Below are 127278 nucleotides of genomic sequence, written 5' to 3'. Positions count from 1 at the left end.
AATCAAGTAATACTCCCCTTCTCCACTTGTGTAGTTATGTTTAAAAAAGCGGCATACAGACCACAAAGCCATCTTTAGTTAGTTCATTTGTTAAGTCATAGTTACATATCTCTACAAAATCCATACAAAGTATTTAGAAACAAATTACTGTGATTATTATTGAATTTATAGAGATGGTTCTAAAATGTAATGTAATGTAATGTAATGTAGTTATGTTTAAAAAAGCGGCATACAGACCACAAAGCCATCTTTAGTTAGTTCATTTGTTAAGTCATAGTTACATATCTCTACAAAATCCATACAAAGTATTTAGAAACAAATTACTGTGATTATTATTGAATTTATAGAGATGGTTCTAAAATACTATTAGTTCTGGTGCAACAATTTTGGATCTGCAACAAGGATTTGAGGCAAAATTACAAATTCAGTCTAATATTTCTATAATACTACTATAGGAGACGTGATAGCCCAGTGGATTTGACCTTTGCCTATGATTTGGAGGTGGTAGGTTCGAATCAGGTCCGTGGCATTCACCTCCAACTTTTCAGTTATATGCATTTTAAGAAATTAAATATCACTTGTGTAATACAGTGAAGGAATAAACATCGCAAGGAAACCTTACATACCTGAGAATTTTCTTAATTCTTCATGTGTGTGAAGTCTTTCAATCCACATTGGGTGGACTAAGGCCTGACCTCTCTCATTCCGAGACGAGACTCATGCTCAATAGTGAGCCGAATATGTTGACATTGATGATGTGGAACTGTTAGCCATTGTTAAAGAGCCATCTTATATTAGTTAGACAAGTTTGTAATTATTCTAAACAATTGCACTTCAATATCTAGCTTGAAGCACCTTAACTTTTAACTACTGAACTTGACTGTTAAGTGTTAGTTAACAGAGTTATCAGTCAAGTTCTTAAACCTACACCCATCTGTCACAAGGCAGGGGCTCTGCTCTTCTTTGTCTGCCACACAGTGGACCCTACACCTGCACTGTGAATTCATAGAATGCTAAGATATTTGTGTGTCTTTTAATGAGATAAAGTGTTGAACATCCTATTTTCGATATATGGAGAAGGGGGGTTCCCCACAATATCCCCCACTTCCCAAGATTGTCTCCCGTCCTCCCCCCTAAAATACCCAACCCAATATAGAAGTTAATATAATACATGCAAAATAGTTAATTAGTTCTTTTATGTTAACCCATTTTATTTCAGGAAGTGTTATCTGGACAGGCAACTATAAACATTGGGACCATTGGTCATGTAGCTAATGGAGAGTCTACACTTGTAAAAACTATTTCAGGAGTGCAGACTCATAGATCTAAGAATGAGATGGATCGCTATATTACCATTAAATTGGGTGAGTTCGTAGATTTAAAATATATTTCATGGAAATAATTGAAATAGTTTGTGGGTATAAGCCTGTCTAACTGTTGATAACTATTACCAAATGTGACCTGAAATATGTAGTTGAAATATTGCCAGAAGCTTAAATTCGAATTTAAAATTCATTTGTTTTAGTTAGGCTTATTTTACAAGCACTTTTGAAAAGTCAAGTTTTTTTTTTTTTTTTTTAAATTCATTACTATTGTGCAATCAGCTGCAACAGCTTTAAGCAAATTGCTTGTGGGTACTACATGGCATGTGTAGCTGACCTTCCATTGAAGGCCATGCTAATTTATTTTATTTGTTAATTTTTTGTATTTCATTTGTACATTTGTACATTCTTATTATTTTGATTTTTTTTTTTTTTTTACAGGAGATCCCATATGTAGGCGCGCTTTAGCCTTCTAACGTCTATTGGATGACCGAGGGCAGTAGCAAGTTTATTTTCATGGGTGTTTATGCGATTTTTATAGCACATTGATCTGAGTTCAACCTCTTCTTTTACTGTTTTTATGTCAAGATACTCATGTAGTTCCGATATCTTAGTGAACCATGGAGCATTTGTGATGGTTTTTAAAACTTTATTCTGAAATCTTTGTAGTATTTCCAAGTTTGTGTTTTTGGCTGTGCCCCACAGTTCAATGCCGTAGGTCCACACTGGTTTTATTACTGTTTTATAAATGAGCAATTTATTACTGAGTGAGACATGCGAATGCCTTCCCATAAGCCAGTTAAGTTTTCTGAAGGTTTGATTTAGTTCATCGCGTTTTTTACTATATGCGTTCTCCATGTTTGTTTTTTGTCTAGGTGTATCCCAAGATATTTTGCGGTGTCACTGTGGGGGATAATATCAAGTCCCAGTTTAACAGGAGTACATTCGTCCATTCGCAAGGTAAATGTCACATGTGTTGACTTCGTGGAACTAGCTTTGATACGCCATTTAATCATCCATGAATTTATCTTGTTCAGGTGTACTTGTATATATTATATTGTAATATTTGAAGCCATATTTGCGTCTTTGTTATTACACAATACAGCTGTATCATCAGCAAATGTAGCGGTGAGTACGCTGTTTGAGATAGGAATATCTGCAGTGTATAATAAATAGAGTGTGGGACCCAAAACGGAACCCTGGGGAACACCTGCTTGAATGTCATGGAAGTTCGAATATGCGTCATTGATTTTCACTCGAAATATTCTCTGATTGACATATGACTTCAGTAACATGAAGAAGTTGTGTGGGAGGCAATGTTTGGCTTTAAAGAGCAATCCATTGTGCCAGACCTTATCAAAAGCCTGTTGAACATCCAAAAAAACAGCAGAGCAATATTGTTTACTTTCTAGGGCTTCTCTAATTTGTTTGACTATTCTGTGTACCTGTCCCACAGTGGAGTGTCGGCTTCGGAATCCAAATTGATGCTGGGGAATAATTTCTCTTTCATGAAGAATGGTTTTGAGTCTGGACAGAGTTATTTTTTCAAATACCTTGGACAATGTTGGTAGTAGGCTTATTGGTCTATAAGATGTGACTAGATGCGGTGGCTTCCCAGGTTTCGGTATCATAATAATTTCCGAAATTTTCCAAATAGACGGGTAGTGGGATGTTCTCAAGATGCCATTAAAAAGCTGAGTCACAAAGACAATCGCTTTTCTTTGAAGTTGTAGTAAGACCTCTGCCGTTATTAAACAGAATCCTGGAGCTTTGTGAAGTTTAAGTTCTTTTATTACTCTCCAGACCTCTCTGGGGGTGCAGCTTTTTATTGGTAAGCTTAGTTGAAGGTCGCTATCCAGAAAATCTGCGACTTCTCTATCAGTGTCTGGGTCGCCGTTATTTGAAGTAAAAACTTCACTTAGAAACTTGGCAAAGGCTTCCGCACGTTCATTATCTTTCCTGGCCCAAGTACCATTATCTAGTTTTAGTGGGTGTTTTATGGTTACAGGCGAAGCTTTGTTAGACTTTACGGCTCTATACAATGAATATTCATTGTTTTTCGAAGCAGACAGATTAATCAGTTTATGTTTCAATGTGTCATTTTCTACGTCTTTTAAATAGGATGTAAGTTCCGCTGCTGCCAGGTTTAGCGCCTTTTTGTCCAACGGATGACGACTAGTATGCCAAACTCTTCTGAGCCTCCTTTTCTCTAGTACCTTATTTTTGATATCCATGGGTAAGTTGTTACTACTTGGCGTGTATCTTATAGCCGGTGTAGAAATCCATGCTGCAGTTTGTATCATGTTTGTTATGGTTTCTGCTGCTTTATCGATGTCGTCATTCGTTTTGAGTGAAACTTTTAGCGATAGATTAGTATCAATATATTTTCTGAATGCTGACCAATCAGTTTGTTTGTTGTATAGACATTCTTTGGCGGGTCTTGAAATTATTGATGTACTAACCGTACTTAGTACTGGTGTATGGTCTGAGCAACTATCATAGCAACTATCTATACTTATATACAAGTTTGATAGCCCTTTATATATATAGAAGTCTAAGAGGTCCGGTAATTTGTTGGGATCTGTAGGCCAGTAAGTTGGTTCACCTGTACTTAAAATACTGAGGTTATTTTTGATTATACTTGAATTAAGTTCTCTGCCTCGAGGTAGAGTTAGTCGTGATCCCCATTGCACGTTTTTGGCATTCCAGTCACCACCACAGATGTATCTATTTCCAAGCGTTTTAAAATATTCTGTGAAGTGAGTTTCCTTTGGGTTTGGTTTTGGGGGGCAGTAAACAGCTGAGAGAGTAAGTGACCCATGATTATCGTACAAAACAATGGTTGTAGCTTGTAAGTGAGGTGTTTTGTAGTCTTCAAGCATATCATGTTTCAAAGCTTTCCTTACAATTACTGCTGTTCCAGCATGGGCAGTTCCATCAGGATGGGGTGTTGTGTATGTTATATAGTCTTTTATAGCAAAATTGTGGTTGGTAGTAAGATGAGATTCTGACACCAGTAGTACGTCTATTTTGTGGATTTTCAATAGTAGTTCGACGTCACTCTTATGTCCAATCAGACCATTAACATTCCATGTTGCCAATCTTAGAGTAGCCATTAGATTATCTTTTGTATTACTGTCAATAAGTTCATCATTATTGACATTTGGTCTATTAATTTATCTAGCTTTTCAGCTTGTTTTGTGAGTAGTATTTCTAGCTTAGATTCTGTTGTAGTTTCATCTATGTTCTGAATTTTAGCGACTTCTGCATATGTCCTAGTATTAAACTGGCTTGAGGAGTGTTGTCTAGCATATGCGTGTTCCTTCTCCTTTGATGCGAAGGGTCTATCTAATTTTTGTATATTTTCTTGTTTTCCAGTGCTTTGTTGTTGGTCTTTAGCCTCTGTTTGTTTTCTTGGTTTTATATAGTCTCTTCGTGAAGTATTTCTTGAAAAGTCAAGTTATGTCATAATTTAGATTAATCTAATGTTGGTAATAATAGTCGAAAATTAAAATTAAAGTTACGAGGATTCCAAAGCCCACAACAAACTCAGTCAAGGTTTATTTTTTTGTTAATTAATTCCTGTGAAACTATGCCCACAAACTCTAGAATTAAAAAGCCGCCCAAGTGCTTGTGGGGCCAAAAGTGTGAATGGGCGATACGGAACCATTTTAACCAGAAGTTTTGTAATCCGTTTGGTTCAGGACATTCCAAGTTCCAGCTTGAACCCAAGCGAATTGCACAAACTTACATTTTCCTTTATGTTATTATATTTTTATATTTTATTTATATTTTAGTTCCAACATTGCACTCTCTTCCTTAATAGTGCTCATCCAGTTGCCTTCAGACTACGAGTGCCGCCCAGATATGCCAGAAATCTGCATCATGAGTTGAAGGTTCATGTCTCACACAAACACTACATTATTCTAAGTTCCTGTACAATTTCCGTTAATAACTTTGAATATGATGTCTCTAAGCTCTTTAAAACGCCTAATATGTTATGCCCATGTGTACACTTTCTGCTTCAAGAAGTCAATGTGTTCGGTGACAAGTCTACTGTCACGAATGTGTATCAGACCCAGCAAAAGCCTGGTTCACAAATTGCATATCTCTAGGGTAATTAGTGCCTTCCTTGAAGTAGATTAGCTAGCTATTAATATATGATGTCAGCCGCTTGTTTAATTTTTTATTGAAATTTCAAGTAGATAAAATGAAACTGATTATACAGGGTGGTCGGGAGTATTTCCCATAACTTCAAGGTGTTAACAAGTCCACTTATACGAGCCAAACTGCATAGCAAATTTTTTTTTCATACAAAGTAATTCAAATAATTCCGACTATCCATGTAACACACGCCTTTAAGTAAAATGAAAAGAAATATTTTTTATTCAATGACATGTTAAGATGATGATGACAGTACTAGACTACTAGACTACTAGATAGTTGCAACTGGCACTCCACACTTCACTAGTTAGCTACTTCGTGATATTTATGAATGAATAAGTTTTGCTACGTCATTATTATATATGTGACACATTTTAGGATCTATTTACAAAAGAAATATTGTTTACTCCGAAAATATTCATTTTAGAACGAATGTTCCTTGGAAATATTTAATTGATTTTCTATAAAGTTATGGGAAGTACTTCCGAGCACCCTGTATATTAATTTAAATCACATGGTATGTTGCAGAGCCCCTAAAGGACTCAGTCCTAGGAGCATACAACCAAAGAGCAGACGAAAAAGCTGAAAGTATATTCTTAGAAGCAATTAAAGAGTCCAAAAAAAGCACTTTGCTTTCTTCTTCGCCTACCACTCTAGAGACGCCACCAAACGAAAAAAAAAGAAGACAAGAACCAGGAGAGTATGTTGTAGAGAAAATTGTAGATTTTAAATTCCAGCTTGGTAGAGAAATGTTTTGTATCAAATGGAAAGGCTTTCATGATAGTCAAAATACGTGGGAACCAATTGACAATCTTGATAACTGCCCTGATATAATAAATGAGTTTATAAGAAATGAGGAGCTCAAGCACTTTGAGAAAATAGAGGAACTCAAGAAAGAAATTTCATACGATAATTTGCTGACTGAAAAAAATCTTGTTAGTAGAATTGCTGAGGTTGCTGAAGTTGATCTACCAAATTTGAAAACAAGCCTATACATCAAGTTGTTATCAATGATACAGTTGACAGAAAGTGAACTTCATGCATCTGATCTACTTCAGAGTGCGAGGAATTTGCTTCAATTGTATGTCACAACTAGAAAAAGATGTCGTCAACTGATGGAACTCAAAAAATGGGAAGAAGATATAAACCTAGCTGATATATACAAAAAACTGAGTGTGGAAAATGAATTTGACCTTACTGGTCCACCGCAAAATTTTACTTACATAAACGAGTCCATAGCTGGTGCTGGTGTGACCATTCCAAAAGATCCACCTATTGGGTGCAAATGTAGAACTTGCAATTGTCGATCAAAATCTTGTTGTGGTATGCAAGCAGAACGATTTGGATACACTGGGCTAAACAGAATCCGCGTAACCTCAGGAATGCCAGTATATGAGTGTAACAAAGCATGTAAATGTTCATCCGCATGCAACAATCGTGTAGTTCAGAGAGGCAGAGAAGTAAAACTCACCATATATAGAACGCAAAATGATTGTGGATGGGGTGTCAGGGCAGAGCAGGATATCAAGCAGGGACAATTCATATGCCAGTATGTAGGTGAAGTTATTACAATGGAGGAATCGGAAAGACGTGGACAAGAATATGATGCAAGTGGATTGACATATTTGTTTGATCTCGATTTTAATTCGTGCGACAGTATATACACAATTGATGCTTTCAATTTTGGAAATGTAGCACACTTTATAAACCACTCGTGTGATCCCAATACAGGAGTGTGGGCAGTATGGGCTGATTGTCTAGATCCAAATTTACCAATGCTGGCTTTATTTGCCAAAAGGGATATTCAAGCAGGGGAACAAATATGTTTTGATTATTTACAAAAAAACACAAATAACGACGAAGTTCGCGAGAGCTCTTTGAGTTCACAGGGTACTTCTCGCCCCATATGTAAATGTGGAGCAGCTGCATGTCGGAAGTATTTGTTCTATTAGTAAAGTTAAGTAAATGTGAAGAAATTGCATACTTCTACTCGCCATGATTTAACTGCAGAAAATATTTATGAAAATAATCAAACCAAATAAATAAATCAAGAATAAAAAATGTTAAATGTGTATAAAGATATTATAGTTTATAATCAAACCAAAGACAGAAGTCCAACTTCATATAAAAAAGTAAGTAATCAATTTATACTTAATAGACATATCAGTGTTAGTAGTTATTTATAAATAACATTATTAAACAGAAGTTTTCTAAAGTTTTATCATCTTCCTGTAATTATTATTATCAGACTATATACGTACTAATATTTTCATTCAGTTTTACATTAATAATGTTTGGTTATTGTTCTCTCGTTTCACAACAGGCCAGACATTCATACAATATCGCTTATAACATTTGATGAATATGATGAAACTACTTTTGCACTTACCTAACATACTTTTAATTGTGAAGTTAGCAACAAATGACTGCGCAATGAATCAATAACGGTACAAACGGCGCGGGCGGGGAGTCGGCTAGACGCGACCGCTCATCTATTTCTATACTCATTCCGCAGCTAACTTCACAAACACAAAGATCCGTGGCGAGCACTCTAATGTTGATTTTGGGCGTTGATACATCTACTAACAATTATCTATAACTAGCGGACGCTCGCGACTTCCTCCGCGTGATATGCTACACCTATCCTACTCCTACCTTAAGTATCCTATGCCGTATCCTGGTTCTAAGCTTGCTCTCCACAAAATCTCACACGATTCTCTTTTATACAGGATGCTCGGGAGTATTTCCCATAACTCTGGGGTTATATTCTTTACCGATAATTAATTAAAAATGTTCAAGGAACATGTGTTCTAAAATTAATATTTCCGGGGTAAATAATATTTCTTTTGTAAATAGATCTTAAAATGTGTCCCTTATACGCATCCTTATAAACTTCTGGACACATCTATTGGCCTACTTTAGAGTTTAGGTTTCGATGGCCCTACCAAAATATGATTGCTAGATTAAACAAAAACTATTGATGCAGTTTTAAACCTGATACATTTTACCATTTTTTTCGATCATATTGTTTTAAATTTGAATTCAGAATACACACGACATGGAGCTAGGCCTAACAAGTCGGGTTTGCGCCTTGATAAAGGTAATTGATTTTTGAATAAAAAACATGTTTTATCAAATAAAGGTTTAATTTAATAACGCGCGTTGCCTCCTTGGGCATCTACCTCAGCTCTCATATGATTAGGCATAGAGTTTATCAACCGCTCTATGAAATTTTGAGGAATCATCTCCCATTCCTCTTCTATGGCAGTTTTCAACTCCTGCAACGTCTGGCAACTGGCTGACGAGCCCTAACACGTCTTTTTAGCTCTCCCACATGTGCTCAAAGGGGTTCATGTTTGGGCTTCTGGCTGGCCAGTCCATAACTGTGATGTTCAGTGTTCACATCCCGAAGATATTCCCTGACGATGCCGGCCGTATGGGATCTTACATTATCATGCATAAAAACCACATAGTCCGCGTATGGCATCACGTGAGGTTCTAAGCACTCACGAATGTACCTTTCAGCATTTAGTGTTGGCAGCCGTAGTCCCGTAACAACCTCAACTTGAGTTTTGCCGCTCGCGGATATACCGCCCCAAACAGTCCATGAGCCACCGCTATAAGCAACCATCTCTTCAAGGCAGCATTGTGCGAAACGCTCTCCGTTACGTCGGTAGACCTTCTTCCTTCCATCATTGCCATGTAACACAACTTTAGACTCATCAGAAAAGAGTACACTGGTCCAATCTTGCCGAGTCCAATTTAAATGAGTGCGCGCGAAATAAAGGCGCGCTGTTCGGTGGGCTGGCGTTAGTTTGGGCACTTTAGCTGGCTTGTGTGGTGCCATATCGCGTTCTATTAACCTTCTCCGCAGATCGTCTTAAATTAAGTTGAGAACTCACATTTCTTTAGCTGTGTCCGGCCTGAATAAGTGCCACAGCTTGGGCGGCCACTTCAGACGAAGTATCCATAGATTATTATTGATAGAACCTCACCGTATTGTTAAGAATAAGTAATGTTTCTTGCAAAACCAAAGAGATCAATCACACTTTCAAGAATTGAATCCAAGTAAACCAATAAAATCAAGTTTTCTTAGTATTCGATTGTTTGACATCAACAAACAGGCTCCTAATTGTCTTTTGTTTCTTTACATTCTATGTTCGAAATTCAAAATAAGACTATTGAATGAAATTATGAATGTGCCAGGTTCAAAACTGCATAAAAACTTTTTGTTCGACCTAATATAAAATTTTAGCTAGGACTAAACGAAACTGAAAATGCAAGGTAGGCCAATAGATGTATCCGGAAGATTAATTATGACGTACCCAAGTTTGACGTATTTTAATATGTAAGGAAAGATAAAGGCGTGTGTTACATGGATAGTCGGAATTATTTGAATTACTTTGTTTGAAAACATAAAAAGTTTATATTTTTCAGTTAAAAAAATATTAGCTAAGCAGTTTGGCTTCTATAAGTGGACTCGTCAACACTTTGAAGTTGGGAAATACTCCCGAGCACCCTGTATATTATATAAATGTTCATATTTTTTTATATTGGTAGATGTGCTTGCAGGTGAGTGTATTTACAACGATGCACTTGCTTTGTGTTGTCTAAATTTGTAAAATGTTTTTTTTTATCTATTTGTTATTCATATACAATGTACGAATACGAGCGTAAATACTACGCATGCTTGCTCGCGAAGTTTGTCGATAGCTCATTGAATATATTCCATATATTCATCATCATCATCATCATATCAGCCGATGGACGTCCACTACAGGACATAGGCATTTGTAGGGACTTCCAAGCATCACGATACTGAGCCACCTGCAACCAGCGAATCCCTGCGACTCGCTTGATGTCGTCAGTCCACCTGGTGCGGGGTCGATCATCATTGCGCTTTCTAGTGCGGGGTCGCCATTCCAGCACCTTGGGACCCCAACGTCCATCGGCTCTTCGAACTATGTGCCCTGCCCATTGCCACTTCCGCTTTGCGACTTGTTGAGCTATGTCGGTGACTCTCAATTTTACATGTACCTACCTATTTTTTAATTTTTTGAATAGGTTATGAAGTTGAAGAATGCGGAGACGTGCCAGTAAGGTAATGACGCATTTCCGTCAGGGAAAACCTTCAACAAGATGACTGATTTTAGCCCTCCGAAGACATTGACGTCGAACGATCTCAGTGTTAAGACTACATACTTATTTTATAAACGTTTTCTATATCATAAGATATAATATAATGTATAATTATTAAGCTAATCGCAAATACAACGCGCGCTGAACGCATACTGATAAAGTAACTGACGTAGAATAATAAGCTTTTTTGTAGTATGTACTTGTATATTTTATTTGTATGTTATAGTAAAGTGCTGTTAGGATTTAAAAATGGTAAAACCTCGGAATCCATAGCTAGTCAATGAATCTTTATATAAACTTGACTAGACTGGCCCTAGCCTTGACTAGATTCCTAGGTGTAAACCTAACGGCACTCCACTATTATTATTTGTGACAGTTCATCATCATCATCATTATCAGCCGATGGACGTCCACAGTTCATCAGCGAGTGTTAAGTAAACGCTTCGTGTCCTGTAAAGTGCTTACGACTCGTGCTGAATTATGCAATTAAAACGACAGTATTGAACCGTGTAGGTAACATTGTATTTAATAAGTTCTTCACTCATATCGCCATTATGGCATTAGAAATATATACCCTCATCTGTCATTCATTAGTGCTGTAATAGTACATTATGATATAAGTGCGGTAAGTTAAAAATTACAGCCGAGGCGATATTGCAGCTCGAGCCAAAGGCGAGAGCTATAGCACAGTATAACCAGTAGTAGGACTTCATACTAGAGGTCGAAACGCGAGCTATACCTACGCACCTCGAACGTGGGGTGATCGTAGGGTGAAGACAGTCGCGACTGTGCCGCGGTGACGAACGCACGGTGTATTGGATTTTTAATTATGACGACTAGGAAAAAAAGCCTCGCAACTGGTGGGCTATTATTTTTATAAAGTTTGATCAATATTTTGTATTCTAAAGGCATAATTTAAAAAAATATATATATAAATAAATGCTTAAATAATAAAATTGTGTAAATAGGTAAATGACGAAAACGGTAATATAATATAATTAAATAATTATTTATTAACTTCTTCATTTAGGTTGTTTTCTTTGATTATTATGTAATACATAGATTTAAATCTTATGACATGTATGTTTTGTATACCTATATTTTAATGTCATAAAAAAGTTAAGTAAAGAAGTTGTTTGAATTTAACAACATCATTGTGTTGCTCATACTTTAATGTATTTGAATAAAAAGAGATAAAAAGATCCGGCTGATATTAATATACCTATCCAGATTTTTTTAGTAAACTAGCGAACCCGGTCAATCTCAATTTTTTTTGTGGGTCCTTCCCTACAAGCCAAGTCTGGATCAATTTTTTATCGTTTATTCTATTGTGTGTGCTATTACATAACGGATTAAAGTGCTAACATAATCTACGGAACCCTACACTGCGCGTGGCCCGACACGCACTTGACCGGTTTTTATTATTTGGTCACCTTGGATCACTAGATGGCTTCAAAATAAATATATGAAGGTCCTTCAAGATCATTGATCAGTATCAGCCTTATTTAAATTTACCAATCAAAAAACAACACGCATTTTATTGATCACTTCCTATTTTACTACAATTTACAAAGTATTTTATTTGTTTATTTAAAAAAAGTATATTTACAATCACAAAACTAAATGGAAACACAAAGCTGGCAAATGTAATTAAAATGCTGCAGGCGGGCAGCCCTATCACATGTTTACGTACCGCGCGGCTGTAGGTATTTATTTCAAAAATACGGCCAAGTTATTATACTGCTTGTTATATCTACTGTGGCTATAGTAAGGAAGCAGAGGCTGTAATTAACAAAGCGCGCGTATGTCATACTGCGATTTTTAACACATTTGCGAGGAAACACACTTTCTGAAAACGAATTTGCATCTTTGCCTAGTTTTCCTTATGATGACATTTTGATACGCTTGGCATTTTTGCACAGATAATGAAGGGCGCACACTAGCGTTTGTTTTTTTTTTGACAAATGCACCAAAATTACAGTGACATATTGCCACAGATAACACAATTATGCAACTTGAATTCCATCTGAAACTGATGCATTGGCATGACTCGTAGATAGTGGGTTTCCTATATAAAACCTTATATATCTTAATAAACTATTATTTTTGTACGAACTCAACATTTTGGCATATTGAACCGTATGAAGTAAAGGTAGTTACTGTAAACTGATGAGGAGTAAACCTTAACTATCCTTCATGTTTGTCACCAGACCCCTAATGACAGGAAAGTTATAACCCATCTAGGTGGAAAGTTCTCATCAATACAAATTAATTAAACCCAAACACAAGATGTAAATCATTGAGGAGTTCCCTCGTCTGTGTTTTGACTCTTATCATCAGATCGATTCCACACTTCCATTAAATTGTCCTTTAACTAAATAACGAGGTCGCTAATGATAGTCGCAACCCATCTAGGTGGAAGGATTTCATCAATAAAAATTAATCAAGCCCAAACACAAAGCAGCTACTGTAATCCGATTATGGAGTTCCCTTAAACTGTCCTTTGTCTTTGTCTTTGTCACCAGACCGCTAATGATAGGAAAGTCACAACCCATCTAGGTAGAAAGTTCTCATCAATTTATTTATTTATTTATTGTACAAAAGTGTTACAGTTAATAATATGTATCTTAAGCTAAATCTTTACTAATATTAATAAAGATGAATGTTTACATGTACAAATTACATATACAAATTATATTTAACAGTAAAATAGCTAAATAGTAAGTACATTTTTTATTGCAATATAAAGATGTGTGAAGCCTTTGAATTATTTGTATGTATGTGTATTACTAATACTATGGTTATTTTTGTTTTACGCCACCTGCTGATGTCCTTAAGTTTTCCTAAACCGAAGGTTGCCTGGAAGAAATCGCTACTTAGCGATAAGGCCGCCTTTTGTATGCTGATCTCTTCTTAATTTGTTTTTTATTTCACTTGTTTTTGTCTTTGTGGTGTGCAAATAAAGTATATTTATCTTTATTTATCTTTAAGCCTAGGTACAAATTACAACAACTCCTGTACTAGTATAAAACTGTATTACAGTGAGTCATTATTCCTCGTGCCCAAGTTTTACAATGTACACATATTCATCTTGAAACATAAATTAATATTAAAACAAATAATCACATCGAACAATGTTCGCTGGTAGGAGTAAAAATGGGGAAGCTTTTAATTATTGAATGCATCTAAAATGTTATTTCTCACAATAAGTAATAAGTAAGTATTGTAGTAATGTAGAAGAATGTAAAGTACATAATTCTAGTTATGTATATTAATATAATTTGTTTCTGAATGTACTGTATTTAACTATACATAGGTACATTAATAATATATTAAATATTAATACAATAAATAAATTATGAGGGGTTTTGAGTAAGCGTGAAAAATGTCTTTGTTCTTGAAGGAACATTAGTGAAGTTACATTGTGTATGTTTGTGTGTGAATATTGGTAATATGGTATTAAATTGGTTGAATATACGTTTGCATTAATTGGCTATATTATGTTCTTAAGAAGATCCTCAACTTGGTTGTAATATAAGGTGTAAAGATATTTAATCAACTCTGCTTTTAATTTATTACTTGTAAAATTTCTTAACATTATATACTTGCTTATGGCATTATATAATTTAGGACCAAGAAAATCTATGAATTTTTGTGCAAATACAGTTTATTGTTTTGGAATGACATAAACTAAATCCTTTCCACACTGAGACATACAAGTACGATTTATTTGTTTTTTATGTTAGTATATACAAATTAATTAAACCCAAACACATGATAACTGTTGTAAATCATTGAGGAGTTCCCTCGTCTGTGTTTTGACTCTACCATCAATCAGATCGATTCCACACCTCCATTAAATTGTTGTGCTTTAAAAATTAACAAACAGGATCAGGATCAGGATTAAGAAAAAGAAGCATCTGTATTCTGTAATGTAGATGTTGCCATTTTGCAAGCATGCTTAACTTCTCCATTTCGAATGTATCTTATATTCTTTGTAAGGTTGTTTCTCAATCCTTTTAGATGTGTAGTGTCAAGGTAACAGATATATAGGCTGCTTATATTTACCCTTGACTATAAACAATTCAACATCAGCAATTTCATTGGTCTTATGGTGCCCAAAATCTTCCAAACCAATAATAATTATATCACAGGTTATAAGATATTATAATACAGGAGTTATTGCTACTTCATCAAATATAAGGTATTTTTTTTCATCTGGTAATTTTTGTATAGCTTTTTATGATGTTGTATTACAATATAATTGATGTCAGGCTTGATTGCAAGACTATTCTGGATTGTTCGTGTACATACAATACAATACAAAAAGTCAATGCATTGATTTGTAAGCTTTTTTGCTTTGTATAAATATTGTAATGCAATTTTTTTTGTGAATCTTCTTGTTTCAACAGCTCTAAAAAAAATATCGCTCTCCGAACAGCTCTTCTTCTTTTTTGTCGTTACACTCTTGACAGAGTGGTCGTGGTCGTCATTTGGGTGCAGTGGCAAGCCTGCCATTCCTCCCGTAGTGTGGCTCTCCTAGAATATTCGTGGAGCGATCCATGAAGAGCGGTTTGCAAGATGCTGCTTTATCAGTCGTTTTCCAGCAATTTTGACAAACTTGGGATGACGCTGGATAACTGAAATAGTAATAAAATATGAAAATCCAGCAAATAATTTAATCAGAGTTTTAAAATTGGTTTACTTAGTGGATTTAATAATGTTATGTTATTCCACAATTTATTCGTCGTCGTCATCAACCCATATTCGGCTCACTACTGAGCTCGAGTCTCCTCTCAGAATGATAGGGGTTAGGCCAATAGTCCACCACACTGGCCCAATGCGGATTGGCAGACTTCACACACCCAGAGAATTAAGATAATTCTCTAGTATGCACAATTTATTACTGTTTTAAAATTGGTTTAGGGTGTGAAAATGTAGCAAACTGACATACAAACTCACAGTTCACATTTAATATTAATCAGAAAAGTAGGACAAATATACTATGTGATGTATATGATGGTTTGTTCAAGCAATATTCTATACACTAAATATTGCTTGAACAAACCATCAACAATGCAAGAAAACCTGTGTGTTGTTCTACATCTGACTAGATGTTATGTCTTCTACGCCAGTAATTACACAGTAAATGTACTTTTTAATACAGCAATATTGGTTAGTCATAAAAATAAGTAAGTAATTCTTTCGTACAGTATCTGATCTGAGCGACACTTCAACACTTATATGGGAAACTACACTCTTACTTTATATTTACCTGCTGTGTACTTGTTTACGAGTATGTTTCGTATTTTCCTGACATTTTATTGACAATTAATGCCAACTATAATAATTTTAATAATGTTATTAACATTGATTAATGCAGCGAAAATGTCCTCTTGTGTTTACATCTGAGAAATGGGATAAAGTTGCACTTGGTCCGATTCAGGGTCAAAGTTATTCGAATTTAGAATTTAACTTCGTACTGGAGCTGTGAGGAGAAGAAGTTTTATTTATATTCTAGCTGTGGTTTGAAAAATTATAATTCGGTACCTATTATTTCAAATACAAAGTAAATTAATTCAATTACATTAGCTAATTAATAAAATGAGAATGACATTGACAATTATTGACATGAACTGTCAAAAAGTCAAATCGATGTTGCCATAAGAAACACGAAAAATCGAATAACTTCTTATCGATTTGTAATTGAATAATTTTATTACTAGAATAACACGTCATTCTTTTCACCATCTTTTACACAACGCAATGGTTTTTATTGGTTTTCAATAATAAATAAAGTGGTTCAAGATGAAGATTTATACAAGTAGTTTGTCATGATATTGCGTTTTCATCCGGACAAACTTGCGGACGCCTGCAATTTTGTGTCAATGTATTATGTAAACATAATATATTATCTACAATATGTATACTATTTATACATACATAGAAATATATAGAATTTGATCGGATGAAAGGAAAAAGTTACCGGAAGAAAGGGATTGAATATTAACTATTAAGACCACTTTGACCACTTATTTATGTCAGCTTAGTATAGCTGTAGCTGATGCCGCGCGGTTTCACCTGCGTGGTTCCCGTACCCTTAAGAATGTGGAGATAATATATAATGGTCTTCCCTTCTTAAAGGGCCTTCCCCGATAAATGGGCTATCTAACACTGACAGAATTTTTCAAATCGGACCAGTAGTTCCTGAGATTAGCGCGTTCAATCAAAGACAAACAAACAAACTCTTCAGCTTTATAATATTGGTATAGATAATATTTAAATGGTGCAGTTGGTAATGTTATGCTCGATTATTATTATTTATTATCCATTTAAAAATCGATTAAACTAAAAAAAGTTGAGTTTTTAGTGGTTGGTTATTGCGAAAAATATAATAGGTATTTTGATATCAAGAAACGTTTTATAATGTTGACTATGCAATGGTTTTTAAAAAGTGAAGCAGATATTATAATCGAAAACATTATAGTCTATTACAATCTGTATTGTTTTTCCAGGTGATTTAGTTGTATTCAACAAAATCACTTAGATAAAGATCGATTATTATTATTCGGTTAAATATCGATTAAAGCAAATAACTCACTTAGTTGGCAACACTATTCATGTTCGTGTCTTCAAAAAATCTCATAAAACAACTATAATATTGTCAATTATCGTTGTGAAACTTATTTTTTGGGGAAAGTTATAGCAAACCGCTATGGATAAAGTAATGTATTCATTATTAAACAAAAATTATCAAGTATTTTTTAGTTCTATGTAAAGTGGGGGGCGGGGACGAAAGGTCTGGGCCGGGAATGGACAATCCCCTTTTTAGGGGTATTTTCAGGGATTTTTTGACTCTTTAATATTTTTAAATTGATGATAATTTTAATATTTCTTTCTTGACCGAGCGACTTATAACAATATACAATACGTTATTCTACTACCACTCTGAGGCAACTGGCGGCAATTTTCATCGAATAAAAAAAAATGTTAAATTTATTCATATATTTAGTCACTGTACGATTTCAAAAATCTGAATTTTCAGATAAAGACGTAATATTTTGTCTGTATTAAATATAGACTTTTGAAACATATTACAGCAGGTTATTATTTCTAAATTATTATGAATTTATATTTTTAGGGGGAAAACTCGATAATTAAGGTGATTTTAGGGGTTTTTGACACAAACTTTAGGGATAAATATTTTGGAGAGTTGGTAACACTGGCGTCCGCCATTGCATTGTATTGATTAGGCTGCTTCCTTTCTTTTCTTTTCATGAACGTGAAGTGAAGAAGCCGGTCAAAATCTTCTTGTTTTTGTCGTAAAGTTAAATAATGATAAATTATAATTTATATCTAATCTACAAGATCTATCCTTTGTTATTGAAGTTATTATTTTTGCAATAGTTCGGCGCTTGTTATTGTTAGTTGAAAATCTCGAGACATGGCGGGGGCCAGCATGCTGGTTGGTGATTGAGGTAAATTTTCACCATTGATTCACTATGTACGTAAACTAGGTATTTTTTTATTGCAGGTACTACATCCAAGATTCAGTTCCCACTTCCCGGACTCCAGGTAAGAATAAGAAAATAACTTATATTGGGGACATTTAAATTTCAATATGGCTGACTATGATGGCGTCATGTAATTTTTGTTATTAAAAAATGTTACGTTTGTATAATTCTCTATAGATTATCGTAGATTGTAAAGAACATAGTGTTTCTGCATGTTTTAATAGATTCTGAAAACTTATTGGCAATACGCTCGCAGTCGATGCGTTAATATTTTTTTAGTCAATGATATTTTTGTCATGTTATGTCCTCGGTCCACCTAGTAGGGGATCCACCAATACTGCGCGTTCCGGTGCAGAGTCCAGAACCTTGGGACACCTTGCCACTTAAGCTTATGACTCACTGAGTTATGCCAGTGACTTTGGTTTGTCTGCGGATCTCCTCATTTTTATTCAATCACGCAGAGAAACTGTTTACTTGAAAAATGGTAAAAAAATTTCAACTTTGGTTCTTAACTTTCACTAACTCACAATTAAGTGATTATATGAGCCCCGATGCACAATAGTTTGTCTAGTTAGTACTACTAATAAGTAATGTATAGTTTGTTGAAACTATTATCAGAATATGAAATGATAATGACCAGAACCAACAGCATATTCCCAATGGTATAACACCACCAACTTTACAAATCCAAGTTGATAATTACTAAAAGTTTATCAAAAGAAAGAAAAGCTTAGTATCTCTTATCTAGGTGTTCCAGGACCTTGTGATCAGATACTAGACCTAGTCTAAACAGTCGATCAATGAGGCAAGAGTGGTTGATTTAGTGTTATCACGTGACTTTAATCCAAAAAAAAAGAATTATTTCATTTTAGATTTTATCGTATTAATTTATTATGAAACATGGCTAAAACTCACATGATAAAACGTCGGAGTATACCAGACTATTTTCAAACACATACAGGGCCCTTAATCATGCCAACTAATTAATTAATTATGTTATATACAGATCAGAACAGAACAGCCATCAAAGGCAGCAATGTCCAAGCACCAAGTTTGTGCGGCTGAAGATGAAGAGGCTTAAAGGCTGACTGAGCCAGCAGCTTTCACCAGCCAGGACTTCAAGAAACGAATTGACAGTCCCGAGTAACTGATGGAATCATCTATTGAGTGAGTATGATAATGACCTTTTTTATTCAATAGCACATCAGCCCTTGACTGCAATCTTACCTGAAGGTAGGTGACTATGTATGTCTCATAAATTGTAGTATGTCTGGCTACCATATCATCCATGTAGCTATAAGTCACCAAGTCGCAAAGTTGCCATTTTGAGTTATCAACATCATAAAATCACCATTTTTTCTCTAAATATCATCATTTTTGTAATGTAATTCATATTTCATAAAATATATCAGTCAGTTCAATATAACCTAAATACCAGTGACTTTTTACTTGAAAAAGTATGAACAATCTCTAACTTTGGTGGGTAACTTTAACTAACTCACAATTAAGTGATTATACAAGCCCCAATGCGAAATAGTTCGTCTAGTATGGAAAGTAGTGCAAAGAGTAAAATGTATCAAGTAAAATTGGTAAGATTATAAATTTTATTTTAACATAACTGAAAGTATTTCATTATTTTACATGATATAGGAAAAATTAAAAATATTCTAAAAAACTCAACACTAAATTCTATTGCTAGTATAAAACAAACTAGTATAGTATCTTTAAATGAAGGATATGTACATAAAGATATTTAATAGCAAAAATAAGTTATTTAAATTTTCAAAAACTTGAAATGGTCATATCTCAAAACAGTGATTCTCGAGTTAAAGACGCTCTACAGGGATTGGGTAAGGCTCTTATTCCAATGTGTTACTTTAATAAATTATAATAATAATTAAATAGCCTTTTATTTTGAACAGCTTTTGGTTACATGAGTGTTGTGTTTGATTTAATTGATTATATTATGACCCGCTGTTCAAAGTGTCTTCTGACATAGGCCTCCTCCAGCTGCTTCCATTGCACCCTGTCAGCCGCAACTCTGGTCCAGCGTGGTTAGGGTTAGGCGGATGTCGTCCTCCCACCTTCTTATTGGACGTCCACGTTGTCTGGTACTGTCTCTTGGGTACCAGAGTGTCACCTGCTTGCTCCATTTATCGGTTGTGCAGCGCAACATGTGTCCCGTCCAACACCATTTCAAGCGGTCGATTCTAATGAGAACATCAGCGAGTTTTGTCCTATGTTTTATCTCACTTGAGGTGATCCTGTCCGTTAGTCTTATACCCAAAATACTTCGTTCCATTGCCCTCTGACACTTAGCTAACTTTTCTCTATGTTTTTGTGTCAGGGACCAAGTTTCGCTTCCGTATGTTATACAAGGGAGTATAGACGTATTGAAGGTTTTCCTCTTAATGGACATATTTATCCTTTAGTGACCAGTATTTTCTCCACCCACTAGCAATTCTCTTGTTTACTTCTTTTGACATTTGGTCTATAGGAGCAATTATCTGACCCAAATACACATACTCTTGTACATACTCGAGCTTATTTCCATCCAGAACTATATCAGTGTTACTTTAATTTAACATTATTTTTATATATTTTTTTAATAAAAAGAAAAATTATAATCTTGTAATAAAATTACTAATATTTTTGTTTCATTACACCGGTCAACACGATTTTTGGGTCTAGTGGTTAGTAATTATACAATTTTGATATCTCTTATGATAAAAAATTAAGGAAAAAATATTGTTTTTGATAAAAGTTTTGGCTTTTGTAGAATTTAAAGCTATTTTTCGAGTTTTCAAGTAAAGGCTGGGTTTTATACATATACCTCTGTTTTGATTTTATTTTTATTTACAATTACCTTAGTTGTAATAAACATTGAAGACTATACAATTTTATAATAAATTATTTGCAAATATATATATAAAAACGAAAAATCAAGTTTAAAAACGAATATTTTTATCCATTTTATTATACATATTTGTACAACCACACGCCCAGCGGTATCAAAGGTTTAATTACCGTTTACATGGAAAAAAAAATATAACCCAATATTATACAAATAACGTGGCTTTCCATTGGTAAAGGAGTATTCAAAATTGGTTCAGTCTAACCAAAGGAAAACCCTCACAAGCTTTTGTTTTTTATAATATTAGCATAGATGGAGTGTTATTCCATCGCTTCGTCTCTGTATTTCCCCTTATAATATAGTTCAAATTCAATCAGACTTTAGTAAAAATCTTCACCCTGCGTAAAATTTATTGATCAAGGTTGATCTAGGTGAGAATGCAGCATAAAAAGAGTATGGGATATTTTGCTGGCCATAATGTTAAAACTTTTAGCATAGATTATGCCCAATTTTACACAATTGTCATAGTTACCCACCAAACCTTCTGTTTTAAAACTCTCCCAGGCTAGTTTCTAATGATCATTGAGAAATTCTGTGAGAATCATCACAGCTCACCTATGTTTTGTTTGTGATCCGATAAAAGTACCAGCTTGTACTTGAGCTTCTTAAATTTCGGAAATTAACTCTCGAAATATTTAAAAGATTCAAAATCTGGATTCAGATTATCAGAAATTGCTTTATGAGATCCAATTTAATATAAATAATTATTAATACTGGCCATTTCTATTCTGTAAACTTTAACTTTTCCAAACTAAACTCTCTGTAGCTATTATTTTCACTATATCGTAACTCTCCATATGCATTAAGAATGTCCTATGGCAAGCGTTGATGCCATTATCCTAATACACAAGGATTGTACTAACAGCTTTAATTATTTAATAGTCAAGTAAACACTTACTGTGCAACACATTATGCAATTTGCTATTTGGTTGAACAAAAATAATTATTAAAATCCTTAAAACTTTTTAATCAAACTAAATCTGACAAAAGCAAACTTTAAAAGCTCAAACTGCTAAATTTATGTGTTTTTTGATGTCTATAATCAGTATCAATGTGTTAGAACAGAAATTAAAAAAAAAAAACATTTTTTCTTGACTGATGTTATAATTAACTTGTGCTCAACGGTAATCCAAACTTTGATAATGATGGTAATGATACCCAGGCCTGTTTGTTCTACAATGCTTTTAGTTTTCAACCAAATTAATTTTATTTACAGGTCAAATATGCTGCAGAACTATTCAGCTGTAATGTATACAGCTGTCTATCAAAGAAGATGAAGTCATATGAACAATTAAGCATAAATCATAATTATTGTTTTTAATTTGTTAACATTGATAATAGATAATTCATTGCTGAAATAATGGTGTTGGCTTTAAGAGCACTGGTTTAAGTAACGCTCCATCATTAGAATCAGGTTGAGTTTTTAAATAAAGCAGTGGAAAAGACCACAATCAATGAAATTTGATGCTACAGAAATAATAGTGCAATTTCGTCAATGTAACTTTTGTCATAATATAAAAATTGTAAACCTTAAATCGGATTTAAGAAACATGAACAACAAGTATGAATTTCTTGAGTTCAGTGGTGCTAACATGCGACAAGTGAAAAAATAGACAAAATATCGTCCAACGGATAAATTATCTCGTTGGTCGCAAGTTAGCGCCACTGAAAGTTGAGAAAGAAAGAAATTAAAGGGATTGAAATTGATTGGAAAATATGCTTTACTAACGAAGTAAAGTAGTATGCAGTATGAAAAACAAGTATTAACTTTGTGTTTTGTTGACACAAAGTTAATACTTTTTTTTCATACTGCATGTTTCAATTTTTTTTTTACTTTTCTTATAATTTAATAAATGAAATGTTGAGTGACAAACTGATTGTTTATTTGATTGAAATACAATATTTTGGTATATTTGTAGTTCATATTGTCATGAAAAGGAGCATAATATTTTAATAGTTCTTAAATACCTCATTGGATATTAATAAAGTAAGTCTGTCGTTTAAGAGTTACCCTGGTGTAAACATTCATGGTTTATTTGATAGAAAACAATGTAAAGTATTTCGTACTCAAAATGACCCACTTGTAGTTGTTTAGTGTGCTGGCGTGATGGTTTAGTATAGTTCAGTCTCTTGCAAAAGAAAAACAAAATAAAGCATAATATTTTACCAGTGAAAAATATTTTGGTTCCAAAATAAGTCTTATAGAGGCTGTGATAGTTTATACTAGAGTAATGGTTTATTTGAATGAAGTTCTGGTGTAGTTCAGTGTCTTGCAAAATAAAATGAAATGAAGCATTATATTTTACTAATGTAAAATATTTTGTTTCTGAGATGGGTCACTCTTGTCTTATGAGGCTTGATCGTTTATACTACAGTAATGGTTTATTTGAATGAAGTTCTGGTGTAGTTCAGTGTCTTGCAAAATAAAATGAAATGAAGCATTATATTTTACTAATGTAAAATATTTTGTTTCTGAGATGGGTCACTCTTGTCTTATGAGGCTTGATCGTTTATACTACAGTAATGGTTTATTTGAATGAAGTTCTGGTGTAGTTCAGTGTCTTGCAAAATAAAATGAAATGAAGCATTATATTTTACTAATGTAAAATATTTTGTTTCTGAGATGGGTCACTCTTGTCTTATGAGGCTTGATCGTTTATACTACAGTAATGGTTTATTTGAATGAAGTTCTGGTGTAGTTCAGTGTCTTGCAAAATAAAATGAAATGAAGCATTATATTTTACTAATGTAAAATATTTTGTTTCTGAGATGGGTCACTCTTGTCTTATGAGGCTTGATCGTTTATACTACAGTAATGGTTTATTTGAATGAAGTTCTGGTGTAGTTCAGTGTCTTGCAAAATAAAATGAAATGAAGCATTATATTTTACTAATGTAAAATATTTTGTTTCTGAGATGGGTCACTCTTGTCTTATGAGGCTTGATCGTTTATACTACAGTAATGGTTTATTTGAATGAAGTTCTGGTGTAGTTCAGTGTCTTGCAAAATAAAATGAAATTAACCATTATATTTTACTAATGTAAAATATTTTGTTTCTGAGATGGGTCACTCTTGTCTTATGAGGCTTGATCGTTTATACTACAGTAATGGTTTATTTGAATGAAGTTCTGGTGTAGTTCAGTGTCTTGCAAAATAAAATGAAATGAAGCATTATATTTTACTAATGTAAAATATTTTGTTTCTGAGATGGGTCACTCTTGTCTTATGAGGCTTGATCGTTTATACTACAGTAATGGTTTATTTGAATAAAGTTCTGGTGTAGTTCAGTGTCTTGCAAAATAAAATGAAATGAAGCATTATATTTTACTAATGTAAAATATTTTGTTTCTGAGATGAGTCACTCTTGTCTTATAAGGCTTGATCGTTTATACTACAGTAATGGTTTACTTGAATGAAATTCTGGTGTAGTTCAGTGTCTTGCAAAATAAAATGAAATGAAGCATTATATTTTACCAAGGTAAAATATTTTGTTTCTGAAATGGGTCAAACCATTAAGTTTATACTTAATGGTTTGGCAAGTGGATTGATGACATGTCCATTTGGTGAACGAACCCTCATTGCAGTTCCGTTAGGACTAGTCTAGTATAAACTATTACAGCCACTATATTAGAGTGATGGTTTATTTGAATGAAATTCTGGTGTAGTTCAGTGTCTTGCAAAATAAAAACAAAATGAAGCATTATATTTTACCAATGTAAAATATTTTGTTTCTGAGATGGGTCACTCTTGTCTTATGAGGCTTGATCGTTTATACTACAGTAATGGTTTATTTGAATGAAGTTCTGGTGTAGTTCAGTGTCTTGCAAAATAAAATGAAATGAAGCATTATATTTTACCAAGGTAAAATATTTTGTTTCTGAAATGGGTCAAACCATTAAGTTTATACGTTAAGACTATATGGGGTAATATTATGATTTACAAAAATTTGCTAGTTATATGATTGATATAGATTCGTTGAATCTGGCAATAATTTAATCTCTCACGAGGAAAAAACAAAACTTGCGAAGTTCAACATTCCCACTTTGTAGATCCTTTAGAACTATTTTAATATAGAATTATTTTAATATGTAATCTGGTAGCATTTTTGTTTTCATCGGCCAAGATTCAGGATTAGCTGACTGGTACGAAATCGAAAGTTTGTTTGTGTCGGCTGATTTGGAATTTGATACTTCACTTTATTTAAAGCTTTCGTCATTTCCGTGTTTTGAAATTCGAAGATTTGTCTCTGTCATTTTTACATCTCCGGCAAAAAAGATAACAAAAAATGGCGATTAGGATTATCATCATTCTTATTAAAATTTTTGAAAAGACATTCTTGAAATGGTGTCATGTTTTAGTTTTTATTTTTAGTTCGGGATACAGTTGGTTGCGATGTCTGTTCTGATGTCGACGGCAGGTTCTGTTATACCGATGTTTGCATATTGACGCTGACTGCGATGAATGCGGTTGATATAGCTCATTCGTGACCTGCCACGGCTCTTGTGCTTTCGACCTTTCCTTGCAGCAGTTGTCTCGTTGTGTAAATTGCTGTTTATTCCCCAGTTCTTGGAGGATTGAGATGTTGGTTTGAAACTGTATCCAGGATATGGCAGGCAAATGCAAATTCAAAATTAATATATTTCAATTAAGCTCTACAAGCACTTTTGACACGTTGAGTTATGACATTATTTAATGGTGGTAGGTACAGTTGAAAACTTTAAATTAAAGTTACTAGGAATTCTTCTACACCACATTTCTAGAGCGTTTTGTCTTCTTTTTTCACTTTCTCCCAGAGCCCAAGTCTCATCACTATAAAGAAATCTCGTTCAAAAAATGCAAACTGGGGCAACTGAATTGTTTATGTAGACATTCTTGTCTTTCCAAGTTTTATGAAACTTAAAGTCGTAAACTTAAGATTAAGGCTACGAGTGCTAGGATTCCAAATTGGCTGAATCTGAGAAGAAACCCACATCGAAATCTGCCAGGTTAATCACAAACAATCTCATTAAAAATGTTAAAACTTGGAACGGAATACAGTTTTTTACAAATGTTACTCAATGTACTGTGTGTTACGTCAATACTTCCTTCTATTAGGTGTTACATATATTATTGTAATTTGAATGGCAATTTATTATATTAAATCCTGTGTGCGAAGACCTTCGAGCCTCGATTGTTCTCGATTGTATCCTTGATACGCTCGGTGTTGAAGCGTCGCAAGTCGCATGTCTGCGATTTAGAGATCTGTCTTTTAATCTAATGGTATTTTAACGCGTCTGTTGAGGACTGCAATCTCATTTCTTGTCTTTCTTTTAGAGCTTGAGTGTATGGTCTGAGAACTTGTTAGTTCTTTTTGTACAGTGGGTTTTGAAAAACTTAAACCCGACCGTTTGGACATTTTCCACAAGCCTGTTGTTTAGATCATCCACATCAACGCAATCAGCTATGCAATCGATGCGGTTCTGTAACTCCAGTTGAAAGCTCTCGGTGATTTGGATTTGGGCACGAGAAGGTCGGAGCTTAGAGTTCACCAGTTTGTACCGTTTCAGCTGTAAGTTGATATTCAAAGTTCCTCTTACCATTCGATGATCACTACCGGTTTTGACTCTGTTGATCACAGATACATTTTTGAATATATGCCGTTTGGTATACAAGATGAAATCTATCTCGTTTTTTGTGGAACCATCAGGACTCTTCCAGGTCCATTTCCTCTGTGGCGGCTTCCTGAAGAAGGAGTTCATCATAAAGAGACCCTCCTTCTCCATGAAGTCAGCCAATATTTGGCCCCTCTGGTTCCGATGCCCATAACCAAATTGCGCCACTCTCAGCTCTGAACCGCTCCTCACACCCAGTTTTGCATTGAAATCCCACATCACAATATTGTAGTAGGAGTGCGTGACATGTATGGCTTTTGATATATCTTCATACAATATCTCTACCTCCTCGTCGGTTTGTTTCGAGGTCGGCGCGTAAACCTGTATAATCTTCATCGAATACCGATTGGTAATTCGGAGAGCGAGGTACGCTACCCTACTCGACACACTCTCGACTCGTACAACATTGTTCACGAGGGATTTGCGGACGATAAACGTTAGTTCGGTCCGTAAAGTGCGTGCGTTAAATGTTGCCAGGTCTAGTCGTCAGGGCTGGCAGCGGAATCTCCCCCGGAGATTCTTGACACCCCTGGCCCCACCGTTACCACAACCGCTGCCAGAGCCGGGAATAGCGGGGCCACCGGGGACTAGGGGTTGTTTGTGTTTGGCTTTGTCCATATAGGTTAATGCCCAAAGAATGACCACGCTGGGCATGCGGGTTGGTCATTCGCAGAGCTGGATTTTTCCGCACCGCTGGATTTTCATAAATGGTACAAGCCGGTGTCGTTGCTGCCCGACACCGGCCTGTGCCATTTATAAAAATCCAGCCATTTATTTACTTTTATACTGTGGTCCTTCGGAATGTTCGTCTCCCATGGCATAGTAAGCTCTACAAGTACTATTCGGTTTGGATAAAAGGAAAATGTCTGGTCTAGATCTCGAAATAGCGACATCCACTGGGATTTTATAATGTTTCTCATACGTATCCATTAATAATGTCCAATCAGGTGCAGAACCTATGATTGAGTAAGGTTTACTAGATGATTTTGTTATTGAACCTGTTTTGACGAAGTTAATTTGTCTTTTATTTATAGTCGATGCTTTTTGAGATCTAGCTAGCTACTTATAGCTTCACGTATAATTTGAAGTACCCTATCACGTGAGTAAAGACCCCTATCCAGGAGCACCATGCATCCAACCAACAAGTGCCTTGCTGTCCCTATTGCCTCACCACAAGTATAGCAAGATTTTTCAGTGACTTTCCCCCATCGTACTAAGTTGCTCTGATCTGAGAGAGACATTTGAAAGGCATTAACATAGTATTTTAATAAGGCAGGAGACCAGTCATATAGCAATGTGCGCCACTTTAGTGCAACCGGGATGCAGTACTCAACTAAGGATAACCACTCATTTTGAATTTCTAAATTCATTGCGTGCTTTTTGTAGCTGTCATTTTCATCTTGTTGTAAAAAGGATTATACTATGTCTCGGTCTCCTTTTTTCTTAAGATAATTAAATTCTTAAATTTTTGCTTAAAGAACGAATTCATCATGAAGAGGTTGTTCGTCTGGCCTACCAACCCACATTTGGCCTCTGATATTTCTACTTCCATATCCATGTTGTCCTATAACTGACTAGGAACCGTTCTGAGTGCTCAATTTCGCGTTGAAATCACCCATAATAATGTTGAAATGGGATTTGGGTGTTGTTCAAGGCTCTGCTGATATCCTCGTACATTATTTCGACGTCAGTATCTAAGTGCTTAGATGTTGGTACATGTACTTGGATAACCTTAAGAGTCTCTTGGTTATTTTTATTACGAGATACGTGACCCGTGAAGAGGACTGATATTTCTAGATGTTATCAACGAGAGCTCTATTGACAAGGAATCCGACGCCGCTCTGTGGTGGCCTGTCATCTTGCCTATGGTAGATAAGGTGTCTTGATTCTAGTGTCTTGGTGTCCTCCCCTTCTCTACAGACTTCACATAACCCCAGAATATTCCATTTTATGTTCTCCAGTTTAGCCTCCAACTCTGTCATGCTTTCGTCGAGTCTTAAGGTCTGTCCGTTATACGTTGCCAAGGTCGGTTGTTTTTGGTAGCCTGTCGTCACCCAGAGATTCTTACCATCCCCTGTTTCACTATACCTTTGACTGTTACCATAGTCAGAAGTAGAGCCGCCGGGAACTGGGGACTTCTTTTCGGTTTGCCACTAATTAGGTTATATGTCCTAATCACCACACTGGCTGGGCATGTGGGTTGGCAATCGCAGAGCCAGACTGGGTGTCGCTGCTGCCTGACACCGGTCTGTGCCTATTATTTTGGAATGGTAAACTGATAATTGTTTCCGCCATTGTTCGGATGCCAGAGCCTCGTTTGTTAATCAGCAGAAGATACCACGGGCAGATGAGGTTGTCTGTTAGAGTGCTAAGGTGGAGGTGCACTCCCTTATCCTCCTGCGGAGATCCCTAGTTGATTGGCTTTTATATGATTTGGCGTTATTGGATTGATACATTGAAGTGCTAAAATGCCTTTACGGCGCTGCGTTTATGTCGTTCAAAAGTACAAGGCGCGTCTACAAGACTGATCCGATTACATCGAGCCGAAACTGTTTCCGGATGCTTTGGAAGATGTCTTTAAAACGCTAGAATTATGGCATCAACATAAATGGCGAGCAAACTTCACACCTTCGCTTTGCCGATGATAAGGTTCATCATCACAAGTTCGCTGCAGGAACTTCAAAACCTGCTGGATAGCCTTCATGTTACCTCCCAACGTGTTAGTCTCCGGATGAATCTGGGTAAGACCAAGGTCATGTTAAATGATTTAATCGTTCTGGGACCTATTACTGTTGATGGATACCATCAAAGCTGTTTCTGAATATGCTTACCATAAAACTTTAAAATGAGGTATTAGGTAAGCATATTCAGAAACGTATTACAAAATTTTGTTGAATGCGGGTTATAGGTTTCATCGTATGTATTCATTTTATTAGAAGTGTTATGTTCCTGTGTGGTGTGGTGTATCCTGTGTTAATTGATGACGGGATGTATTGATCGCTGCTGTGTGAATCAGAAAAATGTGATGAAAATCGAGACCAGTTTGTTTATGTCGGTTCATTTGCAATTTGATACTTCACTTTATTTACACTTCACCAAGACTCGTCCTAAAAATGCAAACTGTGAGCGGGTAATTGAATTTTTTATGGAGTCATCGTTGTCTTTCCTCGTTTTATGACAATTAAAGTCGTAAACTTAATATTAAAGCTACGATTCCAAATTAGCTGAGTCTGAGAAGAATCCCATAACAAACTTTATCAGGTCAATCAAATCTCATCAAAAATGTTAAAACTTGGAACGAAATACATTTTTTTATAAAATTCACTTAATTATTAAATGGCAATTTATTATAATTTTACTGATACTTTCTAGCGGAAGCTCTTTTACGTCTGCATTTTTTTAATTTTTAAAGTTTCTGACAACAATACCCTTGACCCAAACCCAAACCAACTCAATGGGATTGAGCTCACAGTAGTATGGTGGTATGCGAAGTATAGTTACACAATTTTGTGCGGCTAGATTGTCTATGATATAAGTATTATATTTAAATTTTTCTTTATTAACAATTTGTAACAAATTCACTTTTGAGCATAGTCTCGTCAAATGTCAATTTTTTTGACAATAGCCAGGCCTGAACATCGGCTTTTCTCTATGAGGTTGTTGGAATTTTTTCCATTTTTCTTTAGTGATAAGGAGCAATTATCTATGACAATTACCGAATCTTTTTTAATTTAGGTAAAATAATTTGGAACCATTTCTCAAACACACCGTTCATATCACTATGATAGTCTTATTACTTTTTTTACTTTCTAATAAGAGCAATCACCGACCAATGTGGCAAATAATTATTAATCGTCTGCCTTTATCAGGAGCCATCGGTAGACGCCATATTTTTGACGCCATAAAACAATTTCTGTCGTCAAAAACGTCAATCATGTTTCTGAATGTTATCTAAGGTCCAGTATTTATTGGTCTTTTTATATTTAAATTTTGTTTATATTATTATCTTGAAGCTCTGTATGGCATTTGCGGGAGTAGCTATGCTGTAAGCCGGAGACAAAATTTGAGCAATTTGATAAGCTGTTATCACTCGACCAGGATGGTAACGCATCCATTTTTCACACTCTTGTGCATAAAAAATCTCGAGACTGTTATGGATGCAGCGATGGAGCTGCTGAGTTTTGTGTCTGCTGTGAGGTGAGATTGTCAAGGCGTGAATGTGGTTTTCCCGGATGAAATGGACCGCTCCTAAGGTGCAGCGGGACGTGTGGTTATCTAGTATTACTAATACTGGACTGTCTTTGCTAGGCTTTGCGTGGTCTTTCAAATGAGATAACCAGTCAACAAACAAAGAGCTGTTCATGTAACTTGTGATAGAGGAAGGTAGGGCTCCATCTAAAAGCTCGGCCTTCATCCGTTTGCGTAGAAAAATGAAGGCAGGTGTCACATTGATGTTACGTTCAGCATTGGAAATGTTGTTGATGCATTTCATTCATTTTGTAGCTTAACTTGGGACATTCCGGTCTCGTCTATGTTATAAATTGCATGAGGAGGGAACTTGTAAGTGTCTAACAACTTCGTCAGATTTTCAAAATAGCGATCACAATGAGGCTTATTAAAACCTATTGCATATTAATCTTCTTTAATAGTGGAAGTGCTGGATTTAGAGACCAATAACTTATTGGTCTCTAAATCCAGCAATAAGTTACTATATGAGCTTTATTTAATTAATTACTTTAGAACAATCATATTACAGACATAGAGTCACAGACATAAGACCGAGTACAGAATAATACAGAACATGAACCATAGATAGTGGTTGCCATGGAGGTTAGTGGTAGTAGGTCGTATTTTCAAAAAAGCCGAAGCCGCTCTGTACCTGCCATTTTTTTTCTTGTTGAAACGATGTTCTAATCCAATCCTTTCAGCAAAATCATAAGCAATTTCTCGTAATTTTTGAGTGGTCAATACATAGAACTTTGTATGTTCAGGCATACACTGGGGCCAATAAATTTTTCAATTTAGGCTATTAGAATGTTTAATATGCTTGTACAATGACAAATTTGAGACTAATTAGCACGCATACAAAGAATGTTCCTTGTAATGCCTGCTATATTAATTTAGCAAGCATATGATAGACAACTTTGGTGTTAATTCTTCTGACGGCTGACGGCCGCAACAATCATACTCGTACTTTTTGATATCACAGTTGCACAGCCATATTTCCATTTCAGAGGAGAAAGATTGCCCGATCATTAATATCCAGCGTATTCTTAAAAAAACGTTTTGCAAACTCGTTAGTCTTAACAGGGGGATTGCAATGAAATGCGTGATTTTTATGATGTGGTTTCCTTGTTCTCCCCTTCACAATATACCAATATTTTGGGTTTGGATATACTCATGGAAATATACTCCCATTGCATTTTGATACTACCCAATGCCCAATAATTCTCAAATAATATTTTCCGTTCACCTTCAGAAACATTTCTCTCCACATGGTTCTTTCATGGTTCTTTTGAGTTCAAGCAAGAAAATCAGACAAAAAAGAAAGGTGGACACCAGGTCGACCAGTATTACGCAGATTTATTAATCACATTTCTCCGCCAACTAGCTTCATTTTGCTTACGTTTTCTTCGTATTTTAGCTTTCGGACTTGGCGTATTCGTGAAAAAGGAATTTCAAGAAATGATGGAGATAGGGATATGCAGGCCTTCACCTAGTACGACTCGATCACGCAGAGAAACTCCAAGCATAGCTCGCTCTTTCGCCCGCTGAGTGATTTTAAGCCTTCTAAAAAGGCTCATACTTAGCAACCAAGTTTCGGATCCGTAGGTTATCACTGGCAACAAACACTATTCAAAGACTTTCGTCCTCAGGCATTGAGGAATGTCGGACGAGAAAATGTCGTGAAGTTTCCCGAACGCTGCCCAGCCGAGCTGGATTCGGCGATTCACCTCTTTCTCGAAATTTGACCTAACCTTACTGGACTGTGTGTCCTAGGTAAAACTCTGTTGAGGTCGTTGAGTGATTTACTCACCATTGATGTTGATGCCAAATCCGTTCCAGTCCAAAAGTTTAAAGACGTCTTCCAATGCGGCGGTAAATAGCTTCGGACAGATCACATCTCCCTGCCGCACTCCTCGGCCAATTAAATTGGTCTCGTAGTCTGATCCTGTATACGGACTGACATAGTGGCGTTTTCATACAAACACTTCAACACTTGGATGTACCTGTAGTCGATCCGGCATCTCTGCAAAGATCTCGGGCTTAGAAGTTAAGATATTGCCCTGATCGGTCTTCAAACGGGTCAACTGTCTTTGTCCAATAGACAGATCTCTCGCGAACACTTTTGAGCCTCGATTATTCTCGATTGTATCCGTGATACGCTCGGTATTGAAGCGTCGCGCGTCGCATGTCTGCGATTTAGAAATCTGTCTATTAATCTGACGGTACTTTGACGGGTCTGTTGAAGACTGCAATTTCATTTCTTGTCTCTCCTCCATGAGCTTGAGTGTATGGTCCGAGAATTTGTTGGTTAATGGAAGTTTTGAAAAACTTAATCCGACCGTATGGGCAGTTTCCACAAGCTTGTTGTGTAGATCGTCCACATCAACGCAATCTAAGCGGTTTTGCAATTCCAGTTGAAAGCTCTCGGGGTTTTGGATTTGGGCACGAGTAGGACGAAACTTAGATTTCACCAGTTTGTACCGTTCTAGCTGTAAGTTGTTAAACTAGGTTCATTGTTCGGGTGGCACTGTCACTTTTTTGATTACTATTTTTTGTTATTGCGTATTAACGCACTCTAAGCTAAGCTGGCACTTATTCCTGGCACCGTAGCGACAAACCGCTCGTAACTCCTTGTTTGGAGCTGTGATGCGATGTTTGCAGTAACGCCAGTTGATAATGCATTGGTTAGCGTTACAATGCGCTGACGGTAGCCTCTACTTCTTTTGAGAGTTAATGATTGTCTTGATGATATTGTTGGAACTCGCTTCGTAAATTGCGCTATTGTGCGCTATAATGAAAGCGTGCTGCTTTGTTCAATGTTTTCGCAGGTATAAAGTGTAGCTGTAGGGTGTAATTGAAGGGACGCGTAGCTAATCTCCGGCTTCTAGATTTGAATTTCTAGAATGTCAAGTGTGGGTATCTCATATGTTGAATTTCACGGTTCGTTTTACTGTGCGACTAGATCTTGTTTTAAGTGGTAACGGCTGGCTCGGCGTAATGCAGATATTGGGCTCTGCTTTTCTGTTCCCTGGGCTTGAGAACTCTATATCGTCTACAATTAATACATAAGTGACACTGTGACTTTTTTGTTGTTACAATCTAAAGTGTATATGAGATGGCACCAACGATCATCTTGTCTATGATCGTCGTTTCTAACAAATATGTGGGAACAATTTATTAGGTGTTTGTCACCGACGCGTATTTATAATATTATGTACAGTACATGAATTTAAATAAATGGCGAAACGGAACGTGTGTGGTGAAAAACGTCACTCACTGACAGTAAAATCAAAACGTCACTCGTTGACAACTAATTTGAAAACTAACGACTCTTCCTCCAACCGAGCAACGGTCACCACACACGTCTCCAAAGAAATAAGCCGATTTTACCAAAAGCTGTGTTTTTATTGAGCCTGGCCTTTACAGTGTTGATGAATAAATATTTTGCTGTCCCGCGTTCATAAGTCTGTATGTGTGAGGTTAGAAACGGTTGAGAGGGTATCAATTAATAGTTTTATGAACTCATGAACGCTAATATTTGTTTTAGTTCTTGAGCTAAATATATCGCTTAATAACCTAACACTACATCAATATAAAAATTATGAAGGACAATCCTAGGTCTGATTTTATTGCTGTACGCAACCCTAAAATAATTATTAGCAAATTATATGGGAATAAAACATTTTCGCCACATGATTGAAGACAGAGAGCTAACGGTACTAACAGACCACAAACCATTAACTTTTGCTTTCAAAAATATGCGTAGTACGTGTATGTAGCGTTGTGTGACCGCGAATATTGCGCGATCGTCGATTGGTCCTCCGTATAAAATATAATCGGCCGTGAGTTTGCTTCGCCTTTGTGTGGCCAAAACAGAGATGACAGCGCCCGTATCAATGAAAAAATGTGTTCCGTTTACGACACCGGCTAAGTTGTTAGATATGCAAGTCGGTGTCGGAATTAGTTTTCTGACTGTTTATTACGGTTATGAATGTCACCATGTTCCGTGCGTTCGCTCCGTAATTTAAATGGTAAAAGCACTTATAACCTAATTCATCTGGCTGAGCAGTTTGATTTATAAAAAGTTGCCTATTTCTAAAACCTACACTATTATCACGGCTTTTTGAGCGAGCCCTCGATGGACCCGGGAAACCCGGGTTGTTTATTTGAGTATTTAACGCTGCGATTTGTTCTTTAAGCACGTTAATTCATAATTTTCAATGGCTTGTATCAGAATCAGATCTTGAGATTGGCGATAACTCTGGTGCTCTGGTATTCTCTAAAATTTCGTCGGCTGCTGCCGCTATGCTATCTAATTTAACCTCCCCTGTATCGCATGCTGTGAGAACCGCTCTTATTGACTGTGGGAGAAGACCGGTCCATAGTAGTTTAAGAGTTTGCTCGGGAATACGGTTTTTTCCGAGATTACGCATGCGTCTTAATAATTGCGATGGTTTTTGATGGCCTAACTCAATCTCGTTCAGTTGTTGATTGAGTTGACGTGTTTCTGACTCCTCACAAGTAGAAATAAGCCTATTTTGCAAAGTTTTAAAATTAGTTCGTGTCAGGCATATTGTATAACAAGTCACTTATGTCACTTAATTTGTTTTAACCCAACCTAGCTATTAATAATTGACTTTTATGGAGATCCAAAGGTAAGTACCTTTTAAGGCTCCACGATGGCGTTGAATTGGTGGAACGATATCCGTGGTCGCTCCCGCCAGAAGTCTGGTATTCTCGATTTCTTGGTGATAGCTGTCATGTGTGGCTGTGTAGACTGTTCCGGAAGCGCTTGTGCTTTATTTCGTTTATTAAAAGATGAAGTTACGTTTCATATGTAAGTATTTATTTATATCAAATTTATAATAAAAATGTCGTATAATTAAATTTATAATGTATTTCGGCCATGATCCCGACTGCCATATCTTGTTACAAATGTCTTGGAAGATATGGACACCCATATCATCCAAAGTCTTTATAGTTTCGATTGGGATAGCATCACCCCCTGTAGCTTTTCCGTATTTTTTACCTCTTAACCATGCTGAAGAGACCCGAGTTTTCTTGTTTTTCTGTAATGAGTTTTTATTTCCTTGGGCATGCATGGCTTTGATATTTACTGAGTTCACGGAAAACGAAGATTTTGCAGGCTGTATTTGTCTGTCAGGGGTTATCTCTTTAATTAATCGTGCAGAAGTCCAAGGCTGAGGTAAAATCTTAGAAACTATACCTTTACCACCAAACAAACAAACAAAAAGAGAAAGTTGCAGAACCGTCCACTATTTCGGATTGTAATTTTACAAGGCAGCCAAGTTTGAAACGCAAATCTGCACACTTTGGCGTTCCTCCGTCCAGTATTTCGGATTGTAATTTTACAAGGCAGCCAAGTTTGAAACGCAAATCTGCACACTTTGGCGTTCCTTCGTCTAGTGTTTCGGATTGTAACTTTACAAGGCAGCCAAGTTTGAAATGCAAATCTGCACACGATGGCGTTCCTCCGTCCAGTATTTCGGATTGTAATTTTACAAGGCAGCCAAGTTTGAAACGCAAATCTGCACACGATGGCGTTCCTCCGTCCAGTGTTTCGGATTGCGACTTTACAAGGTAGCCAAGTTTGAAACGCAAATCTGTAGAAGTATACAAATGAAAACTTTAAAATGAAGTTAACTACCTCTTTTTCCTGTTTCGTGGTAAACATTGATCTACTTGTATAACCTACGGGAGAATTTTTACCAGCTTTCGTTTTTTTGTACGATGTATCGATTACGACAATGTAATGTCGTGTGGCAGATTTTCAAGTTCTCTGGTTACCGTTTTTACTTTTTTCAATCTTGTATAACTACATTGGCAGCTTAGCGTTTTTCGTAAATAGAATAAAGCGAAAAAAAATTCTGCCAACGAAGTGGTTAAATCTCATGAAGGTAAATACATTGTGTTTTATTTATCTAACCTATTTAGAATTATTGTTTGCGTTCTCAATAGAATCCGAATCTTTTTCCTGTTCCGTGGTAAACATTGATCTACTTGTATAACCTACGGGAGGATCTTTACCAGGTGTCGTTTTTTTGTACGATGTATCGATTACGACGATGTAATGTCATGTGGCAGATTTTCAAGTTCTCTGGTTACCGTTTTTACTTTTTTCCATCTTGTATGACCACATTGGCAGCTTGGCATTTTTTGTAAAAAGACCAAAGCGACAAAAAATTCTACCGATAAAGTGGTTAAATGTCATGAAGGTAAATACATGGTGTTTTATTTATCTGACCTATTTAAAATTATTGTTTGCGTTCCCAATAGAAGGAAAACTTTAAAATGAAGTTAACTACCTCTTTTTCCTGTTCCGTGGTAAACATTGATCTACTTGTATAACCTACGGGAGGATCTTTACCAGCTTTCGTTTTTTTTGTACGATGTATCGATTACGACGATGTAATGTCATGTGGCAGATTTTCAAGTTCTCTGGTTACCGTTTTTACTTTTTTCCATCTTGTATGACCACATTGGCAGCTTGGCGTTTTTTGTAAAAAGACCAAAGCGACAAAAAATTCTACCGATAAAGTGGTTAAATGTCATGAAGGTAAATACATGGTGTTTTATTTATCTGACCTATTTAGAATTATTGTTTGCGTTCCCAATAGAAGGAAAGCCTACCTTCATTATAACTGAATGACATATATGAATAAATGAGAACTTATTCATAAATGTGCTCCGCTCCTGATACTTATACTATATTCCAATGCAATCATAACCGATTTACATTTTTTTTTGAATTGCAGAAACTATACCTTTACCACCAAACAAACAAACAAAAAGAGAAAGTTGCAGAACCGTCCAGTATTTCGGATTGTAATTTTACAAGGCAGCCAAGTTTGAAACGCAAATCTGCACATTTTAGCGTTCCTCCTTAAAGTATTTCGGATTGTAATTTTACAAGGCAGCCAAGTTTGAAACGCAAATCTGCACACGATGGCATTCCTCCGTCCAGTGTTTCGGATTGCAACTTTACAAGGCAGCCGAGTTTGAAACGCAAATATGTACACTTTGCCGTTCCTCCGTCCAGTGTTTCGGATTGTAACTTTACAAGGCAGCTAAGTTTGAAATGCAAATCTGCACACGATGACGTTCCTCCGTCCATTGTTTCGGATTGCGACTTTACAAGGCAGCCAAGTTTGAAACGCAAATCTGCACACATTTTCGTTGACATTCAGGTGAATAAGGTCAATATTAACTAATCTATACTAATATTATAAAGCTGAAGAGAGAATACCACCAAACAAAGAAAAAGAGGAAGTTGCAGAACCGACCAGTGTTTTGAAAAGTTATTGTTGTGCTATCTTGAGGGTGCCTTTGGTAAAGGCTTTACAATTTGAGGATTAAACACAGCTGAAGCATTTGTCTTTCCTGATGTTAATTGAAGTGCATGGGCACTATTAATAGTCACAGAGGCAGCCTGAGATACATCACCTTGATCTGTGGCAGATTGTTGAGATGGTTCACCAATCTGACCCGATGTTGAAGTCTTTTATTTTCAAATTTATTTGAGGTAATATTTGAATGCTACGATTCCGGGAATTTCATAAATTGACATTGTTTTTCCCGAATTATTTCGTAGCCAGTTGTCTTGAGCATGAGCACAGTACGATTTAAATAGCCCATTGATGCCCACATCCAGTGGCTGTAGCCTGTGTGTGCAGTGAGATGGGAACGACATCATTTTTATTGAGTTTGCTTTAGCTTTCTCAACTTCGTTGGTGTCTATGTGTGACGAGGGATTGTCTGTTATTTAATAGTAACACTGGTTCTATCTGGAGTGGGTTTCGTGAACTTGATCAAGTGATCCATATATGTGAGGAATTCAGTGGCAGTCATCCATCCTGATTTATTCCCAGCTTCAATTGACTCAGAGGGCCCATCTCTTAAAACAAGTCTTTAAATTTTAAACGGAGAAAGACAAACAGGTGGAACCGTATTTCCTGCGACACTTGCTACTAACTAAAGTCCCACGCTCTGCGAAAACTATAGCACCAACCTTTGTTTTGTGCCTTTTTAAGCTACTATCTTCTCCGGCTTTAAAACAGTTGTGACTCCAGTCTCGTCCAGGTTCCATATTCTGGAAGGAGATATCTTATATTAGTAAAGAATATCGCCGAGTTTTGTTAAAAAAATCATCTATTTCCTTTTTAACACGCTTATATTAGCTTCACTTGGTAGAATCTCAATTTGGCACACGCTCTGAGTTCTAATGACAATACATGACTAGAAAAGAAACGTTATACAAATCCAATATGGCGGCCTCCTCAAGATGGCGAACAGGCTATTTGAAATTAAAGAAAGAAAGAAAGAAATATCTTTATTTTTAGGCAGTGACACACATTACAATAATAAATTTTAAATAGTTAACTTATAGCTAAGAAGAAGAACGCCCTGCAATATGTGGCATAACCTAGAAAAAGGCCCTAACTCAGCATTGCACCCCCATGGTATGGGTATCAAATGAAAAGGTTCTCTGCTAGAAATACGAGAAATATCCATTTTTAATTATTAGTGCGTGCTAAAAGCGTGTTTTTTAAACTTTTTTATTGTTATAATTCCAGTGAACTAGTCCGCCTCAGCTTCTCGATTCTTATGCCACGTAGGAGGAATGTTTCCCAAAGAATATTTAACTGCACATTCATACGCAAGTCTTCGTTACTCTCCTGGCAGCAAACCGAAGTATACTAATGAAAACTTTAAAATGAAGTTAACTACCTCTTTTTCCTGTTCCGTGGTAAACATTGATCTACTTGTATAACCTACGGGAGGATTTTTACCAGCTTTCGTTTTTTTTGTACGATGTATCGATTACGACAATGTAATGTCGTGTGGCAGATTTTCAAGTTTTCTGGTTACCGTTTTTACTTTTTTCAATCTTGTATGACTTCATTGGCAGCTAAGCGTTTTTCGTAAATAGAATAAAGCGAAAAAAAATTCTGCCAACGAAGTGGTTAAATCTCATGAAGGTAAATACATTGTGTTTTATTTATCTAACCTATTTAGAATTATTGTTTGCGTTCTCAATAGAATCCGAATCTTTTTCCTGTTCCGTGGTAAACATTGATCTACTTGTATAACCTACGGGAGGATCTTTACCAGGTGTCGTTTTTTTGTACGATGTATCGATTACGACGATGTAATGTCATGTGGCAGATTTTCAAGTTCTCTGGTTACCGTTTTTACTTTTTTCCATCTTGTATGACCACATTGGCAGCTTGGCGTTTTTTGTAAAAAGACCAAAGCGACAAAAAATTCTATCGATAAAGTGGTTAAATGTCATGAAGGTAAATACATGGTGTTTTATTTATCTGACCTATTTAAAATTATTGTTTGCGTTCCCAATAGAAGGAAAACTTTAAAATGAAGTTAACTACCTCTTTTTCCTGTTCCGTGGTAAACATTGATCTACTTGTATAACCTACGGGAGGATCTTTACCAGCTTTCGTTTTTTTTGTACGATGTATCGATTACGACGATGTAATGTCATGTGGCAGATTTTCAAGTTCTCTGGTTACCGTTTTTACTTTTTTCCATCTTGTATGACCACATTGGCAGCTTGGCGTTTTTTGTAAAAAGACCAAAGCGACAAAAAATTCTACCGATAAAGTGGTTAAATGTCATGAAGGTAAATACATGGTGTTTTATTTATCTGACCTATTTAGAATTATTGTTTGCGTTCCCAATAGAAGGAAAGCCTACCTTCATTATAACTGAATGACATATATGAATAAATGAGAACTTATTCATAAATGTGCTCCGCTCCTGATACTTATACTATATTCCAATGCAATCATAACCGATTTACATTTTTTTTTGAATTGCAGAAACTATACCTTTACCACCAAACAAACAAACAAAAAGAGAAAGTTGCAGAACCGTCCAGTATTTCGGATTGTAATTTTACAAGGCAGCCAAGTTTGAAACGCAAATCTGCACACTTTAGCGTTCCTCCTTAAATTATTTCGGATTGTAATTTTACAAGGCAGCCAAGTTTGAAACGCAAATCTGCACACGATGGCATTCCTCCGTCCAGTGTTTCGGATTGCAACTTTACAAGGCAGCCGAGTTTGAAACGCAAATATGTACACTTTGCCGTTCCTCCGTCCAGTGTTTCGGATTGTAACTTTACAAGGCAGCTAAGTTTGAAATGCAAATCTGCACACGATGACGTTCCTCCGTCCATTGTTTCGGATTGCGACTTTACAAGGCAGCCAAGTTTGAAACGCAAATCTGCACACATTTTCGTTGACATTCAGGTGAATAGGTCAATATTAACTAATCTATACTAATATTATAAAGCTGAAGAGAGAATACCACCAAACAAAGAAAAAGAGGAAGTTGCAGAACCGACCAGTGTTTTGAAAAGTTATTGTTGTGCTATCTTGAGGGTGCCTTTGGTAAAGGCTTTACAATTTGAGGATTAAACACAGCTGAAGCATTTGTCTTTCCTGATGTTAATTGAAGTGCATGGGCACTATTAATAGTCACAGAGGCAGCCTGAGATACATCACCTTGATCTGTGGCAGATTGTTGAGATGGTTCACCAATCTGACCCGATGTTGAAGTCTTTTATTTTCAAATTTATTTGAGGTAATATTTGAATGCTACGATTCCGGGAATTTCATAAATTGACATTGTTTTTCCCGAATTATTTCGTAGCCAGTTGTCTTGAGCATGAGCACAGTACGATTATATAGCCCATTGATGCCCACATCCAGTGGCTGTAGCCTGTGTGTGCAGTGAGATGGGAACGACATCATTTTTATTGAGTTTGCTTTAGCTTTCTCAACTTCGTTGGTGTCTATGTGTGACGAGGGATTGTCTGTTATTTAATAGTAACACTGGTTCTATCTGGAGTGGGTTTCGTGAACTTGATCAAGTGATCCATATATGTGAGGAATTCAGTGGCAGTCATCCATCCTGATTTATTCCCAGCTTCAATTGACTCAGAGGGCCCATCTCTTAAAACCAAGTCTTTAAATTTTAAACGGAGAAAGACAAACAGGTGGAACCGTATTTCCTGCGACACTTGCTACTAACTAAAGTCCCACGCTCTGCGAAAACTATAGCACCAACCTTTGTTTTGTGCCTTTTTAAGCTACTATCTTCTCCGGCTTTAAAACAGTTGTGACTCCAGTCTCGTCCAGGTTCCATATTCTGGAATAAGATATCTTATATTAGTAAAGAATATCGCCGAGTTTTGTTAAAAAAAATCATCTATTTCCTTTTTAACACGCTTATATTAGCTTCACTTGGTAGAATCTCAATTTGGCACACGCTCTGAGTTCTAATGACAATACATGACTAGAAAAGAAACGTTATACAAATCCAATATGGCGGCCTCCTCAAGATGGCGAACAGGCTATTTGAAATTAAAGAAAGAAAGAAAGAAATATCTTTATTTTTAGGCAGTGACACACATTACAATAATAAATTTTAAATAGTTAACTTATAGCTAAGAAGAAGAACGCCCTGCAATATGTGGCATAACCTAGAAAAAGGCCCTAACTCAGCATTGCACCCCCATGGTATGGGTATCAAATGAAAAGGTTCTCTGCTAGAAATACGAGAAATATCCATTTTTAATTATTAGTGCGTGCTAAAAGCGTGTTTTTTAAACTTTTTTATTGTTATAATTCCAGTGAACTAGTCCGCCTCAGCTTCTCGATTCTTATGCCACGTAGGAGGAATGTTTCCCAAAGAATATTTAACTGCACATTCATACGCAAGTCTTCGTTACTCTCCTGGCAGCAAACCGAAGTATACTAATGAAAACTTTAAAATGAAGTTAACTACCTCTTTTTCCTGTTCCGTGGTAAACATTGATCTACTTGTATAACCTACGGGAGGATTTTTACCAGCTTTCGTTTTTTTTGTACGATGTATCGATTACGACAATGTAATGTCGTGTGGCAGATTTTCAAGTTTTCTGGTTACCGTTTTTACTTTTTTCAATCTTGTATGACTTCATTGGCAGCTAAGCGTTTTTCGTAAATAGAATAAAGCGAAAAAAAATTCTGCCAACGAAGTGGTTAAATCTCATGAAGGTAAATACATTGTGTTTTATTTATCTAACCTATTTAGAATTATTGTTTGCGTTCTCAATAGAATCCGAATCTTTTTCCTGTTCCGTGGTAAACATTGATCTACTTGTATAACCTACGGGAGGATCTTTACCAGGTGTCGTTTTTTTGTACGATGTATCGATTACGACGATGTAATGTCATGTGGCAGATTTTCAAGTTCTCTGGTTACCGTTTTTACTTTTTTCCATCTTGTATGACCACATTGGCAGCTTGGCGTTTTTTGTAAAAAGACCAAAGCGACAAAAAATTCTACCGATAAAGTGGTTAAATGTCATGAAGGTAAATACATGGTGTTTTATTTATCTGACCTATTTAAAATTATTGTTTGCGTTCCCAATAGAAGGAAAACTTTAAAATGAAGTTAACTACCTCTTTTTCCTGTTCCGTGGTAAACATTGATCTACTTGTATAACCTACGGGAGGATCTTTACCAGCTTTCGTTTTTTTTGTACGATGTATCGATTACGACGATGTAATGTCATGTGGCAGATTTTCAAGTTCTCTGGTTACCGTTTTTACTTTTTTCCATCTTGTATGACCACATTGGCAGCTTGGCGTTTTTTGTAAAAAGACCAAAGCGACAAAAAATTCTACCGATAAAGTGGTTAAATGTCATGAAGGTAAATACATGGTGTTTTATTTATCTGACCTATTTAAAATTATTGTTTGCGTTCCCAATAGAAGGAAAACTTTAAAATGAAGTTAACTACCTCTTTTTCCTGTTCCGTGGTAAACATTGATCTACTTGTATAACCTACGGGAGGATCTTTACCAGCTTTCGTTTTTTTTGTACGATGTATCGATTACGACGATGTAATGTCATGTGGCAGATTTTCAAGTTCTCTGGTTACCGTTTTTACTTTTTTCCATCTTGTATGACCACATTGGCAGCTTGGCGTTTTTTGTAAAAATACCAAAGCGACAAAAAATTCTACCGATAAAGTGGTTAAATGTCATGAAGGTAAATACATGGTGTTTTATTTATCTGACCTATTTAAAATTATTGTTTGCGTTCCCAATAGAAGGAAAACTTTAAAATGAAGTTAACTACCTCTTTTTCCTGTTCCGTGGTAAACATTGATCTACTTGTATAACCTACGGGAGGATCTTTACCAGCTTTCGTTTTTTTTTGTACGATGTATCGATTACGACGATGTAATGTCATGTGGCAGATTTTCAAGTTCTCTGGTTACCGTTTTTACTTTTTTCCATCTTGTATGACCACATTGGCAGCTTGGCGTTTTTTGTAAAAAGACCAAAGCGACAAAAAATTCTACCGATAAAGTGGTTAAATGTCATGAAGGTAAATACATGGTGTTTTATTTATCTGACCTATTTAGAATTATTGTTTGCGTTCCCAATAGAAGGAAAGCCTACCTTCATTATAACTGAATGACATATATGAATAAATGAGAACTTATTCATAAATGTGCTCCGCTCCTGATACTTATACTATATTCCAATGCAATCATAACCGATTTACATTTTTTTTTGAATTGCAGAAACTATACCTTTACCACCAAACAAACAAACAAAAAGAGAAAGTTGCAGAACCGTCCAGTATTTCGGATTGTAATTTTACAAGGCAGCCAAGTTTGAAACGCAAATCTGCACACTTTAGCGTTCCTCCTTAAATTATTTCGGATTGTAATTTTACAAGGCAGCCAAGTTTGAAACGCAAATCTGCACACGATGGCATTCCTCCGTCCAGTGTTTCGGATTGCAACTTTACAAGGCAGCCGAGTTTGAAACGCAAATATGTACACTTTGCCGTTCCTCCGTCCAGTGTTTCGGATTGTAACTTTACAAGGCAGCTAAGTTTGAAATGCAAATCTGCACACGATGACGTTCCTCCGTCCATTTTTTCGGATTGCGACTTTACAAGGCAGCAAAGTATGAAACGCAAATCTGCACACATTTTCGTTGACATTCAGGTGAATAAGGTCAATATTAACTAATCTATACTAATATTATAAAGCTGAAGAGAGAATACCACCAAACAAAGAAAAAGAGGAAGTTGCAGAACCGACCAGTGTTTTGAAAAGTTATTGTTGTGCTATCTTGAGGGTGCCTTTGGTAAAGGCTTTACAATTTGAGGATTAAACACAGCTGAAGCATTTGTCTTTCCTGATGTTAATTGAAGTGCATGGGCACTATTAATAGTCACAGAGGCAGCCTGAGATACATCACCTTGATCTGTGGCAGATTGTTGAGATGGTTCACCAATCTGACCCGATGTTGAAGTCTTTTATTTTCAAATTTATTTGAGGTAATATTTGAATGCTACGATTCCGGGAATTTCATAAATTGACATTGTTTTTCCCGAATTATTTCGTAGCCAGTTGTCTTGAGCATGAGCACAGTACGATTTAAATAGCCCATTGATGCCCACATCCAGTGGCTGTAGCCTGTGTGTGCAGTGAGATGGGAACGACATCATTTTTATTGAGTTTGCTTTAGCTTTCTCAACTTCGTTGGTGTCTATGTGTGACGAGGGATTGTCTGTTATTTAATAGTAACACTGGATCTATCTGGAGTGGGTTTCGTGAACTTGATCAAGTGATCCATATATGTGAGGAATTCAGTGGCAGTCATCCATCCTGATTTATTCCCAGCTTCAATTGACTCAGAGGGCCCATCTCTTAAAACCAAGTCTTTAAATTTTAAACGGAGAAAGACAAACAGGTGGAACCGTATTTCCTGCGACACTTGCTACTAACTAAAGTCCCACGCTCTGCGGAAACTATAGCACCAACCTTTGTTTTGTGCCTTTTTAAGCTACTATCTTCTCCGGCTTTAAAACAGTTGTGACTCCAGTCTCGTCCAGGTTCCATATTCTGGAAGGAGATATCTTATATTAGTAAAGAATATCGCCGAGTTTTGTTAAAAAAAAAATCATCTATTTCCTTTTTAACACGCTTATATTAGCTTCACTTGGTAGAATCTCAATTTGGCACACGCTCTGAATTCTAATGACAATACATGACTAGAAAAGAAACGTTATACAAATCCAATATGGCGGCCTCCTCAAGATGGCGAACAGGCTATTTGAAATGAAAGAAAGAAAGAAATATCTTTATTTTAGGCAGTGCCACACATTACAATAATAAATTTTAAATATATAGTTTATAGCTAAAGCAAAAAAAGAAGAACGCCCTGCAATATGTGGCATAACCTAGAAAAAGGCCCTAACTCAGCATTGCACCCCCATGGTATGGGTATCAAATGAAAAGGTTCTCTGCTAGAAAGACGAGAAATATCCATTTTTAATTATTAGTGCGTGCTAAAAGCGCGTTTTTTAAACATTTTTATTGTTATAATTCCAGTGAACTAGTCCGCCTCAGCTTCTCGATTCTTATGCCACGTAGGAGGAATGTTTCCCAAAGAATATTTAACTGCACATTCATACGCAAGTCTTCGTTACTCTCCTGGCAGCAAACCGAAGTATACTAATGAAAACTTTAAAATGAAGTTAACTACCTCTTTTTCCTGTTCCGTGGTAAACATTGATCTACTTGTATAACCTACGGGAGGATTTTTACCAGCTTTCGTTTTTTTTGTACGATGTATCGATTACGACAATGTAATGTCGTGTGGCAGATTTTCAAGTTCTCTGGTTACCGTTTTTACTTTTTTCCATCTTGTAAGACCACATTGGCAGCTTGGCGTTTTTCGTAAAAAGACCAAAGCGACAAAAATTTCTGCCGATAAAGTGGTTAAATGTCATGAAGGTAATTACATGGTGTTTTATTTATCTGACCTATTTAGAATTATTGTTTGCGTTCCCAATAGAAGGAAAGCCTACCTTCATTATAACTGAATGACATATATGAATAAATGAGAACTTATTCATAAATATGCTCCGCTCCTGATACTTATACTATTTTCCAATGCAATCATAACTGATTTACATTTTTTTTTGAATTGCAGAAACTATACCTTTACCACCAAACAAACAAACAAAAACAGAAAGTTGCAGAACCGTCCACTATTTCGGATTGTAATTTTACAAGGCAGCCAAGTTTGAAACGTAAATCTGCACACTCTGGCGTTCCTCCGCCCAGTATTTCGGATTGTAATTTTACAAGGCAGCCAAGTTTGAAACGCAAATCTGCACACTTTGGCGTTCCTCCGTCTAGTGTTTCGGATTGTAACTTTACAAGGCAGCCAAGTTTGAAACGCAAATCTGCACACGATGGCGTTCCTCCGTCCAGTATTTCGGATTGTAATTTTACAAGGCAGCCAAGTTTGAAACGCAAATCTGCACACGATGGCGTTCCTCCGTCCAGTGTTTCGGATTGCGACTTTACAAGTTAGCCAAGTTTGAAACGCAAATCTGTAGAAGTATAAAAATGAAAACTTTTAAATGAAGTTAACTACCTCTTTTTCCTGTTTCGTGGTAAACATTGATCTACTTGTATAACCTACGGTAGGATCTTTACCTGCTCTCATATTTCTTACAAATCGATGTAATGTCATGTGGCAAATTTTCAGTTCTGGCTACCGTTTTTACTTTTTTATATCTTGTATGACCACATTGGCAGCTTGGCGTAATAACATTTCGGATGTTTATCCTCTCAGTATTCCGTTCTACCATCCTAATAATATGAAAAGTATACCGTACAAATGTATAGAAAATTTACGTAACCCGGGAACAACCAGCCCCTGCCTCCCCTGCCGTTCAGTTATGGTTTTTATCAAATCATTTACATTTGATTTTGAAAATTCATTCAATTTGAAAATTGTCTAATTTGTTGAAAATGTACGTGTTCGAACAACTTTTTCCCAATAAATTTAATCTTTTCAAAAAAACCTGCCCATCCATTGTTCGAATAACAACGTAAGCTATTTTACAGATTTTGATTACATCGCTAGATGGATACATGAGCCTCTTTATTTTTGGCTACAATAAATGTATTAAGAGAGCACCAACACAAACATCTCTAGTATTTTTTTTTATCAATACACGTGTAATGTTTTCCGAAATTATATGCTATTATTTGGAAACTAAACTCAGTCAAACTTTTTAAAAATTCGCCAATTTCTTGTTCGTCTGAATCATCATAAATCCATTCTTCATTTGACACTGAATCGGTAGATATTTTATTTATTCGCCCTGCCGCAGAAGAGCAGCAAGGATTGATAAATTTTAATATACGAGTATGTATGTCTCATGTAAAAGAAAAATACTTTTTACTGTTCATCTCATCTAAATTTTTATAAGCATATTATTAGATTAAAATAGAAAAACTAAAACGACAGCGAGAGAACAGAATCAATCTCTTTAATCAAAAAAGTCATCAATTAGCACAGACTGCCTTAAAATACTACCAAAATACTATACTTGTATTACTTGTATTGTTGCCATATTCCAAAAATAAATGTCCCAATGCAGTACAATTTTCCAAACCAATATCTTTGAATATATCTCAACAAGGACCGAAAGCTTTTTATATGCCGCTACGAATCGTCGAGCTGTTGGGTTATTATTTGTTCCACCATGTGCTTCAATATTCCAAAATAAAAGCTCTAGATCTTGACTAAGCTTTTAAAATGATAAATAGTTAAATATTTTTCTTGAATCAAATTGACATAAATATTTTAATGATCCTGCACATCCCAAAAGTCCCAAAAATCCAGGTTTTTCGAGGACTTTTTATTAAAAGAACACCATCTGTCGTTTTAAGACTTGAAATATACGATGCATTGCTTTCATTCTTCTTTTTCTTTAAAACCCATAATGAAAAATATTTCGTGAATTGAATATGTCAAACATAATATTAATTAATAAAAGAAAATGTTCTGTAGCTTGACAGTCTTTAAATCTTTACGGCAAAATTGCATGGTCTCTTACTTTTAACATTAACGCTAAAAAGCTGTGTGGCTAATTTCAGTTTGATCCTCTGATTATAAAAATCGATATGGCGGTTTCTGAGGTCATTAGACTAATGAAACTTTTCGTTTTCTTGTATTTTATTAAGCCCTACTACTTATTTATTTCTAATATTGCCACTGCAATTTATTTCCATCTTTGTCAATAAATATTTTGGCTGCTTGAAATGTATTTCTCAAAAGTTTTGCCATTATGGCAAGAATCGAGTTTGTTGACTAAAGTTGCTTTTGTTATAGGATGTTCTAATTGTACATTTCCATTTTAAAAAGAACACTGTTGTGGACAAGAACAGTAAAGTGGTGAAGAACAATAAATGTTGTGTCATGACATATTCGCTGCGTATCCATCAAATGTTAAGGCCACAATTTTAATGCCGGAATCGTAGACAAGTTTAAGACAAAGCTCAACGACCACACCATGGAAAAGCCCACGGGTACCTTAAATTTGCTGTTTATCGTGCGTATTATGCGTATCCTCTACCAAGATCAAGATGCGCAGCGAATATATTTAACGTACACAATTCTTAATTTGTAAGAAAGACAGTTAGATTTTTGATATTGCTATATCAATTTCATTCACATTGTTTAATGCATAGATCTTGGTATATAACAGCGGATACGCGACATGAAATTATTTTAGAGGTTTCTGGTTGTCATGTTTTATCGATAATAATGAAAAACCCCTTACATTAGTAAGGGGTGAGTTAGCTTGGGCTGGGGCTTCTCGAAGGACCAGACGTCTAATGAAGTTGGAGCAGGGATTGGGTTATAGGGACCAGATTTGGGGTGAAATGATAAGTGCTTGGAAGGTACCTTGATGCGCTCATGATGAGATGAGATAGCGGGCGGCGGGTCTCGCTGTGCTGGCTGAAGACTTCGATGTGCAGGAAGCTGGCCACCGCGTGTGGCGCCTGGTGCAGTGGAAACCGGTGATAGCGTCAAATGTTTCACAACACTGAATTTACTTTTGCGCGGATTTGAGTTTTGTGCGACTCGAGTGAATAACACTGAATTTAACTGAAGGTTTTAGGTGAATTTAATAAGAATTGCACCGAGAGGTGTGCCGACACGCCGCGTTCCGACCAGAGAGACGATAGAAGATTGTGAGAAAAAAATGGCCGACGTTATTCCAGGAAATCCGTCTATGGTCTGCAGTGTTGCCATTTTCGAGTCGTCACGCATTTAGTGGGAACATACTCGATGTAAGGTTATAAAAATATTAAGTAAATTTGTGAAATTTAAATGCAATGTACTTACTATTGTATTTTAGAATATTGTATAATATAAAAATCTATACTTACATTGTAATATCTTATTGCGAAAATGTATTTTTATTGCTACCTTAAAACCAAATTTTGATAAAATAAAATGGGCTGTGGCTGTGTCATGGACACGGCGGAATTGTTGTACGTGAATACGTAATTGGTTAAATTCGTGATGAACGGAATCTCTTTTTATAGGTCCTTTATAGATTTTAGCATTTGGAAATGTAAGTGAATTCACATTTAGTGTATCAAAAAGGTTATCCATAGTTAATACAAATGGTATAATATTTCTACATTCGTTTTGTAGAACACATCGTGATGTAGGATGTTCTAAAGCAGTTCGCAGTGCTACGGCTGAACATTTGTGCTGCTAATTTCACTCTCATCTTTTGTATTTTATCTGGATGAACATGTTCTTCACTTTACTTTTGGAAAAATCTTAATTCTTCAATCTATTTGCTACATAATAGTTGATGAAAATAGTCCCATTTAACAATTTTTGTTTTATCTTCATCTTCAAAATCAGTATAGATTAAATTTATTGTCAACAAATTGTTTCGCATACCTTTAAGGAGGTGAGGTGGGTCGAAAAAAAGACTTTTTTTTTGTTTGCCAATTTTAAAATAATCATTTTCAAATTGCAAATTTTTCTTAATACACATTTCTTTAGTATCTTTGATCAGTTCATTAATGGCACTGACATTCACAGTGCTTTGATCGCACACTGTACATAAATTAACAGGCCAGTTTTTGTTATTTTCTGTATAACATCTTTTAATATATTTTTAGTTTGCTTAAAATGTTTCTTTATACCTTTGACTATGAAGACTAGGGCATGGTTTGCAATGATTTTCTTCCCATTACTGACAAATCTCCTCAATTTATCTTTCGAGGATTTTCGATAAGGACGCTAGTCCATTAATTAGCAACAACAAAAATATTTTATTACAAAATAAGTTATTGGTGGTAAAGAAACTGAACATACGAGTAGTTATTGAAGTTTCAGGCTAATGAACTAAGAATTCAGAAGAATTCTTAGTTAATCATCCTGATTTTCGTGATATTCATTGTTTGCTGAAGTTGTTGGCCATGCAAAAATCTCTGTATAGAAAGGGGAATGTCCACCAGCCCATACAACGTCGGCCCAAGAAACCCAGTTACGCCCCCCCATAAAAGTATATGGAGATGATAATATGATGTATAAATAAGGATTTGGTTAAATAATTTTTTTAATAAAAGTTTGCTAGATATAGAAAAAAATATTTTATTTTATCACTCTCACTGCTCAAAAAGTACACCGGAGATAAAGTAACATTAAAGCTGTAGTTAAATAGATTTATTGTTTTATGTAACCAACAAGCTTAACAAATAAATCAATAAATGAAACAACCAACCAACCAGGCAGTCGCGTGCATATGATTGTCGATTAGGGTATGCACTAGTAATAAAATTAAGCAAAGTGGAAAAATCTGTATTTACTAATGAAGACAACTCTTAGGATATGCAGTACTTTAATGCATGTATGAAGTGCACGCCACTGCTTGGAGGCCATTGGATCAGCTTCTACTAGAAGAAATTATTGTAATGATGTTAACAATTGTAAATTATAATATTGTATGACTTTTCTAAAAAAGAGTGAAGAAAAATTTTTTTTTAACAAATTTCAAAAATTCATATTTTTGAAAAAACAAAAAACACAGTTCCAAAAATTTCAGGATCTTTTAAGATTGGTACAAGGTAGTACACAAAAAAATTTGAGCCAAAAATTTATTGTCGACGGTCAATTTTGACAATTTTCAAAAATTCAAAATTTCACAAATTGGAGATTTTTCAAAATTTTTTTTTGGAATTTTTTTTTTTAATAGCCCCAATTATCCCCTTTGAAGTTTACCATAAGCGATTTTTTTAATTGCAATAGTTTTCGAGATTTTTAAAACATAAATTTAAAAAATATGGAAAATAGTGAAATTTTGGATTTTGCATAACTTTTGAAAAAAAAAAGGACAAATATACTATGTGATGTATATGATGGTTTGTTCAAGCAATATTCTATACACTAAATATTGCTTGAACAAACCATCAACAATGCAAGAAAACCTGTGTGTTGTTCTACATCTGACTAGATGTTATGTCTTCTACGCCAGTAATTACACAGTAAATGTACTTTTTAATACAGCAATATTGGTTAGTCATAAAAATAAGTAAGTAATTCTTTCGTACAGTATCTGATCTGAGCGACACTTCAACACTTATATGGGAAACTACACTCTTACTTTATATTTACCTGCTGTGTACTTGTTTACGAGTAATGTATTCGTATTTTCGTGACATTTTATTGACAATTAATGCCAACTATAATAATTTTAATATTGTTATTAACATTGATTAATGCAGTGTAAATGTCCTCTTGTGTTTACTTTTGAGAGATGGGACAAAGTTGCCTTTGGTCCGATTCAGGGTCAAAGTTATTCGAATTTAGAAGTTATCTTCGTACTGGATACTTCGTATCATTATCCATTTAAAAATAGATTAAACTAAAAAAATCAGTTGAGTTTTTAGTGGTTGGTTATTGCGAAAAATATAATAGTACTTTGATATCAAGAAACGTTTTATAATGTCGACTATGCAATGGTTTTTAAAGAGTGAGGCAGATATTATAATCAAAAACATTATAGTCTATTACAATCTGTATTGTTTTTCCAGGTCATTTAGTTGTATTCAACAAAATCACTTAGGTAAAGATCGATTATTATTATTCGGTTAAATATCGATTAAAGCAAATAACTCACTTAGTTGGCAACACTGTTCATGTTCGTGTCTTCAAAAAATCTCATAAAACAACTATAATATTGTCAATTATCGTTGTGAAACTTATTTTTTGGGGAAAGTTATAGCAAACCGCTATGGATAAAGTAATTTATTCATTATTAAACAAAAATTATCAAGTATTTTTTAGTTTTATGTAAAGTGGGGGGCGGGGACGAAAGGTCTGGGCCGGGAATGGACATCCCCCTTTTGGTATTCTGCTGGAATATATTTTTCTAGTAGAAAAGGGCATAAGTGTAGGACTCGTGCCATTTTCAAACAAACTTCAATTTCTGTTTGGCTTAGTTGACTTGTGATGTATGAAGATGCGCCCTTTTCACAGGGAAACAACACTTCATTAAATAAAATGGCGCCAAAAAGTTTAATAAAAAATAAGTGTGACTCGTGCCTTTTTCGAAATGACGGGTTCAATTTATTTGAGGAGTGATAGACATTTCGTCAAATATTAATGAACATAATTTATATGACACATTAAAATCACCTAATTTTTGTTTGAGGTCTTCAAATTTTAATTTATTATTAGTACCAGACTCTGGTTTTATTTCACCCAGCAATCTTTTCATCGACCTCGCTGAAGGTAATGTAAATAGTTTGGACATTTTGGGCTTCTTTAAATAAAGAAAGTGATAATATTTTTCATTGACAGTCAAAGTCAATGTCAACATTCATTTATTTCAAATAGGCTTAGTTTACAAGCTCTTTCGAAACGTCAGGTAATAATATTAAACTTAAGATAATGGTGATAATAATTATTCGAAAACTACAAATTAAAGTTACGAGGGTTCCAAACGCGCCTTGGTCCGAGAAGAGCCCACAACAAACTCTGCCAACTCATTCATTTCCAAGCAATTTTGTCATTTACGTAATCATTGACACTATAAAACAACTTTTCTATAAGCTTACGTTTAATAAAAACTTTGAACTTATTGAGAGACATGCCAGTGGTTTCAATTATAAAAACGTGAAACGTCTGCCTTTTTTATAATTGGATGTTTTATCTGCATTGACGTAAATGTTTGAGCATCTACAGTCAGGGTTTTCATGACTGTGCACTTTTCTGCATTATCCACTTCTCGCCGCAATAACTGTGAGAAATTAGAAAATGGAAATATTGAACTCTCTTCAGCTTGTTTAGTAACAGGTGCGTTTATTTCGGTGACTTTAACTTCAGGTAAATCCGAGACCTGATCAAAAATTAAATTTGCAATGTTATCGTCAAAATCACTAAAGAAACTGTGGTCCGTTCCACCAAAGATTGCTGTTGCTGAGATTTAAAGATAATCCTCGCGAAACAATATCTGCTGGGTTGTCTTTACCCCTGACATGACGCCAAGGATTATCGCCAGTTAGCTCGTGTATTTCAGGAATACGATTTTGAACGTAAGTTTTTAATAAATTAGGAGACATATGTAACCAACCTAATACAATGGTGGAAGTCAGAATACAACCATATCTATTCTACTTCGAATCGACTGTTCAATTTTATCGTATAATCTAGCAGCTACTAATGCACCATTTAACTCTATTCGTAGTATGGTTGTAAGAGTTAGAGGAGCAACCTTTCCCTTTGAACATAGCAGCTGAACTTTAATATTTGACTCATTGTCAATAGTTCGCATATATGCGCAAGCCCATAGGAAAAATAAGGCCCAAGGGGTCAAATATCTAACAAGTTTCCGTTAAAATAATACGTTTTGTAGGCTAGATATCTTAAAGTTCGTAGCGCGTGTTATGATGTAAATTATCTGATTCATGAAACCAACCTAAGCCTAGCGCTCTATTTTGAATGTTTTCTCCTAACGTTATCGTTAGATGCATTAATATTATCTGTTTGACTGTCAATATCAAAATTAAAAAACCCATTTACGTAAATGAAAACAACCTGATTTCAAAACGTTGGAAATTTCCTGACAGATGCGCATTATGTTTTGCATATCATTGTCTCCACAAATGAAATCATGTACATAAAAATCCTCATTGATTGCCCTACCTACATTGGGATTATTGCATTCTTGTGCTATGTGACAGTATTTAATCTAAATGTTTGCAAATAAATCGTCGAGAGTTCCTATAAGAAAATCAACAGGCTGACTCTCAAAAAACTTAGCGTCTGCTAGCCGTATACCATGTGGAATATGAAATTGATCCCGAACCATACTAACATTGGGCAATGTTGATGTTATTGTAGTAGTATAGTTTGGCTACTGAAAGTAGAGACTAAAATAGCCCGGCAAATTCAAAAAAAAATCGGAGGGTATCCCCAAAATTGTAGTGCAAATATTGGAATAACACAGTTTGATACTTGCATTTTTTTTTACATTGATAATAATATTTTCACACAATGCGTTTTTTTTTAAATATACGTACATCGCCTATTTATTACGAGTACTTCTATCACTCATCAGTGGGTTGGGATTTGAGATTCGGGCACGCACCTCGTACATTTTTGGAAGAATGTGCGTTTAGTTAGGAAACTACATAATTAGCCAGTGTTTTAGCAAAGGCTCTCTTGTGCTCAGCAGTGTCAGTCTGTGTGTTTTACTTGATCTGTCATTTTCTTCCATTCTTCAGATGTAATTGTCTCAAATGACTATATTATTAATTTTTCGAACTCTTCTGATGTCAGGCCTATATTTTTACTGGCTACTTTGCGTTTGGCCAAACTCCGTATTAATTCGATCGCATTTAAATCACAGTGATCAATCTTAAAACCTCATGACCATTTTGTTTTAAAATTTGATCAGCTTCATAAACTGGTCCTGGAGTGTGCCGTTTAACGAAACACAGCAGTTTTGCTTTTGTGTGGTAGTCTTCAAATTTAATTTTGTTTAATATAAGCCATTCTCTTATTACATTTTTGCTATTCTGTGATGTAGAAGCTTTATTTACAATGATTGAGTGGTAACTGGCATTATCCATAACTATAACATTCGACTCATTCAAGTTCGGTAAAAGTTTTTCTCTTAGCCATTTGTTAAAATTAGTGGCATTCATGTCAATCAATCAATCAATTTATTTCTTTGCAGATACATGCATTATTTATACAGGTGGTCGGTAGATGTAGATGGTAAATGTATCTTGCCAATTAGGCATGCAAATTATTTATTAAGTATTTAATGATTCAAAAGACAATTTCACCATTTAAAATTTACATCTTTACAATTAAAATATGTATTAAAATAACAATAATATCAACTTAAATACTCATTTACACTGCAGAATGCCCGTTGAGTTAGGTATTTATATAAATTATTTTTAAAGCAATTTATATTCTTTTCTTTCCTTATTTCTTTTGGTAAATTATTATAAATTCTTACTGCCACAATGAATAAACTATTATGGTACAGAGTAGTTTTATGTTGTTCGCATCTAAATTTATCATTGTCGCGTTTATTTTCATAAGGTATAAATATTTTTTTGTTATTAACTACAAACATGACTACTTCATAAATATATAATGATGGTACCGTTAATATTTTGAATTTTTTGAAGAATGGTTTACAACTGTCTTGTTGACATAATTTACAAATTGCTCTGATGCATCTTTTTTGCGCTATCAATAAACTATTGTTATTAACACTATTTCCCCAGTATATGATACCCAAGTCCAAGGCTGAGGTAAAATCTTAGTGCTCATCTCAGTGGTTTAGCAACTGCACGATCAGTAGAAGTATCTTCTTGTGTTAGAATGAATGGTTCATGTTGGGTTACTTTCGATGTAGCAATTTCTAGTTGTGCCTCTAAATGAGTTGACGTTGAAGTTCTTGAAACCTGAGATGTGATTCTAGGTTTACATTTTCAGACGGCTAGTTCTGTGTGTTTGTTATTTTAGCCGCTATAAACTGTGTGTCTGTGTGTATATATAGTTATTTCCATCAAACTGTTGCCCTCTTTCTGTAGATGACGAGCATGCTTTTGACACTGACAATATATTTGACTGACATTTTGGCACAGTACCCCGCACCTACTATATAAATTCTGTCAGGGTCTGGCCATGTTCTTTTTACAACTATTTCCAATAATGTGAAAAACTCATTTACTGCCACTTTGAAAGAAGTTGGTTCTGGTCGTCTAAATGAAATTTCAGGATGCCTTTTTAGGAATCCACTTAACCAATCTTCTCCAGCCATTGCAGTCTAAACTAACTGAAAAGCTAAAATCCGAAGCTCTTTGCCAGTTAGTCCAAAAAACCGCGCTTCCATTGTTTTATTGTACTGAGATAACTCTTCTTTTTGTTGAAAACTGTTTTCTGGTGTAGTTCACCTCGTAGGCAGTAACCATAAATATGATTGCGTATAGCATCTAAATCAAAATCATCAGGTTCTGTTATATGACATAACCTTTTTTTTTCTTCTTTGGTATTAATAGTTTATTGTCCTCCATGGATGACTCCCCAAATTTTTCTTATTCGAGAAACAGTAGCCTTTCCGATTCCTAGAACATCGGCTACACGATCGCGAACATTGTCAAGCGGTAACAAGGCTCCGCCATTTTGTTGTTCACGAGCAAAATATTATTGCCGTCACTTTCGCAATTTGCAAATATTGATTGGGGCAAGTTATAATTATTAAGCAAATAATGCCTTAAATGCCCCTTCAAATGTATTCGGAGCATTATTTCTTGCCCCGTGACTGCTAATATTCCCAAAGAAGTTTTCTAAAGGATCCTGATTTAAATTTCTTGATAATAAAGCATCGAAACCATACTGTTATTAAAATTCTCCAAATTGCTTCCATGCTTTCAATTGTTTTTATTAAATTAACAACAGATGGCATTGTACTTTCAACTAATCTAATATTACTACAAACTCCTGTCGTTTTAATAAATTTCACTGTTCTGAGTACCGTTTTGGATTTTTGCCACAACTCATGGTGCGGAGAACCGTTTTTAACTGGACCTTTAAAAATTTTCCCATTAGGTATGTTCCCCTGTTAATTTATTGAGTAGTCACAGTTCACCATATGCTTTGTCTAAATTATAAACCATTTGGTAATAATCCCATTTAACTAGTTTGTTTTCATTATTATATGTATATGTCATATTTCTATTTAAAATATTATTGGGAATGCCCTTGATCAAGTGAGGAACATCAAACAATTATGACCATTAAAACTGAACTCCTTGTTACGACGCATATATGTAGATTGAGTCATTCACTAACTCAGTTATAGCACTTACATTCACAGTGCTTTGGTCACATACAGTATTCAGTATAATTAGACCACACTCAAGCACATGTTTGGCTACAATTTTAATGTATTTTGCAATTCGATTTTTTTTAAACAGTTCGTAAAGTAGTATGCAACAGGCTGCTTAAAATTGTGCTTTACGCCTTTGACCATGAATACTAGTATATGGTCTGCAATTTATTGGCCTGTGTTTGATGTGAATCCCTTCAAAGTATCTTTGTTGACATTAAAAAAGATTTAAGGTGTCAAGGACATTTCGTCGAACATAAAGCTACAGATGCATTCAGACCTATCCATCTCGTTGACGGTTTTCCCAATTTTTTTAAATATAATATTCACGCCTGGGGTTAATTTTATCTGGCTAAGTAGCCATTTCATCGCTTTTGAGGACGGCAGAGTAAAATGTTTATGCATCAATGAGTAACATTTTGGGCTCTTTTTGTATAATGATAATGCTGGTATTTTTCTTCAAGAGAAAAGCGTCGCCGTTTTGGTTTCTTACTCGTTTGAATTTGCATTTGAACAAATTGCTGTGCTGGTTTTGTCATGTTGTCAATGAGTTTGGTTAAAGCAACATCTTCAGTGATTTTTTCGGCACTGGTCAGTCTAGTCTTAAAAGACTGACTACGTTTACAAGCGAGATATTTCAGATCGCATTCGTCTAATGGTCGAGACAACGAGTTTCATTGGCACTTGCTTGTGGATCACTTTCTTCCCTGAAAAATAAACAAAATTCAAATATTAAGAGAAACTTAAAGCAGTTCAGAAAACAAAGTGTTACATTTACAAGTATTATTGAGAAGTCCTAACTAATATTGTAAATGCAAATACAATTATGTTCGTCAACAAGTCGAAAAATAACTTCTTCCCTTTTTAAACCTTGTGCAATCGACAAACCTTCAGATTGTCTCAGACACATTCCAGGATTTCTATTCATAAAACTTTGAAACCACGAATACCCGACCATTTCTCTTTCTTCTTCAAAGTTATGTTTTGTAGCTTTTAGCAAACTGCATGCTAACTGACGTATTGCAGTTTGGTCCGGCGGAAATCCAGCTTCTCCTAATTTGAATATATGAGCCACGAGTCGTTTTTCGTTATCAAACCCTAGCACAGGGTTTTTACAGGTACTACTGTACCTGTGAAAACGCGGCTGAAAGAACAAACACAGAGAACTTGCCGTCTGAAAATGTAAACCTAGAAGCATCTCAGGTTCCAACAACTTCAACGTCAACTCCTTCTGAGGCAACACAACTAGAAATTACTACATCGGAAGTAACCCAAGATGAACAGCATGCAAAATTTTCGTTTTTCATAGCCCCAAATATAGCCATGCCCAAATAAATAAAAACTCAAGAGAGAAAAACAAGAAAATTCGGCGTTTTCACAGATTTCAGTCGTATCTAGACTTGTGACTGGAAGATTACAATTTACAATTGAGACATTACTACTCGTATCATTCGTATAGGATTTTCCACAAAGTAATAAAGTAAAAAGAGACTACTGTTTTACACACAGTTATATCGTCAAGATATGCATAAATACCACTCAATTTTTCTGTATCAATGATAAATTGAAGTGCACGCTAAAAAGCTGCTACCCCGTTAGTAACTCCAAAGGGAATTCTTGTGAATTGGTATAAGTTTCCGCACGCCTAAAAACAGGAAATTTTTTTTCATTGTCTAGTATCGGAACTTGGTGATATGCACTACGTAAATCAATCTGAGTAAAATAATTTTATTTGGCTACTTTGGAGACAATATTTTCGATGTTTGGCAAAGTATAGGCATCCAAACATGTAAATTTGTTTATAGTCAGAATAGTCAACTACCAATCGTTTGCGATGAGATCCACCACTTGTTTCAAGAACTTGAGCTCGGCAAGGAGAGACGCTGGGTTCAATCACTCCTTCATTTAATAGTTTTGAAATTTCTTGTTTGATAAATGCTTCATCATGAGACGTATATTTCCTGGATTTCATAGCTATTGGTCTTACAATAGTTGACAAATTTGTAAAAAGAGATACAGGTGGTATAGTGGCTGCGGCCATGGCATTACAAATTTTTAAAGGTTCTCTTGCACCTCCAAATTGTAGCTCAAGTGACGTATGGTCTCGTAATATGTCATGACCAATAATAACGTCTGCACAAAGATTATTTACGATTAACAGGGGCTGTTGTTTATAAACATGACTTCCTATTTTAACTGTCGCATAGCAAATTCCTTCTATTAAAGATACGTGCGATACGAAGCTAACATGACAGATTGTCTACAAGGTTTCCGTTCTAATTTAATTATCTCAGATATTCTCTTATCAATGAAAGTAACTGAACTTCCAGTATCGATCAATGCTTCAGCTCGAGTATTATTAATAGTAATAGGGATTGTAGCTTTAATTAGACTACTAGGAAAAGCAGCTAAAGTTGCAGAACCGTGGGTATTACTTTCATTCTGATTTATAGACATGCTATTTGTTGTTTCTTGCTTTGCACTTCTACAAACGTTTGAAAAATGACCTTTTTTAAAACAATTTTGACATTCTGCCTTGAAGGCAGGACATTGATCTTTTGATGAACAGTGCCACCACAAAAGAAACAACGTCTTCGTTGCGGTAAATTATTTTGAGCCTCAAAATTAAAATTCTGTAAGTTGTTTTGTTTTTGAGCAGGTAAAGCGTTAAGTTGAGTAGTATGATTTTGAGTACTTCCCATGAGTAGTGCATTTTTCTCCGCAGTTTCAAGTGTGACTGCCTGATTTAGAGCTTCATCCAACGTGAGAGATATATTTTCTAATAAACGCTCTCTAATTTTTTTTGAAGATATTCCAGCTATAAAAACTCCTCTAACTGTTTGATCTGCGTGTTCTTTCGCTGTTACATCTTGAAATTCACAGTCGTAAGTAAGAAGTTTTAATGCTCTTGCATAATCGGAAATAGATTCATCTTCTAGTTGTTGTCTAGATGTTAGCGTATGTCTAGCTAAGATTATATTTTTAGGTAAAACCTAAAAATATAATCTTAATAATATATATATTTATATTAGAATATTTTATTTAGTAATTCTATTGCATCATTATAAGATCCACAATTTCTTACAAAGGAAAAATTTTTGGGTGACAGGTGATTTATTAAAAGCATGAATTTCAAAGTTTCGTCAGCACAATTCGATATTTCTTTCTGTAGAAAATTTTCGAATGTAAATCGCCAATGGATCCATTTTAAATCGGCATTTACATTACCAGGTTCAGCTTCAAATCTGTCTGGCTTCAGCTAGCGACTGAGATTCTGTGAAGGTGCATCATGCCACGTAGGTTCTTCTTCTTTCTGCATTATATAAACATTTAAGTTAATTAAATTGTAATAAAGAAACATCAAAGAAAATCTTGGTTTTAATTAACTTAAAATTGTAGACATAGTGACACGAAATATGACACATAAATTATTTTTAAATATTGTGACACACCGTATCCTTCGGAGCTTGCAATCTGTCAGTTCTACTTGCAGATCTGGATCAAATATTGCCAACACCGGTTCAGATGTAAGGATCTGAACTATTTTGTTGCCAATTTGCTCGTGCTTTGTGGCCCACTCAATAGGACCCTTCAGTTTTGTAAGTGGATACAAAAACCCAACAATGTTTGTAAAACCAGGAATAAACTTACGGAATTAAGAAGCAAGCCCAAGGAGTTGTCGTACTTGTGTAGCCGTTTTAGGTAGTGGGGAGTCAACTAGCGCCTGTATTTTCTTAGGATTTGGTCGTATTTCACCGGATTGTAATGAATACCCTAAATAATCTACTTACTTCAGGTTCAATGAAAATCCAGCTTCTGCTAGTGCGCCAAGAACCTTTTCAAGTATATACACGCCTTCAGCAACGTCAGCAGAATAACACAAAACATCGTCCATATAAATTAAGCGTTTGTGTTGTAAGTGATTCAGGGGTTTATTAATGCATCTTTGATAGACGAAAGGAAGGCGTTTCGTAAGCCAAAGGGCATAGCCAGATATTCGTACTGTGCTTCGGGAGTCACAAAAGCTGTTCTCTCAACCAAGTCAGGGTGAATAGGAATTTAATGGCATCCTGACGCCATGTCTAGTGTTAAAAATTAATGTGTATGTGTTCGAAAATGAACAAAATCGTAGTTTAATTTTATTAAAAAATATTTCATTATGCAAAAAATGTAAAAGTTGATTATATTATTGTTGTGCTATCTTGAGGGTGCCTTTGGTAAAGGCTTTACAATTTGAGGATTAAACACAGCTGAAGCATTTGTCTTTCCTGATGTTAATTGAAGTGCATGGGCACTATTAATAGTCACAGAGGCAGCCTGAGATACATCACCCTGATCTGTGGCAGATTGTTGAGATGGTTCACCAATCTGACCCGATGTTGAAGTCTTTTATTTCCGGGAATTTCATAAATAAACATTGTTTTTCCCGAATTATTTCGTAGCCTTTTTGTTTGTCTTGAGCATGAGCACAGTACGATTTAAATAGCCCATTGATGCCCACATCCAGTGGCTGTAGCCTGTGTGTGCAGTGAGATGGGAACGACATCATTTTTATTGAGTTTGCTTTAGCTTTCTCAACTTCGTTGGTGTCTATGTGTGACGAGGGATTGTCTGTTATTTAATAGTAACACTGGTTCTATCTGGAGTGGGTTTTGTGAACTTGATCAAGTGATCCATATATGTGAGGAATTCAGTGGCAGTCATCCATCCTGATTTATTCCCAGCTTCAATTGACTCAGAGGGCCCATCTCTTAAAACCAAGTCTTTAAATTTTAAACGGAGAAAGACAAACAGGTGGAACCGTATTTCCTGCGACACTTGCTACTAACTAAAGTCCCACGCTCTGCGGAAACTATAGCACCAACCTTTGTTTTGTGCCTTTTTAAGCTACTATCTTCTCCGGCTTCAAAACAGTTGTGACTCCAGTCTCGTCCAGGTTCCATATTCTGGAAGGAGATATCTTATATTAGTAAAGAATATCGCCGAGTTTTCTTTAAAAAAAAATCATCTATTTCCTTTTTAACACGCTTATATTAGCTTCACTTGGTAGAATCTCAATTTGCCACACGCTCTGAGTTCTAATGACAATACATGACTAGAAAAAAAACGTTATACAAATCCAATATGGCGGCCTCCTCAAGATGGCGAACAGGCTATTTGAAATGAAAGAAAGAAAGAAAGAAAGAAATATCTTTATTTTTAGGCAGTGCCACACATTACAATAATAAATTTTAAATATATAGCTTATAGCTAGAGCAAAAACAGAAGAACGCCCTGCAATATGTGGCATAACCTAAAAAAGGCCCTAACTCAGCATTGCACCCCCATGGTATGGGTATCAAATGAAAAGGTTCTCTGCTAGAAATACGAGAAATATCCATTTTTAATTATTAGTGCGTGCTAAAAGCGTGTTTTTTAAACTTTATTATTATTATAATTCCAGTGAACTAATCCGCCTCAGCTTCTCGATTCTTATGCCACGTAGGAGGAATGTTTCCCAAAGAATATTTAACTGCACATTCATACGCAAGTCTTCGTTACTCTCCTGGCAGCAAACCGAAGTATACTAATGAAAACTTTAAAATGAAGTTAACTACCTCTTTTTCCTGTTCCGTGGTAAACATTGATCTACTTGTATAACCTACGGGAGGATCTTTACCAGCTTTCGTTTTTTTGTACGATGTATCGATTACGACGATGTAATGTCATGTGGCAAATTTTCAAGTTCTCTGGTTACCGTTTTTACTTTTTTCCATCTTGTATGACCACATTGGCAGTTTGGCGTTTTTAAAAAGACCAAAGCGACAAAAATTTCTGCCGATAAATTGGTTAAATGTCATGAAGGTGTTTTATTTATCTGACCTATTTAGAAGTATTGTTTGCGTTCCCAATAGAAGGAAAGCCTACCTTCATTATAACTGAATGACGTATATGAATAAATGAGAACTTATTCATAAATGTGCTCCGCTCCTGATACTTATACTATTTTCCAATGCAATCATAACTGATTTACATTTTTTTTTGAATTGCAGAAACTATACCTTTACCACCAAACAAAAAGAGAAAGTTGCAGAACCGTCCAGCATTTCGGATTGTAATTTTACAAGGCAGCCAAGTTTGAAACGCAAATCTGCACACTTTGGCGTTCCTCCGTCTAGTGTTTCGGATTGCGACTTTACAAGGTAGCCAAGTTTGAAACGCAAATTTGTAGAAGTATACAAATGAAAACTTTTAAATGAAGTTAACTACCTCTTTTTCCTGTTTCGTGGTAAACATTGATCTATTTGTATAACCTACGGTAGGATCTCTACCTGCTCTCGTATTTCTTACAAATCGATGTAATGTCATGTGGCAAATTTTCAAGTTCTCGTTGGCGTAATAAAGTTTCGGATGTTTATCCTCTCAGTTTTCCGTTCCACATCCTAATAATATGAAAAGTATACCGTACAAATGTATAGAAAATTTACGTAACCCGGGAACAACCTGCCCCTGCCTCCCCTGCCGTTCAGTTATGGTTTTTATCAAATCATTTACATTATTTGATGTTGAAAATTGTCAAATTTGTTGAAAATGTATGTGTTCGAACATCTTTTTCCCAATAAATTTAATCTTTTCAAAAAAACCTGCCCATCCATTGTTCGAATAACAACGTAAGCTATTTTACAGGTTTTGATTACATCGCTAGATGGATACATGAGCCTCTTTATTTTTGGCTACAATAAATGTATTAAGAGAGCACCAACACAAACATCTCAAGTAATTTTTTTTATCAATACACGTGTAATGTTTCCCGAAATTATATGCTATTATTTGGAAACTAAACTCAGTCAAACTTTTTAAAAATTCGCCAATTTCTTGTTCGTCTGAATCATCATAAATCCATTCTTCATTTGACACTGAATCGGTAGATGTTTTATTTATTCGCCCTGCCGCGGAAGAGCAGTTAAGGGTTGATAAATGTTAATATACGAGTATGTATGTCTCATGTAAAAGAAAAATACTTTTTACTGTTCATCTCAGCTTAATATTTATTAGAATATTATTAGATTAAAAAAGAAAAACTAAAACGACAGCGAGAGAACAGAATCAATCTCTTCAATCAAAAAAGTCATCAATTAGCACAGACTGCCATAAAATACTACCAAAATACTATACTTGTATTACTTGTATTGTTGCCATATTCCAACAATAAATGTTCCAATGCAGTACAATTTCCCGATCCAATATATTTGAATATATCTCAACATGGACCGAAAGCTTTTTATATGCCGCTACGAATTGTCGAGCTGTTGGGTTATTATTTGTTCCACCATGTGCTCCAATATTGCAAAATAAAAGCTTTTTCTTGAAAAATATTTAATTATTTATTTATCATTTTAAAAGCTTAGTCAAGATCTAGAGCTTTTATTTTGGACGCTTTTATTTTATTTTACGCCAAGCTGCCAATGTGGTCATACAAGATTGAAAAGTAAAAACGGTAACCAGAGAACTTGAAAATTTGCCACATGACATTACATCGATTTGTAAGAAATACGAGAGCAGGTAAAGTCCTACCGTAGGTTATACAAATAGATCAATGTTTACCACGAAACAGGAAAAAGAGGTAGTTAACTTCATTTAAAAGTTTTCATTTGTATACTTCTACAAATTTGCGTTTCAAACTTGGCTACCTTGTGAAGTCGCAATCCGAAACACTGGACGGAGGAACGCCATCGTGTGCAGATTTGCGTTTCAAACTTGGCTGCCTTGTAAAATTACAATCCGAAATACTGGACGGAGGAACGCCATCGTGTGCAGATTTGCGTTTCAAACTTGGCTGCCTTGTAAAATTACAATCCGAAATACTGGACGGTTCTGCAACTTTCTCTTTTTGTTTGTTTGTTTGGTGGTAAAGGTATAGTTTCTGCAATTCAAAAAAAAATGTAAATCAGTTATGATTGCATTGGAAAATAGTATAAGTATCAGGAGCGGAGCACATTTATGAATAAGTTCTCATTTATTCATATATGTCATTCAGTTATAATGAAGGTAGGCTTTCCTTCTATTGGGAACGTAAACAATAATTCTAAATAGGTCAGATAAATAAAACACCATGTAATTACCTTCATGACATTTAACCACTTTATCGGCAGAAATTTTTGTCGTTTTGGTCTTTTTACGAAAAACGCCAAACTGCCAATGTGGTCATACAAGATGGAAAAAAGTAAAAACGGTAACCAGAGAACTTGAAAATTTGCCACATGACATTACATCGTCGTAATCGATACATCGTACAAAAAAACGAAAGCTGGTAAAGATCCTCCCGTAGGTTATACAAGTAGATCAATGTTTACCACGGAACAGGAAAAAGAGGTAGTTAACTTCATTTTAAAGTTTTCCTTCTATTGGGAACGCAAACAATAATTCTAAATAGGTCAGATACAAAAAACACCATGTATTTACCTTCATGAGATTTAACCACTTTAGCGGCAGAACATTCCTCCTACGTGGCATAAGAATCGAGAAGCTGAGGCGGACTAGTTCACTGGAATTATAACAATAAAAAAGTTTAAAAAACACGCTTTTAGCACGCACTAATAATTAAAAATGCATATTTCTCGTATTTCTAGCAGAGAACCTTTTCATTTGATACCCATACCATGGAGGTGCAATGCTGAGTTAGGGCCTTTTTCTAGGTTATGCCACATATTGCAGGGCGTTCTTCTTTTTTTGCTCTAGCTATAAGCTATATATTTAAAATTTATTATTGTAATGTGTGGCACTGCCTAAAAATAAAGATATTTCTTTCTTTCTTTCTTTCATTTCAAATAGCCTGTTCGCCATCTTGAGGAGGCCGCCATATTGGATTTGTCTTTTCTAGTGAAACAGTCTCAGTTTGAAACAGTCTTTTCTAGTCGTGTATTGTCATTAGAACTCAGAGCGTGTGCCAAATTGAGATTCTACCAAGTGAAGCTAATATAAGCGTGTTAAAAAGGAAATAGATGATTTTTTTTTAACAAAACTCGGCGATATTCTTTACTAATTTAAGATATCTCCTTCCAGAATATGGAACCTGGACGAGACTGGAGTCATTACTAATATAAGATATCTCCTTCCAGAATATGGAACCTGGACGAGACTGGAGTCACAACTGTTTTGAAGCCGGAGAAGATAGTAGCTTAAAAAGGCACAAAACAAAGGTTGGTGCTATAGTTTCCGCAGAGCGTGGGACTTTAGTTAGTAGCAAGTGTCGCAGGAAATACGGTTCCACCTGTTTGTCTTTCTCCGTTTAAAATTTAAAGACTTGGTTTTAAGAGATAGGCCCTCTGAGTCAATTGAAGCTGGGAATAAATCAGGATGGATGACTGCCACTGAATTCCTCACATATATGGATCACTTGATCAAGTTCACGAAACCCACTCCAGATAGAACCAGTGTTACTATTAAATAACAGACAATCACTCGTCACACATAGACATCAACGAAGTTGAGAAAGCTAAAGCAAACTCAATAATAATGATGTCGTTCCCATCTCACTGCACACACAGGCTACAGCCACTGGATGTGGGCATCAATGGGCTATTAAAATCGTACTGTGCTCATGCTCAAGACAACTGGCTACGAAATAATTCGGGACATTCAAATATTACCTCAAATAAATTTGAAAATAAAAGACTTCAACATCGGGTCAGATTGGAGAACCATCTCAACAATCTGCCACAGATCAGGGTGATGTATCTCAGGCTGCCTCTGTGACTATTAATAGTGCCCATGCACTTCAATTAACATCAGGAAAGACAAATGCTTCAGCTGTGTTTAATCCTCAAATTGTAAAGCCTTTACCAAAGGCACCCTCAAGATAGCTCAACAATAACTTTTCAAAACACTGGTCGGTTCTGCAACTTCCTCTTTTTCTTTGTTTGGTGGTATTCTCTCTTCAGCTTTATAATATCAGTGTTAAATTCGTGATGAACGAAATCTCTTTTTATTGGTCCTTCATAGATTTTAGCATTTGGAAATGTAAGTGAATTCACATTTAGTGTATCAAAAAGGTTATCCATAGTTAATACAAATGGTATAATATTTCTACATTCGTTTTGTAGAACACATCGTGATGTAGGATGTTCTACAGCAGTTCGCAGTGCTACGGCTGAACATTTGTGCTGCTAATTTCACTCTCATCTTTTGTATTTTATCTGGATGAACATGTTCTTCAGTTTACTTTTGAAAAAATCTTAATTCTTCAATCTATTTGCTACATAATAATTGATGAAAATAGTCCCATTTAACAATTTTTGTTTTATCTTCATCTTCAAAATCTGTATAGATTAAATTTATTGTCAACAAATTGTTTCGCATACCTTTAAGGAGGTGAGGTGGTTCGAAAAAAAGACTTATTTTTTGTTTGCCAATTAAAATAATCATTTTCTAGTTGCAAATTTTTCTTAATACACATTTCTTTAGTATCTTTGATCAGTTAATTAATGGCACTGACATTCACAGTGCTTTGATCGCACACTGTACATAAATTAACAGGCCAGTTTTTGTTATTTTCTGTATAACATCTTTTAATATATTTTTAGTTTGCTTAATATGTTTCTTTATACCTTTGACTATGAAGACTAGGGCATGGTTTGCAATGATTTTCTTCCCATTACTGACAAATCTCCTCAATTTATCTTTCGAGGATTTTCGATAAGGACGCTAGTCCATTAATTAGCAACAACAAAAATATTTTATTACAAAATAAGTTATTGGTGGTAAAGAAACTGAACATACGAGTAGTTATTGAAGTTTCAGGCTAATGAACTAAGAATTCAGAAGAATTCTTAGTTAATCATCCTGATTTTCGTGATATTCATTGTTTGCTGAAGTTGTTGGCCATGCAAAAATCTCTGTATAGAAATTTTGGTATTCTGCTGGAATATATTTTTCTAGTAGAAAAGGGCATAAGTGTAGGACTCGTGCCATTTTCAAACAAACTTCAATTTCTGTTTGGCTTAGTTGACTTGTGATGTATGAAGATGCGCCCTTTTCACAGGGAAACAACACTTCATTAAATAAAATGGCGCCAAAAAGTTTAATAAAAAATAAGTGTGACTCGTGCCTTTTTCGAAATGACGGGTTCAATTTATTTGAGGAGTGATGGACATTTCGTCAAATATTAATGAACATAATTTATATGACACATTAAAATCACCTAATTTTTGTTTGAGGTTTTCAAATTTTAATTTATTATTAGTACCAGACTCTGGTTTTATTTCACCCAGCAATCTTTTCATCGACCTCGCTGAAGGTAATGTAAATAGTTTGGACATTTTGGGCTTCTTTAAATAAAGAAAGTGATAATATATTTCATTGACAGTCAAAGTCAATGTCAACATTCATTTATTTTAAATAGGCTTAGTTTACAAGCTCTTTCGAAACGTCAGGTAATAATATTAAACTTAAGATAATGGTAAAATTAAAGTTACGAGGGTTCCAAACGCGCCTTGGTCCGAGAAGATCCCACGACAAACTCAGCCAGGTTTATCCTTTTTATAGTTTTTCACCATTGTTAAATAGGTATATAAGTAGCCTGTCATGTAATACATTTCATTTCCAAGCAATTATGTCATTTACGTAATCATTGACACTATAAAACGACTTTTCTATAAGCTTACGTTTAATAAAAACTTGAACTTATTGAGAGACATGCCAGTGATTACATGTGGCAGTTTATTATAAAAACGTGAAACGTCTGCCTTTTTTATGATTGAATGTTGTATCTGCATTGACGTAAATGTTTGAGCATCTACAGTCAGGGTTTTCATGACTGTGAACTTTTCTGCATTATCCACTTCTCGCCGCAATATCTGTGAGAAATTAGAAAATGGAAATAGTGAACTCTATTCAGCTTGTTTAGTAACAAGTGCGTTTATTTCGGTGACTTTAACTTCAGGTCAATCCGAGACCTGATCAAAAATTAAATTTGCAATGTTATCGTCAAAATCACTAAAGAAACTGTGGTCCGTTCCACCAAAGATTGCAGTTGCTGAGTAAATTTAAAGATAATCCTCGTGAAACAATATCTGCTGGGTTGTCTTTACCCCTGACATGACGCCAAGGATTATCGCCAGTTAGCGCGTGTATTTCAGGAATACGATTTTGAACGTAAGTTTTTAATAAATTAGGAGACATATGTAACCAACCTAATACAATGGTGGAATCAGTCCAGAATACAACCATATCTATTCTACTTCAAATCGATTGTGCAATTTTATTGTATAATCTAGCAGCTACTAATGCACCATTTAACTCTATTCGTAGTATGGTTGTAAGAGTTAGAGGAGCAACCTTTCCCTTTGAACATAGCAGCTGAACTTTAATATTTGACTCACTGTCAATAGTTCGCATATTTGCGCAAGCGCCGTACGCTTCTTGTGAAGCGTCAGTAAAAATGTGAAGCTCTGTACGACTTGGACTGATATACATAACATAGCGCGGTATTCTTAACTTGTCAAGTATTGATAGATTTTTTATGAATTCGTACCAAGTTCGGCTCACGTCATCCCAATCAACTTTTAGTAACCACAATTTTTGCAATAAAATTTTAGCAATTATTATCGTTGGAAAAATAAGGCCCAAGGGGTCAATGGGTGATAAAATAATACGTTTTGTAGGCTGGCTATCTTGAAGTTCGTAGCGCGTATTATGATGTAAATTATCTGATTCATGAAACCAACCTAAGCCTAACGCTCTATTTTGAATGTTTTCTCCTAACGTTATCGTTAGATGCATTAATATTATCTGTTTGACTGTCAATATCAAAATTAAAAACCCATTTACGTAAATGAAAACAACCTGATTTCAAAACGTTGGAAATTTCCTGACAGATGCGCATTAAGTTTTGCATATCATTGTCTCCACAAATGAAATCATGTACATAAAAATCATCATTGATTGCCCTACCTACATTGGGATTATCGCATTCTTGTGCTATGTGACAGTATTTAATCTAAATGTTTGCAAATAAATCATCAGAGTTCCTATAAGAAAATCAACAGGCTGACTCTCAAAAAACTTAGCGTCTGCTAGCCGTATACCATGTGGAATATGAAATTGATCCCGAACCATACTAACATTGGGCAATGTTGATGTTATTGTAGTAGTATAGTTTGGCTACTGAAAGTAGAGACTAAAATAGCCCGGCAAATTCAAAAAAAATTGGAGTGTATCCCCAAAATTGTAGTGCAAATATTGGAATAACACAGTTTGATACTTGCAATTTTTTTTATATTGATAATAATATTTTCACACAATGCGTTTTTTTTAAATATACGTACATCGCCTATTTATTACGAGTACTTCTATGACTCATCAGTGGGTTGGGATTTGAGATTCGGGCACGCACCTCGTACATTTTTGGAAGAATGTGCGTTTAGTTAGGAAACTACATAATTAGCCAGTGTTTTAGCAAAGGCTCTCTTGTGCTCAGCAGTGTCAGTCTGTGTGTTTTACTTGATCTGTCATTTTCTTCCATTCTTCAGATGTAATTGTCTCAAATGACTAATGATTCAAAAGACAATTTCACCATTTAAAATTTACAATGAAAATAACAATAATATCAACTTAAATACTCATTTACACTGTAGAATGCCTGTTGAGTTAGGTATTTATATAAATTATTTTTAAAGCAATTTATATTCTTTTCTTTCCTAATTTCTTTTGGTAACTTATTATAAATTCTTACTGCCGCAATGAATAAACTATTATGGTACAGAGTAGTTTTATGTTGTTCGCATCTAAATTTATCATTGTCGCGTTTATTTTCATAAGGTATAAATATTTTTTTGTTATTAACTACAAACATGACTACTTCATAAATATATAATGATGGTACCGTTAATATTTTGAATTTTTTGAAGAACGGTTTACAACTGTCTTGTTGACATAATTTACAAATTGCTCTGATGCATCTTTTTTGCACTATAAATTAACTATTGTTATTAACACTATTTCCCCAGTATATGATACCGAACCTTAGTATCGATACTACGTAACCATGGTATGCAGTCATTAGAACATCATGGTTTACCTTTTTTGATAACATGTATAAACTATACGACGCCTGATTAACTCGTTTAGAAACATACTCAATGTGATTTTTCCATGTCAATTTTTTATCTATTTGTTGACCAAGAAATTTTGTTACATTGGTATTGTCAATTTTATTATTTATGTAATTAATATCTATGTCATGATGGTAGTCCGACATTTTAGATTTGGTTGCTAAATACTAACAAAGAATTTGGCACCGGACCTTTGTCCGATCCAGATTGAACTATTATATACCTTTTCCCTACAGAAATATTTTCGATTGCACCATTTATAGAAGGCTGCGACCGCGCAGGCCCACAGGGTTGGAGGCCGCAGGCCCACGCGTCACAAAGAGAAAAAATGATGAAGTGTCGGAACTTATGTTCAAATCCAGTTCCAGAGGTCCTGGGTTCCAGTCCACCTGGTCACTGTATGCTATTTCCTACTAAACTAACCTAACCTACCTTATTAAGACTGTGAGGCTATTTGGATGAAATAATAAAGTCTCACACAGAAAGTCCAGAAATTCTTTATTTGTCAGTTATTTCTTATTATATAACCAGAAACTATGATAAATCATATACGCTTAGTGCGAGTGATGTTTTTCTCGTCCCATGGAGGAAAGAAGATGTGGGTTACTTGGACCGGACTCAAAGGCTCTAATGTCCCGGTATCTCAGTCGTTGAATTGGGAGCCCGTGGGTCCAAATCACACTACCGGTCACCAACCAACCAAACGGAAAGTTTGTTTATTTTCCCACAATCCCACCTCCGTAAGAGAAAGCATAACTAAACCTTTAATTAAGCATGTACTACAATAGAATCCTCAAACAGCATAATATTTGCTGTTGAACAAAATTACACAAAGTACCATATACCAAAATACCGCGTACAAAATACAAAATACCAAATACAAAATACCACCATAAATCGTTAAGCACTAAACTTTAAATTATATCCGAACACGGTTCAGATCCAATGTCCAAATATCCAAAATCCCCCCCCCCCCAGAAATTAACACTGTATAGACGTGTTCTCGTCCATAATACCGAAGATCAACGCAAGCGTGGTAAACAGGATAGGACTGACCTTGTCTGGGTCTTTACCCGGTTATATGTCCTGCCGGACTCCCTTGACCTGGTACGGCTACTCCGTCTGTCCCAGCTTGCGAAGTTCCTGGATGTTGTAACCGGCAAATGACAATCTTCTTAAAGCCTTCCACGAATCCCACGACGTCACGACGGATTCGTACAACCTCTTCAAAACTCGTTAAAACTCATAAATTACCCTTTTAAATTCTCAAAGGTTCTCGAAACTCATTCTTATGTCTTTCTTTCTTGTTTTTTTTTCCAACTGAAACGAAAAAATGACACGTCATTGTTATCAGTTCTCTCTGGCCCACCCCCCCGAATATTAAATTTAGTCGCTATACGAATTCATTGCCAACGGGAACTGGAACAAAGATTTATACATTCTTTAACAGCGGCCATTTTGTAATACCTGAATGTGCAAAAAATATGTACTCACGGAAGACTCCTGTGATTTTCCCAAGACTTAATAAAACTTATATTTTCAATGAGCTGAACATAATATTTTAGTTAAGGTTTTTGGTTTCAGCAGACCTGCTACATTAAATCCTTCCCCCCCGGATACTTTTGTTCAGCTCATGGTGGCTGTTTCCAGAAAATGACCGAAACCCTGTCCCCGGCGAGAACTTTGCTCACACGTTTTCGTTCGACGCATCAAAAAATTTGTTCGTTCATACAAATCTTAACTATAACAATAGAAAATCTTTATCCCTTTTATTTTTGTATTCACAAATCATAAGCTTGCCAACACCATTCTGGTGCCTTATTTTATGTTTTTGAACCCCCACGACGTTTGTTTTACCCGAAAATTTGCACACCCCGACCCTGAAACGAAACGCAATCTCACACAAAGAGACACGCTCCTGTCGCCATCTATGGTTTAGACGCCCATTCACTAGCGACCCATAATATAATCAATTCTTCGCACCTTTTATGAGCGCGTTTTGTACGGATTTAGTCATCATACCAACAGATGGCGCTTTACTCCGTCACAAGGCCTTGCCAAGACTTCTTGGGCTTGTAGCTTTTATTATTTTTTTTCCTTCTGCACGTGTTGCAGCTATGGTTCTCAAGAACTAGAAGAGAATCAACATAGAACGTTCGTTCTTGTTTTTTTTTAATTCGTAACCATTAGCCAATAATATGCGGCGAAGAGTCTCCCGGCATCCATTAAAAGCAATATTTTCTTTTAATTCTCCCAGCAGAGTTCTCAAAGTAGGAACTTACTTTTTAACTATATAAAATTCGTTGATTTTATTTCTAATGGCATCCATGTCGAAATTATCTAAATTTGACACGTGGCCGTTTTTTCCTAAGGGTTCTCCAGACACCTTCATTTTGTCCACCTTCCTTTTTTATTCTTTTTAGTGTTGTAATAATTTTTGGCTTTACAAAGTAGTTTGACAATAAATTTAAATTTCCCATGTAATATTTTGTCAAAGCGTTAGTTGTCTGTGGTGAATTATATCTCTTTATAATATATGTTTTTTTGTGTTCTATGTCTGTGTCATATTCTGTCCTGTCAAATAATTTTAATACGCAAATATGCAATTTTGTAAATCCTTTAATTTTCGCCTTACTATTATTATAGTTTAGAAAATGAAGTTTTAATTTACCTACCCAACATAATTTGGTCCTTCGAGCCGGATCTACCATAAATTATACAATTTGAACCTGTTCTGCCTGAGTTTTAAAACGCTAACTACCAGGCAAACGTTGTATATGCACAAAATACATATATGTACTCATAGACCCTACAAGTCGACATCTCGACGACACAAAAATAGCAATCCTTGGGAGAGGCTTTCACCTGAGAGGGGTTCCTAATAGTATAACTATAATTTATAAGCAATAAAAGGTACATTGTAAATATTTCTCTTCATTTGTTTGTTTAAAACGACGTACCTGATTGTAATATCTACTTATTTAGGAAATAAAAGGCTTTTTTATTTTTATTTATTTATTTATTGCTCTGAGAGCTGTCTACTAAAACATAAACAAAATAAGTTTTTCGACTTATATGTCTAGACGTATGTGTCCCCGAAGTAGCCATGAGCTATTTGAAGCTGACAGCTCTCGAAGTAGGCTACTGCTGACCGCCCTGCACACTTCTATTAAATAACCATCGTTACCCCTTACATGCTCTCCATTATATGAACATGCCTGCTTAATTTGATAAATACCTAATGATATGATAATTAGTTCACTGTGGGCTAGCTTAAAATCAATGGTTCAAATTATCATTATGCACGGTAATGGTTTCAAAGTTCGACCTACGCCTATTATAGTTCTCATTTATAATTACTTCTGCTAAGGCATGTTCTATATTCATATTCATATTTATCTGTTCTAATATTTCCCCAGCATCTACACGATCGACTAAAGGAGGGTGAAAACTGTTTAATAAATAGAGAAGCAGCCACCTTAAAATCTTTCAAAAAAATTTTACTAGCCACATTAAAATAATTTTGGCGAAATAACTTGAAATCACGTTTAAATCTACCGTTGACTACTTCTACAACCCAACGGCATATAATGACTGCTCTCGACTTATTTGCTTCAATAGTAGAAAGTTGTGTTTCACCCTCCTCTAAAGATGCAGGCGCATAAGTTCTATATCCATGTTGATGCAACGGGTAACGAATCACGGAAGCCCCTATCCAATATAAAGGCATCGCCTGGAATAAAATATTCCTGTAATAGAGTTTCATTTGAAAATTTTCATTTCATTGTATCCGAGTCGTAAGTAGTAGCAGGATAGGGGCCCAGTACATATGTCCATCTGTAGATACCATTAAAAACGGATTAACCAGATTTCGGTATTTATGAAGGCTATAAGTTCTTTTTTGATAGAGATAATTCGAACTTTTTTCAATATAAGAGTACGTCCCATCAAAAATTACAATAGGCCTGTCAACCCCCTCAAAGTTACCAAATAATGCTTTTGGTATTGTGAGATATCTGTCTATTATCTGTTGACTATTTATATGATTTAGGCCCAGAAATCTAGGAACAAAATATTCAAAAGCTAGGGATACTTTTGGTATTTCTAATAACTGAGGCACTTCATGGAACATTTGGTTGAACTGTGTTTTGTTTAACCCAACCCATGTTTGTACAACATGTTCTTCCATGGTATCAATGCTGTCAAAATTAAGTAATCCACAATCAATAACTTCTTTTAGGGACATCATATCCTGGATGTGATTTGCAATAAAATACTGTACACAATTAGATTTTAAACTTTCTAGAAATCCCAGCCTTCAATAACTAAATGAATATCACATAGACGATTATTCTCAGGAACATAATACTTATAACGATTGAGCAACATTTTTCTAGTAAAAAGAGGAACTCTGTACCTCTCTGTTCTCTGGCACCCTTGAATAAAGCACCAACGTTCTGTTTCAACAGCTCATATATCCTGGTAATAGTAGGTTCGTGTTGGTTGTTTCTAACTTCTTCAGGTTGGCTAGCAGGAGGCTCAGTTAGAACTTGTGCAGGTATCTGTATTTCTTCATGGGAGCCTTGGGAAGAAGTTGATGGGCCTGAGACCATATGGACAGCAGCTTTGTCTGCAGCCACCTAACAATTATGACATATGTGGCTTCCTTGTTCTATCTATAACAAACATACATCACCTTCATTATAGTAGTCAGACTATACTCTTATTTATATAAACTGAATCTAAGCCATCCAGGGCGCACCCAAACACAAACGAAAATTTATTCATATTGGTCCAACCGTTTAGGAAGAATTCAGTAACATTCACACATACACATACAATCTGCCGTCGCGTGCGCATTTAAGTCTAATCATGCTTTGATGCAAAAGTTTGCGTAATAATAATCATGAGTTAAAAAAAAAATACGTGATCATTAAATTTTGTTTATGTACAAAATATAAAAATATCCGTACTAAAAAAATTGTAGAGCGGTTACAACAATGGAAAAACGAAGCAGGAAAATATATAGCAGGCAAAACTAGATTATACAGGAAGAATTTTTTTTAGTACCGATATTTTTATATTTTGTACATAAACAAAATTTAATGAACACGTATTTTTTCATTTTTTTTTAACTCAAAAATAACAAAGTTATCGTTAGGTAAAGTTATTTACGTTTAAACAGAATTTGAGGGTCACCCTATCGCTGTACTTGGTAATAGGCAACTACAAAATCAGCTGGTAGGTAGGTTAGCGAGCGCCCGCGCCCAGGGCCGTTGACCTTTGTGCGTTTATTTTATTTTTGTTTAATACCTATTATTTTTTGTAATAATTAAAGGTCGTCACTTTTGAGCTGAGTACCGATATTCCCTTCATACTTTATTGGGCTTAGGACCATCAATAATGCCTGAAATGCATGCGTAATAATAATAATAATAATAAAAACTATGAACTTTCGATTGAAATAATGAAACACAAATGATGATTATTACTACGTAAACTTTTGCACTAAAGGCGTATTTAAAAAAATGTAATCAGCTTATTTACGTTAATCAATGATATCTACTTACTAAGTTACTCGCTAACCTAGTACCTACCAGTTGATTTTGTAGTTGCCTATTACCTAGTACAGCGATAGGGTGACCCTCAAATTCTGTTTAAATGTAAATAACTTTAGCTAACGATAACTTTGTTATTTTTGAGTTAAAAAAAATGAAAAAATACGTGTTCATTAAATTTTGTTTATGTACAAAATATAAAAATATCCGTACTAAAAAAATTGTAGAGTGGTTACAACAATGGAAAAATGAAGCTGGAAAATATATAGCAGGCAAAACTAGATTATATACTTATAGCAGGGTCAAAGGTAGGTTACGAAAATAAGAAAACTAATGTCGAACAAAGTTTATGATTCCCAACATTTGTCAGGACAACTTAATTAACAAATCAAGCTGTAACCAAAATAAGACCCTAGAATGGTAGAGAATGACTTGAGTGGAGTCACGCACTTGTAAATGTTGTGTGTAGGGTTTAAGACGTCTTTGATAGTTAACCAACACTCCCCTATTCCACTCAAGTCACTCTCCCGCCTATCCCAAGTAACCCATAAAAACTTAGATAACAAGTTATGTGGACGGCTCGAACGCCACGAGTATACTGAAGCCGACCGGATGACGAGCGCCTGATATCGCAAGTCGTTTCCGCCAACTGATCGCTATCCCTCTCTAAATCCCTATTCTTCACGAAACAGATCGCGCCACCTAGCGTCGTCACGATCCAACACGAGATCGAGCGACGTCATAACCAAGTGATCTCCTTTCCATAAGTCCCAGACACTTCATAATTGGAAGACTCTAGACTGCATTACCTTCACTAGCGGTTGAAGTCTTCCCAAACACAGAAAGCATAATATGGATACCTAGAGAGCGCAAGACGACATAATTGGCAGCGATAGCGGGAGAAGTACCTGTCCAAATTGAAGCAAAGGAGATCTACATGGAGAATCAAGACTGCTAGTCTCATGGTGGAACTTGGTGCTGTTAACTGAAGATTGCGCACCCCCATTGAGTTGGAATTCAGGGCGTTTTTTACCACTCTTCCCTAGACCAGACGGAGTATCAAGAGTTGTAGACGTGCAAACTACCAAAGGGCGTGTGCGTCGAGCGTGTTTACCCGTCTCTACTCCCTTCGTACGGCAGGAGAACTGAAGAGTTGAAATTATTGGCCTTCTGAAGATATACTCGTAGCGGTGTCTATTAGATGTTGTTAAATTATTATATAGTCTATTATATGTTGTTAAATTAATATAGCAGACGTTCATTATGAGGAACATTCTTTGTATGCGTATTAGTTAAGTCTCGAATCTGTCACTACACGAGTAACATTAAACATTCTAACAGCCTAAGTTGGAAGTTTTATTTGCCCTTAATGTATGCCTGAACACACTACCCTTAACCTTGGTAAGTGTCATGTACGTGACAATATAATTTTACACTGTAAGTCAAAGTGCTATTAAATATTAATTTATATAATGATAATAATATGACACGAATGTGATTGAAGTAAAAGGCTTGATTGCGTTTCTATAAATAAAATATATTGATCAAATGAAGATTTTTACAATATAGGTACACATAATATACTCACGCGTTTCTTTCAATCCTTCAAAAAATACTGAAATATTAAAAAATCTGTTAAAAATTATTTACCGAATCGATTATAATTACAGAACCGAAATAAAAAATATTTTTTTTTATAAATTATTACACTGCCATTTCGTTAAAAACAAAGATAACTTTTAGAACTTTTAGGGAACCCTTGTAACTAGATGGCGGTTTTTATTTAATTTTTCCGACTAAATTTTGTATTGAGTGTGACATGCCCATGTCATTGTCTATGATGAATCTGTGACTTTAATGACACATTTTGTATTTTTAAATATTTTTATTTACATTTTCTATGTACATATTTAACGTTTTATGTTATGTTAAATAGGTTTTGCAGCCGCTATTATGTTTTTATTTTTGGATTTGATTTTTGTATTGGTTCTATGTTGCAGTGGATGTTAACTGTATTTTTGATTAACTAAATGAAGGAGTAGCAGTTATCATGGTTTGTTATCGATGCCAGAAATCACTACGTGGCTCTGAGGGTGTCAGATGTGGAAAGTGCGATTCGCGATATCATATTCAATGCGCCAGTGCTAACACTAATGTGGAACTAGATACTGGTGACAAGGCGTTACATTGGGTGTGTGCCACATGCCAGCATCCCGCAAGCGTGACCAGATTAGAAATCCCCGACCCACAAACTCTTGTGAGAGCGATTAATGCCATTGCGGAGAAATTCGAGCTGGTCAACAAAATACAGTTACCGAAACTAAACAACGATTTGTTACAATTAAAATCCGTAACGGATAGAATACTGAAGCAAAATGAGGATATACTGTTGAAAATTGAGGAGTTGAGGAGCAAGAAATGTGCGGTTCAGACGAAGCGCAGTCCACGGAACCATTATCGATGCAGGGATCTGATTTTGTCGCCCAGAAAAGAAGAACGTGAACCAATGTTGGGCGCCGTAAAGTTCATAAGATTCAGGACGCGCAAAAGATCCTATCCGCTGTTCAAGATGTTGCTTCATTTTAATAGAAAATTACGCAGATATAAAAAAACAAGGAGATAGCACAATAGCAATGATGAAAGTTTAATAAATTGTATATAAATTAGGATTATTAATAATCGTTAGATTTGTATGGGCGTTCAAACAAAATTTCAAATATCTTTGTTATTTGTGCGTTTATGTTTATTAGACCGTAAACCTGCGATAACCAGACATATCTCAATTCAGGAAGGTTATGCTTCTACCATCTCTGTACTACCTCTCAGTACTGTAGATAATTGTACAGGAATTTGGATCGTGGTGGCTTTTGATGGTACCAATTGTCAAGGCTTCAGATCCTCAATTTGTCCAAGTGTAAAAAGTATTTTTTTGATATTTTATATCTGGGTTTAACTAGGTTATCATGGGGAATCATGATACATTTTTTCTTACATTTTGATGTAAGACAAAAACTTTTTTTTTTTCCATATTGTTCATTTATTGATCTCAATTTTTGGCAATTTTATTTAAACATCAAGCGCTTTTTTTATTGTTTACTAGCGGATGCCTGCGACTTCGTTAGCATAAAATTAGTTTTTCTAATAATTCGTGCACAAACTAACACGAAAATTTCAAAAACTATTTTTGTAGCGCATTTATCTCTATGTATATTGTTTTAGCTGTACCTACGTCTTTTTTAATGTTCCACAGTGTGAGGAGGAACTGCCAAATTTCCTTCGACAAGGTAGTCGGAGACCTTGTATATCTGTTTATTATGTTGTTGAGTTGTGTGTGTATTATTTGATATTTAAATTTAGAATTTTGATATACTCTAAATATTTATTATGTAATCTTAGTAACCTAAATTAAATATCTAGCTGTACGTATTTCCTGTTTTATTTAATTGAAATTCTTCAACCCTTGAAGTTTTAACAGGTTTTGCCTGTATTTTGCAATTTTTTAATTCCTCCTTCCTCCTTCCTCCTTGTATTTTGTGGAAATTTTGTTCATGTTCATTATTTTTCTTAAATAAAATTACTTGCTCTGTAGATTTTTCTCGTTTTATTATTATTGTACTACTTACGTTCAGAACCCTAAAAAGAAGCCTGTATTCTACTTCAAGGTTCAATTTATTTATTAGCCAAAGTTTATCAAAATCTATTAAGCCTTACTTTCGCATTTATAGTATCAGGAATGGACTATATTATAACAATTCTAAATGTAACGTTAGGAAACCACAAGATTAGATAATTACGAGTAGATGAAAATAATGTCTCGGTGAAAGGAAAATTATATAATTTCTCTTTCAATAAACATTTCCGCTGAGCTAACGTTCATGGTCTTCAATTATACGACATTCAACGCTTTATATCTTAGTTTCTATTTTGTAGTGTTTCCGATACAGAGAATATCATCAAGACAAATTACTGAATTAAAACCCACGTTTCTCAAATGAGTTATGACTTTTCACACATTTTGGAGACAAACTGATCACTACTTGGAGGACATTCTGTTATTGCAAATAAATCAACTAGTTTTTGAATCGCAGTTGACATTTTCTCGAGCGATAACTTGGAAAAGGATTTGCTAGGGACGTTTGTTTGACAAACTTCCTTGCAAAAGGGTATTTTGTATCCAAAATGGTCTCGCTATACCCTGCGTGTACCTGAGTAATTGCGGCGCTGGGGCACGAGACTTATTCGCTGATGCGGGTTTCAGCGTTTGCTGCTGTTACGTCGAGCTCGAGTATGGACGGCGGCTCTGGGTCGTTATTTTCTTCCCACCTCGGTTTCCTCGGTTCGATAAGAACCAGGGTGGGACTGACCAGTTTCCCGAATTAAAGTAACGATTTCTATTCTGAGAGCTGGAAGATCTCAGATTACTTTTTTTAATCTGCAGGCCTTGTCGTTCAACATCTTTGGCTGCCTTGATCCTTCTGGCAGCTTATTTCCGAGAAGAGTTTCATCTCTTACAGTCAATCATGAACAATAATGAAAAATACAATCATGAACAATCTGTGTAAGCATTGCTTAGATGGTGGATAGCGTTCTTCTTGTCATCCTCACTTAAGAGAACATTCAGGGCTCTATTGATGGCCGTTATCCCTGTTTCTTACAGGATCCGTTAGCGTGGCTGATATTTCTGCATTTAACTTAAGCGGTTGTAGCAGCTTACAGTTGTCAGGGATAAGGTATTCCTTCAACAACTTCTCCTTTTTTTCTTTTGGCAAGCCTTTTACCAGAAGAGGGAGCCACAATTTAGTCAAAGGAGAATGCCAGATTCTGACCCAGTCCTAACTCAGAATTTTGCGGAAAATGTAAATGTACTAAAATTATCCAATTTTTAAATAATTGTTTTTTAATAAACCATTTTTATTATTAAACTCCGGAATAAAAATCTGTCAAAAAAAGTAATTAAATCCATTACGGTATTTCCTCGTAACAGACATTGTTTACTTATTTTTTAAAAACCTGATTTCAACCTTGGGTTCGAGAACTTTCGAGGTTCAAAATGACTAGAATCCAGAGCTGCGAAGTCTGATCAATATGAAAAAATAAACAATCATAACACTGTCAAACTGTCAAAACACATATTATTACACCTTGGAGTAATTTGAAAATAATTATACCCCTAGTTATAAAGGGTTAAAAGGTATTATATATTTAATAGTACACAAAATCCAATAAAATGAAGTATAATATATTGTTGCAAAGGAATTTTTTTAGTGGGTTAAACTCCTATACATTGTCTGGCATTGTCCTTTTCATGTATATTTTCCCCAAACTCAGGAGTATCGCAGGTTGACTCACCATGCGCTTTGAGCTTATACGTGCGTATAAAACGTTAGTCTATATAGCTGAGCCCTTTTAGCTGAGATCCTGTATAACTACAGCCCGTGCGAGTTATCTTGAGACTTACGCTCGAATAACATCCGGTGCCTCCTGGTGGATCTTATAGTAGGTACATCACATTTTGTGAATGGATTGATAGTACCAAAACAGTGAATAGGCCAGCTGGTTCGGCGAAAAACAATCGTTTGATTTGTTGAAAAATGATTAAATTTTAAGTGTTTAAAAATAATATTGTCTTTATTATGTCGAAGTATCAGATAAGAAATCAAACTCGAATAGCTTTTTAAACCTACAATTTCGTTATATTTTATTTTGGACAAAAAAATTAACGGTTCATTTGTATTTCCAAATGTATAACTAAATTAAACCTGCATAGGTACGAATAATAATAACTACATTATATAATGATGTATATATGTATAGTTTTTATACTTCCTGTACACAGAACTCGACATTGTAGACAATATTTAGGTATTAGTTGTATAAATAACTTTCGTTGTTTACTATGACACTAAATTAAATAATGACAAATAGCCACTTTAGTTTGCCTCAGTTTCGACGCGCTAGTAGCATATCTAATGTTATAAAATCTTTGCTCGTATATACCTCATAAAAACAATATCGCTGTGTAGGTATGAGAGGGCATCCTACAGATATTTTAGTAGCAAAAGCAACCAAGGTCGACAAGTAAGTATTCTTGAGACGTCATTTTTTCGCGATCTATAAATAAATAGGTAATAGATACTTACAATAATAGTAATCAAATATATGTTTTTATATAGCATCAGCTCGCGCTTGACTGCGAACATACATACAGGGTGATTCGGACTTTAGTGCGGACATTTTTTTTCGTGGTTCTGTATCATTAATAGAACATAAATCTACAAACAGTTCGATACATTTTATGTAATTTTTTTTTTCAATTTATGTCTCAGAAATAACAAAATAATGGACACATTCCCAAACAAACTGCGCAACTGCTGGCGGCACTTTGTAAGACGCCGACAAAGAAATACCGGCAGTAGTCATATCGCTTCGGCTTCGGCTGACGGGGGTGGCAGGGGTGAGGGGATCGAAAAATCCCTGAGGGTGCCTGCCGAATTGCCGATGGGCGACCAGTGACAGACAATCTGCCGTCGCTTGCGCATTTAAGTCGAATCATCCTTTAATGTAAAAGTTTGCGTAATAATAATCATCATTTGTATTTCATTATTCCAATCGAAAGTTTATAATTTTTATTATTACTACGCATTATTGATGGTCCTAAGCCCAATAAAGTATGAAGGGAAATTCGATACTCAACTCAAAAGTGATTACCTACCTTTAATTATTATAAAAAATAATAGGTACAAAAATAAACGTAGAAAGGTCAACGGCCCTAGGCGCGGGCGCTCGCTAACCTAGTACCTACCAGCTGATTTTGTAGTTGCCTATTACTGTGCTATTACTTAGTACAGCGATAGGGTGACCCTCAAATTCTGTTTAAATGTTTAAACTTTAGCTAACGATAACTTTGTTATTGTTGAGTTAAAAAAAAAAAGAAAAAATACGTGTTCATTAAATTTTGTTTATGTACAAAATATAAAAATATCCGTACTTGAAAAAATTTCTTCCTGTATAGTGGTAGCTGTGGCCTAAAATGCAATGAGCTTACTTAGGAAATGTATATTCATCATCATTATCAACCCATATTCGGCGCACTGCTGAGCTCGAGTCTCCTCTCAGAATGAGAATGGTTAGGCCAATAGTCCACCACGCTAGACCAATGCGGACTGCATTGGCAGACTTCACACACACGCAGAGGTTTAAGAAAATTCTCTGGTATGGAGGTTTCCTCGCGATGTTTTTCCTTCACCGTTTGAGACCTACGTACGTAGGTACGTACCAAAATTTGGATGCCTTGTAACGAGGAGTATCCGAATCCATATATATATCCATGTATATTCTAAGTTATTGCTTACAGTCTGTCAAAAAAGAGATGGAAATTAATGAGGTCGCTACTATCGCTTACATGGTATCCCTGTATAATTCACCTAAAAAGGTTTGATACTTTAAATTTATTAATTATTTAATTAATTACTTAAAATTGTGCAAAATAACATAACGCCTTTTGTCATGTACAAAAAAAAATAAACAAAAGGCCTACGTCCTGCAGTGGACATTCATCGGCTGATATGATAATGATGAACATAACACATATACACGATACGGCGACGAAAACCGCAGTAAATGAATCAAACGATGGATGTTTTAACTCGTCCTTAGTGTAAAGATTTTAAGAAATTAAGTGCTGCTTGCTTGACACTCAGGTATAGTCCCAGATTCCATACAAATCTGGACATGTCCTTTTCACTTTTCTTTGGAACAGTCTAGCTCTAGGCCAAGCTAAACGGAATAAGCAGTTGGATGTAGAAATAATAATAAATAGGTACTAATTATTTTTCATTAAATTGAAAAAAAAATACTCAAATTAATCAGAATTCAACCAAAGCTGTTCTGTTGGATTGACATTTTTTATATTTAAATCCAATTAAATATAATATTTTTCTTATATGTTCATGACTTCCATCATAATTTAACTCTTCCCAAACAATATGTAACAATTTTCTGAGTGTTGGACTTTCCGCACTGTGTAAAAAAGTGCATTTTGCCGAATTGCACATAGGTGAAAATCATCCAATATTTTTCTTGGGCGACCAATTCTATGTTTTCCAGGTGTTTCAAATATTCCACCGTTTGACATCCCTTCACCAACAATACGACGAATAGTAGTTTATGATATTCCTGAAAGTGTTAAACTGAGCTTAAATTAAAATTTAAAGTAAACAAAAGTAAATAGACATAATGTAACTTTTTCACAAGTATCAAAACGTACTGATTTGACAACAAACATCCATTATTTCATAACCTATGCGACATGTAAGCAATGCAACATTATGAACATTTTAGAGACCAAAATAGCGTTCCCTTGATTAAAAATTATTGGACTCAAAAAAATGTACATACCAGTCATTAGAGCTGCTCGACCATAAATATCACTTAAGTCTTAGTCTACTCCACTTGTTCTGTCCTTAAAATCGTTTAAAATCTCTAAAAACCACTTCTCTTGAACCACTTTTGTACGGCTTAGGCATTTCTAGTCAATTTAACTTTTTCTAAAAGAAAGTTTTGAGCCAAAACTTAGAAATCGATATTTTTGTAATATCTTTTAACTTTGACAATGTTTGACAACGTATCTACTTTTTACCACAGAGTGACTATAGACTAGAAATTTCTTACACAGTGTTAAAAAGCAAGAATTTGTAGTTAGCTAGAGATAGAATTTATTGTGATTTTTTCTACAATTATGACCTAACGTTGGTTTATGATTTTTGCTCATTGTACTGAGGGCTTTTCGTTGGGTTTGTCGCAAAACTACGGTGCTAACTCAACACTTGCGCAAGTTCGAAGTATCATAAAAAAACGGGGAACCTATGAGTTCATATTATTTTTAAAAACATTCTAGGTTACTAACCAACAACACAAGCCCAAATACTGCTGGTGTTAACTGGCATTTATTTTCTGTAATTGACCTTAAATTAAGGCAGTTTTCACATATTTTATATGGACTCGCCGCACACGCCACACGCTCTTCTTGTAGCCCGCACCGGCCACTAAACGCTGACACAAAACGCCGCAACACGCCACTCGCGCGATTATATACTGCATGCTTGGGTTAAAATGTAGCAGCCACCGACCACAAGTGTCGACCACCGGCCACAAGTGGTTGTCGCGCGCTTCAGTTACTTTTGTGGCCCCTTTTTGCTTCTTGTCGCGTGTGGCCCGTGTGCGGCGACACTTATGGTTGCTAAATATTCTATTCCCTCAGCATTTTCCTCGTAAACGTGTCTTGTTGAGTGACAACAGGTACTTTACTAGTAAGGAAGGAAAATCAATATTAAGTTTTTATTATTACTCACATTACGCTCATGCATTGCACCGGTTTCTTACTCATATGAAAACCCGATTTAATTGCTAAAGTGATATTATAATTACAAATTACTTTTAGTATTATTATTTAAACACTTCGTTTTCCAATAAAACATAGAATTATATTTTAATGATGATATAAAAATTAATATTTAATGAACCACCTTACTCTCATTTGACGTGCTGGTTGAGCATTTCTGAAGTCACTTTCTTTTTTCATTAACTTAAACATGGTGGAGATACTCAACAACATAGACGTTTTATTCAAAACTCCGTTCTTCGACTATTATTATATATTTAGCGTTCTATATGATCTTCCAACAAGGAAAAATGGGAAGTATTCAATAAGACTGGCATAAAAGATGATTGTGGGTGTTATCCGTCCATCACAAATCTCATAATTATCAACCCATATTCGGCTCACTGCTGAGCTCGAGTCTCAGAGAGAGTTAGGCCAATAGTCCACCACGCTGGCCCAATGCGAATTGGCAGACTTCACACACGCAGAGAATTAAGAAAATTCTCTGGTATGCAGGTTTCCTCACGATGTTTTTCCTTCACTGTTTGAGACACGTGATATTTAATTTTTTAAAATGCACACAACTGAAAAGTTGGAGGTGCATGCCTCGGACCGGATTCGAACCTACACTCCCGGAATCGGAGGCAGAGGTTATATCCACTGGGCTATCACAAGTGAAAGCGTATCGCAATCACCGGTATACTTTGATGTGTGGCGTAGAAACCTTCAACGATGGCACCGCGGCCATTTTGACGGTTTCAGTGGCGCGGTGGATTTTACATGACGAAGGTTCTGGGTTTGATCCCCGTCTGGGCAGATCCATTATCAGGTACCATCAGGTGAGATTGTAGTCAAGGGCTTACTGGTAAAGAATAAAAACAAATCCCAAGACCATCGCACGGACCATAAGCCATCAGCAAAGAATTATACTCCAAGGAGAAGAAGTGAATCTACATACACGAAAACGTTGGACATAGTAGCGATACAATTTTACGCATACGAAATATTTTGGAATTGAAGTCAACATTTTTGATTTTAATTTTCTTTATCATCGAGGTTTAATAAAACACTTACTTATTTTTTAAATATTCGAAGAAACACAATTGAGAAATACGAAAAAAAAGACAAAAGTATTTTTATAATGTCGGGATCGAATCGAACATTACCTCGTACCTTGGTTATTATACACCACTAGTCCAAATGGTAGAAATAAGTTGAAATTAATGTACGCTTACTGTCTGTATGTGCCTATTTCCGCAATCTCATGTCCAAAAGTCTGTGTAATGAAGATTTGGCCATCAGCTGTCACTCTTGCCCCTCTATAGGATGGCCCTTGACAGTGGGCTGTCGTGATGGGTCAAGGTGTAGTTCCAGTAATAAGCTTTCCAGCTTATACTGGAACTACACCGAAGGGAGTCCAGTCATACGGTGTATCAACACAGGCTTCTAACAACATATAACTTCTAACGCAACATTTGCACGTTGCACGCGCGTTTTTAATTTTCATAATCGGTCGGTTAATTATCATAATTGTATAACAATTTAACTGCAAATAAGTTGTTCTAAAGTGGGTCTTTTTAACATAAAGGCGTCTACAGGCTGGGGTTTATCACTACATATTATAAAACAAAGTCGCTTTCTCTGTCCCTGTGTATGCTTAAATCTTTAAAACTACGCAACGGATTTTGATGCGGTTTATTTATTAGATAGTGATTGAAGTGGAGAAGAAAGTTTATATGTATACTAACATCCATGGTTCTCGCGGGAGTTGTGAAAAGCTGAAATCCACGCGGACGATGTATGAAAGTTGTCAAACTTGGAAAGGTAGGCAGTTTGTAGTTTGGATTATGCTTTGGGAGGCAGCAGGTAATAAAGGTGTACATATGTGTAGACCATTGCATTGGTTCTAAGTCCATATGGACCCCCAAGGATCCACGAAGACTCAACGGAGGTCTACGTTGGCGTGACAAAATAATAGAAAGAAAAGAAGAAGAAGAAGGAAGAAGAAAGGTACGAAGAGACCGTGTTAATAAAAATAGCAAAAAGAAGAGGAGAGAGGATACCACCTTGAGGACTGGGGTTCCTCAAGGTGGTATACTCTCTCCTCTTCTTTTGCTAAAAGCGATGGATATGAGGAGATCTTATTGTTATTAAGCACACACTGCTGGCGTCCATTCAAGTAACCGTGGAACCAATTTAATGGCACCTGAGACATGTTGAGGGTTTTTAATATAGCAAGAAGGATGTCCAAGTCAACCGTATTAAAGGCATTACTAAAATCTTAAAGAACAAGAACAGACAGAAGTTGATTATCCATATTAGCCCGTAAATTGTCACAAACCTCAACAAGAGCGGTAACAGTGCTATGTCCACGTCTGAAACCCGATTGCAATGGATGAAGAATATGATTGTTGTTTAGAAAAGGATTAAGCTGATGATGCACAATACGTTCCAGGACTTTGGACAAGAAGGGATGGATGGATATTGGCCGATACTGAGATAAGGCAGTGGGATTTTTAACTTTAGGTATGGGTATAATGTGAGCTTTACGCCAGAATGTTGGAAATTGTCCAGATGATAAGGAGAAATTAAAAATATGAGTAAGAACTGGCAACACAGAATCTAGAACTAATAAAATCATTTTCCGGTTGATACCATCAAGACCAGTCGCATCTGACTTAATTGCCTGAATATGTTTTTTAACATCAATAGAAGAGATAGGGGAGAAATCAAAAGGTGTACAGTTTAAAGAAGGTAAAGAGCTAAGGTGAGACAATGTACAGGATTTTGCCTGAGGATCTATAAGCGAGATAGTAGAAAAATGAATGTTGAGGGCATCAGTATCAAGATTACAAGAAACATCTGGACGTTAAAAGTTATCTTGTTACAAATCCGTAATTGAGAAAACTATTGTCGGAGACTAGTGACCCATTCTTTCCTTCTGCAGTTGAGGTCTTGAAGAAATTAGTCGATTTTTTATTTCAACCGGCCGGGACGACCCCCTTTTTAGGTCATGCAATTCTCACCCTCTGGGGAATTTAGGCGTCTAACTGCATACGGGTCTACTAATAAGGAATTTATGTAAACACTAGTTATTATCACTACTTTACATAATTAGATTTCTCGTTGGTCGCATGTTAGGCCTACGGTTAATTTATGGATGGATTTGTTACATCGTGATGTTACCTCGAACTCGTGGGCATCTGCCGGTTTATAATAACAATGATCAAGTTTTTTGGTAGTCTTTTTTAGTGCGTAAACTTGTTCAAACATAAAAGGTCACAGTAATCTATTATCATAATAGTACGTCATGAAATAATGATTTTGTCTCAATAAACAATAAATAAATGTCATTTATACAGATACCAGTTGTAAGTCACAATTATTGCCAGCCGAATATAGGAAAATCGGATAGTTTAAAGTGACGTCATAATATGATTTTGGTAAAGTGCGAGCCTATTTCATATAAAAAAAATAAATAGTGCATGAATATAATTTGTAAGTGCTTTAATATTTAGAGTAAATACCTCAAGCAAGTAATATCGTTAATTTTCAGCTAGTAATCTAAGTTTGTTTTTTCAACGCCTTAACGTTAAATTAAATTGGGAGGCTTAAATGAGGTTCAGTCAATTTAACACATGAACATTGAACACTCGGGCACAAAATAATCAATAATAAGCCCACTAAAAAGGCATCAATAGAGAAATAAAGAAGAATAACGCCTATGATGAAAAATAAATGATACGACAAGTATAAAATAAATAAATATTACACATTATAGAAATAAATATAAATATTAAGTATTACAGATATAAATATTACATATTATAGAAATTAATATCAATATGTATTATAGAAACTAATATTAATATCAATAATTGTAGTATTACTTATTTCTGTAATAGTTATTACAGAAATAAGTAATACTTCAATTATTACAGAAATAAATGGTGTGCGCAGTTTATTGTCGTTTGTATCGATACACACGCGCAATAACATCGCGTTTGTATCGACGTAGAAACGGTATGCCGCTGTATCGAGTCACAAAAGGTCTACAGTGTGCCTAGTGGGAGTTTTCAATATTTTCATTCTGTTACTATCACGTTGACGTAAACGCAAACTTATAAGGAATTGAAACAGTTGTGCAGTAGTGCCATAAGATGGCGCTGTTTCAATTCCTTAGAAATTCGCGTTTACGTTACGTGACAGTAACAGTATCAAACTGCCACTGTCTGACTCGCGTACATATCGCGACTGTATAGCTTCAAACGGGCGTCGACGGCGCGTTTATAAATCGTGGTGAGTACAGGCCATTACCCAACTCTAACTTTATCTTATCGTATAGTGCTCTACGTGTAGTGTTGTAAATCAGTTTTAAGTTCTCTTGAAACCCCTTAATATTAGGAAAGCTGCGATACTGTTTATACTTCCACTAATGCAGTTTCGATAACATAAATTTTCTTAAATTACACATACATATATATTTTGCATGTAAATTAACTTATACCTAGTCTACAAAATATAAAAAAATGAGAGAAACAATAAAAATTACACGTTAGTCACAATGTATGCCTAAAATCATGTTTACCATGTCGCATAATTTTGTCAAATAGATAAATGAAATTACAAAAACGCTATCTATATTTGTTGCTACCGGTAGTATCTGTTATCTGTTGATAAATATTTAACGTATCGGTTCACGTGTCTACATAAGTATTTACGTCCGTCCAAAGGCGTTTATGTTCTAAGCATTAAATTTCGTTACCGCAGTTGTGTCCCCAGTCTTATATTTCTCTATGACTACGTTTGCTATGCTTCATCTATTATTATTTAACTGCGCGGTGCTAACTTGAGAATTCATTATTTTTTTGGTTTCCGTCACTAACGGTTGACGATGTTCCGTTGGTTCGTGTTAGTTTTTCTGAATGGAGTTTTTGTGGCTTATTGTGCCGATGGTGAAAATGCACCGTTTCGGAGGACACCCTTGGGTGATTTGAAAGGATTTTTGATGAAAACTCGCACCGGCAGGCAGATTTCGGCGTTCACCGCTATCCCTTACGCAGTTCCACCTGTTGGAGATTTGAGATTTAAGGTATACTATTTTTTGTCATTGTTTTATGTGGATATTTCGATTTTATTAAATTACAAATTATCATCATCATTGTCATCATAATTCATATGTATGCAAAGCGAATTTCAAGTACTTTTTTACATAAATTGTGCGAGCTGACGGACGTGAAAAGAGCGATAAGTTTTGGCCCAGCGCGTTAAACCATAACCAGCGCTGAAAAAATAACGAAATATCCTTTATTTTACATTAGATCAAATGACCAAAAATGATTAGAATTCCCAGTTTTTGCAAAATGTAAAAAAAAAATTAAATATTTCTGTTTTGTTGAAATCGTGCATTTTATTAATCAAACTAAAATCAAACCAGTCTAAAACTCATACTGGTTTCCCACCAAATGGACTGACGAAATTAAACGAGTCGCAGGAATTTGCATTCGTTTGGATGCAGGCGGCTCAGGATCTTGAGGTTTGGAAGGCCTATGTCCTGCAGTGGTCCATCCATTTTCATAATAATCCCTCAGCCGATGGATGATGATGAAAATTGATATTATTATTTAAAAAAATACACTGATTTGGACATTGTAATGGTTCAAATTTTGCGCCCAGCAATATATGAAAAATTGGTCTCCTTTGACTCAATTTTTTCATGGAAAATATGCACATAAAGCCATTTTTTGTTTGAAAAAGCATTAAAAAATAAATATCATATCAAAACGTGCTTGGTTAATAAGCTCCAAGAAGCAAGTTCCACTGTCGTGTTAATAGGGTCCCTGGCCCTGTAATTGGGTTAAGCTGATGATGACAGTAATTCATTTCAAATCATAAGATGAATTATTGTCATCTTTTCTTGACCTCAAAATAGAGACTAATTAATAATCCGTGTCGTACTCACGAAATTGTGCTAATTATTTATCATTAATCTCTCATTAATCATATCTGCTTCGAGCAATTTTATCAATGAATTTTCTTGATGATAATCGCACACCGTTGTTGCATTAAAATTTAGCATCATTCAAAGACCAGTCTTGTATTCCATGGTTAATCGTGACACTCCGTGTTTGTCGCTAACGTCCGAAAATGTGTTACTTCGCATAGTTTAACTTACAGGCCGCTTACTATAGAGCACGTAACTTGAACACTACCTTTCAGTAATTTGTACGATTACGTATTCTAAATCCCTTGGATGCTTAGTTGGCTTTAATTCCTCGATCTTGATTTGCACTGCGAAGATATGAATTGCTTTTTCAGCTTCTATTTTCACTACGATGTATCTTTTAATATGTATTAATATCATGAATCTTGAAGAAACAAAATTACCAAAGAAGTTATTAAAACAGCAGGGGAGTATCTGACTACTGTTTAACATGATTTTTAGATCGATTATTACTCAGTAGTCTCAATCGAACATAATTTTATTATAAAAGAAGGATGACCTTAAAAATATAAAGTAACTATTGGTCAATAAGTCTCACTCCACAATCTAGAAACTTTTCGCTTCACTTTTAGAGAAAGTAATCAGTAAATCTCTAGAAAAACATCAACCAATTGAACAAACCGGATTCAGGAAAAGCAATTTCAACAGTTGACCACATACATTAGTAATGATTATAGAGAAGTATCAAGAGATTAAGAAACCAGTGTACGTTGTCTTCATTGACTACCAAACGGCGTTTGATACGTACTCTAATCGCTAACTTGGGAATCTCTACATTCACAAAATTTAGAGCCCTGTATTAAAATTTTAAAGTACTTATACAAAGACTGTACCAGTAGAGTGAAACTAGAGAGACTAAGGCAAACTATACCCATTAAAAGAGGGGTGAGACAGGGCAATCCCTTATCCCCTAGAACCTTTATAGCTGTCCTTGACATCTCAAGGACAGTATTCAGTAAGCTAAATTGGCAAAATTATGGAATAAAAGTAAAAGGAATATACCTCAGCCATTTAGGATTTGCTGACGACATCGTATTACAGAAAACAGCAACAAACTTTATTTAATGTTGCAAAGTCTAATCTAGCAAGTAGAGACGTTAACTTATAAAGCTTAGTTACAGATACCGATGCTCTACAATAATCAGATACCAATTTTTTTTTTAATTCTATGTTCGACATATTGATCCATGCGTCAGGTGACCCAAGAGCTGGCGCGTATTTATCTCAAAGGATAAGTCTTTCCATCCAGAGAGATAACAGAACTTATTGACTTCTCGTATGTAAACTACTGGAATATACATTTCATGCGCAACGATGGCAAGCGTCCCGACGGGATGTCATTAATACCCTGGAGAATGGGTCGTGCGCTGGTGTGGGGCGCCACGTGTGCAGATACTTTAGCAGCTTCATACATCCAGTCGACCAGCAGACGTGGGGGGGCGGCGGCAGACATGCGGGAGCGTCAAAAGTTACTAAAATACAGTTGTCTCGGCGCCCAATATGAATTCGTCCCGTTTGGCGTCGAGACACTAGGCCCGTGGGCCAGGAGCGCCCAGACTCTCCACAAGGAGATAAGTAAACGCCTCAGAGAGGCAACAGGCGACCCTTGGGCGGGCAGCTTTCTCGCGCAAAGAATTTCAATCGCAATTCAACGCGGGAATGCTGCCTGCGTGATGGGCACCCTACCATGGGCGGCAAATTTCGATAAGTATTTATAAGTATTAGTTTTAATTTATTTTCATTTTATTGTTGTAGATATAATGATATTTCCTTTTATTTTATTTTTATAATAGGTTTAGCCTAGTTAAATATTATTGTCTTAGCTAGTATAAATTATTGATTGTACTATTTATGAATACATTTAATAGTGAATGCGAATGTAAATTTATTCATGTATTTGTGAATAAATATCTTGTAATGCAGACGTACGTAATCAATTTTCCTGTGAAATTGTCTTCTTCATTCTCAGGCAGCATGTATAAAATATCTAAAAACAAGGAAAAACGCAAGGTGTATCTTAATGGTTTACTTTATGCAATGTTCTTTCATCATTATTATTAAAAACCCATATTCAGCTCACTGTTGAGCACGAGTTTTCTCTCAGAAATATTTTTAAATAAAGTTCTTTACTTAAATCCGAGCCATATAAATATAAAGTGCGTTGAACCTTCGTTAGTCGCTAAGAGCAAAAGAGTGTAACTTGAAATTTTACCAATTTTGAACACAAAGATAAAAAAAATAATTTTGACTAGACTTGGAACACACTGGACTTGACTAATTTTTATGACGTGTTTAAAATATTGTCTATGATTTTGTATAAAAATGGTGTATATCACACCAAGAGAGCTCTAACAAATAAAATATTTCTATAAATAGTACTACATCCAAAACATGAATTTAAAGCATAACAATAAGGTTTGATATATTTGGATAACAACTTACCAAAAACAATACAAAATGCGCTTTATGCCACTTCGTCACTAACAACTTGTTATGCCATACAACAATATGTGTATGTGTCTATACATTATTTTACAAGTGCGATATAAGATATGACGATGGAACGAGCTATGCTAGGAGTATCTCTGCGTGATCGAATTATGAGGAGATCCGCAGAAGAATCAAAGTCACTGCAGCAAGTTCAACAAAAATATATGGATAATAAATAATTATGGATTTTATTCAACTAGAGATTTTTTTAATTATAAAAGCAAATAAAAAACTATGTATTGTGGCATTTTTAATATTCATTTTTTTTGTTTATATTTATTAATTATGTTTATCCTATGACATTGTAAAGGTTATTATTATATTATTAATTATTATTATTTGACATTAGTCAAATAATAATATGCAGGTACGAGTGTACCTGCACAGATTGTAATTTTTAATTTTTTCTAATTTTTATTTTTTGATTAATCATCTGCTATTGAATTTATTTTTTTATATTTTGTCAATAGTATTTGTAATATAAATTGTTTGTTAAATTGTTGTATGCCAGAAATGGCTGAATACATTAGATTGTATGTGTTCTCAGCAAAAATAAATAAATAAGGAATTATGAAAAGGAATATGTCTTGCGTTGGACGTCCATCGGCTGATAAGCTGATGATGATAGATAAATAGAGACATTTTAAGTTTAAAACTCAGTCGTTTTACGTGAAGTGAAAGTAGAACTTAACGCATCGCATGTAATGCGTGCAATACATGCGTAAGTCATAATCAGAAATTGTGTGAATCATTACGCGGGAAACACCAAGTAATTGTTCATTGTCTTTAACAACCCATTACAGCGATGTCTGGTACTTTGAAGAACTGACGCTGGGTCGTCGTGTATAGTAAGGCATCATATCCACCACCTACTCTATGATATCCACGAAGGGAATTTGCCAATGGATGACATTTTTTACATGGTAACTCATATCAATATTACACTAAATTCGTTTTTGGTTTTTGCGATAGTCTAACTAAGCTATTGTGATAATCATATTCCTGGTCAAGAATTATTTGATTTAATTTGTATGAAAACATAAAAAGATAAATTAAATAAAGATTAGTTATACATTTCGGCTACTATAAGTGGACTTGTCAACACCTTTAAGTTATGGGAAATACTCCCGAGCACCCTGTATAATTTCGTTCAACCAGCTAAACAGTTGTTTATGGTTTCGTGAAAATGCACGGAAGTATAATTAAATTAATGGGGAAACTATCACAGCCAAGCAGGAGTTATAAAGAGTTTTAGTTGAACAACCAAAAACCATATTTCCAAGTCACGCCGACGTTTTAATTTATATTTTTATAAGAAATGGTCAAATTGTTTTGCTTGGGAACGTATGCAAGCCCGATATAGCCATAAAAAGAACTTATCAATCTTTTTAAACTTCAATTTGAAATCTCACTCACTGTTGTGTTTTCACTCGTTCTTGGTTAACTTCTCCCTGAGTAACTAGTAAAAATTTTCACAATTTGAAAATTCTTACTTGTCTTTTTATTACACTTTCCGTGTAAAGATATTTAAGTTGCTATTATTGTTATTTTCATACATATTTAAATTAATATGTTAGGTACATATACAATATTGTTTTTTTTGTCACATCTTTTACTATTATAATTGAATATTACATATTTAAAATGTACACACTAACTATTTTTAGTAATGTAGTTATAAAATGTTAACTTATAAAATTATTGTAAAGATGTAAATTTTAAATGATGATATTGTCATTTGAATTAATTTAATAACACATACTTAATCAATAATTTACATGCCTAATTGGCAAGATAAATTTACCATCTACATTTATCGACCATCTGTATATATATATATCATGCATGTATCTGCAAATAAATAAATTGATGGATTGATAAGTTTTTGTGTTTCCATTTCAACTGCTTATATTAAGATTCAAAGGATTTTTTTTTCGTGTTGAGTAAGTGCTGATGGCTCCATGTGGGACCACTACGGCGTCACCGGTGGGTTTGGGTGAGCGCAGAAGCATCGACTGATGAGACCCGAAGGCTGAAATAAAGATAGAGGACGGAACGGCTCTCTAAGGGCGTCTCCTATGAGACTCGGACCTCGGCTTAGAGGGCCATTCGGGAGGGTGTAACCGTGACCTGAGTGAATCAGTCCGGACGCCCCCGAGATCGTGAGTTAGAAATAGAAAACCTACGTCCGGGTGACGTTAAGGTGGGTACAGATTGGTGCAATGCATGTAATGCAACATGCAATGCAAGAATTTGACGTCCACATTGCTGCAATTTATCACGAATGCTCGTGGTTTGGACGCCTCGCGCGCACGAATTGCGCCTGGGTCGCGCACGCTCCGAGCGTTACAACTCGTGCGCGGTTCGATCCGAGATTTGTCGGTTTTTGGTACGAACACAAAGGGGCGCGCAGTGTGCGCAGGACTGAGCCGACTGATTCGTAGTCAATGCGTGTACCGCGCGCGCCACACGTCCAAGGCAGCAGGGAACATGCAATGTAAGGCAGAATATTACATTACATGTTGCATTGCACCAATCTGTACCCACCTTAAGATATCGGGATTCAAAGGAAATTATATAATAAATAGTCTGAGTTCCGGTACGACACGTAGAAAACGTCAGAGGCTGAGGTCAGAGGTATGGTTAGAACAAACTTGTACCTCTTCCAAGTATGCCCGCTTCCATAAGGTCACTTAGCATCATGTGAGATCGCAGTCTAAGTCATTAAATAAAAAAAAATATTGTTCACAGGCTCCGGTGCCAGTGTCACCGTGGGAGGGAACATGGGATGCGACGAAGGTCAGTCCTATATGCGTGCAGCGGAATCCTTATACGCGTCAACATGAAATCGTCGGCCAAGAAGACTGCCTCTACCTCAATGTGTACTCGCCGTATACTGACAATGTGAGTTGATGTATTTTTTATATATCAATACATCAATACATTTGAATAAAATTGAAAGGTCTGGCTGTGATTTCAAAATAAGTAACAGTTTTCTCAAGTGCTTATGTGTGCTTAACTGTGACTCATGACTGCCACATGTCAGGCATTGACAGCCTACCTAATAAGCCTAGTATTAAGGGGAAATTCTGTAAGTATAAACAAACTGCTTATAACACAAAAAATGCATTTTTTTTCATTTGGTATATTATTAATTGTGGCATCATTATATTTTTTTCACAGACCACAGGTAATAAACGTAATTGTCTATAATTTTAGTCCTGCAAAATTGTTTACCAAAAAAACATTCTTTGTTATCTTATAAAAAAAACATTAGTATTCGTATTAGTATATCGCAGTGGTAAAACCTCGTATACACTACAAGCTCAATGTGTGAACGTTTTGACGTCCCAAATTGAAATAGTCTTACATAAACCAGTACTGTATCTACAATTCTAACTTTACACCACTCAATCTACGCAATGTTGTAGTGCTAACACCTCGGGCTAGAACCTATTTTGCTAGAGAACAGTTCTGTCTGCAATCTGATTTTTTATATAATAAGATAAACTAAAAACTCGACATATACCCAGTAATACTTAAAGAATGCAAGAAAACTGTTATTGAGTTATTAAATATTTGTCGTCACTGAATTATGAAGAACACACACGCGCGCGTGCAAAACAACCTATTATCAATTAATTTAGTAATGTTCATTTAGAATCTGTTATTTATGTATGGAAGAGCGGAGTCTTCTAATACAGAGGTAGTTTTTACTGCTCCTTAAAAAAGGCTCCAAACTTTTTTTTTACTAAAAAGTAATTTTAGAAACTAAAATGATCGATTTCTATTTTTATTTTAAAAAATTATTTGTATACTCTGAGGCACAATTATCCGCTCATTTTAAAAAGACCGAGTATATTTTTAAACGACTTCAAAAAAGGAAGGGGTTTTCTCAATTCGACCATATACATTATTTCCATCTATCGAATACAAACTGAGAAATAATTACACACCAAAAACGTACTAAGTCATATTTTGTTTTCCACAGGAATCTGTTGCAGAGAAAGAACTACTTCCAGTCATGGTGTTCATACATGGAGGAGGTTGGATGTGCGGAGATGCGACCACAGAAATGTATGGCCCTGAACATCTTCTCGACAGAGATGTGGTCTTCGTTGCTATGAACTATAGATTAGGTATGGAAACAAATCATCATCATCATCATTGTCAGCCGATGGACGTCCACTGCTGGACATAGGCCTCTTGCATGGACTTCCAAGCAAAACGGTCTCGAGCCGCCAGCATCCAGCGGCTCCCTACAACCCGCTTGGTGTCTTCGTCCACCTAGTGGGGGGTCGACCAACACTGCGCTTTCCGGTGCGGTGTGGCCATTCCAGCACCTTGGGACCCCAACGCCCATCGGCTCTTCGAACTATGTGGCCTGCCCATTGCCACTTCAGCTTCGCGACTCGCTGAGATCAGTGACTTTAGTTCGTCTGCGGATCTCCTCATTTCTGATTCGATCACGCAGAGAAACCCCAAGCATAGCTCACTCCATCGCCAGCTGAGTTACTTTGAGCCTTCTTATAAGGCCCATAGTAAGCGGCCAAGTCTCGGATCCGTAGGTCATCACTGGCAACACGCACTGTTCGAAGGCTTTCGTCTTCAGGCACTGAGGAATTTCGGACGAAAAGATGTCGCGGAGTTTCCCAAACGCTGCCCAGCCGAGCTGGAAACAAATACAAGCCAGAAAAATGGGAGTCATTAATCTCCTGGAGAATGGGTCGTGCCATGGTGTAGGACGCCACGTGTGCCGACATATTAGCTGTGTCTTACATTCAGTCGACCAGCTGACGTGCCGGGGGGCGGCAGACATGCGGGGGCGTCAAGTTCCTGAAATATAGTTGTCTCGGCGCCCAGTATGAATTCGTACCGTTTGGCATCGAGTCACTAGGCCCGTGGGGCAGGAGTGCTCAGACTCTACCACCACAAGGAGATCATTAAACGCCTCAGTGAGGCAAAATACCAAAAGTTTTAATGAGTAACGACTCTTTCGCTACTGAAAATCCGATTGGTCAGGTACCGATCGACAGGTCCCTGACCAATCAAAGAGTTCTGTATGAAATATGAATAAGATCACGCTAATTTGAAGAAGAAATAAAAGAAGACATTATAAATAAATAACTGCGGAAACAACACGATAAAACGTAATCTACCTGTAAGTGAAAAGCTGTTCAGCGAAAACGAAACGAACGGAGGTCCTAGGTTCGATCCCCGGTTGGGCAAATTGAGGATTTCTTAATTGACCCAGTTCTGGCTGCTGGGAGGATTCGGCCGTGGCTAGTTACCCTATCGGCAAAGGGTAAGCGTAAGCGTTCCGGTACGATGTCGTGTAGAAACCGAAAGAGGTATGGATTTACATCCTACTCCCAACAAGTTAGCCCGCATACATCTTAGATTGCATCATCACTTACCATCAGGTGAGATTGTGGTCAAGGGCTAACTTATAAAGAAAAACAAACCGCATTTAATATAACACTTTGCGGCGCTCGTAATTATATATTTTTATCCTGAAACTATTCGGAAAGGGGACATCGTCCTCAATTTTAAAAGCTATTTTATTACGAAGACGCCAAAGAAGACATTATAACTAGATTAGGCCTAACGGGGAAGAATAGCGTCAAGTGCAAAATCGCTATTAGGATCGCGCGAGGGTACCCGCACGATATCTTCTGAAGCGTCTACCGATCTAGCTCGTTTACCACCTATCGATATACTAGCAGAAATAGATGCGAAAAAATATGCCCAGGTTCATTCCGCATACCAATGGGCGGGAAAGCAAGTATCCACGCAGCAGACATTACACCAAGATGTAATTACTGTGTGGAAAATGCGTCTCCTACAAGAGCTGCCTGCCTAAATTTGAAGCCTGGCTAGCAAGAACGAGAGACAGTGTCAGATTCCGATTGACACAGGTCAGGTACTCACCGGGCATGGCTGCTTCGGAGAGTACCTGTGCCGAATCGGTAGCGAAGCGCTGCCCCGGTGCCGAAAGCCGAGACACGGCTCAACATCCGGAAGAACGTCCGGAATCCAGAACGTCATCTATGTTGAGCCACGTAACTAACTAACAGCGTCTATTCTGGCGTCGAGTGTGTCATGGAAAGCAGTGGTTCTACGAAATTGTGATGATGAAAAAGAAGACCTCTGAACGGAGTCCAGAGCAAACTGACCCAGCTCGGAGACGGCAGCGGAGGAGCGTCGAAGCACCGTTCGTCCAGTAATAGTCCCTTTGAGACCTCCTCGTCGCAAGCGGCCAGAGTGGGGCTCTGGCTGCTTATAACCGCGGTACCGGGAAGATAGCAGCTTACAGTAGGAGAACAAATTTCTCAGTATTAGACAAATAGAAGAAACAAAAGAAGACATTATAGCTAGATTAGGCCTACTGGGAAAACAAATTATTTTATCCTCTTAGTAGTTTGTCCTTACGCAGCTACGCATTAATAATATAAAATCGCATTTTAGACAAATGTTTGTTAGCCTTCTGGTATGATAACTACAATTTCGCACTTAAGTTGACCTAAAGCTTAAGTTGACAGGAAATGCCACTAGTAATATTTATTTAAATAATTAATACTGGAAAGTATTTAAAACGAAAATCTCAGAAATTATCTGTATCTACTTGTGCCTATAATATAGTATTTTTATTATATTATAGTATACTTAAGTAAGTGATAGAATATAACTGAAAAAAATTGCAGCACTTTTAAAGGTTTTTAAATGCAAATTTTATTGCTTGACATACCTAATTAATTTGCATTTATCCGTAGGTATTCATGCCATCAGGTTTTTTTCTGTTTTTACAAACAATGATATTAATTCATATAAGTAATTATTACTTAGATATTTTATTATTATGTATGTAATTATAACTACGCCTTATTATTTTCTTATTATGTCACCTTAACAAGGTTATGGTACCGATAAATGGCGGTATAACCATTTCAATTCAGCTAGACTTCACAAGTATCACAGACCGGTGTCGGGCAGCAGCGACACCGGTGCGAGAAGTCTAGGACTGCGAATGACCAACCCGCATGCCAGCGTGGTAATTCTTTGGGCATCAACCTTTTATGGATACAGCCAAAAACAAACAGCCCCTAGTCCCCGGTGGCCCCGCTATTCCCGGCTCTGGCAGCGGTTGTGGTAACGGCGGGGCAAGGGGTGTCAAGAATTCCCGGGGGAGATTCCGCTGCCAACCCCGACGACTGGACCTGGCAACATTTAACGCACGCACCTTAAGGACCGACGAAAAGATGATCGAGCTGAAAGAAGCAAGTTGCACTGGGATGTAATAGGTTTGTCTGAAGTCCGAAGAAAGGGGGAGGACTCGATAACCTTGGAATCCGGCAACTTACTATACTACCGGGAGGGCGACCAACTGTCCCAGGGTGGTGTTGGGTTTATCGTCCGCAAGTCCCTCGTGAACAATGTTGTTCGAGTCGAGAGCGTGTCGAGTAGGGTACATACAACTAGATTAGTCTACTGAAGAAACCACAAAAAAAAGTTCGTCTACCTGTTTGGTAAGCAGTTCCGAGAAATTGCACTTTATACAACACTTTGCGGCGTTCTTATTTAAATATTTTTATCCTGAAATTATTTGGAAAGGAGACATCGTACTAGAACTGTTTTAAAAGCCATTTTTTACGATTAAACCAAAGAAGACATTATAATTAGATTAAGCCTCTCTCGAAAATGTGCCGCTGCCAGCAGAAGAATACAAGTAAAATTTCAAAAATAGCATCACATAAATTATAAACTCCTGGAAATCTTTTCAGGTAAACGTCCTGGAAAGTGATGATGCAATCTAAGATGGATGCGAGCTAACTTCATACCCTTTCGGTTTCTACACGACATCGTACCGGAACGCCAAATCGCTTGGTGGTACGTCTTTGTCGGTAGGGTAACTAGCAACGGCCGAAGCCTCCCACCAGCCAGACCTGGACCAATTAAGAAATCCTTAATCAGTCCAATCGGGGATCGAACCCAGGACCTCCGTCCGTGGCGTTTTCGCTGAACTGCTTTCCACTTTTTTTTGCTTGGTAGATTACCTTTTTCCGTGTCGTTTTTGAACAATAAACAAAAAAGATCATTTCTAGATAATAAATTTCCTGTTTAAATCTGTTAAGCCTTGGCCTTACGAAATAAAATGGTCTTATTTTTAAACGGATGTTGATGGGGATGAGCAATGAGTCATTGAATTTAGCATAATGAAGTTTATAGAAGTTCTCATATGTAATGTGATGTGTTGGTCGACCTCCCACCAGGCGGACTGACTGACAGGTATTCGCTGGATGAAGGTGACTCAGTATCGTGATGTTTGGAAGTCCCTACAAAAGGCCTATGTCCTGCAGTGGACGTCCATCGGCTGACATGATGATGATGATGTGTTGCAAGGTATATCTGACAAATTAAATAAACCCATAGTGAATAAAGATTAAAACTACTGACCCTTGAATAACAATGAGTAGGTTCTCTTTGTAAGACACGTTGTTTGGTTATAGCCAGGAATTTTTTTTCTGAAAAGTAAGGCGGATTTATTAGTAACTAGCTGACGCCACGCGGTTTCACCCGCGTGGCTCCCGTTATAATATAGCCCATATCCTTCCTCGATAAATGGCCTATCTAACACTGAAAGAAGGTAGTTTTAGGTAATAGGTAGTTTTTTTACACATTTTCACGTGTTTGTCAACTGTATTGTTTTAACTAACAATACACTTTTACAGTATAGAAGAACCCAAAGGAACAGTCGAAATCTATACAATCGATATTAGTATTTTATTCAATTAAATTATAATTAAATATATTAATACAGGAACGTGTATTCGCCAACTAAAATTGGTAAATGATTTCAGGTCCATTAGGTTTCCTATCAACTCAGGATGAGCACTGTCCTGGTAACAACGGCCTGAAGGACCAGCGAGAAGCACTTCGTTTTATTCAGAAGAATATACATGCATTTGGTGGGAACAATCAATCTGTTACGATATTCGGTGAAAGCGCCGGTGGGGCCAGTGTTAATTTTCACATGTTGTCAGAATCTAGTGCTGGTAAGAAAGAGTGTGTTTGTGTTTTTGCATTGATAAAATAAACCTTTGCTGGAACTTCACTTGGTGGGCTATTTAGTCAGTTTGTCCTGGAGAATAAAGTAAACCTTTAAAGTCTAAGGGCTCCCGCACACGGGCCACCGGCCACAACCACAAAACGCCGCTACCGGCATATTTCCTGTAGTTTTCATACATTTTATATGGACTCGCCGCACACGGTTGACGCCGGTGGTCGCCACACGCTACAATCGTCGCTGCTCGCTTCTTGTGGCCCTCACCGACCACTAAACGCCGACACAAAACGCCGCCACACACCACTTGCGCGAATATGATACTGCTTGTATGGTTAAAAAACTAGCAACATCCGGCCACACAAGTGTTGACCACCAGCCACAAGTGGCTGTCGTGCGCTTCAGCTACTTTTGTGGCCCCTTCTTGCTTCTTGTGGCAGCGTTTGTGGCAGTCGCGTGCAGCGACACAGTCTTGAACTCCACTAAAGTCTTGTTTTTCAGATTCAGAGGATAAATAATCCAATTTATTTTAAGTTTTCTGAAATGATGAACCACAGTAGTGAAATTATGAATGTTTCTTTTAACTCTAATGTGTATATCTTAATTTCTCTGTTTTCCCTCTTTCAGGGCTATTTCACAAAGCAATTTCGGAATCTGGCACAGCGCTAGTGCCATGGGCAGAAGCACCCCCTGGCGAGGCCAAGAAGAACGCTTTACGTCTGGCCAAGTTCCTGGACTGTCCGTCGTCACCATCTGACCGTTTCATTGCGTGTCTCCGCAAATTGGACAGCCATGAAATAATAGGAACTGAATTCCTATTTTATGTAAGCGTCGTTAATTATTATTTAAACAGGCGTTCTTGTTTTTTGTTTATTTTTTTATTTGACTAATTAGCAATTGACTGTCACTTGCTGGCCTATTCAATATTTTGGTCTGTATTATCAACCTATTAAAATCTGAACAGATCTGTGAGTCAGAATAAGAAGTAGAGTGATAACTGGGAAAAGTACAAACAAAGTTATTCTATCCTACGCGTTATCATATATCAGCACGCTAAATCGTTTTTGCAGCAGAGTGAAAACGAGAAATAGTCGAATTTTATCTCCAAACTGGATCAAAAAGGATCAGTCTGCGTTACTCAGACACCCATGGCATCATCTACATAGAAAACTAAGTGAGCCCTTTAGCTATCGTCAAAGATTAGAGCTTCATATTTTTTTCATATGATGGTGCCTCTTTCATTTCCTGGCCTCAAAAGTTGAAATTTCCAATTTTTAACATCATAATTTCAACTTGCTTTAGTAGTATCTTCACCTGGATATTGTTAACTATTTTACATATAAAATATTGATGTACCTTACCATGCTTCGCGGTATTAGGTACATTGGGAGTGCGAGGATGAGAAATAAGAAATAAAACAGAGCATGCTTTTCATATGTGGGGACGTAGGATTTGTAAAAAATATGCCGGAAATGATGAGAGAAAAAGAAACGATCTTGAACATCGTGTATATTGTGTAAAAAAAACTCAATCAGCGCATTACACATGCATTACGTCGATATACTATAGATATATTTATGTTTTACTCGTATGTATATATGACTAGTAGGCGAGGTTTTTTAATTCCAATTGCGCAATTGATTCAAATCAAATCGGTTTATCATCAAGGTCATTCAGCTATTGATAGCACGTTAACAAAGAACCGGTTTTTCGTTAACGTGCCATCAATACAAACCATAAAATTAAAAAAAAAACCTTGATATACTCGTAAGTACCACACAAGTAAGTGTATTCTTAGCACGGCCTTCTTAAGTACGTTTATGCTTCCGTACTTATAACCAAATCACACAAAGCAAATACATATTATACTTATTACCGTAAGATTTTTAATGTTTACCTTGGTATGGTATCTGTTTGTAATATTCTTTGCAATTTTAATTCCCAAACAAGAGCTCAAGGAGCTATAGTTACCATGAGTAACTGTGTGTAGATAAATTGTTGATAGAATTACGGAGCAACATTATCATTCTGTGATAAAACTCCTCCAAAAAGATTTAAAAAAAAACAAGAAGTTTGGATGTGGATTTCTAATACAAAGCTGTATTTAAGAAGAAGATTCTTAGCTGTGGACCACGATGATCGTGTAAGGCAATCCGCAGATATCAGTATTATTCCATATCAATGAAAGGCTCTTCTGAGGCTAACTGTGGGACTTCATACAAAAACTTGTTTAAAAAGTACCTAAACGTACAATCACTGTCGTTAAAAAAGTTGAAGAACTTGGTAAAACGAAACCAAGGTTAGCAAATAATAATCAGATTACAGAATGTCTGGTCTGGTGGTAAACATCGGTCGTACCACCCTACAGGCAAAGAGAAGGCGTTCCGGTACGATGCCGCGTAGAAAGTGTCACAGGTATGGGTGGAATAAACTTGTATCTCTTAAGTAAGCCCGCTACTATCTTAGACTGCAGTAACATCAGGAAAGATTGCAGTCAAGGTCTAGCTTCACATTAAATAAAAAGAGGGATGGAGGGGGGTTGAGCCATTTACATGGCTGATGATGACAGAAAAGGTTTACCCTCGTGGCGTGCAACAATAAAGAAAGTTACTAAAGATATACAATATACACACTAAAAAGATGCAAAAACAAACTACAATTAATATTGAAGGTGACCGAACAAATACGGCAACACCAATTAAAAATAACAATAACGCAATTCTCTGATATTGAAAATAAAGAGACTGAAACTGAAGTCATTGATTCTAAAAAATACTAAATATTTGCAATAAAAGACATCGCAATGGAAGTAATTAATTCTAAAGATGAAGAAATAAATGACCATGATTTGGCTGAACTATTAACATCTAGTGCGAGGTCTCTATTACGTAAATTAGAGAAAATGAAAAATATTTGAAATTTTACATAAAAGAAATACTAATTATAAAGTGTAATTACTGCAGTAACGAAGATCTTCGTAAGCCTGGATCTGATTGAATGAGAATAACAATGAAATACATTGTTGAAATGAAATTAATTCTTCGACACTTTATGTCTCAATGCAATGAACACAAAATTACAGCTCACTAGTCTAGTCCAAAATAACGTGACAGACCAGAACACTTCTTTACAACAAAACAAAATCTTTACAAAAAAGGGATTACAACTCGCTACGCAACGCAACTACGCTAAACCTAAACCAAAACCATGATTGTTGTTGCGTGTTGTATAATAAATATTACAAGGCCGACCGATAATAAGGGGAATAGAAAAGAATAGAATAATTCAATAAGGACTTGACCACTTTGAATATATTTTGTGAACGCACCTTTACACTTAACATCGAACTGTCACTGTTTATTTAGAAGACAACCTTTTCATCATGGTGAAGTACACGAATGAACAACGTCTGCACAAATTTACTTCAGAAATTCGGTGTCGGTGGCCGCTACTTTAAGAGCGTTAATTCCGATTTTCGGTCTTAATTTTCGCCCCTCAGCAGAAACAAGTTTAGTGAAAAAGTTTGAGTCTTCAAATTCGTTGTGTAATGTTGCCGTGTCAGTGAGATTACGGATTGGTCGAAAATATCGCTATAAGAAATGATCCAAATCAGTCAATTCCACGGCGTTCTCAAGAGTTGGGTATCGCCAAGACCACTTTATGGCAAATTTTGTGTAAGGATCTTACTTTACACCCATACAAGATCAGGCTTACTCAAGAATTGAAGCCGATGGACCATTCGAAGCGACGTACGTTCTCCGATTGGTCTCTGGAAAAGATGCGCCAAGATGATCTATTTCATCGCAAAACCAGTGACGAAGCTCATTTCTGGCTCAATGGTTTTGTCAATAAACAAAATATGCGGTACCTACTGGTCGGGTGAAAATCCACAGACACAGATGACAGTTTGGTGCGGTTTGAATGACGGCGGCGTTATAGGGCCATATTTTTTCGTCGAAGATAGGGGTCGCCACGTTACTGAATGGTGATATGCCATATCGTGCCATGATTATCGATTACTGCTGCGACGCTGCGCGGCTTCTCCTGCGTGGTTCCCGTTCCCGTAGGAATAATACGGGGATAATATATAGCCTATAGCCTTCCTCGATAGCATGTGGTTTCAACAGGATGGCGCCACAAGCCACACAGCACACGTTACAATCGATTTAGAGAAGAACAAGATTTAACGCCTCTAGATTTTTTTCTTTGGGACTACGTCAAGTCATTGGTCTATGCCAATAAGCCGACGACATTGGTAGAGCTCAAAGCCAACAATGAATGCGAAACAGCAGCCGTTTCGGTCGAAATGTGTGACCGAGTCATGGAAAATTGGGTCCAACGTGCTTGCGATGGCCATATTAGCGAAGTCGAGTTCCATTCATGAATGTTTTGAATATACTTCAACCCGATAATAAAGTTTTTACGGTCGGTATTGCTTTTTAGCCAACTTGAAATTGAGTCAGTTTCAAGTTGGCTAAAACATTAATTTAAAGTAATTTTTTATCACGATATTTAGAATGTATAAATTTTTAGAAATATCTAAAGGATAAGGATGCAGTTTGCAGTATTTAGTTAGTCACGAAGTAAATTACTATTTCTGGTAATAATTTTAAATTATCACATTTTAATCTTTGAAGAAATTTAATCGTTTTCCTCAGTCCTGGGACTACGAACCCATGACGTCGTTCAAAGCTGTCATTGAACCTGACTTACCCGGCGCATTTTTAACAAGAAACCCTCGAAAGCCTCCATCTACATCTTTCGTGCCCTGGCTTACTGGACTCAATAAGGACGAAGGATGTTTGAAATCTGTATGTAAGTGTTAAAATATTCGAGCTTCGCTTAAATCACATTTTCTTATTGTAAACATAGTAAGTCTGACATCTCAAAATTTTGACATACTACTAATATCATCAATATAGCAAAATAGAAGCACCATATTAACAGTGCATATGAAGAAGAAGAAGGAACTCAACCGCTCACTCCTATCCAACCTATGGATTTGCTAGTTCCTATGTCACAAAAAGTTGACAGTATTTCTCTGGGTGCTAATTACTCAAAATTATAGATGGTAACAAAATAGAAGCATATATTTACAATGCATACGAAACTTAACCTCTCTGTTCCCCAACAGGTTGGCAACTTTTAGGTGATAATCCCAAGCTAAACTTTTTGGATTGTTTGTAACTAATAATTGAATTATTAATTAATAATAAATAAATTAATAATAAATAAAATAATTATTAATTAAAATGCTTCGGTGCCCATAACTAGGCACATGACATCGTTTTAACGTTCCTCTCAAAAGCTCGTACGGATTAACACCTGGCTCGAATGATGTTTGTAATGTGTTTGTTAGTCAGGTGTCAAGTTAATGCGCACGAGTTAAATACACATTAACTTTAAAAAAAAAACGTCTGTCCTGCTCTAGGTGATACCTCTGACTCCTCGTTACAAATATTTAAAGATAAATTGTGACCATCATACGTACAACTATGTACTTCATTATTAATACATGTTTGTTTTAACAGGGCTAACAAATTTCCCAGAACGATACGAGGAATTCATAACTGGTTTTGACACCATAGGACCCGTGACATTCTATTATGAGAATTCTCCGTATCCTGAAGTCATAACTGAACGATTGAAAAAACTATACTTCGGCAATGACGAACAGAGTGTTAAAGATGGAATCCTTAAAGTAAGTGAAATACACGTATCAATAGTTGTTGTTTGTATCATAATTTCCTTGTAATAAAACGCATGACACAATAACGGCTATGCTAAATCTGAATGTAAAATTAGAGGCTTAGATATTGGTAAATAAATCAAGGAATGTTGCCGTGTCGATGTTATTGTGGTTCATTGCAAACATCACCGCTTCTTGAAGAAGTAGCTAGTACTTTTTGTATTTACTTTCAAAATTGATCTTTTCTATAAAAAAATTTAAAGCGTACAGTATGTAGTACAGGAACCGGGATACATTTTTAGAATTAATTACTTTCACGCGAATCGAAGGGGTAGTCAGCTAGCAGATGCAGATGACACCAATCTAGAAATGCCTGATCCTAAAAGGCCAAAAATAGCATTAAATAAGCACTTAAAGGGAGGGCAATACTTGAGGCTTATAGTACAGGCCCTCTGCACTTTTGAAGACAAGGGAATGTCTGATGCCAAGAAGATTGAAGAAATACATGCTTCAAGAAACACATTTAACAAACAACTTCGATTGCAGCGACTGTTACAACGAACAAGGCAAAAAGAAAGTTACTTAGCATAGAGTGCAGACCTAACTTTTTCCTATACAACATTTTTTCGTCTGTGGTAGCTATGAACTACTTCTTGATCTCAGTCTGGCTTTCGACCTAGTCAATTATGAAGTTTTCTGAGATAAACTGTACAAGTCTCAGGTCCTAATAGAAATTGTGGCCCTGTTAGGTTACTGGTACGGGAATATTGTTAGATGGGGCGGCTCGATCGCTAACTTTTATAAAATAGACTGCGGTTTTCGTCAAGGCGGGATAACCTCTCCGGACCTCTTCTATATTTACGTGAATAACTTGATAGATAAACTAAGAGACCAGTTTTGGATGTCATATCAACGGTATATGTATGAATAGCCTTAGCTATGCTAATGATATGGTTCTCAGTCCGTCTATTAAAGGCCTCAGAAAGTTACTATCAGTAGGTCAAATCCATAAGAATAACGCCAATTTTCATGGACTGAAATTTAACGTGGACAAAACTGAGATGATGGTTTTCATTTCACCTTAAATGGTAAAACAGAAATTAAACAGTAATTTTTGAACAGTAATAAGTAAAGGTTTAGACAATGTTGCTTGAGGATTCAGTGTGTATAAGTAATAAATAACTATGGAACACGCTCGACCACCGGCGAAATTATGCCTAGAAGCCGGCCAGGCGTACCGCACGACAGTGTAGTGAAAAAAGCGGCAACAATTTTATGTGTTTCTAAAAACGGCCGGTGTGCATTGAATGCAGAAAAAACGGATGTTCAAGCGAGTCTATCGGTTAATCTTATCGGACCGGACAGGTCTCTGTGGAACCGTGAAACCAGGAACACAGAATGTAAACAGGCGCATTTGAAGAATCACTCTCTGCACTTGAAAAGAAGGAAGGAAAGGAAAAATCTAGACAAACTGGGAAGGAACGTAGCAGACGTTATATGCTATTTGAGATTCGTATAAGATATTGTTGTGCGTATTTCTAACATCAAACACGTGTCATCATTTGCATGATGTTATTTATCTTTATTTTTGGTAGTGTACCTACATTTTGCTGCATTTTAAGATGATATCTTTCATTTCATTAACATTGAATCATATCAGTAACTACTCTACTTGTGTTTTTATCCTTAACTCTTATCTCTTATATCTTTATGACTTCGTGAATTCTTTATCATCCACACGTTTTAAAATAACATAATTATTTAAATATCTGATAATAATATATAATACTTAAAATTTTATTTGATGTTTTAAAAAACCTTTTAGATACGCTACGTTACGGTGTTTGCGTAATCTATACTATCGTATTTAATTATGAACACCACATACAATAATAATTTAAATTTAGATTTTCATACAATTACATTTTCAATACAATGTGTTATATATTGGAAATCAAGATAGAAACGATAAAAATTAAATATATATTATCGTACGGTTCTTTCCTTGTTTTTATAATATTAGCATCTATGTAAAATAGATTAAACAAAACAGTAAAATGAATAATGACGATATTATCTCATCTGGAGAGACTCATATTAGCTGAATGTTTATTTGTAATATTTTTTTTCAGATCTACACGGACTCTTATTTCGCTTACCCCATGGTGGAATCTGTAGAACAAGCCTTGAACTTTAGCAAGCAGCCAGTTTATCTATATCAACTCGACTATCGCGGGGCTAACAGCTTCTCCCAAATCTTTGGCGATCCTGTTGGGGATTATGGTATACAATATACACTCAGAAGCACAATTATTTAATATTATTATTAAAGTGGACGGATAATTGTGCCTCTGAGTATATTCGTATTTTCATCTCACTTCCTCGCTGTTTTTATTGCCTAGTCGGGCATATTTTGAATGTTACATCATAATGCCTACGAATGAGGCATCTATATTTTTCAGAATAAAAATACTAACTGACAAGCAAGGATATGATAATTTTTGAAATGAATTTCAGTCAGTAAGTAACATTCAAATATGAAAGTTTTGAGATGGGTTTGGTCCATGTTAGTAATTTATTTAATTTTTCAAGAGATTTATTTAATTTTTATTCATTTACATTTTATAACATGGATAAAAATAATGGAGATGTCCGTACATTGTTTGCCCCAGACAAAAAAAGTTAATATGTCACAATGAAAGTCTTATCTTTGGGTTAATTGTAATGTCTATATTATTAATATTAATAATTATAAATTTTATTTTTGGTCCGTAACGCAGTTATTGCGTATTGAGTATCATAACAACAACATATACCTATCTAGAAGGTTAAAATTAAAACGATTTTAAAACCCCGCTATTTTCTAGATTTCTGTTTACATCTTTCAATTTCAAAATTGCAAGGTAATTTTAGCATATTACAAAATATTATGATTCTTGGTATTTTTCATTTCTTCTGGGGCAACATTGGTACGTCTCTTTTGTAAAGAACAATATAATTTAATATTATTCTCTCTTTAAAATATATTTATTCTCATATTTATAGCACGTTTCAGAAAGAATCTCAGTAGCTGCTCTGTTCAAAAATCAAAGTTTCCAACAAAAAGTAATCATTCTTCTTATTCTACAGGCGTGTGCCATGCTGACGAGCTTATGTATTTGTTCCCAATACATTTCCTGAACAATCCCTTCACAGAGGAAGACAACAAGATAATTGATCTTATGGTTACCTTATGGACTAATTTTGCTACCAGCGGGTAGGTCACTTTTCTATACTATTACGAAAAATAAGAAGTTCTATTATTAATATGTATTAAATACTTTTTGTTGTTTACTACCACTGATATTATTTGAATTTTAAAGCCGATCAAAAATTAAATATATTAGTAGTTTTCCTAAACTCGTTATTTGATATAATTATATCCTTAAAGTATCTAAGTAATTATAATGGCATATTCAATCTGTAGCTCAATGGAAGGAATATATTTGTAATTGTTTATGCAAAAATTCACTGTAGTAGTAGTGGATGACAAGGAATAACAAATGTTTGGGGGATATTTCCTGATTGCTGCCAGACTGGACTGATGTTTGAGAAGCATAACAATTTTTCTTCGAATTTCAGAAATCCCAATAAACCGATCCAACTGCCGTTTGATTGGCAACCGGCAACAAGTGGAGAGAAAATGGAATATCTGGAAATTGGAAAAAAACAGGTGATGAAAAATGATTTAGCATCGAGGTCCAGACTATGGTCGGGCTTACCGCTCTGGCACAATGTGAGAAAACGAAGATTTACTGATGAGCTGTAAACCTGCAATGCATGGAAGAAGAAAATTGAATTTTAATCACAGTGTTATCTTCCTTATTTCTTTATGAATTGATAAAAATTAAATACGAATACTGTACAAAAATATTAATCAACAATTCAGTAGTCACGTCGTGACCACGATACATGTAAAACACATAATTTAACCGTAGGTGTGAAAATAATTATGTATTGCATTTAATAGTCAACTAGGAAACGTAACTGGCTGAAACTAATTTCAAAATTATCATATCATTGCTTGTCGAATCTTCTACAATTGTTTTTGTAATAATTTTATAAATGTAGGCGTTATGATGTAACACATAAATTAACTGTAGCTGTGAAAATAATTATGTATTGCATTTAATAGTCAACTAGGAAAAGCAACTGGCTGAAACTAATTTCAAAATTATCATATAGTTGCTTGGCGAATCTTCGTCAGTTGTTTTAATTTTGAAAAATGTTGATGCCTAATTCGTAGGCATTATGATGTAACACATAACTTAACCGTAGCTGTGAAAATAATTATGTATTGCATTAATTGGTCAACTAGGAAACGTAACTGGCTGAAACTAATTTCAAAATTATCATATCATTGCTTGTCGAATCTTCTACAATTGTTTTTGTAATCATTTTATTAATGTTATGTTGAAAAATGTTGATGTCTCATTTGTAGGCATTATGATGTAACACATAAATTAACCGTAGCTGTGAAAATAATTATGTATTGCATTTAATGGTCAACTATGAAACGCAGCTGGCTGAAACTAATTTCAAAATTATCATATCGTTACTTGGCGAATTTATTTCAAGTGTTTTAATTTTGAAAAATGGTTGATGCCTAATTCGTAGGCATTATGATGTAACACATAACTTAACCGTAGCAGTGAAAACAATTATGTATTGCATTTAATGGTCAACTAGGAAATGTAACTGGCTGAAACTAATTTCAAAATTATCATATCGTTGCTTGGCGAATCTTAGTCAGTTGTTTTAATTTTGAAAAATGTTGATGCCTAATTCGTAGGCATTATGATGTAACACATAACTTAACCGTAGCTGTGAAAATAATTATGTATTGCATTTATTGGTCAACTAGGAAACGTAACTGGCTGAAACTAATTTCAAAATTATCATATCATTGCTTGTCGAATCTTCTACAATTGTTTTTGTAATAATTTTAATAATGTTATTTTGAAAAATGTTGATGTCTCGTTTGTAGGCATTATGATGTAACACATAATTTAACCGTAGCTGTGAAAATAATTATGTAAAGCATTTATTGGTCAACTAGGAAACGCAGCTGGCTGAAACTATACTATGCACAAAAATTAAGGGAGCAGAAAAAAAATCCAAATTTTTGGGGGATATTCAACAGGCTGTAACTTATACAAAAATAGTCGTACAGCAAAAAAATAAAAAGCAAATTGTAGCTCTAAGTGTTTAGTTTTTGGATCTGAGTTTGAAAATTTTTTTTTGAAAATATTTTTCGAGTAATCATAAGAAAACCACCGAAAAAAAAATTTTCGAAATTTTTTTGGTTTTTTTTTTAATCTACGGACGTGGAAAAAATTTTTTCGACTCAACCTCCATATGGACCGGATAGCTTGTTTATTCAGATTTAATTTAGTTTTTTTTAAATCTCGATACGAGCATTTCTCGCTGAGATATCGATGTTTGAATGGAAAAAGATCATTTTGTCTTTGATTACCAATATCTCAGCAACCAATGATCGCACAGAAATTTTGAGGTTGGTTTCAAAAACTTGAATAAACTTTCTACAAGGATTGGCAATTGAATTTTGAAAAAAAAAATTTTTTTTCAATCATTACATGAATTTGAAAAAGCATCCAAAAAAGGGCTTTTTGTCGTTTTTTGGAAAATCAAGCGCCCAATCAAAAATATTGCGGAAACCACTGACGTTAAGTGTGCCTTTTACTGTTCAATATACCCACAAAAACCCTACAAAGTTTCAATTCAATCCAGCCAACCGTTTTTTTTTCCCACTTGATCGAATTTTTGAAAAAATTAAAGGAGCAAGAATTTCGTTCTGAAAATGTCATAATTTACGCTTTTGTGCTTGCGCACGTGTATGTGTGTGGTTTTATCAGAGATTGAGACCCTGTGGTTCGTCACTTCCACACACACACACACACACACACACATACATCTTCGGAGAGTGAGTTTGGAGTCACAAAATACTGTGGAACACACACATACACGTGCGCAAGCACAAAAGCGTAAATTATGACATTTTCAGAGCGAAATTCTTGCTCCTTTAATTTTTTAAAAAATTCGATCAAGTGGGAAAAAAAACGGTTGGCTGGATTGAATTGAAACTTTGTAGGGTTTTTGTGGGTATATTGAACAGTAAAAGGCACACTTAACGTCAGTGGTTTCCGCAATATTTTTGATTGGGCGCTTGATTTTCCAAAAAACGACAAAAAGCCCTTTTTTGGATGCTTTTTCAAATTCATGTAATGATTGAAAAAAAATTTTTTTTTCAAAATTCAATTGCCAATCCTTGTAGAAAGTTTATTCAAGTTTTTGAAACCAACCTCAAAATTTCTGTGCGATCATTGGTTGCTGAGATATTGGTAATCAAAGACAAAATGATCTTTTTCCATTCAAACATCGATATCTCAGCGAGAAATGCTCGTATCGAGATTTAAAAAAAACTAAATTAAATCTGAATAAACAAGCTATCCGGTCCATATGGAGGTTGAGTCGAAAAAATTTTTTCCACGTCCGTAGATTTAAAAAAAAACCAAAAAAATTTCGAAAATTTTTTTTTCGGTGGTTTTCTTATGATTACTCGAAAAATATTTTCAAAAAAAAATTTTCAAACTCAGATCCAAAAACTAAACACTTAGAGCTACAATTTGCTTTTTATTTTTTTGCTGTACGACTATTTTTGTATAAGTTACAGCCTGTTGAAAATCCCCCAAAAATTTGGATTTTTTTTCTGCTCCCTTAATTTTTGTGCATAGTATAATTTCAAAATTATCATATCATTGCTTGTCGAATCTTCGACAATTGTTTTTGTAATAATTTTATTAATGTTATTTTGCAAAATGTTGATGTCTCATTTGTAGGCATTATGATGTAACACATAAATTAACCGTAGCTGTGAAAATAATTATGTATTGCATTTTATAGTCAACTAGGAAAAGCAACTGGCTGAAACTAATTTCAAAATTATCATATCGTTGCTTGGCGAATCTTCGTCAGTTGTTTTAATTTTGAAAAATGTTGATGCCTAATTCGTAGGCATTATGATGTAACACATAACTTAACCGTTAACCGTATCATTGCTTGACGAATCTTCGACCATTGTTTTTGTAATAGTTTTATTAATGTTATTTTGAAAAATGTTGATGTCTCATTTGTAGGCATTATGTATCGCTATTGCAACAATTTCGTTATTTGTGTTTAATAAAATTTTTAACTAAACAAACAATGTTATACTCATATAGATGTACTTAGGTGCATATATCACGGAAAAAGAAAATTTTAACAGTCACTAATTTGCCTATTGGCACAAAACTCTATCAATGTTACTAAGTATCCCCTACGTGCTAGATTTGCTACCTGTCACTTATTTCCTTGTGCTTCGAGGGCAGCATTTGGGGAATGTGGAGGAAATCCAGGCGGCTTTGACGTGGGAGTTCTTCAACTTCAAACAAAAAACGGTGGTAGTTTCGGTCGGAATCCAGTGACATTTAGAGAGCATATAATAGTAGTACCTATCACTAGTATCACAGAACCCTTTCAGTTGTAAAATACTATTAATCCAATTCAATATTCGAACTGCTGCAATTTTGTACACGTAAAATATCAGTCTAGAGTCAAACCCAGATGTTTCAAATGCTCAAATGCACAGTAATCAGCGATTATTGCAACATTGTGGGAAAGCCTCATGTGTTTTGTTCAGGTATTCATCTAGGTACTGAAGTCCTGAAGATGCAAAATAATAACCAAACAAACTACATGTAGGGGTTGAAGTAAAATTAATTTTTTGGCTAAAAATATGTTTTCCAAATTTTATATTACCACTTTATTAGGGTTGGTTAAGTATAATTAGCAGTATATTTAATACGAAACAAAAATATACCAATGTCTATCTATTTATAATTTTACATCCTCAAAAAATATTATACCAGTACCACGTTATTAGGTTAGAGAGTTAAATAAAAAACGAAAGTCTTTAATAAGTACCATATATTTAGTAGTATTTTTAATAACAACAAAAATATACCAATGTCTAGCATATTTATAATATTCCGTCCTAAAAATATATCATATATTCTGCTATAGGCACGTATATATTGAATATAGTTACATACACGTCAATGTGTATTGGATATAATTTATATTTACGTTAAGTGTAAATAATAAGATACAGGCGACGAATTACAAGCGACTGGTATTTGCATATAAGCTTTTAGAAAATAGAAATTTTCCTTGTACTCACGCAAGAGTATTACGGGCGTTGACTAGTTTCCAATTTTTTATAAATTACATGGATATGAATATCTGTCAATATTTCAGAACCGGCAACTTTAGGTGGTGATAAAAATAATACATATTCTTAATATATTGTTGGCTCCTGCGCGTTCCTCTACCATTCAACATTTTAAAGACAAAGGTTTTGACGAAATTTATCTAAATTAGTATAATATAAATAATATATATAATATATATATATATATAAATGAATTGCTGTTCGTTAGTCTCGCTAAAACTCGAGAACGGCTTAACGGATTTATCTTATCTTGGTCTTGAAATGTTCGTGGAGGTATAGGGAAGGTTTAAAAGGTGAGAAAAAATCAAATAATTTCCGGGAAAACCCTAAAAACTGCCCTTTTCTATTTCCCATACAAACGTTTAAGAGTCAAGCGGTAGGGGTAGGGTAGGGGTAGAGGTATAGAAGGGTAGAGTAGGGATAGAGAATAAGTGCACTTATGTCAAAACGAAGCTTGACCGGGTCCGCTAGTAAATAATATATTCTTTAGAAGGTTCTCAAATCGTAGTTAATAGTGGCATAGCAACACAAGCCTGGAAACATCCAGTTTTATGGACAGGTAGGTTCCCCTAGCCCCAAACTCTGACGCTCTGATCCCAGGAGCAGCTGGCCAATGCAATTCCATTCGGAGCCATAGAGATTGAAGTCACTCTGTTCTCATGTCCATTAAGCTGACCTAGGAAGACGTAGAAGTATTTATTAATAATAATTTAATTAGCTAATTGATCTCTCGATGTCTTTAATGTTAAGTACCTGTATGGGCTACTTTCATGGTGTCCCAAGAGTGCACGGTGTTGTCGTCAGATCCGGCAAGCAAGTATCGTCCGCTGAGTGACAAACCTGCAAAACGTATTTCTGCCTTATGAAGACCACCGAGCACAAAAAAGTCAAGAATTTTTTTTTATATATTGCAGAGATATAAGAAATTCTTGTACTCGTCTTTTCGAACGTCAGCCGATTTTTAAAGTCATTATTAAATTAGCGGATGCCCGCAACTTCGTCCGCCCTTAGACCTCTTTAATCCAGCCCTTACAGTAGTAACACTGTAATAATAGAGTAACTTCTGCCGTTTTCCCAACATTTCCCTTCACTGCTCTGCTCCTATTGAACGTAGCGTGATGAAAAGTATACCTGCCCAGGAATATGAAGAATAATTGAATCGAATAGTTTTTAGTTTAATTAGTTTCTATAACGAACATACAGAGACAAAAATTCTACTGATTGCATTTTTGACATCAGTATGATACGATCAATAATCACCCCCTGATAGTTTTTTTGGAAATATATTTCATGTACAGAATTGACCTCTCTACAGATTTATTGTAAGTATAGATTTAATTTTCATTCCAACGAAAATTAAATGAAAAGAAGATTTGCGGATCTCTTTAAAATCAAATAGGAAATGTATTTTAATAGTGATTTGGCATTCAAAGCTGGTAATTTCTTACCACGAATGAATTGTAATTTTTAATTGTCCTCAAGTATTTCCCTTAAAGATCTGATCTAAAACGATCTGAAACACTTGTATTAATTCAATTGCATAAAGATCATTAACATGGAGATTATCAATGCAGAGGAGTTATTCAGAATCAGAAAGTCAAGTTTTCATTGCGACGCTCAGAGTGATTAGATCCAACTGGACTGTAAAGAAGGGCGTAATGTATTTGCCACTTTCGTATATCAGTGGGTATTACTAGTATCTCGTGGGTAAGATCAACTCGTATTTTGTGGAAACTTATATCTAGAAAACAGGTACCAAATAATAGGTCCAATTGTCGTTCTTGTTAATGAACAACTTTTTTGTATTTTGCTAAATTATAGATATACCTCTTGGTAGCCTTGTGCCTAGCCTAGCTTTGATAAAACAGTATTGATTGGCCTATACTTTTTTATCATTTTAGGTTTTTTATTTTCAGCAAAATCCCTGACTCGAGCTTTGATATGGAACAAACTCTGATGGATGTATTGGAATGTGCTACAAATACAACCATCAATCCTTTACCTTCTAAGTCGCGGAAAATGTAGTAGTGTTTAATTTTGTTACATTCATATTTTATGAGATTAGATAAAGTAGAGCATTTAAGCACTCGTGTCCCTATTATAAAACTCACTTCGTTCGTTTTATAAAATGCAACTCGTTCTTTAATGACCGTCATTATTTAAGCAACCATTTCATAATCTACTATTATGGCAGAACAATAATTCGGATCTGTTGAAGCCGAACCAAATTCTGAAGACGGATGTAAAAGCTGGTTTATTTTAAGTTAAAATAAAAATTTACCGCAACTGGTAAATCCGCTATTTCCTGGAGGTTTGTAGTGCCCGACCTGTTGGTCACTACGGAGGTCGAATAGGCGAGCAGTCTTGTCTTCTGAAGCAGTCGCAAACGCCTGACCACTTGGATGGTACTAAAAACAAGTTAATAATGAAAAATGTTACTTTACTCATATGTGTAACCTGCGTAATACTATTTAAGGTAATGAAGGAATCCTCCACTTGGAAAATCAAAAATTTGAAAGTTGAACTTGTTCAAGGGTCCAGAAATTGCAGAATACCAGAACAACAACAATCAAAACAAAAAGCCTACCCGAAAAACCCGGCGCAACACAATTGTAATCAGCAGTATTGCTATAATGTGTACTCTAGTAGTTTAAAACAAATTTAGGATAAGAGTATAAGAATGAACTGCTCAGGTTCTCTTATAATTACTTACACAGACACTATTCACATCGGCTTCATGGCCAAAGAAAGTCTGCTTTGCTTTTTCAGCCCGCACATCCCAAAGTTTGCATGTTCTGTCCACTGAACCAGTAACGTATGTCTTCATATCTGCGAATTTCATTAAAAATAAATTCGACTTTTTTCACATTTTAACTATACCAACAGAATCACTACTATGACCATTACGTCAAAATAAAATATTTGTATTTATGTTTTCTTGCATCTTACGAGGTTCTTCTTTTTAAAAAAGTGTGCAGCTTTCAATTGTTATTTTTATTCAGCTTGTGATTGTGATTCTGTATAGATGACCTTCACCGAAAAGGTTATATTTTTATTACCTGGTGCTAAAGAAATGGTGACAACATCGCCCGCATGAGCATCGAATTCCACTTCTCTCCTGCCCACCTCTAAGTCCCACACGCAACTAAAGAAAAAATTAAATAGCCATAGAAAATAAATATAGTTTTATAAGATAGTGATTTCAACTGAGTTTCCCACAATCCTTATTCGAATATACGAAGTAGAACACATTTTGTGGTTAATTTGTGTCGCGCAACAATGCTGAGGTTATAGGCTGCAGACAGCTTATTCCAACCATACCATCGCGTCACAATATCTATATATATAAAAATGAATTGCTGTTCGTTAGTCTCGCTAAAACTCGAGAACGGCTGAACGGATTTATCTTATCTTGGTCTTGAAATGTTCGTGGAGGTATAGGGAAGGTTTTAAAGGTAAGAAAAATTAGTATAATTGCCGGGAAAACCATAAAAACAACCCTTTTCTATTTCCCAAACAAACGTTTAAGAGTCAAGCGGTAGGGGTAGGGTAGGGGTAGAGGTATAGAAGAGAAGAGTAGGATAGAGAATAAGTGCACTTATGTCAAAACGAAGCTTGACCGGGTCCGCTAGTTCTGATATAAATCTTATTCTGTAGCATACCAATACAAACACATATCATTTCCTATTCTATCGTAATCACTCACATCTTCATATCACCGGAGCCGGTGAGGATGTGCGTGTCATCTAGGAAGCGACAGCTGCTGAGAAAGCCTTCGTAGCCAGCGAGCTCGCGGACCATCTTCGCTGACCCTGTAGCGTCGCGGTTGTTTACGTCGTACACTGTGCACATGTTGTCCATACCGCCGCATGCTGGAAACTCATACAGTTCACCCACAGAAGGACAATTCAACAATCGTATGTGTAGCAATGTAAGAGAGAAATAACCTTCTCTTGAAGGAGTAATTACAAAAAGCGAGCTAATACAATGCGCAAGAGTTAGTTAGTGCGCAACTGAAATGCGATGAAAGTGTAACACTAATCAATAAACAAATGACAACTTTTGGAAAAAGAATTTCGGTATTTTTAAAATTAATTTGAAATTAGAATTTTTTCAAACAAAAATTATTTTTATTTGAAATGGCCAATATTGCAGAACGGCAATTTCATAGGTAAAGACCTAATTAATATTTGCCGTACATCAAATCGATTTTTTTGTTCATGAAGACTGTCAACAAATATCGGCTGTGACGCCGATGGACGTTGGGGTTTCAAGGTGCTGGAATGGCAACCCCGCACTAGAAAGCGCGGTGTTGGTCGACCCCCCCACCAGGTCCCTCAAAATCAAGCGAGTCGCAGGGATTTGCTGGATGCAGGCGACTTAGGATTGTAATGTTTGGAAGTGGTTACCAAAGGTCTATGTCCGTCCTGCAGTGGACGTCCATCGGCTGATATGATGATGACGGATGATGATGAAGACTGTGTTATTACCGACGAAGTTTCCAGAAGGGGCGAATGCGACGCTCATGACCCAAGCTGAGCGCAACGGTATCACCTGCACTTTGTTACCACTCCATGTATCCCAGATTATTAATTTACCATCCAAAGAACCCGTCACACAGTGCCTAAAAACGTTAAATCGTACTAATAAATTGACACCTCAAGCCCCTCTGTTGTAATTGGGTATTTCAACATTTCAAAAAAATTGTAAAGAATCCTGACCAATCATTAAATGTCTTAATTAAAATCCCAAATCTATTTTTTTTTTAATATTTGCCATATCTTATAGAACAACAAGTCGGGCAGGACTGTATTAGGAGTAGGTACGACAATAGACCAACGGAGCGGAGATCGAACCACCACCCCTCATTGATGAGTCCACCAACCGGCAACCGCTCTCACCGTTGAGCTATTGAGGCTCTTAAACGTCACATTCCAATGACTTCTTACATAACGTGGTTCTACTAGAAGTGAGATTTACAAACGCAAAAACCACGTTGCTTGTAAAACATTACGAGTAGACATGAGCCAGAATGAGAAAACACATACACTGAAGACCTAATACACCAATAACTTCAGCAACTAAAAAGACAAATATTTGAGATCTTTAAACCCGAATTCATCTTTTTGCCTACAAGTCGGCACTCCTACTACTGTTTTATAGATAATGTGGCTATTACCGAGAATCACCACTGTAATGTACAGAGTTAACTTTATTGATGTGTCCTTTTAAAGTTTTCTTAGTCACAAAACGTATTTTCTGCAAATCTCCCATATCGCCACATTTCTCGCCGAGCTTTGCATCTGCAACCTTTTCTTGATCCGCCTGAAATGGCCAAAATTGAGCAAGTTATGATAAAAATAATATGACTCCGTTTTTTTTTTGGGAAAATCGAAAAATAAATCCTTCACCATTTCTACAAAAAATTGAAATCTATGGTTGTTTCTAAAGGACTTTCTTGTTTTTAGTATAACTGACAACATCAAAAATGTTTATCGGTTAAGAATGATTATTTTTGCAAAACCGTATGATTTAGTAAATTCGAAATTATTCAGATTTTCGTATTTTCTTTAGAAAATAACTTGAAAAATCGTAAATCGTAAAAATTACCATAAAAATACCAAAACTTGAGCTGCTTTTTAACAAAGATTTTTTGGTTGAAAAATAACCGATATAGAGACGTTTAAAGCCTATTACTTTTACTGCGAGAACCATGTAACCGGGACCCTTTAACCTTTTATCTTTTAAAAACTAAGGGCTTTGTAAATTCTTATTTAATACGATCTTTTAAAGTTACCTTTTAAATGGTTTTTGAATTAACCATTTAAATTACAACATTAATTAAATTAATGTCTTGAAAATTAACGGAGTTATTGTAAAAAAAACTCTAAAATTATATTTTAATAAGTGGGTAATTTTTAAGGGTTTAAATTTCACTGACATTCAAAAATCATATCATAAGTATCAAATATGTAATGTAATGTTTATATGCGTTTTTAAAACTCAGAAATACAAAAAAATATTTATTCATGATTTTCTATTTAAAGACTGGTTGTTAAAAGCGTAAAAAATAACTAAAATAATGCATATAAATATTTAAAAAACATGTAATTAAACACAATTACTTATGCTAGAAGGGTTTAATCTGCATTTTTCCCATTTTTAACAAAAGGGGTGGATTTCACCCCTAAAATGCAAAAAGCGCACGACGAACATATGCCACTTTTGAAGTCGAGGGTAAAGCATACTTAATCCCAAATTTTCATCCAAATCTATGGAGGTTCAACGAAATCGGAGGTTATAGCTGATTTTAGCCTACAATGACTGTACTAAAGCAGAGTTAGATGAGTTCGACCACATAAGAGTATGATATCGCTGGGAAAGTGACTTTAAGTCAAACTACGATTTAGACTTAACTCAACAAAAACACTAACACAATCGCAGAAAAGTAAGTTAAAATACCTAAAAAGTGACATAGCAATGCTACTCGCTTTTAATGGACGTACATTTACACTAATAATACTATTCTACACAGTGCCAGCAAATAAACAAAACCATAAAATACATCAACGCATCCAGCAAGGAAATTCATGATTATTTTACATGGAACGAATAGTTACAAGTAAGGGTAATACCCTTATTTATGTTGTTTCATTCTAATAATATGGTTATAAATTACATTTATATATTACGTGTGCCATTATTTTAATAAATGTTAAACGAAGGTTCCACCAGGTTATCCTACCACACAAGAGTACTTAATACCTTTATTTTTGTCAAGAAATAGATATAAGCGGGTTTATTTATATACAAATTATATAAGATAGTCATTAACCTCATATAATAAAAGCACAATCATCTAACAAATTTCACTTGAAAACTAGCAAATTTTGCTTTGACAGTTTTAGAATTATTGGTAAAGAAAATTATACTAAAAGTCTTTAAATTTTAAATATAGTCCAATATTCAATAAAATCCCAAATTCAGAGCAAAGCAAATAACCCAAACCATAATCACAATCAACGCATCACCAGGAAATTCATGATTATTTTACACGGAACGAAAGTTACAGTAAGGGTTACAAGTAATCTTACTTGTAACTTTTTTATTTCTACGCATTAGTAAAATGAACCACATTCCTTAGGTTTACAAGCATTGTCCTGCACGTTTTTTTTACAGTACATATTCGTCTGAAAACTCGGTGTGCGTTTTCTTGTCGTGTGAACAGTTTTATGAACAACTTATATGCCAAGTGCCATTGTTTATTCGTTAAAGATATATAATGGACAGCACCGTGTAAACGTAGCACAATCAATTCAACTTAATAGGTACCTTGCATTTGGCGATGAGGTCGTTCAGCTCTTTTTTAAGACCTGCAGTTTCGGGATCGTCTTTTGGCATTTTTTTTAGTTTCTTTTACAAAAACAACTTCCTTTCTTGAATGCGTGTAACTGTTTGAATTGAAATAACAGGTAACCAAAGCTAATGCAATTAACCTAATTGGATTCCATTTAAGTCTTGAAGCAATATAGGTGCTCCACTTAGCTTGACACAGTTCTTTTATTATAATTAAAACATTATACAATGTGTTTTTTTCTGCTTTTTCCTTTGTCTATCTATCCGAGATCAGTCCATTTGGACCATGATCCTATGAAATGACTTAAAATATGTCGTTTCGGGTCCTATACATCCACTGATGTAGCAACCCTTTGGGAAAGAGAATATGTTAGCCTAAACGAAAAGAACTAAAAATGTCCGCGACATAAACAGAAGATTCTGGGAATGTCTATGACAAACTGGCAAATAAGGAGGATTGTCCAAATTCAAATGACAGTTGCTATTTTAAGGTTAAAATTTTGTTTGTGTTTATTATACTTGAGCACTGTTTTAATTAGTGTTGAGTAGGACATACAGGAGGCAGTACATTTGTCCCGTACATGACGTCAAAATGTAAGAGCGGCTCAACATTTTAAAATGTACTACTTCACATTTTCTGTCGCGGTAGTTGCTTTACTTGCAAGCGAGAGGAAGCGAGGCACTAATACAATACTCGTATGGCACGTCATGCTGTGGTCCTGTCATATAATTTTGTACTCTATGCCATAAACATACACGATTCTTTTTCCAAGCGCGACGGAAATAATACGATGCGTTTAGAAATATTATTTTTTGAAGTTGGATTTATTCAATTGACATTTTATGAAAAAAAAAAATTACTTAAAAACTGAAATAACTATAACCAAGGACAATCGATCTATTTTTCAAGTTAATAATAGGTATGGCATATATTAGCAGTAAATAAGACAAACTAATAATATGCTTTATAATTGTACTCGCTATATGAGAAAGGATCCCCCAATCCAATGTTTTATTTCAAATATTTGACATAACTAGTACAAACATGACATTTGGACACGTTACTTCAAACCAGTTCAAATATGACATTT

At 35.5% G+C, this 127278-nt stretch overlaps 3 protein-coding genes and 3 long non-coding RNA genes across 7 annotated transcripts; 3 read left to right on the top strand and 3 right to left on the bottom strand.

The window, feature by feature from the left end:
* Positions 1-1219: 1219 nt before the first annotated feature.
* LOC112047822 (histone-lysine N-methyltransferase Su(var)3-9) lies at positions 1220-13604 on the top strand (the record flags this gene model as incomplete). The annotated part of the gene is given in 3 exon segments (XM_052890918.1): positions 1220-1364; positions 6015-7618; positions 10551-13604. Coding segments are annotated over 2 exon segments (1569 nt in total), but the record flags the coding sequence as incomplete, so codon positions are not given.
* On the bottom strand, positions 13180-17008 carry LOC128199761 (uncharacterized). The gene is made up of 2 exons (XR_008252333.1): positions 15901-17008; positions 13180-15265 (listed from the first exon to the last, which is right to left on the bottom strand). It is a non-coding gene; the product is annotated as an uncharacterized LOC128199761 (long non-coding RNA).
* Positions 17009-17848: 840 nt separating this feature from the next.
* Positions 17849-51359, top strand: LOC128199759 (uncharacterized). 2 transcript variants are annotated; one of them, XR_008252330.1, is made up of 3 exons: positions 17849-18200; positions 19146-19306; positions 22270-51359. It is a non-coding gene; the product is annotated as an uncharacterized LOC128199759 (long non-coding RNA). The 2 variants fall into 2 exon arrangements; XR_008252331.1 differs by having other exon boundaries at positions 17850-18103.
* A 29738-nt stretch (positions 51360-81097) lies between these two features.
* Positions 81098-89133, bottom strand: LOC128199760 (uncharacterized). The gene is made up of 3 exons (XR_008252332.1): positions 88494-89133; positions 86277-87184; positions 81098-86054 (listed from the first exon to the last, which is right to left on the bottom strand). It is a non-coding gene; the product is annotated as an uncharacterized LOC128199760 (long non-coding RNA).
* A 2812-nt stretch (positions 89134-91945) lies between these two features.
* On the top strand, positions 91946-117747 carry LOC112053414 (juvenile hormone esterase). The gene is made up of 10 exons (XM_024092820.2): positions 91946-92350; positions 98504-98656; positions 99744-99891; positions 104611-104805; positions 105441-105637; positions 109472-109628; positions 110345-110514; positions 112635-112785; positions 113632-113758; positions 114124-117747. The coding sequence occupies exons 1-10, from the start codon at positions 92153-92155 to the stop codon at positions 114308-114310; spliced, it is 1683 nt and encodes a 560-aa protein (XP_023948588.1). The 5' UTR covers positions 91946-92152; the 3' UTR covers positions 114311-117747.
* Positions 117748-118510: 763 nt separating this feature from the next.
* LOC112053417 (guanine nucleotide-binding protein subunit beta-2) lies at positions 118511-126311 on the bottom strand. Its single transcript, XM_024092823.2, has 9 exons — positions 126164-126311; positions 124011-124156; positions 123322-123455; positions 122538-122703; positions 121891-121976; positions 121545-121660; positions 121113-121239; positions 119585-119671; positions 118511-119507 (listed from the first exon to the last, which is right to left on the bottom strand). Exons 1-9 carry the CDS (start codon positions 126230-126232, stop codon positions 119401-119403), a joined length of 1038 nt encoding a protein of 345 aa, XP_023948591.1. The 5' UTR covers positions 126233-126311; the 3' UTR covers positions 118511-119400.
* Between the last annotated feature and the right edge of the window lie 967 nt (positions 126312-127278).

Source organism: Bicyclus anynana, chromosome Z, assembly GCF_947172395.1.
Source record: "Bicyclus anynana chromosome Z, ilBicAnyn1.1, whole genome shotgun sequence".
Taxonomy (NCBI): domain Eukaryota; kingdom Metazoa; phylum Arthropoda; class Insecta; order Lepidoptera; family Nymphalidae; genus Bicyclus; species Bicyclus anynana.
Note: the sequence above shows the minus strand (reverse complement) of the source record. Positions and strands in the feature narration are given on the sequence as shown.

Bases quoted from the DNA above. Each gene is read 5' to 3' on its own strand.
- LOC112053414 (XM_024092820.2), top strand. From the start codon at position 92,153: ATGTTCCGTTGGTTCGTGTTAGTTTTTCTGAATGGAGTTTTTGTGGCT. The intron at 105,638-109,471 runs GTAAGCGTCGTT...CGTTTTCCTCAG, and splicing joins GAACTGAATTCCTATTTTAT to TCCTGGGACTACGAACCCAT. The intron at 113,759-114,123 runs GTAGGTCACTTT...TTCGAATTTCAG, and splicing joins ACTAATTTTGCTACCAGCGG to AAATCCCAATAAACCGATCC.
- LOC112053417 (XM_024092823.2), bottom strand. From the start codon at position 126,232: ATGCCAAAAGACGATCCCGAAACTGCAGGTCTTAAAAAAGAGCTGAAC. The intron at 123,456-124,010 runs GTAATAGCCACA...TAACGTTTTTAG, and splicing joins CATTACAGTGGTGATTCTCG to GCACTGTGTGACGGGTTCTT. The intron at 119,672-121,112 runs GTAAATTTTTAT...TACGTTTTGCAG, and splicing joins TAGCGGATTTACCAGTTGCG to GTTTGTCACTCAGCGGACGA.